This window comes from Peromyscus eremicus, chromosome X (assembly GCF_949786415.1).
Source record: "Peromyscus eremicus chromosome X, PerEre_H2_v1, whole genome shotgun sequence".
NCBI lineage: Eukaryota > Metazoa > Chordata > Mammalia > Rodentia > Cricetidae > Peromyscus > Peromyscus eremicus.
Window position 1 is genome coordinate 94,605,588 of NC_081439.1, and position 144,179 is coordinate 94,749,766.

Genomic DNA, 144,179 nt, shown 5'->3' on the forward strand with positions numbered 1-144,179 from the left:
ACCTTTAATAGTGTCCTCTTACACACACTCACACTAAATAAATAAATGAATAAGAAAACAAATATAAGCAAAATAAAATAACAACATTGGTTTCTATTACTTTCTGGTCCTTAATCAGAAACCCAGGTAGCCATGGCATCTCAAATTCAATCACCAAGCTGTATAATTGAGCTTTATCGTGTTTCCTCTGTACAGTTAAAGATCTCATCAAAAGAAAGTAAGAGGAGTTCATGACTTGTGGCCAGACTAATGACATGGATCCCAGTTGACTAAGATTGCATAGCTCCTGTGTAACATTATTGAGAGATTTACTCAGTTTCAAGTGACTGCACTTTGCTCTGATTCATAACCTCAAGCTTAGAAATCTGAATAACAAACATGACATATTAAAGGAAACAGTTTAATTTTTGTGAAAATATCATACATGAGTAATTTATTTACATAAGTTCACCCGTCTCTCTACTATTCAACTCCTCTCTTGTTTCCCTATGCTCTATCAAATTCATGACCTTTTATTTAAATACAGAGAGAGAGAGAGAGAGAGAGAGAGAGAGAGAGAGAGAGAGAGAGAGAGAGAGAGAGAGGAGGCTATACATAAATATATGCCATTAAGTCCAGTTAGTGTTGTTTGTACTTGTATGTGTATGTGTTTGGGACTGACCCCTTGGTACTGGATAATCTATCAGGGGGCTCCTCCTTCGAGAAGATTATCTCCCTCAGCAGTCATTAATTGCCTATAGCACTTCATGGTGGAGATCTGTGAGATTTCCCCATCCATGATGGTATATCAATTGTTATTGCCATTTTTCAGGTCTTGCTTAGGCAATCATATCACTGAGACCTCATGAGTGGAGTTCCCTGGCAGACATAAGATAAACTATCTCACAACAGATGACCTGGTTTTCTTGCTCTTAAAATCTTTCTGCCCCAAGAGACTTAGGTAGAGGGGCTGTAATGCAGATGTATTAACTGGGGCTGGGCACCCCATGGTCGGTCCTCTGTTATTTTAACCAGTTGTGTCTCTCTGTGATGATCTCTGAATGGTGCAAAAAGAAGCAGAGATGAAGATGGTGATTACCCCCAAGATGCAAGTGCCACTTGTACCCTTGGGAAAACCTTGCCACAGTGTTCTGTGATGACAGCTTGTGTTGGAGAGAATACAGAGCAAGGGGAACACTCCTCCACTGTTGGTGGGAGTGCAAACTTGTACAGCCACTTTGGAAATCAGTATGGCAGTTTCTCAGAAAATTGGGAATCAATCTTCCTCAAGACCCAGCTATACCACTCTTGGGAATATACCCAAGGAATGCTCAATCATACCACAAGGACACACACATAACTATGTTCATAGCAGCATTATTTGTAATAGCCAGAACCTGGAAACAACCTAGATGCCCCTCAACCAAAGAATGGATAAAGAAAATGTGGTACATATACACAATGGAGTACTACTTAGCAGTAAAAAAACAATGACATCATAAAAATTTGCAAGCAAATGGATGGAACTAGAAAATATCATCCTGAGTGAGGTAACCCAGATCCAGAAGGACAAACATGGTATGTATTCACTCATAAGTGGATACTAGATGTAAAAAGCAAAGGATAACCAGACTACAACCCACAGCTCCAGAGAAGCTAGCTAAAAGGAGGACCAAAAGAGGGATGCATGGATCACTCTGGGAAGGGGAAATAGATGAGATCTCCATGAGTAAACTGGGGATGAGGAGTGGGCAATGGAGGGTAGGGGATGGGGCATGAGAACATAAGGGAACAGGATGGTCGATCTGGAACAGGGATGGAGTGGGAGAGCAATGAAAAAGATACCATGATAGAGGGAGACTTCATGGGGATGTAGAGAAACTGGGTGCTAGGGAAGTTGCCAAGAATCCCCAAGGATTACCCCAGCTTGGACTACTAGCAATAGTGGAGAGGGTGCCTGAACTGAACTGGCTTACCCCAATAATCAGATTGATGAATACCCTAACTGTCATCATAGAGCCTTTCTCCAGTAACTGATGGAAGCAGATGCAGAGATCCACAGCCAAACACCAGGCTTAGCTCCAAGAGTCTAGTCGAAGAGAGAGACGAGGTATTCTATGAGCAAGGGACATCAAGATCATGATGGAGAAACCTACAGAGACAACCAAACCAAACTAGTGGGAACTCATGAAATTTAGACCAACACCTGTGGAGCCTGCATGGGACTGGACTAGGACCTCTTTACAGACTAGACAGTTGTGTAGCTTGATCTGCTTAAGGGGTCCCCTAACTATAGGATCAGGATCCATCCCTAGTGACATGGAGCCCACTACCTATGGTGGGACACCTTGCATAGCATTGATGCAGGGGGAGGGGCTTAGACCTACCTCTACTGAATGTACCAGGCTCTGCTGACTCCCCATTGGAGGCCTTACCTTCTTGTAGGAGGGAATGGGGGATGGTTTGGGTAGGGGAGGCTGGAGGGGCAGGAAGAGGGAAGAAGGGGATCTGTGACTGGTATGTAAAATGAATAAAAAAAAATTCTTAAAAAAAGAATGTCTTTCATCAATGATCTATTGTAGTAATTCATTAAATAATTTTAATTATTTGATTATTGGTTAACTTTATTATTTTATTTATTTATTATTATTGTATTGATTTATGCTGACCATGGTGCTGCATATTTGGGGGAATATACTCCTGCACCAAATGGACTCAATTGTTTAGTATGGCGTTCAGGTGTGTGCTGAGGTCAACAGGTAGCCACTTTGTTTCCAGTGTTGCTTCAGTCCTCACCACGGCTTCCCAGTGGGTGGCAAGTGAAGCTTGGATGTATGTTTGGGAGTTCTGTCAGCAAGTCAATAACAAATGTGACTTCTACGACTTTAAACTAGAGCAAGGTCAGTCAACTGGTGAAGGAAGCTGGGAAATGCAGTTTAGTTGCATGTCAGGAAAGGGAAAAGCCAATGGGTAGACGTTATCAATCTGCAACTGATTTTAAATTGAAGGGCCTCAAAAAGGTACATATAGGAAAATGGATTATGAAAGGCTGAAGAGGATTTTCACACAACCAGTGCTGAAGGAAAGTCTCACAAAATAAATCACATTACTGTGTTTTTCATGCCTTTGCATTTTTTAGAGCCCCATCTATAACTTTATTCACTTAAAACTTTTTTCCCTAAGGTATCAGAGAAGAACTTCAGACTAAAACATATGCTTTCTTTCCTCATGGCCTGCCAAAGTCTCTCACTTTCTCCCCGCTCCCTCCCACCTCCTCTTTGCCCTTCCCTTCTCCCCCTCTCCCAATGGGCTCTCTTCCCATATTAGGTTAGTGATGCTAAAATTCCTAACCAAGGGCAAATTTAAGCAACACCTACCCATTCCAAGGTCACATCACCAAAGAGAGGCACAATTCCTACCAAAGTTCTCTCTGGAAAACCATGAAGTTAATTGGGTTTCCTTACAGAGCATAGGTGAGGGGTTATTTACAGGGATGTGGACACTCCTCTGCTAACGGGCTATGGTGAAAAGGCTTACCCAGCAGGCATGAAGACCTGCCTGTAGCAGCATAGTTGAAGGATGCCTGGCCTGTATATATGTGCTCTAGTCCCTAAGCCAAGTCACCTACAGAGTTGCCAGTGGATAAGGCACAGTCGTATATTGGAAGGGAAAGGAGATGGAGGCATAAATATCAAACAGTTCCAACTGGGGTGATCTTTTGCAAAGCTGGAAGAGCTAAATGTTCCAAGATGACAGGTGCTTGCCTCAAAGGACAGTCACTCACAAGCACACTTGGAAAGCCTTTACTTAGCAGGGGTTAGGGCTTTATTATGGCCACAAAATGGAGCCCCCTGCTCCTAGCATTTCTAGAATCTAGACCAGTGGTTCTCACCCTGTGGCTCGCAACCCTTTGGGGGTCAAACAACCCTTTCACAGCAGTCACCTAAGACCATCTTCATATCAGATATCTACATTACAATTCATAAAAGTGACAAAATTACAGTGATGATGTAGCAATGAAAGTAATTTTATGGTTTGGGGTCAGGACAACATGAGGAGCTGTATTAACTGGTCCCAGCACAAGACAGGTTGAGAACCACTGATCTAAACCCTCCCCAAGACCATGAGAAACAAGGTGGGGTTGCACACAACCGATGATAGGGAGCCACTGGTAGCTTAGGCGTGGGTTTCAGGTCTCTACCCGTACCTTCATTCATGGGTGAAAACAGTCAACAAACCCAGCCAGGATTATCCTTTGCAAGGGAACACAGCTGAACTCCCCAAGATAGTGTTTGCTTAGTTTGCAGGGCAGTCACTCACACCAAGTACCCTTAAAAAAAAAAAAAAGCCTCTATGTTCTCTCTCTGCTCTCATATTTTCCAAAGTTATCTCGGTGCTGCCCATAGTCCATATAGCAACAAGACAGAGGAGGCTGCACCAGCAATATACACTATTTCCTTTCAAAGTTCAGAAGAGCTGCTTCTTAGAGAAAATACACGAGTGCATGCATGCACATGCACACTCAAGTGGGGGCTGATTTGCTGAATATTTTGTAGAGTTCTTTTTTGGAAAATAAAAGCCTATTTTCAAGTTTGTTTCCTAGATCTGATTATCATATTTCTCTGAAAAAAACATTTGAAGGTATGCTACCAATCAGATGATCACAGATATGGAAAGAACTTCCATAAACAGAAAGAAAAATCATCTTGCTCTAGCAGCAGAGTTCCCCTGTGAGAGGGATATTTTGTATGGATTAGAAGAGTCTCTATTCCTCTAGCATTGGAGTTATGGCACTCAAGTCTCTCCACCTTCCCTGAAGGCATGTGCGCATATGTACATTTGAACAGTCCCTACACCGGACATAACCACCATCCGTTACTTGGCTATCCTGGTGAAAGCAGAGCATCTTCTACAAAGGGACTGCCAAAAACAAGGCCTGATCAGCCCTGGGTTGCTGGGAGAACAACATTTGAGGGAGAAGCAGATATGAAAGTGAGAAGTGCGGAGGTAGGCACAAAATGACCCTTAGGGAAGCACATTCTAGTAAACCATTAATTAGGAATTCATTTCTCAGGACTAAAAAGCATTCCAGTCTCTGATAGATTGGAAATCTGCAAATGCCCTTTTTGGCGAGGACAGAAATTTTTAGATAAGCCATCTATTTAGTCTGTTAGAGGAAAGAGTTAAGAAAAACCATTGAGAAAATAGTTAAGAAAGAGAAGACCGCTTAAGGGGAAAAAAATGCTTGGCCTGAAACTGACAAAAGAGAAAAGACCTTCAGCTTCAGTGGGATGGCACAGGTAGGAGGAGGCTAAAGATCGAAAGGTCAAAGGGCAAGATCTTGAGCAGGCTGTGGTGTCCTATGTCTGTCCTCCCAGCTCATGGGAGACCGGAAGGCGGGAGTGCAGTTTACAGACTAGCGAGCCTGGACAGTTTAGCAAGCTCCCAGCTCATGGGAGACCGGAAGGCGGGAGTGCAGTTTACAGATTAGCGAGCCTGGACAGTTTAGCAAGACTCTGGGCTTTTTGTTTTAGGGTGTGTGTGTGTGTGTGTGTGTGTGTGTGTGTGTGTGTGTGTGTGTGTGTTTAAAGAATTATCATTGGTATCTCCTTGTGTGTGTGTGTGTGTGTTTAAAGAGTTATCATTGGTATCTCCTTGTGTGTGTGTGTGTGTGTGTGTGTGTGTGTGTGTGTGTATGTATGAGTGTTTAAAGAGTTATCATTGGTATCTCCTTGAATTTGATGGGCTCTGCATCCAGATCTGAGTATCTACCTTTTTTTCTTTTTCTCTTTCTTCCTTCCTTCCTACCTTTCATTCATTTTTTCTTTCTTGTCTTTCATTCATTTGTTCTGCTTTTTTTACAGCTTCCTCATGTTATGCTTGCTACACGTATGATATATTCCTTGACTCCTGATCCAGATTCCAGGATGACCCTGCATATTAAAAAAAAAACTGACTCTAATTGAGATAGTAAATTAGCATGACATATCTGGACATTAATAGAAGAGGTATAGGAGTGTGGAAAAGCAAATACGAGAAAGGAAAGAAAATACAGATAAAGAAATGCTATGTCTCTTCCTGTTTGCACACTTGTTTTAAAACTAAAATAAGTGTTCAAAATCAACATTACACTGGACATGCTGTAGAACAGGGAAAACAGGAAGATAGTCCAAGGGAGAACACAAAATGACAGCATGTAGGGCATTTGTGCTACCTACCAATCATGGCTATTCCACAATCTAAACAGTGGAACTACACAGTACAAATTCTAAAAGAAGGAACTTGATTTAAACTCCCAAATATTCTAAAACTCTTGGGAGAGGTAGGGCTTGAGTTACAGGGTCTGATGGGGGATGGGAGTTGTTTGGATCCAACTGTTTGGGGGGCACCCAAGCAGGGGGATCAGGATCTGTCCCTGGTCTATGGGCGGGCTTATGGAATCCAGTGCCTGTGGTGTGACACCTTGCACAGCCTTGGTGCAGTGGGAAGGGGCTTGGACCTGCCTAGGCTCAGTGAGCTGGGCTCTGCTTACTTCCCATGGGAGACCTCAATTTGGGGGATGTGGGGTGGCTTGGGAAAGAGGGCTGGGAGTAGGAGGAGGGAGGAGGGGGGGTCTGTGGATAGCATGAGGAGTAAAAAAAAAAAAAGAAAATATAACCATTCACATGGTAACTCACCCCTGAAGGAAAAAAAATAAAAATAAATAAATAAATGAAAAAGATCAAAATGAACAACACTTTGTAGCTTGATATTTTCCCTGCTTTCCTAGGAATCCGCAAGATAGACAGTTTTATTTATGTATTGTGACTTGAAGAGCCCTAATGAAAATACAGAGCTTGTTACTGATGTCTTCTCTAGCCTTGTTAAAATGCTGCACATATTGTATTATTCTTGGAAGGCCCAGATCGTGACCATAATTGAGGAAATGTTCCTCAGAACCCAGAGTTTCCTTGGGTGTTGTTTATTTGTGTGTAGCCAGGCGTACACGCTGCTCCTTGTAATATTGTTTCTTATTATGTTATTCTCCAACAGAGGATTTATTTTTAGAATCAATTGAAATTAGAGAGTTCAGTGGAATTAGATATAATAAATAAAAACAGCTTTGACATGGAAACAAAGAAACTCGAGAAAAAGAGAAAATTCTTTATTTATTGTTATTGGAACTACTTTAAGAAAATGTTGCTTTCTACAGAAAGACAAACATCCTACCTAATTAGCCCTTGCAAATCCTTACAATTTTGGAGGTTAACTGGTGGGTTAACCAAATTAAGTAAACCAAGTCAACTCATAACATATATAAAAGAATAGATATACAAGTTAAACTGGAACAGCCCGTCCTTTGAATTTTAGCACAATTTTACTCATATTTTAAGGACAGACTATCAAACTGTATCCCAGGAAGTTACTGTTATTGGTAGTTGTTAGGTTCTGATATTTTGCTTTCGCCTCCAGCCTGGTGCTTGTGTGTTGGTCATATCATTCTACTATCTTTGATAGAAATACACAAGAAAATGGTACATGGGATGTTTCCTTATATTACTAATTGTCATCACCATTAATACAGTTCAAATAAAAAAATCACAGAATATTCTTTTTCCCTTTTATTGAAAATAGACTTTTCTCTCACACAATATATTTTGATTACAGTTTCTACTCCCTCTACTCCTTCCAGTTCCTCCTTACCACCCCCCACCCAAATCCACCCACCTCCTTTCTGTCTCTCATTAGAAAACAAACAGGCTTTTAAGGGATGATGACAAAATGAAATAAAATACAATAATATAAAACAAGAACCATCATAGCAGAATAGGACATGCAGAAGGTTAAATGCCCAAGAAAAGGCACAAGAAACAGATATAGATGCAGAGACCCACTCATTCCCACAGTAATTCGATAAAAACACAGAACTGGAAGCCAAAATATATATGCAAAGGGCCTGTATGGTAAAAGGTGGAATATTTATATATAAACATATTATAATCAATATATATAATAAAATAAAACAATACAAATACCCCCAAATGCCCTGACATGACATTATGAGAAAAGGAACCACCAAGTTGAGTTCATTTTCTGTTGGACATCTATTGCTTGGCAGGCTGCCAACCCTTAAAAGTAGTTTGTTCCCCAGTGAGACTCTGTCCAAGATAGCTGCTGGGTTAGGGAAGGGGGCAACAGCCTGGGTTATTTGAGGATTCACATGAGATGCCTTTGGCCAACAACTCAATTAGATGTAACCCAATCCCAGTACTGGAAGCTTCATTTGGTAACCAGAGATGTGTATTTAGGGCTCTGTCTCCCTCATTATTTGGCAGTTTCATTTAGATGTCCTTCATATATGTATATATATTAGGGAGCTTCTATGATTCTACTGTATGAATTAATGTCTGAGTCTTCGATTTGATTCCATTGAGTGACATGTCTGTTTCTTATGCCAATATCATGATCGTTTTATTACTGTAGCTCTACAGTAAATTGGAGGTCAGAGATGGTGATACCTATAGCAGTTCTTTTGATATTCAAGATTATTTTAGCTATCCTCTCTCTTTCTCCCTCCCTCTTCGCCCCCCTTGTGTGTATGTTTCCATATGAAGTTAAAAACTGTTCAAGATCTGTGAAGCATTGTGTTGGAATTTCAATAAGAGTTGCATTGAATTTGTAGACTGCTTCTGATAAGATGGCCATTTGTACTATAATTAATCTGTAGCAGGCTTTCTCAGACCACCAGCCCCCAAATCATGACAAGGAAACTTATTATCAGTTATGAATGCTTGGCCTTAGTTTAGGCTTGTCCCATTAGCTCTTATAACTTATTTTAACCTGTTCCTCTTCATCTACATTTTGCCTCGGGGATTTTTACCTTTCTTTCTTTCTTTCTTTCTTTCTTTCTTTCTTTCTTTCTTTCTTTCTTTCTTTCTTTCTTTCTTTCTTTATGTCCTACAATACTGCTTCCTCCATGTCTGGCTGGCTGCCTGGCCCCAGGCATCTCCCTTTCTTTCTCCCTCATTCTCCCTCTCTAGCCTAGATTCATCCTGCTACTTAATCTCTCTGACCACCAGCCCTGCTTATCCTTCTACTGCCAAGCTATTGGCTGTTCAGCTTTTTATTAGACCAAATCAGGTGACTTAGGCAAGCAAGGTAAAACAGCAACACCTCTTTTTTTTTTTTGTTTTTCGAGACAGGATTTCTCTGTGTAGCCTTATGCCTTTCCTGGATCTCGCTGTGTAGACCAGGCTGGCCTCGAACTCACAAAGATCCCGCCTGCCTCTGCCTCCCAAGTGCTGGGATTAAAGGCATGGGCCACCACTGCCCGGCTACACATCTTTACATAATTAAACAAATGCAGCATATGTAACACATCTTTACATAGTTAAACAAATGCAGCATAAACAAATGCAACACACTTTTACATAGTTAATGCAATAATCCACAACATTAATCCTACCGATCTGTGAGCATGGGAGATTTTTCCATCTCCTAATATCTTCATAAATTTCTTTCTTCAATGTCTTAAAGTTTTTATCACACAAGTCTTCCATTTGCTTGGCTACAGTTACCCCAAGATGTTTTGTATTATTTGAAGCTATTGTGAAAGGTGGTGTAATTTCTTTCTCAGTTCTTTGGTCATTTGTATATAGGAGGACTACTGATTTTTGTGAGTTAATTTTGTGTCAGGCAACTTTGCTGAAAGTATTAATCAGCTGTAAGAGTTCCCTTATGTAGTCGCTTATGTAGACTATCAGTATCATCTGCAAATAACTATACTTTGAATTCTTCCTTTCCAATTTGTATCCCTTTGATCTCTGTCAGTTGTTTTATTGCTCTAGCTAAAATTTCAAGTACTATATTGAACAGGAATGGAGAGAGTGGACAACCTGATTTTAGTAGAATTGATTTGAGTTTCTCTCCCTTTCATTTGATGTTGGCTACAGGCTTGCTGTAAAATGCTTTTATTATGTTTAGGTATGTCCCTTGTGTCCCTAATCTCTCAAGGAATTTTATCAAGAAGGGGTGTTGGATTTCATCAAAGACCTTTTCCTCATATAATGTGATGAGATGATAATGTGGTATGGTGATATTTGTAATCTAAGAAACAAAGCTTGCCTGAAGATCAGAGGACAGAGCCAGCCACAGAGCTAAACATAGAGGTTAGGAAGAGGTGGCAGAGATCTGTCTGGATCTTTGTGAGTTCAAAGCCACACTGGGCTACATGAGATTGATCCAGGCTAGGAGAGAAACAGAGACAGGCAGTGGTGGCACACACCTTTAACCCCAGTATTTTGGAAGCACACATGCCATTAATCCCAGCACTAGGAAGGCTGAGATAGGAAGTGAAATGGCTGGGCAGAGAGAGGCATATAAGGCATAAGGAGACAGGAACTTGAGAGCTTTTTGGCTGAGGACTCAGAGGCATCCAGGCAGAGGATTCGAGTTGGTGAGGTGAGAAGTGGCTGTGGCTTGTTCCATTGTCTCTCTGATTTTTCAGCATTTACTTTGATATCTGGCTTCAGGTGTTTTTTTTCTTTTTTGCCTGTATGCTTGTTCATTCTTTTTTTTTTTAATTTTGCAATACAATTCAGTTCTACATATCAGCCATGAATTCCCTTGTTCTCCCCCCTCACCTTCCCCCCAGCCCACCCCCCATTCCCACCTCCTCCAGGGCAAAGCCTCCCCTAAAGACTGAGATCAACCTGGTAGACTCAGTCCAGGCAGGTCCAGTCCCCTCCTCCAAGGCCGAGCCAAGCGACCCTGCATAGGCCCCAGGTTTCAAACAGCCAACTCATGCAATGAGCACAGGACCTGGTCCCACTGCCTGGATGCCTCCCAAACAGATCAAGCCAATCAACTGTCTCACCCATTCAGAGGGTCTGATCCAGATGGGGAACCCTCACCATTTAGGATTCGTGCAATAATATAGGGTTTCTTCGTTCAGTTTGTTTATAGGGTAGATTGTTTAGACTGATGTATGTTGAACCATCCCCACATCTCTGGGATTAAGCCTACTTGATCATGGTGAATGTTTTCTCGGATTTGGTTTACAAATATTTATTAAGAAATTTTGCATCATGAGTAAAAATGTTCAAAACTACTCTTTCTTGGGTCTTTTTGTGGTTTAAGTATGAGAGTAACTCTGACCTCATAAAACAAATTGGGCAATGTTATTTCTGTTTCTATTTTATGGAATAATTTGAGGAATATTGACATTAACTCTTCTTTAAAAGTCTGGTAGAATTCTGATCCAGGACTGTTTTGGAAAGGAGACTTTTAATGACTGCTTCTATTTTACTAGGTGTTACAGGTCTCTTTAAATTGCTTAGCTGATCTTGATTTAACTTTGGTAGGCAGTATACATTGAGAAAACTATCCATTTCTTTTAGATTTTCTTTTCAATTTTGCAGAGTACAGGTTTTTAAACTATGTACTTATGATTCTCTAGATTTTCTCAGTGTATGTTGTTGTGTCCCTCCTTTCATTTCTAATTTTTTAAATTTGGAATTTCTCTCTCTGCCTTCTAGCTAATTTGAGTAAGGGTTGGTTTGTCAATCCTATTGATTTTCTTAATCAACTCTTTGTTTCACTGACTATTTATACTTATTTGTTTGTTTCTATTTTATTGATTTCAGCCCTGAAATTATTTCTTGCCATCTACAGTTTTGGGTGTGATTGATTCTTTTTGTTCTAGAGTTTTCAAGTATGCTATTATTAGTATGGGATCTATCTAACTTTTTATGTAGACACAGTGCTATGAACTTGCCTCTTAGAACTGCCTTCATTGTGTCCCATAAGTTTAGGTATGTTGTGTATTCACTTTACTTAAATTCTAGAATTTATTTTTTGACCCACTTTTCATTCAGTAGTGAGTTGTTCAGTTTCCATGAGTTTGTAAGCTTCCTGTTGTTGTTGATATTGAAGTCTCCCACTATCGGTGTGTGTCAATATGTGATTTAACTATAGCCCTGTTTCTTTTATGAATTTGAGTGCATTTATGAACTTTGATGCATAGATGTTAAGAATTGCAATGTCCTCTTGGCGGACTTTCCATTTGATGAGTGTATAGTGCCTTTCCCCTTCTCTTCTGATTAGTTTTTGTTTGAAGGCTGTTTTTGTCAGGTATTAAAAAGAGTATACTAGCTTACTGCTTAGATCTATTTGCATGGAATATCAGTTTTCATTCTTTTACACTGAGATGTCTTCTGTGCTTGCTGTTAAAGTTTTTTTCTTGGATGAAGCAGAAGGATGGGTCCTGTTTTCACTTCCATTCTGTTAGTCTGTCTTTTTTTTTGGGGGGGGGCTGGAATTGAGACCACTGATGTTGAGAGTTTTCGATGAGCAGTGTTATTGATTCCTGTTAATTTGTTGTTCTGCATGTGTGTGTGTGTGTGTGTGTGTGTGTGTGTGTGTGTGTTACTTCTTTTGATTCACCATGTTTCCCTTCTTGATTTCCTTGTTTTCTTGCGTGTGGTTAATATCTCTAAGTTGAAGTTTTCCATCTAATGCCTTCTGTAGAGCTGGCCATGTGGAAAGATACTAACTGCTTAAATTTGGTTTTATCATGGAATATATTACGTTCTTTATCTACTGCTATTAAACTTTTGCTGTGTGTAGTAGTCTGGGCTGGCATCTGTAGTCACTTGAAGTTCATAGAACATCTGTCCAGGCTCCTCTGGCTTTTAGAGTCTCCATTGCAAATCAGGTGTTATTCTAATAGGTCTGCCTTTATATGTTACTTGGTCTTTTTCCCTTGCAGCTTTTAATATTCTTTCTTTGTTGTGTACATTCAATCTCTTGATTATTACGTGGGGAGGGGACTTTCTTTTCTGGTCCAATCTACTTGGTGTTCTGCATGCTTCTAGTACCTTGATAGGTATGTCCTTCTTTACGTTAGGGAAATTTTTCTTTTCTTTTTTTTTTTTAAGATTTATTTATTTATTTATTATGTATACAGTGTTCTGTCTGCATGTATGCCTGCAGGCCAGAAGAGGGCGCCAGATCTCGTTACAGATGGTTGTGAGCCACCATGTGGTTGCTGGGAATTGAACTCAGGACCTCTGGAAGAGCAGCCAGTGCTCTTAACCACTGAGTCATCTCTCCAGCCCCAGGGAAATTTTTTCTATGACTTTGTAAAAATAATTTCTGTGCCTTTAACCTAGATTTCTCCTTCCACTATTCCCATTATTTGTAGACTTGGTCTTTTCATAGAGTCTAAGATTTCTTGGATGATTTGTACCAGGATTCTTTTTAGATTTAACGTTTTCTTTGACAGAGATATCCATTTCTTCTACAGTGTTTCAGTGCCTGAGGTTCTCTCTTCTATCACTTGTATTCTGTTAGTGAGGCTTGCCTCTGAGATTCCTGTTTGAGTTTCTAAATTTTTCATTTCCAAATTTCACTCAGTTTGGGATTTCTTCATTGATTCTATTTCCACTTTCAGATCTCAAACTCTGTTATCCATTTCCTTCCATTGCTTGTTTGGTTTTGATAGATTTCTTTGAGAGATTTATTTATTTCCCCTTTAGAGACCTCTGTCATATCCATAAAGCCTATTTTAAGGCCTTTGTCTTGTGTTTCAGCTATGTTGCATTTCTCAGGGCCTGCTGTGGTAAGGTTGCTGGGCTCTGGTGGAGACACATTGTCCTGGCTGTTGTTGATTGGGTTTTTATGTTGGTGTCTATTCATCTAGGTTTGGGACAATAGTAATTCTATAAGCTGATAACTGCTTTTCTATTTGTTGGGTGGATGTTTTGTTCATTGGTTTCTGTTGCCCACTCGATCTTTAGGAGAGTGTGGTGGCTATGTGTTATGTAGTATAGAATTCTTCTGGGATACTGCCAAGTGTAACCGCTGGGGAGTTCTGGTAAAATATTTTTCTAGGTATTGGCAGCTGACACTTAAGAATAGAGATGGGCTAGGATGGGGGTTAAGGGGGTCCACTGGAAGGAGGAATGTAGTGGGCAGCCATTCCAGCTTTGATCTGGAAGTTCCAACTCCCATTGAGGCTTTGGTAACTGTCACACCTACAAGGCAGAGCGGAGAGAAGACACCAGAAGACCCGAGATCCAGATGGGCCAGCTCTCTTGGTTCCTGGACCCTGGACGCTGGAGGTAGATCTAGCAGAGTTCTTTAGAGAACACCGCCGGACTGCGCTACACCTTTCCCAGACCGTGTTACTTATCCCTTCACTTGTAAGTTACCCCACAAAATAAACCTCCCTTTTAACTACGTGGAGTGGCCTTAATAATTTCACCAATAGAGGAAGGCAGTGTAAAAATTCCATCAGGATCTTCTTAGTTCTCTTAGAAGTGGGGCAGAAAGGAAGAGAGGCCACAATAGGTAGTTTGCTACAGAGCTGAAGATGAGACTGAGGTATTGAATTTTGAGGAGAATAGGAAGAGTGAGGATCTAAACTTCATCTATCTGCTTTGCTGGCCTACTTGCCTCTCTGGAAGGATTGGATGGTGCATTTCCAGGGAATGCCTGCTGGGGTTGGAGGTTTGCATAAGGGGATGAGTTGGGAGAAGGCTAGAGAAGATCTGTGTAATCCACTGGAGATGGGGGAAGAGGGGGAGGGGAAGGCTGCAGAAGTTGATCTACCAGAGATGGCAGTGACTAGAGTATTGGATTTGGCGGAGAGGAGGGAGAGGTGAAGATTGACAATTAGGCTACTTGATTCTCTGGCAGGAATGGCAGAATATTTTTGATGTCTAAGGCCAACCTGTATAGATCTGTGAATATCACCTTTGAAAATCTCTCGCTGCAATCCTTCACCTCATAATTCATTGCCAAAAATCTTAATTAGTCTCTCAGATTTCATTTGTCTCTTTCCTCTTAAAACTATCAGCCAGAGTACTGTCCATTCATCTCTCTGGAAGCATAATCTAAATGGTCCTTCACTTAGAATCTTCCATTATAATTTATTGTAAAACTATAGCTAAACTTATTAGCATGACATTCAAGGATTTCCACAACATAATCTAGTGTACATCTCCAACTTCATCTCTCATAACTTACTTCAATTTCCCTCTTCTAATAAAGTACCCGTAGTTGAAGAATAGTGTTTCAGGTCTGATTGTTTTTCGTTTTCTCCTCATGATTTTTCTCATCACCTTCATCTCAAGCTTAAGATCCAACACATAAATTTCACCTTTGACCCTCAGCTTTCTATTCATTTCCTCCACAGTCCCTACACTCCACCAGGTACACAGAAGTAACTATTCCTTCATGTGTGCTCTCATAAACACATTCCTTTTTCAATGATATTTTTCTCACACACACACACACACACACACACACACAATATTTAAAATTCACATGGAAGCAATCATGAGCAAAAAGACTACTGCTGGTGACATCACCATGTTTGACTTCAAGTTATGCTACAAAGCCATAGCAATCAAGTATTCTTCTTGCTCAAGATTGCATTAAACTTGTAGACAGCTTTTGCAAAACAGTCATTTTCACATTGTCAGTTTTTCTGATCAATAAACACGGGAGGTTTTCCCATCTTGTTATCTTTTCCTCCATTTCTTCTTCAGTGTTTAAAATTTTTCTTACAGGGGCTTTTCACATCCTTGGTTAAGTTTATTCCAGAGTTTTCTAAGGCTATTGTGAAGGAGATTGTTACTATAGAGATTTTTTAAGTATGTCTCACTGGTTTATAGAAAGGCTAGTGTGTATATTCATCCACTTTGCTGAGAGTGTTTACCAGTGTCAAGAGTTCTTGGCAAAGTCTCCAAGGACTCTTAGCTGTAGAAACAAATTGTCTACAGAATAAGATACTTTGAAATCTTCCTTTCCCATTTGGATCCCTTTCACTTGTTTTTCTAATCTTCGTGCCCTTGGAGTACTTTATTAAATGTAGACAGTATCAAATTCATCTTGTTCATTGTAATAGGGGAAAATCTTCAAGTTCTTCCCCTTTTAATATCATGTTGGCCAGAGGTTTGCCATATGTAGTCTTTATGTTGAGACATGTTCCTTCTATTTTGAGTTTCAAGGTTTTTAAATATTTATTTTTTAATGATATATACTTAGCAGGGCATGTGCATGTGATTACAAAATTCCTCTGAGGTTAGAGGCATCAAATTCTCCTGGAAATAGAGTAAGAGACAGTTATGAATTGCCTGGTGTGGGTGATGGGAACTGAACCTGTGTACTCTTCAAGGGCAGTATGTGCTCTTTGAGTTGTTTTCTTTTCAGTTTTTTGAGTTCTTTGTATGTTCTAGAAAGTGAAACTCTGTCAGATGTGTAACTGGTAGTTTGCCTCCCATTCTGTGGGCAGCCTCTAGACTAGAATTGTGGTGTCTTGCTGAACAAAAAGCCTTTTAGTTTTATGAGGTCCCATTGACTAATTGTTGCTCCTAAGTCTACACTACTGGGGTCCTGGTCAGAATCCCTTCCTGGCCCAATGAGTTCAAGCGTATTCTCTGCTTTCCCCTCCGTCAGTTTCAGGTTATTGGGCCTTATGTGAATATTCCTAATGCATTTGGGGTTGTGCTTTGTGCAGCATGAGTGACAAGGATTTAGTTGTATTCTTCTGCATGTAGCCACCCAGTTTGGCTAGCACCACTGGTTGAAGATTTTGTCTTGTCTCCAATGTATAAATTTACATCTTTATTAAACAATCATGTGGCTCTTTGAGTGTGGGCTTAGGTAAACGAATGGAGTTCAAAGCAATCATTGTGAGTGAGTTAACCCTAACCCAGAAAGATAGATGTCATGCTTTCTCTCATTTATAAATGTTAGCTTTTAATCTTCAAATATCTGTTTCATATGGAATACTCATAGAGGTCAATTAATTAGCAAAGCACCACGGGGGTGCGTTCAATTGATAGTAGAACACAGTGGTATATAAACCAGAATGGATCAAGGGGGTAAATTGGAGTAGAAGGTGCAATGTGAGAGCAGGATAGAAGAGGAAGTGGGAACGTAAGCAGCACCAAAGGCCTTGATAAAGCTCTTATGGAAAGCTAATACTTTAAAGCTTCCTAATATACATACATACACACATTGTAAAAAGAATATGCATGGAATTACCCTACAAAAGGGTGGCACTGCCCCTACTAGACAACACAGGCCAACAAATAAAAACCCCATAAGCATACACAGGCTTACGCATCACAGCTGCAAGGTATAATTTTAATTACTATAGCATAAATTATAATGCATTGTTTTACATTTGTTTACATTATAAGTTAGTGAGGGGTCTGAGTAAGGACTTTTAGCAAACTCAATTTGTTATTGAAAATGTGTTTTACATATGTAAAATCCTATATATTCCTAAACTACTTTTGTAGACAGGTAATTAATGTGTATCAGTAGTAAATTAATTTTTCCTATCATTAAGTGGCAGAGTAATCAAAATTTTATATTTGAGAAACAAAATATTATGGACCAACTTAATATTTTAAAATAATCACATTTTAAAGAATTCGTTTTAGTAACTTTCAAATGACTCAACTATCAAATTTCTATCAATAAACTATTTTTGTTATAACTGCCATAACTTATTAACTGTTCATATATAGAATTCTCATTCTAAACCAGAATTTTCCAAAACAGCAAGATTTTATGTGGCAACAAAACTTTGACCCTGGACCTTACATTAAACAAGTGGGTACACACTCTATTGTGGAAAGACTAAGTCATCTAAAATCATACATATAAGGGAAACTTTCATGTTTCATGTTTAAAATATGGAAATAGAAGACATTATAGCTTAAAACACATGGCTTTGATACTTTTCATTTTATAAATTATAGCAGCTATCTTGGCATTTACAAATCAATCTTATGTACAATAATAATCATATGTACAATAATGCATGTGCCCTTTAGGGTTTTCCATACACTGGTATAGACGCTTGAGAATCTATTCTAGGGCCATCTAATGCAGAATATAAAAACTATAGATTTATTAAAGGAGAAAGGAAGCCTAGTGCTTGCTAAAGATCATCAAAATTCTGCAATAAACTTGGATTACCTTTAAACACCTTTTATCAAACAGCTATTTACTTAAGTACTCATTTAAATGTGTATGTTTAAGGTAACTATAGCAATATTTTCAACAGCATCAATAGCATTTTGCAATATATAAATGCTCTACTTTTACGGTCAAGCAAAACTATAAACAAACAATAGTTACTTTTAAAAATATGTGCTTTGGGGATTTATTTTTTGAGAAGACGTTTCATTATTTAGTAAAGGCTGTTCCCAAAGTCACTGTAATCCTCCTGTCCTGGGAGAATCATAATGGTGAGCCACAATACCCAATTAAATATGAGCATTTTAGAAAAATTACAATTGAAAGTGAAAGAATAATTTCTTATAATTCAGTAGCATATGAAGCACTAAGAAGTACTTTAAAGCAATCACATATTGACCTATTCTATATGTTGTTTTAAAGAAAGTTTTCTTGTCATATAGAGCTTACATCATATGTTGATAACATTAGATTGTAAAGATAGCTTAATACCTTAATACATTTTAACCTAAACTGTCATGAAAATAACATGGTGTAAAAGCCATCAGGACTCTTACAACCATCTACTTCAGCTTTCAGCTTTCGTTGCATTGGTTGCTCTTGTCCTTTAGTTTCTGAGACAGATTCTCATTATCTGTCAAGCTAGCCTTAAATTGCTGGTTTCAAGAGATGCTCTCACTTCAGACTCCCTAGGAGGCAGGATTCTGGGTGCACCACCATGCCCAACTAAAAGAGCCCACTAGGACTATCTAACTTATCAAAGGTTTTGTTTGTTTTGTGTGGGTCAAAAGTGTGCCAAGGTGCACTTGTGGAGTTTAAAAACATGGCTACCCACAAAACCAGTCAAACTTGGGTTGTCAGCCTTCACTGCAAGCCCTTTCACTCACTGAGCAACACTGCCAGCACTCAAGATTTGAATGTTCATCCGCAGTGGGGACCAGAGACACAAACTCTCAAATACTGACCAAAAAAGGTGGTGATATTGATAGAGAGACGACTGAAAGGAAGAAATGGAGTTCCAGCTTAGATTTTTTTCATTTAATTTTATCCACAGTTTGCATCGGTAATATACATTTAGTGTTCCATTTTTTAAATGCATCAGAAAATCAATTATGATAAATCTGTGACTAATACAAACATTTCTGAATTCTTCAAAAAATTCAGTTAGAAAAGTCATTAAACTAGCATTCTATAAAGATAAGTATTAAACAAATGGTTATGCATTTTTACTCATTTCAATTCAAACATATCCAACATCACTTCTTTCTTGTGCCATATGGTCATAAAGTTTAACAGAAGTAGCTATGTAATGATATTTTGGGTCCAATAAAATATTCTTTGATTATTCAATTCTCCTCAAATCACAAAACCATTGTGATTTGTTAATTGTTAATTCAATAACTGATGAAGTAAGTATATAATAAGCCATAGAAAACATTTAGAATAAATTTACACTAAAAAACTACTAACAGAAAAGTGTGAGGATCTTGGTATAAGGTTGTCATTGTGGACTATGCTGAAACCGCACTGGAAGTGATATTGGTAATGCCTTTTGGCACAATAATAATTGAACTGCTGTGTTACAGACCTCAAGGGGACCCCTCTTGAAAAGAAGCTTTATTTGCTGTAAAGAATGAGCACTGAAGTTCTGGTGTCTTTTCTCTATAAGGTAATAGTTAACTGACAAGTGAAATGTAGTAAAAGAATTGCCTGAAGTTTCACAACTATTTCAATAATAACAAAGCACAAAATACTTGGAAAATAACGTAAGATTAATTAATAAGAGAAACTCTAAAGCACAATAACCATGAGAGAGGTATGAATGATTGTTTTGGTTGTTAATTTTTTTTAATTTGTAATGCTGTCAACTGTCTAAATTAAAAATTTATCAGCTAAGGTATTTACTAAATTACCTATATTATCCAAATTTTCACTAAGGAGATTCATTGTCAATGGGGATATTTTTCAGATCCAACTATTTTATCATATCTAATTAGATCAAATATTTAAATAATAAATTATTAATAATTTAATTCTTAAAACTTACAATAATAAAAAACTTTTATGCTTCCATAGCTCCAATTTGACTCATGGGGAATGAAAAGAACACATCTATATTCTGAAGCCAAAATTCAAAAATATGGCTTCCTGACAACTGACCAAAAGAAAATGTAGAATTATTCCTAAAACCAATCCTTACCGTAGTATTTGGCACATGACATTTTACATTTTATAAATGTCCTTTGAAATATCCAGGCCAACATTTTTTATTAAGTTGCATCCATATTAAGAGGTAACAAGTGCAAATAATCACACAATTAAGAAATGATACTTGCTTGGCTACTACAAAAGTGAATATGAGTTATTCATCACAGTAATATTTTGGAAAAATTCCTGCACTACTACCATCGTAAGTTTATCCATCTTCAAATCAAGCAAGGACTTTACGGAACATACTCTTTCATGAAACAGACTGTTTAATTCCACATCAAGTTACTTGAGGATCACAAGGTGTACATGATCCAGAAATGGCCAAATTTTGAATCAAACCCTGTTTCTCAATGGCTGCTCTCTGAATATGAAAGGCAGCACTGATGTACTTATTGTTCTGATAAGTCAAGATATAAACCCAAACACTGACAGTTGCATCAAAATGTCCTTGACAATTAGTACTTCCCTGGCCCTCCAAAGTCTTACTGTTTTGTGTAACATTTCCAACACAGAAATAAAATACTCTTCAGATAAAACAATTTAAAAGATGAGTATGCTTTTGCAAAATTAAATAGCATAAATTAAGCACATTAACATTTTTGACAACATGAAAGAACCAATTTAATGAAAACTTCAATGGGTTAACTAAGAAACCACCAATGTGAGGCACATTTGAATCCTCACGTATTACTGACCGTACAAAATCTACCAAAATATTTAAAAATTCCATTGATTCTATTAATACATAAAAAGAAATAGCAAAAATGCTTAAGACTATTTGAGATTCATCAATTACACAGGCACTTCACATGTAAACAACCTACAATATAAATGAAAATATTTTGGCACCAACTGATAATACTAAAAGAATTTAATAATGCCAGGGTTTTGTTTTTTTTTCTATTCATTATTTTCCTAGGAAACAAAGACAAAATATTGAAGAGATTGTGTACAAACTAGAAGTATATGAAATAACTCAAATATAGAACTGCTATCCTAAAATATGATTACTTTTACCCAGATGTTTACTAGTATATGGTGATGTAAAAATATTCAAACTTAATGTAATTGTTAAATTGAAAGCATGTTTTAATTTTGTATCAATCATCATTTTGAAAATTAGTCAAGGTTCTTGAATTACATAATAAAAGCAAAATTTTAATTTATCAAAACTCCTATTAAATTAATCCAATTTTCCTCCAAAAATTGTTTGGACAACTCAAAAGTTTAAATCTGAGATCTTAATGTAATTTTGAAAAAAGCAACCTAAGGCAAATTATTTTTACTGGACATTCTTCTCCATGATTTTGAGATCTCTGAAATCATTTCAAATACATGAAATTATACACGTATAGTTTTTTCATCATCACATCAAGCCATAGAAAGCTGCGATGCCTTGGTAGTAGGCAATTCAAGGAGTGCTTGAACCGTAACACCGACTTTCACAAGACCTCGTTCTTCCAAAATATGGTGAGGCAAGCAGAGTCTCTCCTGGGTAAAGAGAAAAGGAGATTTGAATGTCCATTCTTTAGCAGCCAGAGAGATTTTTAAGTCTGGAACAGATTTTAAAATTGTATTCGTTAATTAATATATTTATTTTATTTTTTGAGATTATAATTGCACCATTTCATTTCCCCCTTCTCTTTCCTTCCTCCAAACCTGCCCATATACCCCTTCTCTTCAACCCAATGCAAAGAATCAGATTATTTAAAATGATTTTGTTCTTTATTTTTTGATGTAGATAGATGTTCTGTCAGCTGCACACCAGAAGAGGGCATTGGATATCATGGGAATACAGTTATAGACAGTTGTGAGATGCCATGTGGGTGCTGGAAATTGAACTCAGAACCTCTAGAAAAGTAGCTGGTACTTGTAACTGCTCAGTCATCTCTCCAACCCCAAGAAGCAGATTTTTTTAAACATACTTTCTCTTCAACTTAAAGTAAATAATACAATAATTCAACATTTTTCTTCTTAATTATAATATAAAATATGGCTAGGTTCACAATTTATACTAATAAAGGGCTTATAGATGTTAGCTTTGTCTCTAATGCCATCATTTCACCCTTATACATCTATCTCTACACAGAAACAGTTTGTTGAGGAGTATGTCAGCATTGCTCAGTCTCTGCTATTTTACAGCTGCCTCTAATGTATCCGCTCACTAAAGCTGCTGTGTTCAAAATCACCAACACCTTCTTAAATATCAAATGTTGCACATACATATTTGATTGCTCTCTTATGTCAATCTTTAATCAGAGCTTTACTTGAAACCTTATCCCTATGGTTTTTCTATGATACCAATCTGTTGAGTTCTTCAACTTGCCTACAGCAACTGGGCTTCGAATTACAGTAGTCTTTACCAATCTTCTTCTAATGTCCTACATATTTCCAAGAATTTTATATTCATTCTTCTCTTATTTTCACTACACCACTCCTTAGTATTCTATCTAATAATTTTAATTCTTGTTTCCACTCTGAATTCCAAATCTTTATTCCCACTAAAGGTACATCAAGCAAATGCGAGTGAGCCATGACCAAATATATGTCCTACAGATACGTCAAAATCAACATGTCCATGACAGAACTGCTTCAACAAATGAGGTTAATCTTTTGGATTTTTGTATCTCAGTCATTTTTCAAACTACACTGATACAAAAATAGGAAGTGTAACAGCCTCCTCCTTCTTCTTTCCTTTATAACCAAATTAGTATTCACCAAATACTACAGAAGATATCTAAAGGAGCCTCGAAAATGACATTTGCATCTCAATTTTCATTGCTACATTTAGTGTTCTTCTAGTATTTTACTCAAAAAATCAAATAATCAATTAATATTATTATAAAAACAAGTTTCAAAGCAAAGACAATAGTGCCCTCCTTAGAAACTACAAAAAGAACAAATTAAGCCAATGCCAAACAACTAGGCACTCTGCATATATGTTACAGTTGTGTAGCTTGGTCCTCTTGTGGGACTCCTAACAGTGGGAACAGGGGCTGTTCCTGACCTTTTTACTGGCTTTTGGGACCCTATTGCCCATACTGGGATGCCTTGATCAGCCTTAATACAAAGGGAGGTGCTTAGTCTTACTGCAACTTGATATGCCATGTTTTGTTGATACTCATGAGAGATCTGCACTTTCTTGAACAGTAATGAGGTGGAGTAGATTGGGAGGTGGGTGGGAACAGAAAGGGGTGGAGGGGAGGGACTGGGAGGAGAGAAGGGAGGGGAAACTGTGGCCAGCATGTAAAATAAATAATAAAGTTATCTGAAAAAAACAGAAGGAAATAGCCAAGAACTGAGAAAAATGTACAGAGAATTCTCAAGACAGGAAGCTCAAATGGCTGAAAGACATTTAAGGAATTGCTCAACATCCCTAATCATCAGGGAAATGCAAATCAAAACAACTCTGAGATACCACCTTACGCCTGTCAGAATGGCTAAGATCAAAAACACTGAAGACACCTTATGCTGGAGAGGATGTGGAATTAGGGGAACTCTCCTCCACCGCTGGTGGGAATGCAAGCTTGTACAACCACTTTGGAAATCAATATGACACTTTCTTAGAAAATTGGGAATCAATCTCCCCCAAGATCCAGCTATACCACTCTTGGGCATATACCCAAGGAATGCTCAATCATACCACAAGGGCACTTGCTCAGCTGTGTTCACAGCAGCATTGTTTATAATAGCCAGAACCTGGAAACAACCTAGATGCCCTTCAACTGAAGAATGGATAAATAAAATGTGGTACATATACACAATGGAATACTACTCAGCAGAGAAAAACAATGACATCATGAGGTTTGCAGGCAAATGGGTGGATCTAGAAAAAATCATCCTGAGTGAGGTATCCCAGACTCAGAAAGACAAACATGGTATGTACTCACTCATAGGAGGATACTAGATGTGGAACAAGAATGACTGGACTGCTACTCACAACACCAGGAAGGCTACCTGGAAAACAGGACCCCAAAAAAGACACGGGGATCACCCAATGACGGAGAAATGGAAGAGATCTACATGAACAGCCTGGACGTGAGTGGGGGTAATGAAGGGCGAGGGTCGAGGGAGAGAAAAATGTACTAAATATAGAAAACTATAGAAAAAAGTACAAAATGCAAGGTAATTAATTTTAAAAAATTCATACGACTCTAGGTAGGCAAAAGAGAACATACAAATTACCATTATCAATAGAAACATCACAAGGTATTTTAAAAGTACTAAACGAACAAGGTGGTATTATAAACAGTATTATGATAATAAGTTTCACAAACTAGAAGTAAAGATAAAACATACTGAAACTCATGCAAAGACAATAGGTAGAACAGTCTATATTTGTTTTATAAATTAATTGTGTTTTAAAACCTTTGGAGAAAGAAGCCCCTGGTCTAGATGGGTAATTAATAAACTTGGTGAAATATTTTACAAAAAAATAACATAAATTCAGTCCAACTGTTTGAGAAAAGAGGAAGGGATACAAATACAATGGACAGGTCAGTACTGTCTAACAGACTAAGTCATTAAAAGAAAACTAAAACCCAACTTCCTCATAAACATCAATGTGAAAAATCTAAGCAAAAAGTTTAAAAACTGAGTCCAATAACATAAAAAATAGTAACAACAAAATGCATCATGATCAGGAGAAATTTTCCCCTGGAGTTCAGGGTTGATTTAATATCTAGAAAATTAATCAATGTGACTCAGATTATTGAGAAATTGAAGACAAAACAACTTAATCATACCAGCTGATACAGAAAAATCAGTTGCTAAATTCATCATCCATTCCTGATAAAAAGTTACTAATAGATGGGAACTCCCTCAGTTGATACAGGTCATCTATGTAAAACACACAGATTAAGTCAGACGTCAAAGGTGGAAAATTAAACTCTCCTTTAAAACTGTAGAATAAAACAAGGATTCCATTCTGGCCAATTTTCTTCAAGATTGTACTGGGAAATTAATTTAGGACATTTAAGCAAGGAAGGAAGTACAGGATAGACTACAGATGACTTTCCCTTGAAGAAATTCTACCCTATCTACCCTTGGGTATGTCTTACTTTCCAAGATTCTTCTTTAAGAAGCTCATACCCATACTCTGGTGTGTCTTACTTTCTTCTGAGTACTTCCATTTTTGGATTCCTAATTCTTAAGTCTATACTAAGATATCTTTATTAAACCCAAATTCTGATTCATAAAAAAACAGATTACACCAGGTGGTGGGTGGCGCACCCCTTTAACCCCAGCACTTGGGAAGCAGAGGCAGGTGGATTTCTGTGAGATCAAGACCAGTATCGTCTGTATAGTGATATCCAGGACTGCTAGGGCTACACAGAGAAACTCCTGTCTTCAAAACAAAACAAAAAGCAAACAACAACAAAGAAAAAACAAAAACAAGATCACAATGGAAGAAGAGGTTATTTCTATTCATAGAAAACATCATTGGAGAGAGGGAGTGAGGAAATGACTTAGCAAGATTGTAAATACATAGATCAATGTATGTTAACAATGAAGGACCAGATATTAAATTAATATCCAAATTAATTGTGAATGAAATTCAAGAAGACTCCAGTAAAGATATTCATAGCTAAGAGAAGTTAAGAAAAACTACTGTTTTATTAGATATAATTCTACATTATTTTGTTCTATTAATTTAAAAAATTCTATAGTAATCTCATCAGACTTTCTTCCTTTTCTATATAAGTTGATAAATTACTCTAAAAGTATATGAAAATTGAAAGAACTCAGAATAACTAATATTACATGGTTTCAAAATCTACAAAGAGCAACAGTGATTTACCAAGGCAATTATGGAGCAAAAAGGGTTAATGAAACGAAACAAGAAAACAAACATTTGATTCACAGACTAACACACAAATAGCCTGTGATATAGAAGAAAGGCAGATGAATACGGAGAAAGCAGACTTTAATGCAACAGACTGCACAACTATTAAGAAAGTAACTTAGGAAAATGCATCAAACCACTGGAAGGTCAGCCATGGAAGACCTAGTGATATCATACTAGAAGATAAAGGACTTAATGCTTTCCCTGACATAAAGAAAGAAAAGACTTTCAATGGTGCTACCAGTGTTCCTCATATTAGGGACTCCAGTCAGAACACTTAGACAAGAAGAAATAAAAAATGCCCAAACTGCAAACTTTACACTTAGGTTACAAAACTACATCCTACTTGCAGATATGACTTTATGTAGAGAACATCCTAAGTCATACAAACATATCTATTAGAAGTGAGTTTGGCAAGATCATAGAGTAAAAGATCAGGGGTATCTCTACATGATAGCAATAAAAATCTGAAAAAAATTTTAAATTAAGAAATTAATTGTATATGCTAAAGACTTAATTTTACCAAAGAGGCAAAGTCCTCATGTGCTGAAAACTATAATACACTGTTTACATTGATTTTTAAAGGTATCAATTAATGAAAAGACATCTTATGTTCCTGGATCAAAAGAACGAAATTGTACAGAAAACAATAATCTGCAAATTAGTCTATAAACCCAGCATAATCTAAAGCAAAATTTAAGTTGGCCATTTTGTAGAACTTGGCAAGCTAACACAGAAATTGATATACTGATATGGAAATGCAAGGGAATCACTACAGCCAAAATAACCTTAAAAATGAACAAAACTCCATCATACACACTATCTTCAAAATGTGCCACCAAGCAATAGTCAGACAGGGTGTTACTGCCATAAAGAAATCAATGTGTAAAACGGGGAGCATATTAGTGAAGCTTTCCATTTACAAACAAGAGATTTTGGACAAGAGTCTCAAGAATATTCAGTGGAGAAAGATGAGCCTTAACAACAACTGGTACTGGGGATGCTGGTATGCAGGAGAATAGATCTGTAACCTTATCACACACCCATACACGAAGCTGAAATTCAAAATGAAATATACACACCTAAAACTCAAAAAATTTTCCAAGAACATATAGGAATAAGTAAATAATTACAACCTTTTGTTAGACAATGCTTTTTTAGATATAACATGAAAATTATAGAGAGGGGAAAAGATACTCAAATTTGTGTTCACAAAACATTACTCATCCCTCACTAAGAAGATGATTTGCTGATTCTACTTTGCATGTAACAGATTAATAGTTGAATGATGATGCTTTCAGATAATTACCTGGGAAACACCCAACTTTTTGCAAGCATCAAGAAAATTTTCTACATTTCTTCGACATTTTGCCATGCTCAGCTTGGGCTGGAAGGTAAGAGCAGAAAGAAATATATTTCAAGCACTTTTATACAGAATGTAGTTGTTATTGGAAATTGTATTTGCTTAAGTGCATTAGTTAAAGACAGTTTTTAAAACTTGTATTTTCCTTGGGAGAAACAGTTATCTGTTGATACTACTTACCACTGCTGGTGATGGTACATGAATACTGGCTACAGAGCGTGGCCTTATGTGATTGGCCAAATGGCAAAGAACAACCCCATCCATCAGTGCAGCTCCTATGTCATCAGGCAGAATTACTTTTAATCTGGATTCAAGATTCTATAAAGACATGAGGATAAATTGCAGATGTCTTACCTAAATGTATGGTATGTATTCATATTACTAATTATATAATCAAAAATTTGAAAAAGCATTAAAAAGAAAATCACTATACAGATTGGTCAAATGAAACCTATTTCTGTAAAGGAGCTATGCAAGGTCAGTGTGACTTACATTGCGAAGCTGCCTTATCTGTTCGCGCTCTTCCCGTAAATGTTCCATCTTTCTTCTCATTGTAAATCCTGGATCTGCAGCCCCATACTCTTGCCGAGATGCACGACTAAAGGCTGTATAGAAACAGAAATTCCCTAACTTTTTATGAAGATAATACAAAGAACAGCCATTCATAGAGAAAGAGGCATGATAAATAGAATCAGAGAATTACACATGTTATTAATAATGCATTCCAAATATTTTTAATTATATGTAAATGATCGTTAGCTACATAGTTGAAAAGCAACAGGCAATACAAGGGCAATGATTTCTACCACTTATGTAAGTTCTTATTTAACCATATGTTATGAGAAACGTATGACCCAGGTTAAAAGTGATCACTGAACATATGATAGTCTTCTAGCTTTAAAGAAAAAAGGAAATTATTCTGGAAGGTCAAGGTGGTTATTCAGGAATAAGACTATAATTCAATACCTTGCCAAGTAAAATGGATCCATTTTCTCTGGAGCATGCCAAATGTAAAAAGAGCCCTGTTTTAAACCACAATATAATGCAGGAGTGCTATCATTTGCAACAGTTTTGCCTGCTGGCAGAGGGCTCATTCTAACAATAGGCACAGCAGGGGAGAAATAAGACCGCAGGACACCTAAGGCAAAAATCTGAGGTTGCAGGAGCTTGAAGGGAATGGGAAAGAAAGAAACGATGGGAATTGTAAAGACAAGTAAGATCAAGAGAAAACTGCTTTTAGAAGAGAGGACAGAATCTCTGAGTACATAAAATGATGGATTCCAACCCATTTAAACTGGGAAACTCTATATTAAACAAAGACAACCAATATTATTTAAAGAATATACTAAATATTTACCTGATCTAGGCTTCAAGCCAAAGGGACCATGGGAAAAGCCATCAGTCCTGTCATATTCCTAAAAAAAAAGCAAAACCTTTGTTGTTGCAAAGTCATCAAGGCACATATTCATACCCTCTCCAGTTTGGAGAAGTATTCATTTCCAGTGTTTACTTGAATATTGAAAATTCAACCTAGATTTCAAATCAAGCTGATATATTTCACATTTTAAAAGTCAATAAATATTCCTCATTTACCTGGGTATACAATTTTAAATCTTTATTTCATTTTTAAAAAGTACATTGTGTGTGCACACGTATCTGTGTGTGTGTGTGTGTGTGTGTGTGTGTGTGTGTGTGTGTGTGTGTGTGTATGAGACAGTCAGAAGACAAATTGGGGGAGTAACTTCTCTCCTTCAATCATGTGAGTCCTTGTGAACAAACTGAGTTGGTCAGGTTTGGTGGCAAAAGTAAAGTATAACCTTGCCAGCCCAGAATAGTTTCTTACAGTATGAAAAGACTTTTCAAGGAGAATCATTCAAGGTAATAGATTTTTTTTTTAAAGGAAGAATCAAGTTAAGGTCTCTAAAATAATGAAACACACATCAACTAAAAGATTTACCAACAGGGACTCTGTATGCACCATTGACTTGATACTCGGCAGTGGAAAATTTAAGGCCCATCCACAATTACAGGGGTTTTAGAATAACAGATGAGAGTAAATGATTATCTCTTCCATCTGAACGCACATTATTTTAAAGTGCTTCTGCAAACCATGGTGAGCTATGGAAAGATAAATATAACATTAAGTAAATCCCCGATCGGAGTGAAAAGCCTAAAGTATATTTGTGTAAACGTTTCATTTTTAATGTGACTAAGTCCATGCGATTCAAATGAGATTGTTGGAAAAATTAAATGAAGTAGCTGAAAGTGCTTGATAAATTTTATAATTCATAAAAATAAATAAATAAATATAATGCAATCGTGGCAGCACCATATTATTCTGGGTGGCAACTCTGGGAAGCAGGAAGGGCCAAAGCTTTAGTTACTTACTTCTCTACCGTTTACTGACTAGGCTCTTTAGGAAAGCTACTGGTCTTTTCAGCTACAAAATGACAAAGGCACATAAAATGGGACTCTATTTATGTTCAATGAAGCAGAGTGACTTTCTTAATGTGGTACACTAGCGGATTTTACTACTTACTTTTCACATGAAACTGAAGCAGTCCGAATCCTATAAGGTGTCTGAATGTTCCCTAGATGCACTAGGTACCTCCCAGTGAATGTTAGTGGAACTATGTTAACATGTTCGCCATCCTACTCATCTACAGCCTTATGTGTTGTCTCTGTTAGTTTCTTTAAATTGTTGTAAATTCCTGAAGAAAGTTCCACTTATCCAAATACAAGCAAAAATTATAAAAGCAATATAACTTACCTGAAAAATTGACATTAATACACTTCCTGGTAGACACAGGCCATAAATCACAAAGCAACTATGCAAACCAAGTGGAAGTCATGTCTATCCTTACAGTTGTTATAACTTACAAAGAAAGGATTTACAAAAGCATGCAACTATGACTAATTTGGGGATATCCTAATTTAAATTGTTCTCTAACACCATACATATAATTTTATTTTCTATATTATTTATAAGCATTTTTATTAAACTCATGCTCGTGGCCATAGAAAAGTTTTATTTTACAAATCACCCAAAGCAATACAGAAAGAATCTTAGATTTCTAAAAACAAATATACTTACATATAATGAGATAAAACTATATGATCAAATTCATACAATAAATTGAGATCAGTCAAGCATTTTAAGACCTAAATTCACCAAGTGAATGATCGTTTTCCTACTAATGAAAATGGATTTTAGAATACTAAAAGTAATCAAAACTAAATGAGATACTATTTCAAATGTTTAAAATTCTTGTGGTAAAGCAACAGATTAAGTTACATGAACTAGTCATTCAAGCCACCATAGTACTTGAACAAAATTTTAGAAATTATGTCTTTCATATACCTGCTCTCCCATTATTCTTTAGATCTAAGACGCCAGGAAAAGTGTGACCTCCTGTCGATAGGAACAACCCACTGCAGGATTGTTTCTCGTGGAAAAAGGACATTTCTCTTGCATTGCTTTCAGACCTAATTGGTTACAAGGAAAACCAAAGGCCATTGCACAATGCTTAAAGGCTTTTTAAAATTCCAAAGCTATTGCTAAAATCCACCACTTATTTTAATATGTAGAGGAATAAGAAAGAATATACCTCATAAAATGATGTATGTTCTGTGGTATGGAAATATGTTCCACAGAAAACCACAAGTTAGTGAAATTTACTAGAGATATTCATACAAAGGAATGGTAATCATAATTATTTTTACAGACAAGACTTGTACAAAGTAATCAAACACAGATTTCAAAAAGGAGTGAATAAATTACTCTGTAAAAAACAAAGATGAAGTTTGAGAAAGGAGGCAGGGAAGAACTCTTTATAAAACATAGAAAAGATACAAAGCATTAAAACAACTTGTACCTCGGATGATACTGGAGACTGTGGTGACATATGAGCATTATCACTCTCTTGCTAAAATATAAAAATAAAAACGTGAAAGATGAAATTAAAATACACAATGATGATTTTAACATACAAAAGGACAATGGAAAATTGTTTCAATCAACTGTCAAAGGAGAAATTGGCAATGTTCAACCTAACACCTTGCCACTTAAATGTTGTTGGTGAAACACAGTACAGGCATCCTCTGGAATTTGTTAGATATACAAAATCCCTGGCCCCAACTAACAATGAATCAGATTCTATGTAAGATCTCCTAGTGATTTATAAGAATTTTAAAGACTTAAAAGTACAATCTAGACACAAGAGGTAAGATGTATTACCGCCGAGACACATCAATGAAGACTAGCAAAAGATCATCATGATAAACAAGAAACTAACTGGAAGATTATGTGTATTAGTGTAAGTAGAGAAATATTTACAAATTTAATTGAATAAAAACAAATAAATGGTTCACGGTTTATGAATGAATATTCTAATGACAACCAAATGAAAAAAATTCTGATATTTAACCTAGAAAATGTATACCACATAAAACATGTATTCATCTGACAAATGATTATTGACCACCGACAATGTCAGCTACTATTCTAGACACTAAGAATAAGGAAATTTGGTGAAATATCATCCTTAAAGAATGTCTCAGGCTAGAGGGAAGACAGATTCACATGCACAGTTAATCTAGCATTCCCAGTATATGTATGGCACAGTAGGGATCACAGAGAAACTGTAGAGGAAAGGAAGGGGCGGTAAAAAACTGTTTCTTGAGAAAGTAAAAAGTCAATAAAAGCCAGGTAAAGTGAAAAGATAAGAACAAAGACACAGAAGTATAAACAAATAAATAAATGATGACTGTAAAGCAACTTTGAATTGGAAAGGGTATAAAAAAGTGAAAAGAGAGCAAGTTGTGAGTTTATGATATGGTTATCAGGGCCTTGATCCAAAAGGACTGAGAATTTACCTTTTAAGGCATGGGGCGAAACTTAAGGTTTCTAAACAAAGGAACGGCCTTATTGTACTTGCATTCTGAAAGCAGTATGAGAATGGGCTAAAGAGAGAAGAGGGGTGAGGGAGACATTTCAGTTGCTAAAGTGCTTGTAGTGTAAGCGTAGGGACCTGAATTGGAACAGCCAGTATCCACATACGATGACGAACTTGATGGCATGTCTATGTGATCCTAACAATGAGAAGGCACAGAGAGGTAAATCCTTTGAGCTCAAAGATCAACAAGTCTAGCTAAATCTGGGAGCTTCAGATTCAGTAAGAGACCCTGTCTCAAAAAATGAGGTTGAAAAGGACTGAGGAAGTCACTGGAAGGTGACAAAGGGTGTACCGGTGTGCATGCATGTGTGGCACACACACTACATAGATAGATAGGTAGGTGGATAAATAGATAAGTAGATAGATAGATTGATAAATGATAAAAAGATAGATATAAAATAGTCAGATAGACAGAGATAACATAAATATAGAAAAGCAAGGAAGCTACTATAGCAATCCAAGCAAGAAAGACTAAAGACCTATGCCAAGGAAGCAAAGATGAAAAAAAGGTAGTGTAGACAAAATATTTCAGTGCTCCAAAAGAAACAAGTGGATTAGTAGGTTTTCATAATTGATAGACACTGAAACAGGTGGGAGGAAATTGACTATGAGGAGGCAATGAGAACAGCCAAGGTGAACCTCTAGCGTAAAGTTTAAAGAATGTTTTCTGTTAAAGGCTAGATAGTTAACATTTCAGATATCACGGACCACGTGGTCTCAGTGGTAACTGCACAACTGGGTCATTAGAATGCAAAAGCATCTGCAGGCAAATGGCTGCAACTCTTCTGTATTTAAACGTTACTTTCAAACATAGCAAGTGGGCCAGGTTCCATTCTGGGCCACTTTGCCAATCTCTGCTTTGTCTAGATGGGAGATGGTGACTTTATAAAGGAGTTACTAGCTTTGCCTAGACAGTAAACTCAAATGGAAAACGTGTCACAGCATACACACACACACACACACACACGCGCGCGCGCACACACACGCACACATGCGTACACACACGCACACATGTGTACACACAAACACACACACTCACACACACACACACACCAATTAAATATGAATATCTGTAGGTAAAATCCAGATATCATGAGTGTTCAATATGCAACCTAGTTTAAAAAGGCATTGCATAAATTGAACAATTAAACATGTTTGAACTGTGGAAAAAAAGATGAACATGTTGAATCCTAGGAGATCAAAAGACTCCAAGCAGCTAAGGACACATTACTACAAAAGCCTAAGGCTCAATGGTAAAGGATGGACTAGAGACATAAACTAGGAGCTACCATTAGGTATACTGATATTAGTTACCAAAAGTCTGAGCACTGACCAGCACATTCGAGTCCATACAGTGGGCTATGACATAAGGAGGAATAAAGTGTAAGGGTCAAACAGATATTGTAAAGTGCAACGGAAAGCCAGCAGCAGGTACACAGAACTGACTGCAGTTCTGTGAAACATGAACAGCTAAATATTAGCAAACACACACACACACACACCTACACAAAAACTACTTTCATGATTTACCACAGAAACTAACAATGAAATGATTGGAAACTTTGGAAACATCTGTCTTTTTTTGTGGGGGGATCCCATGAATACTACTTGATAAGACATGGAAAGACAACTGCATTGGGGTTAGGCAAAGGTAATTCATAATAGATACTTATTTTGCCCAGTGTAATTTTATTTCCAAGAAATACAGGTAATTCATAATAGATACTTATTTTGCCCAGTGTAATTTTATTTCTAAGAAATACATTTGTTTTCAGATGCCCTGCCAAATACTAAACATCAAATAAACTACCAATTTCCACAACCACATAGAGACAAAACCTGGGGATGGCAGTGATGAAATGTTTCAGGAGGGGTGCTTAACCTGGAGCAACAGAAACATTTACAGTAATGAAAACTGTATAAATACAATTTTAAATTTAAAACCCTCAACAGGATCTGTGAAGAGTGTTCCTTAAAAATCTTAGATGGATACAATCTCTCAACAGTGAAAGTGTTTTCCCCCGAAGTCTGACAACTTGACTTCAAGTTCAGTATCTGTAATCGAAGGTGAAAGGAGAGAACAGACTCCTAAAATCTGTCCTCTGACCTCCACATGCATGCCCTGAAACGCATACACTCACACCTGGGCACACACATCAGGCCAACACATGCACACAGTGTTACTACATTTTTGAAAAATAGAAACTCTCCACTGACTGTCATGCTGTTTGGGAAAGTGAAAGTGGAGAATGATAACCAATATAAACTGATGGGTTACAGATCCAAGACAAATAATAAACTGCTACAACTATTAGAAATTGTTTTCTAGAAAACAAAGGATTAAATTAGTAACTATATGACAATGCTCAGTTTTTGTTATTACAGGAAACTCATGCTTTGTAAGAAAGAAAATGACAGCAGGGCTGCTTTAATTTAATTTAATTCTTACTAACGCACCTAAATATAAGAATAAAGAATTCAAATCCATATCACCCTTTGTCTCACCTCCTCATTTTCGTTGCCGCTTGAATTCTTCCTTGTTGACTTGTACTGCAAAACATTTTAAATGCATACGTTATTTTTCCTTAAACATGTGAATTTTCGTTCAAAATGACACATGAGGCTTGTTCTTACATTGGTACTTTTATGAAATTATCTGATATTAAACTTAAGTAAGCAGTTAGTTTAAACACCCCTCCTAATCACTTACAAAATACTGTAACACTATCCCAAACCCTCTAAAGAGGTCAAATAGGATCTCCTTCCTAAGCCACACCCATTTCCCATTCTTTCAGGTTTGCAATCTGAGGGTTGTCTTAGAACAGCCGTTCTCAATCTGTGGGTTGAAACACATTTGAGGTCAAGCGACCCTTTTACAAGGGGCTGCATACACAGATATCCAGCATATCAGATATTTACACTGTAATTGCTAGCAGGAGCAAAATTACAGTTATGAAGTAGCCATGAAAATAATTTTAAGGTTGGTGGTCACCACAACATGAATTTTATTAAAGGGTCGCAGCACTAGGAAAGTTGAGAACCACTGTCTTAGAGTCCTCTTTTTTCTTAGTTCACTGTATTCAACAAGTCATCAGGTCCACTTTTTTGGCAATCTTTCTTACACTTACTTCCTCTGAATTCTTACAACCACCACCTGTCCAAGTTTCCTACCATTGTTCACATGGTTTGTAATTTCACTACACTAAGACAATAGCAATTGTTTTAAAAACAACTGGAGATGTGTTTCAGTGGTAGCATGCTTTCCTACCACCTATGAAACTCTGGGTTCAATCCTCAGCACCACAACAAAGCAATCTACTGATTTCAGGCTTTAAAAGACTACGTTAAATGCATATTCCAACTACACAATAATAGTAATAGTACTAAAAGCTAACATTTAGAACTATCGCTTACAATCCAGTAGTAATGACTGAAATGCATTATATGTATTGAGAAGTTTACTCTTTATAATAGTATAAGCACTTTCATCCCAATTTTATAGTGAAATATAGAGATAACATGTTCAACATAAAGAATTTGAATATGTGACAGAGTAATTCTTAGAATCAAGAGAATATAGTGTGACAATCACTAAAATTCTTATTTTCAGATTCCTTGCCAAAGTGCATTGAATTTTTCTGCATACCAGTGGTAGAACTAAACAGGAGTTCATAGTAGTTCTATTTCAAAAACTACTAATTCTCAGATCATGTCCCAAACTTTTTTGCCTGATATTCAGGGATCTATTTAATTGTTCCATTTATGTGACTCTGTCATCCATATCCCTTGGAAATAACTTGGCTAACATCTCAGTCACAAACCGAGCTGTATTAGGAATTACAGATACGAGACATATGTTCCTCTACTGTATTTTTTAGCTGTGACTAATGTACCATTAGTTCCATTTTATATTGCTCTTTTTGTGTTGATGCTCAACAGCCTTAAGCATACAAAGCAAGTGCTGTTATCAATGAGCTACACTGCATCCTGATTTTATATTTTTCTGACATCATAGGAATAATTTGATACTCAATTTTTTATGCAATGTCCTAACACTGACATCTTCTGACAGTTGAGAAGAACTACACATGTCCTTAAAACATTTCCCAGTGACTGAAGATTATGTTTATACCCACTTTATCATGTATGAAAGAAATGAACATTTACTGAGTGATGGCTACATAATGGTCATTTCATATACTATTCACTTTTACCTTTTAGCAATTTGGAATATAATTGATACAGTTGAAGAAGCATATAAGCCTTAATGACTAGAATATTGAATGAACAAATGATGCTTTTAAACCAAGGAACAGTTGACTATGATAAAGACTCACTAACACCTCTATTAAGCTCACTTGAATTATGGAAAAATATTTTTAAAACAATGAAACTAAATTAATGTTAGTGTGTGTCAGTTTATATCAAGCTATTCACAGCACAGAGTAGCAGCATTGGGAAGACTCTAAACTCTAATCTCAAATATATGATTAGCACACTATTCCACTTTCTAGGCCTTAATATCCCTGTCTATAAAATAGAAATGATGCATTTATGTTACTGAAGGTTCTTGAAGACTAAAGGGGCTAGTCATATTTGTAAAGGTTTATGACAGTGTCTGGCACTTCATAATTCTAATACAAGTGCTTTGATAAATATAATCAGTATGGTTATGTTATATTGGGATAAAGGAAATCAAAGAAATATCAACTACCTTTTGACGCTTACAATTACTACATTGTAAGTCAGTCATCAAAGTTCACCTATAAACATACTTGTATTCAGTGCTTTGGTTTAAGTTTACATGGAACTAAGGGAAACTAAAGATAAATGGCAGGATATAAACCTACTTGCAGAGTTACAAAGAGTTCTGAAGAAAGAGTTCTCACTGGAATGCCCTGCCCTTTTCCTTCCTATGGGTTTTTTCATATTGTCCAATTAACCCAAAATCCAGTGGTTAAAAATAATCAGTATTTGTTTAAAGTTTAAGGTGATTACATATTTGTTAAGGCATATATCTTTTTATTTCGTTCATATGCTACTTTCAAACACACGTTGCTTTCCAATATATGGAAAGAGAAAAAAAAAAAAGACTGAGAAACTAACTTCTGCTGAACACCAAAATAAAAAAAATGAATCCTATTTATTAGTGCCATGAACTTGAAATAATGTGTAACTTAGCTGAGTACTACATGTTTAGAGAAAATGATTGTTATTTAATGAGAAGAGGTTTGGGGGAGGTGTGAGACAACACAGTTTACTCCAGGGTATAGGGACCAAGTTTGTACTGTTCATCTGCGTCAATTTGAATAGTAAATGCTAATTAACATTAAAAAATATTCTAAATTTTGGTGACAGTCCCCTGCAAATATAACAGACTTGAAATACAAATAAATAATAATGTAATAGAATTTTGAGATAATTCACATGCTCTAGTATTTTAATTTAGCTTTACTAAAAGACCATCTTAAGAAATCTACTGAACCATGTGTAGTGACGCACACCTCAGAGGCAGGCAGATCTCTGTGAGTTGATGGCCAGCCTGGTCTACATAGAGAATTCCAGGACAGCCAGACCTACATAGTGAGACCCTGTCTCAAAAAAAAAAACAAAAACAAAAACAAAAGGGAAAAAAATCTACTAATATAACAAGGAAATGGACCAGTCTTCAACTAATTATTTACATAGATGTGTGGTTAAACACTAACTGAAAACAGTTCTGAACTATTTATTGAAACAAATCCAATGAAAATCTTTTTCTGAGAGATAAGATCTCCTGAGTAAACTGGAAGTACAGAGGTGGGGTGGGGTGGGGGAGTATAGGGGATGAGAACATGGGGGAACTAGATGGTCAACTTGGGGAAGCCACAGAGAGGGAGAGCAAAGTAAGAGATATCTTGATAGAGGGAGTCATTATGGGGTTTGGGAGAAACCTGGTGCTAGGGGAAATTCTTAGGAATCCACAGGAACAACCTCAGATTAGACTACTAGCGATAGTGGAGAGGGTACCTGAGCTGGCCTACCCTGGTAATCAGATTGGTGACTAACTTTATTGTCATCATATAACTTTCATTCCAGTAACTGATGGAAGCAGATGCAGAGATCCACAACCAAGCACCAGGCCGAGGACCTGGGGTCCAGTTGAAGAGAGGGAGGAGGGAGTATATGAGCAAGGGGGGTCAAGATCATGATGGGGAAAACCATAGAGACAACTGACTTGAGGTAGTGGGAGCTCATGGACTCTGAACTGATACCTGGGGAACCTGCATTCGACCAAACTAGACACTCTGCACGTGGAAGACAGTTGTGTGGCTTGGTCTGTTTGCGGGGCCACTGGCAGTGGGACCAAGATTTATCCCTAGTGCATGAACTGGCTTTTTGGAGCCCATTCCCTATGGTGGGATAGCTTGCTCACTCTTGATAAAGAGGAGAGGGGCTTGGTCCTGCCTCAATTTGATAGGCCAGACTTTGTTGATTCCCCATAGGAGGCCTTACCCTCTCAGAGGAGTGGATGAGGGGTGGGGCAGGAGTGAAGTGGAGGGGGTGCAAGAGAGGGGAGGGAGGAGAAACTGTGGGTGGTACGTAAAATGAAAAAAAAAACTTAAATAAAAATAAAGAAAATCTTTTTCTGAACCAGGCCTGGTTTTTCATTTCTGTAATCCCAGCTTATAGGAGACAGAGGCAGTGGTGGTATGGGGGGAGATAGTGATTTGACGCTAACCTGGGCTACAGAGTGAAACCCTACCTCAAAAACAAAAGACCCACAGAATTAATTGCCACAATTTGCAATGAAACACACAAACATTCATCTTTCTTTTAACTATTAGAAAAATCATGGTGTATACTGATATACACTTAATTAATTTGAATTACTGAAATTTTGTGGCTATATTACATAGCATATCATTATCCTACAGAGGAGGGCAATCAACATGAACACAGTTGTGACACTTAAATGGACAGTCATATCTTATTAATTTAAAACAAAAATGGTTAAGAATAAAATGTCATAAGTATAAAACAAAATTTAAAATTTAATAAGGTACCTTGAAATATTCTTTTCTGATCTGCTTGCTCCGTCTTCTTTCTTCATTTTGCCAGATTATAGGCTGAGATTCTGGCCACTGTTGTTCACCTATTTGATCCTTTTGATTTTCTAATGGCTTTAATGAGAAAAGTTGTTTAGCTTACTAAACAAATGACAACAAAATGGTACACGTATCATTAATTTTATTTCTCTTACCTGCCATGCAAGGGGTGATAATGGTGAATTCCCTTCATCTGCTGAGACACTAAAAAATTAAAGACACTTTAGTATTTCTTAAGGTATTTTGAAATCCTTTCACATACTTTAAAAATGACAAATTTGTCTTTTCATTGTTTGAAGGCAGCAATATAAGCAGTGTAAAGACTATCCATACCTACATGTTTCATTTGATTGTGTTGCTTTGTTATTTTGTGTTGTTTTCTGCTGAGACTGGGGCTTCCTGTGTAGTCCTGGACGGCCTGGTACTCACTACTGTAACCAGCCCCCACGGAGTACAATGGCAGGTATTAACCACCACATGGCTTACAAATATTATATAAATTAAAGTTGATGAAACCAACCAATAGTGAGTGCCTGCTAACTATTGCTCCACAAGAAATACCAAAATGGGTTTATTTTATATTAACCATATGCATAAGCCAACCCTATTTTGTAGAGGCCAAAAGGAGTATAATATGTACAAATGTACAGTGAATAAACAAATATTATAGAAAACAAGTTACTCTTTTTAAAAAATCAATTAATAGTATCAGTGAGATGAGTGAGCATGTAAAGGCACTAGCTTGCCAACAAGCCTGACAACCTGAGTTAGATCCCTGGGATTCACAAAGTGGAAGGGGAGACCCAAAACCCTGAATCCTTGAAAGTTGTCCTCTGACATCCACACCTGTGCCATGACACACATGCACATGCATATGCATGCACACACAAATAATAAACAGACAAATAAATACATACATAAATTCCTTTGCCTAAATGCCAAAGAGTTCAGAAGACAAACATGTTACATTTCCTACTGAATTACTGATTCTGAGCTTCAGTCATGACATTAACAGGGACTCCAAAGGACCTGAGTTCAACACTAACACGTGCCTCTTCTAGCTCCAAGGGATCCAACATCCTCTTCTGTTATGGGCACCCAAACACACAGACACACATACAAACCCAAACACACTCAAAAAATTTTAAAAATGTAAATGAGAGAGGGGGGAGGAAAGGGGTAAAGCTGAGCATGGTTGTGGTGGTATTGTGTTCCCCAAAATATTGTGTACTCTAATAAACTTATCTGGGGTCAGAGAACAGAAAAGCCACTAGAAACTTAGGATAGGCAGTGGTATCACACGCCTTTAATCCCAGCATTCCAGAGGCCGAAATCCATCTGCTCAAGGATACAGCCAAGTATGGTGACTCACGCCTTTAATCCCAGAAAACTAGCCTTTAATCCCAGGGAGTGATGGTAGAAGGCAGAAAGATATATAAGGCGTGAGGACCAGAAACTAGAAGCTTTTAGCTGGTTAAGCTTCAGGCTTTTGAGCAGCACAGTTCAGCTGAGAGTCATTCAGATATGAGGACACAGAAGCTTCCAGTCTGAGGAAACAAGACTAGCTGAGAAGTTGGCCAGGTGAGGTTAGCTGTGGCTTGTTCTGTCTCTCTGACCTTCCAGAATCACCCCAAAAACTGGCCTCAGTTTTGATTTTATTTATAAGAACTTTTAAGATTCATGCTACACATGGTAGCTCATACTGGTTGTCTCAGCACTCACAAGGTTGAGCTATCACCATGAGATGGAGTTTGATTGGAATACACTGGTAAGGTAAAGATCATCCTGGGCCACAGAGTAAGAGGAGGAAGAATAAGTAGAGAGAAAATAATAAACATTTATAAGAGTACAAGAGACATCTCTATTCCTAGCAAGTAATAAAATACCTAACAATATGAAAATACAGTAACACAATTCCAGAATTTGAAGATTTTTTTCAGTGGAAGATAGAGTACAAAATTTTTAGTACAGCAACTTATGGTACAAATGACATTTAAATGTATGGAAATTAGAGATTATGTAACAAGCATTATATAAACAAACAACTGAATGACTACTTGTAAAATATAGAAAGAAAGAAACAGCAGAAGGGAATGGGTAAGAAAAAGGAGGAAGGATAGAAAGGAAGACAAATATCCTAGGTTCCCTACCTCTTATCAAATACAAAAATCTACCAATTAAATAAATTTATTTTAAATGTAAATAAAGAATCTTAGAAATGGATAATGAAATATGAATGTCATGCTTGGCCCATGTTGCTACATGAAGAGCATTTCCACGCCACAGACCAGGGAGAAGGAAATCACGGCAGAATCCAGACAGTCCCTACATTTAGCAGTCGAAGAGAATTTAGGAGTCAAAGAAAAAAAGGAAAGTATAATAATGAAGCAGGTAAACACATAGAATAGCAACCTGGGACTATATTTGGTTTGGTTGCGCGCGCGCACATACACACACACACACACACACACACACACACACACACACACACACACACAAAGGGTGGGGAGACAGACGGAGAGAGGAAGAGAGAAAGAGAGAGAGAGAGGAAGAGAGAGAGAGAGAGAGAGAGAGAGAGAGAGAGAGAGCATGCACAACTCTTCTAAAAAAGTACTTGCCAGTCCAACTCTTTCACTTTCCCATACCATACTATGCACACACATACCTCTCTGGACAAGCCACCTGACAATCTATAATCCCACCCACATTGGACTACCCAAAGAACCCTCTCTGAACACTGGAATATCATTCTACTCTCCTACTGACTATCAAAACTTGGACAGGTTCTATTAAATATACTCCTAGGGTTTTTTTTTTTTTTCAGGAATAAAGGAGTATAGGCTGATCTGAACTAAAATAATAGTTGAGTGCCTGTACAGTAAGGCAAAACTGTATTCCCAATGTAAACTCTTGGAGGAAATCCATATTTGCCACCTTATGCCTGTACACAGTTGGGTGTGTACAGAGCAAGGTTGGCAGAATTGGAGTTGGTAAGGTGTGATCAGATTCTAGAACTGTTCTCACTAGTCAACACGATTTGGTAATGCATTAGCTAAGGGGTTTGAGAGAAAATGACAAACAGAGGATGAAGCTTTTTCAGCTGTTGTACAATAAGAATGGAGTTAGCACTTTCTGAAATGGGGAAAATCCAGAAAAAGCACATTTGAGTGTGCAACAAAAGTGAATAGAAGTATGATTTCTGGAAATCAGACATTTCTACTATACATACTATACATTTAAGTGGCAATGGTAAGTAAATAACAAATTCTACCATGCTGTGGTATATATCAATGCACAACTTATATATAAACACTGTAATAAATATACAACTTATATATAAACACCATAATATATATTGATATACACTTGTATGTAAGCACTGTGGTATGTATCAAAATGCACATTCCCGTATATAAACACTATTGTATGTACCGATGGACACATCTACATATATAAACAAATGCAAATATTCATATGCACATATAGAAGAAGGGTATGCTATACCTTGAAAACAGTATTTTCCCCACAAGTTTCATAATAATTAAGAGCTTGAAGCTCAGAGTGGTGGTGTAGAAGCTGGTGAGGTCTATAGGAGTAGAGTTTAGTACAATACAATATGGTCACTGGGGAGCCTGTCTTTGCAAGGGATTAATGCAGTTTTCTAGGAGCTCCAGTTGCTTCTGATGAGAATAAGTTGCATTACATAAAAAACTAAAAGTGAAATTAATTACTGAATCCTTCTGGCTTCCTGTCTTACTGTGTGACCTCTTCTATACATGCTTCGACCACTGTGATGCTGTATACTATGAAGCCCTCACCACTACCATGCAGAACTGAGCTGAATTCTAAGAGATCATGCAAAGAAAGGAAGAAACATGGGTAACATGAAAAGGAGACGATGATATAGAATGTAGAAATAGGAAATCATGCTGAAATAAATAAAAGAATTATGCTCCTAAACTGAAAGTCTGTCACTCTAGAGAGCGCAAAGATGAGGCTCTGAACTGAAATTGAAGATAAGTAGAAGCCCATTTCAACTTTATAGTTAATCTCAACATTTTAACCTTTATCATAAAAGGTATTAATACCCATTAGAAAATAAGAAACAGGTGTTGCATTGTCATATTTCAGTTTTACAACCTATCTTCTTTAATAATACAGAAAAGAAAGGAGTTATGTGTGGAGACCGTCCCAGTCACTTACATGGACAACAATGGGAGCTGAAACAACACAGCTAAATTAGTAATGGAGAGGATGGAAAGAGGATTAAGACCTTATTAATTTTGAATGATTGGCCATATTATGAGGAAGGCGCAACTGTGAGGTGTTTACAGAGTTGCTGACTTGGGGGACTACATAAGTACTTGCACATTCACTGGGGCAGATAATACAGAAGAAGACGTGCATTGGGAAACACAAATCTGCACTCTCTACAGAAATATATCCAGTGAGATGCGTGGATTTGAAGTAATCTTATTTTTACTGTACATTAAGACTTCAGGTTCTGCGATAAGACAAATCTGAGTTTGAATCCTGACTCTCCAACTTACAATGTGATCTTGAGCTAGCTATGATTATTTCTGAGTTTCTTCATTTCGCCCGTGTGTAAAAGGAGGATAGCAACAGTAACAACGTCACCAATTTATTGTGATGGTTGAATCAGACAGTCATTTACAGAGCTAAGAACAGTGCACCTATATCCAGCATCCAACAAATGATCACTCAATGTGTGCCTCTGTATCCCGATCTTTGAAATTTTATACTTCCCAAAGATTGACCCAGGAGTTGGGTAAAACTTAAATTTGAAACCACAAAGAACAATAAATATTTCAGATCTTCTAATTCTCTGAAATTCTATCTGAAAACTTAGGTGATTAAACAAATAGTTTAGTAAAACCCAATTAAAAAAATTAAAATGCAAACAATAAAAAAGAATAACCATAACCAGTGATGAAGAAATACATTACTCCTGGTGGTAATGTCAATAGGATAAACATTTGTGAATGAATCAAGACAAACTGCAAGTATAAAGAAAAAGGTTCAGAATCGGGGTGTTTGTTTATAGAAAACTCAATTGAACTCATGTTGCTACATATTTGATGCTTAAATTATCTACTTATATGACATCTGCATCATATATCCAGTTAACACCTTTTGAGGAAAATTACTAAAGAGTATCAAGTCTCATTTTAAAATACCAAATATAAGGACTATGATATGTTTATACCTCTTTTCACATTCCACAGTTTGTTTCAGCTTATTTCTCATGACAGAAGTTGAATGATTAAGAATCCTAGAAGTAAATCAACACATTAATTACACACTATACTGAAGAGAACATTGCACATATATGATATCTATGTCCTAAATAAACTGCATCTAGGTCAAAGATCTTTGCTAGAAAATAGAATTTCAGTACTATTTAGATTTAGATGCCCATCAGCACATCATTTATGAATGAAGTTCTCAAAATCTGTCTTGCATCTTGTTTTTGAAATCATTCTCTAAATGTGGATATTTTCCAGCCATTGCATGATTACTCTGTGTATATCTTATTCTGATTTACATAGAACATAATGAAATATTTTAGGTACCATTTTGAGTCATTTCCTTTGTCCCAGGACAGAAAATGACAGGAGTTATGTCGGTACTTCATAACCATTTTGACAATAGCCAAATAATAAAGTTTAATTGTAAATGCAAAACTCAGTGTTAAAGGTCAATTCCTTTTTTTAAAAAAAATCACAAAATTCTTAAACCTTCAATAGGAAAGAGTATTAGAACAAAAATAAATAAAAAATTATGATTCCCTATTTGTTCATGGCTTTATCTAATTCTAAGTATTAATCTCAACATCAAAAGTGGTAAATTCGCCTTTAATCCCAGCACTCGGGAGGCAGAGCCAGGCAGATCTCTGTGAGTTCAAGGCCAGCCTGGGATACCAAGTGAGTTCCAGGAAAGGCGCAAAGCTACACAGAGAAACCCTGTCTCGAAAAACCAAAAAAAAAAAAACCCAAAATAAAAAAAGTGGTAAATTAGTAACTGTCTTTCACTAAAATAAATAATTGTACCCATTCAAATATTCTTATTATGCATATAAATGTAACTTAATTTTACAAAAGAATTCTTTAGACATCAACAATCCAGAGACTATAGAAAAGAATTTAAATGAATTGTATATGAACTAAACACACATTGGTAATTACAGCTCTAGGTGACTATAGAGCAGTCAGTTAGTGCAAGGTCTCTTCCTCACTAACTTGGCTCTGAGCATAGCCTCACTAAGTAGATGCAGTGATGTCAAAAGGTCAAGTATTCATACAAGCCACTCTATTTCTGGGCCAAACAATCACAGAATTAAGCACACTTTAAAAAATTTTTTCCTATGTACATATGCTTAAATTTCCTTAGATTCAAAAATGCAGAATTATGGTACTGAAATATCATAGGAAAATAGACTTTATTTAAAAATAAATAAATAAAAGAGAGAGAAATGATAATAAGTACTACTCGGGAGAGAAAAAATTATTGTTAGGGGGAACTGGTCAAGCAGTTATGACCTTCACAATGATAAAAATGATGCCTCTCCACAACACACTTACTAGTATGATTCATGTATCATACTGTAGTAGAAAAAGAGAGTTGAGGCCAACTTACATGTAAAATATGTATTATATGTATTTGAAAATTCAACTATATAGAACTCTGGAATATACATTGATATTTTATTTTTTTTACTCTTTGATAAAGAAAAACTAAACATCTACTTTATCTAAATGTTTGTTTGAGATTAGTATGCTTCCCTAAACAGTTCCCAGTACTTATTTTAACCAAACAAAATGGTAACAGTTGAGCTACATAAGCCTGGCCCCTTAATACTTATGGCTTCCACCAACTCTAGATACCTTGATTTCCGTCCTGCTGCTCTGGTCCTCTGGAAGAGTTTGTCACTGAATGATGTTCTATAACTTAAAGGCCTCCATCTATATTCACATTTCACATATATCAACCAAATCAAAAGATGGTAGAAGGGAGATTGTTTGGAGAAGACAAGGAAGTCATTAGTAAGGGAAACAGAAAAGAAAGAATGGCTAGGTTTCAAGGGTTAAGAGAACTATCCAAGTATTTATAACAAACTAGAGGTTAACACAATGCTCTGCAAAGTGAAATGCTGATTAATCAGATAAAAAGTATGAGAAACATGTCATAATACGTTTCATAATTCTAAACCCAAGGCCTAAATTTCTCAAAATGTACTTTTAAAGACAATTAGTTATACTTCAGTTATTTAATTTTTAACAATTGCTTTTTTGTTATCTAGCTACATCACAAAGTATTCAGAAGTACATTCCACAATAAAAAAAAAACTTTCAGGACACCTAAAAGCATATAAAACACTTATGAAAAATGTAAGGCATATCAAAATAGTATAGAGTAAGTTAGCAGAGTAAATACATAAAGGGAACCAGTTAACTGAAACTATTGAAAAGTCTACATATACAATACTCTATACTTTAGGATAATAACCAAATATTAAGAAGTTAGCTAGGCACCCACTTACCATGACACATAAGATCAGTATAAGGCAAAGCACAGAAATCATTTCTCTAATATTAACATATATAAGTAGGACTGACTTAAAATGTGGGGGAATGGATCAATAATTTATAAAGCACCATTAAAGTTTTTAGCAGAATTTCCTTCATTTTATTCTCAAGTCAATATTAAGAATAATCTTTTTTATTATAAGTCATACATACACACGCAGAAAATACTCTAATACTGGCACTTTATTCTCAGCTCCCTTTTCAATTTTCTTCCTAATTAAGTAAAACATACCGTTTTTCTGAATTGGATTTCATTGTGGTGAAACGGTTTAATTATCTAGTATGCAAGAGGTCTGACAATGATCCCCAGTATATAATACAACATTTAAAATTAACATGAGATCTACTCTGGACTCATTAAGTGTGAAGTGCATGGTTAACTATAGGTACAATGTTATAAGCAGACATCTACAATTTATTCATCTCACAAAATAATTTTTGATACTGAGTTTTAAAAATATTCTTTTCATTTGAATTTTTTCCTTGGGGAGTGCTGGTTTCTGTCCTTTCAGTCACACTCTCCATAGGGATACATTCCACAACCCCTACGCTCAAGAAATCCTCTAATCTCTGCGCTCAGGGAGTTAGAAAACAGACATATGGCACCGCATTAGCGTCATAGAAGCGTATCCTGTAAATCAGAAAAATAAGGGCTGCTTTATAAGCAAACTGTCTTCATAATCTGAAGTCTATGAGTTAGCTACACAGTGATCTATTCACTGACCACTTTCCTCACTGTTTTTGATCAATAATATGTCTTCTGGACTCTTCTGTTACTTTCCTAGGACGACATCATTCACCAAATAAAAATACACACTTCCTTAACCAATCAAAGATTCTTACTAACAAGTGGCAAAACAGCTATGACAAAATTATCACTGAACTCAGCATGGGCATTGCTCCAGTCAACCCTAGTTTGAGAGGATAACCATCGCTTCTTTTAGCCTAGACCTAAAACTATGTTTCTTTTCAAACAACGATAAGCAAAAGAACAGTTCAGTATATAATCAAGCTAGGAGTCCTGGGGGGCATTTTCTGGTGATTGGGGTTAATCTTATACTATATTAATTACTTTTAAATAGGCATAGCAATAAACAAAAGAAACACATAAAGCTATAATAATTGTATTAAAACCTAACACATAGATTCTACATCTTCTCTGTAGAACTTTTAAAAAGCAAATTTATTTCTCCTTTAACTAGTAGATAAGAGCTACATTTAGCATATGGGAAAAGATTACCATTTTTTAAAGACTATAATGCTGGTTATTTTTCATATAGTGAAGAATAAAAGAAAAAGTGCCTCAAACATAATTAATGCTTTCAAAAATTAGACAAGACAGTACATAGTAATACATAACCTTAATAGTTCTTATGTTATTATCTTGAAACGCATAAAAAATAAAGAAGAAAAAATCAGATAAAAACAAAATTGATGTGTATATACCTTGAAGAATAAAAGAAAATTTTCTGGAGAATATAAATATTTCAGCAGAAAGGATGACTTTCATTACTTAAAATTTGAGAAGTATTAAGAATTCAGTTAACAAACAATAATATAACCCTGGGTCCTCTGTGTTACTATGTAGAAGACACAATGCTAGGCACCATTTTTTACTAGTTACAAAGGTATTGCCAAAGCAAACCCTACAAAAGATGGCCTACTCAGATGACCCTTAACCTAAACAACAGAGAAAAAATTTAATAAATATAGATAAAAACAAATATAATAATAGCAGAGATAAAAATATAGAAAAAACTATGAATGGCGAGGTTGAGTCTAAAACTAAATTCTCAAATAGAAAATATCACTATTCTCTTCTCATAATGAAAAATAAATGTAGCTTTGCTAAATAAAGGAAACATAAACTCAAGTATTTTGTAGCTTCCAAGAGCTGGTGGCATCATTAAGTCAAACTACATCAGTGATAAACATTTAGACTACCTGTAACCTTACTATAACCAGTTTGAAAAAGACATATTAGAGCACACCAACTGGTTATTCAATATCAAATGGTCAGCCCTAAAAACATACATACAAGTTATATAGACTGAGCAGGTTGTATTTATGTATTTAGGAATATATGTATGTAACTACATATATACTTATATATAATACATATGTAAAACGTGTATATATATATATATATATATATATGACAACAAATTTTTTAAGTCCATGAATTTGAAAAAGAGTAAAGTGGAGAGTTATGTAGGATAATTTGGAGGGAGAAATTATATAATCACCTTATAATCTCAAAAATTAAGTTATTATAAAAGGACATATTAGAATGAATTGCTAGAAAATATTAAATGAGAAATAACATGGAGACATTTACATAAAGAAGTGACATAAGAAAAAAAAGAAACAGAGAATGAGAATTCATTAGATAAAGAAATGATAAAGACAGATATGTGATATTTTCTAGTATGACATTTTTAAGAGAAACTGTAGTAGCTGTGAAAAAAAATGGTATTCGATGGCTATTTATCATATTATCCATTCGTCTGTTTTTTTTCCCTAAAACAAGATCCTATACTCCTCATTTGATAAGTTTGCTTATGCTGTCTTTTTGGCTTTACATATGTATTTATTTAGTGCATGCACACGTGTGTTTGAAAACTTGTATCCCTCAGCTTTGGTGTGAAATTCAGAAGACAACCTGTGGGAATTGGTTCTCTTCTTCTACCATATGGGTTCCAGGGATCAAACTCAAGCTGTCAGACTTGTCTGCAGCACCGTTATGCACTGAGTCATCTCACCAGCACTGCCTGTATTTTGTTGGTTTTGTGGTACTGAAAATGCACCCCGGGCCCCAAGACATGCTGGGCAATAATTCCATTACTGACTTATACGCCCAGCACTCATTTACAAGATCTTTTCAGCGTTGGTTTAGTATTATGAGTCCTTTTTATACAGCCCAGGCTGACTGTCATCTTGTGACCCTCAGCCTCCTGAAATACAGGGTTAAAGGCATGCACCACCATATCCAGATGCGAAGCATTTTTAAAACTATGTGTATGTGTATATATGAGTGTGTGCCACATATGTGTGGGTTCCTGTAGAGGCCAGAGAAGGGTGTCAGATCCCTGGAGGTAGAGTTACAAGGTGGAGTCATCCACCTTGGGTCTTGGGGAAAAACCTCCAGTCCTCTGGAAAAGCAAAATGTGTTCCTAACTCGTGAACCATCCATCAATCCAGCTGCCAGATGCTAAGTTTTAATGATATTTTTTTAAAACAAATGCCAATATAATTAAATATTAAACTTTCCACAACATCATCACCATGTTAACAATAAACATTTATTTTGAATAAGTGAAGTGCAATACTACTTATCTGCCCTAAATATACCAAAATTATCCTATTAATTTTCTCATGAAAAAGAAACAAAAGCTTCAGTCTATTTATTTCAAGATGATAAATGTAAGATTCTCAGTAAATGTAGATAGCAGGGAGAGTAGCACATGGTCCATTTTTCAAGTGAAAATGGGCTTTGGGCTCAATGGGCAAAGTGGCTGCTATGCAAGCATAAGGGCTTGCACACAGATTTTAAGCACCCACATAAAAATCCGGAGATGGCTGTATGCATCTGTAAGCCCGATCTCAGGAAGGTCGTGGTTCCTGGAGACTCGACAGTCTGCAACTCTAGCCAATCAGTGAGTTCTAGGTTTAGTGGGAGACTGTGTCTCAAAGTACAACGTGAAAAGCAGATGAGGAAGACAACTCATGGAGACCTGTGACCTCCGTGGGTGCACACATGGCTGTGCACACACACATTTTTACACTCTACACACTTCATTCTATACTCATGCTCATGTCATGTTGGCAAAGACATGCATTTGGAGAAAGCTGAACCAGAAGGGGGAAAAGTGGTTCACCCAAGAAACAAGACACCTGTGAACATGGGATACTCAAATCTTCACACTGATTTAAGAAATAATTACATGATTCAACTCAATTCTGGGGAAGCTGTATATTCCAAATAATTGAGAATCTGCTAAAAATCAAATAAATAAATTTTACTAGTATAGTACACACTTAGAAATAAGTGCTTACACTGCAAATAATTCTACTTTGAGCTAAAAATGAATACGGTCAAATAAATCAGTTACTACGATTTAGCAGAGAAATAAAATTGTTCATTACATTGTCTAAGGCTGGTGTGTAGCACAAGGGCAGAGGTCTTGCCTAGCATGGATGATGCCCAGAGTTCGATCATCAGCACCACAAAAATAGATAGAGCCAATTTGTGTACATTCTGTTAGTTATATATGTGATTTTATATTTCTCTTCTAAGTGTTTCCAGTCTCTTAGTAGTTAACCTCTTGAACATGTATATTTAAAGATCCCTATTGTTTACTTGCAACTTCATTTCCTTAAGTTGATAATCTTTTACTGATAATAAAATTTGCCTGTTCAAATCTCATTACTGAAAAGAATACCTGTTCTTCTGTTCTTGCTTCAATAACTGAGCAGCTATCTTCCTCAAATCAGTTACTTCTTTCAAATCATCATCATCTTCTTCCGGATGTAACTGTTCTTTGTCATGTCTGAAACAGACACAGTTGTTGCTGATTAATCAATAAAACACTGATTGGCCGTTGGCTAGGCAGGAAGTATAGGCGGGGCAAGGAGGAGAATAAAGCTGGGAAGTGGAAGGCTGAGTCAGAGAGACACTGCCAGCCGCCACGATGAGAAACAGCATGTGAAGATGCCCGTAAGCCACGAGCCATGTGGCAAGGTATAAATTAATGGAAATGGATTATTTTAGGCTGTAAGAACAGTTAGCAAGAAGCCTGCCATGGCCATACAGTTTGAAAGCAATATAAGTCTCTGTGTTTACTTGGTCGGGTCTGAGAGGCTGTGGGACTGACAGGTGAGAGAGATTTGCCCTGACTGTGGGCCAGGCAGGAAAACTTAAGCTACACACAGTTATTCAAAAAGCAAAGCCAACTGTGTTTTGTCAATATCTAGATATGGAAACTGTTGTTATATTTAATTCCATGTGAGCTAACATCCTTATGCCTTTATATGCAAAATACTAAAGTAGAAAATAAGGAAGGTTTAGGAAAATAAATCTGCATTCTCTACGTAATATAACTATAGCTAGCAAGTGATGCTGAAGTATAGATCATTTTAAACATTTAAAAATGGATAATGCTCACAAGTTAACAATATACACTGCTCAGCCTTGAGTACAAAAAGGACTGCAAAGCTCCTCATGGCCTGTTTTTAGAAATAAAGAAAAACTAATATCAAAATTTTTCATTTTGCCACACTGCTTCTACAAGTTTACTTGTTTTGGTTTTTAAAATCCCTATGTAAAACAAAAAGAATAGTTTAAATGGGGAAATGTTAAATAGGTTCAAATGAGATTTTCAAAATGTCCAGAACTTATTAAAATATATTATTTTAACATTAAAAACTATATTAAAGGTAAGTTATTTTCCAAATTCTATTTTATATCAAAAGCACTCCATTTAATAACAAGAACCATAAATAACAATAATGACAATAAAAATATTGCATTGTTATCAAATCTTACAGATACTAGTGATGTTCAAACTTATGCAACATTTCTCATTTGATGAGGTAAGAAATTAATAGAAAAATTAAATCTAAAGAGTACAGCAAAATGGTGTCACAAGTCTGTAATCTCAGCTACATTGAAGCCTAAGGCTAGAGGATCACAAGTTCAAGGCACCTCAGCACTACAGAATGAGCTCAAGGCTTGGCAATGGAGCAAGGCATTTTTATCACCCCTTCTAAGGCTCTGAAAACATTACAGAAGATACATAGGAAAGTAAGTGCTAAAAGTTTGGGTGAAGTGCTGTGAAATGTCAATTCTCTAGACCATTGATTTTTAACCTTCCTAATGGTGTTACCCTTTAATACAATTGCTCACATTGTGGTGACTCCAACCATAAAATTATTTTGTTGCTACTTCATAACTGTAATTTTGCTACTGTTATGAATTGTAATGTAAATATTTGGAGAAAGAGGTCGGTTAAAGTGGTCGTGACCCACAATTTGAGAAGCCCTTCTCTAAACACTATATAACAACTCCCAATAGTTACTTAAAAAAAAACATAGTTAACTTCATTTGGGCCCACACAAGACAAGGTCTATCAACAATAAGTCAAGGAAATGGGGAACTCATGAAGCTCTACCTATCACTTCTGAACTATTGGCTATTGATAGACTCTGGGAGAGGTTGAATCACTGTGTTTAGTTGTGTATCCACTGCTGAGCCAGGAGGTTCCAACAGTTATTTGTAAACCATGGTTGACACAGACAGCCCTGGTTAATATCAGTGCCCCCCCCAAAAAAAAATGAAAAGACATGAACAACATGAGAGAAAGAACTATGGAGAGTGGAGATAACAGGGGTAGTAGTGAGAGGGGGATGAGAAAGACTAGCATGTGTTGTGTACATGTGTGAAATTGTCTCAAAACTCATTAATTTACAAAGTAGGATCTAGGCTATAGCTCAGTGGTAGCGCACTTGTATAGCATGCTGAAAGCTCCTACAGTCAATCTTCCTCATTAAAAGAAAAGAAAAGACTACAAGACAAAGCAATGTACTTCCTCATTGGGAAGTAGAAATGATTAACTAACAACTGCTTAGAAAATTACCAAGTAAATTTCTAGATATGCAGTTTAGAGAATGTGTATGCTTAGCAGGCATGAGGCAATGAGTTCAATCCCTAGCACTAAACAAAATTATCAATAAATTCACTTGAGAAAGAAAGATGTGCAGAGAAAACTAGGGGAATTGGGAGAAAACTCAGTTCAGACACTATTGGCATTAGCTAAGCACTGTTAATACATAATATAAAGTCTTTTAGCAGGTAATATAAAAATCTCTGATTTGCACCTCCCATTTGTATAGATATGGAGTCAATTTCTCCAATGCAGGACTTTAGTAAGATTAAATGAGAAACATGGAAAATCACACAGTGCTGCTCCTAGTATGTGGTTAGTACAGCTATCAAGCAACCTAAAGAGATAACTCCATCATTTTGTGAGATGAAATATAAAGAAAAGATACAAATTTCAATTAATGTAATAAACTATGGAAATAACTACCTTAACATTTCCATAATCAGCTGACAAAGTGGAAAGTATGTTAAATCAAGAAGACACAAAGCCCAAGTTGCAGAAATTCAGAACTCTAGGTCTTAGCTTCCTTATTGATAAAATGATGCTGATGGCATTTCTGTGACATGGTTGTTAAAGAACTCAAATGAGGCAATATTTGTGAAGACACAGTCCTCTTTGGTAACAAGATAATGCACATGATTATTATCTACTGCAGAGAGGAAAGTAAATGTCTATTATAATTATGAATTTAATTAAGGAATTCAAAGTACATGAAAGTTATCTAAACATGGCACGGGGGGCAGGGGGAATATGACATATGAAACAAATTCTTTCAAGTGCTCTCAAGTAGGAATACACAATGAATAGTCCAAGAATTCATAAGTAACGTTTTGAGAATTAGTATATACTTACTTTTTCTCATTTCCCAGTTCTTCATTTTTCTGAGACTTTTCAGAGCACTTTTCTTTCCCCTTATAAAAAGGAAAATTATCATTTTAAATTGCATGGTATCTTTTGTATTATCAGGAAGAAGTGAATATTATTAATGTTTGTTCAATTTTGTTTACCTTAAGGAAAGAGACAAATGATCCAATATGTGTATCTCCTTGTTCAGGAACTGCTACATCTTCTGTGTTGGGATCAATAAAATCATACACTTCCTGGTCTAGGTTCAGATTAATATTATAAAATATAATAAATGTTCTAATACTTTAGTGCTTAAGATAAAAGTTTAGTTTTCTCAATATAAGATACATCTTTAAATACTATAAATTTTCAAAGTCTATTTTAAATAAAAATCTCAGTTTTAATATGGGCTGTGTACATGAAATAAAACTAGCAGATATCACCTGAATTACCTTTCTGAGAATCAGGCTTGTTTCCTATTATATGACTGTCATTTCTGGATGCTTGTTCTCTATTCGATTCTGAAATTTGAGAGTGAAGGCTGATTGTATCATCATCTGATGGCTGAAAGGAACAAGCACACAGTATAAGTGAGGCATTCGAAACATATGACAAAGTTTATACCTCTTTGATCAAACAGGAATTACACAAGATCTGATTTCCATCGTCATATTTCCAACCAAAAAACCCATGTTATGATGAATGTTCTGCTTCTAGGTACTCCTTCTTTTGAAGTCAAGAATTATAAGAAAAATTATAGCTGCATGTAAAACTAAAAACCTATGTGGTCAAGTGCCTTTTTTGCCAAGCTCTAAGAAATAGCAAAACAGCATGGAACAGAAAAAAAAAAAAAAAACTCACTTCCGTTGTAGACAATCGCTTCTCTCCATTATCACTTCCAATTCCAGAGTCAGGGCCATGATTTTTATTTGGATAAAAATCTTCCATACTACAAAAAGAGAAATCCTAAGAGCAGTTAGAATTTTGTTCTTAAATCCACAATGTACATTTGAGCTAAAACACCCTAGACGATGCAAAATGCATACTTTTGATGTCTAACATTCTTGAAGGAGGAAATACCAGAAATTTTCCTATAACATATTTCACTCATGTCATTTAAGCAATATTTTTCTTTTATGTTCTCTGTAATGTAGTAGTTGATAAGAGTAATTCTCTTGAGAGATTCCAAACAAAGAAAGAAAAAAAAGAAAGAAAAAATAACTGCCCTGCCAGAAAATCATTTTGATAAAGACATTTATTCAGTGATTTTGGCATTTTTAACTTTACACAATTTCCCTCTTGTTGGCTGTTAAAACAACTGTTAGTTGTATAAATAATGTGTATAATGTCAAATGTGTAGAAGGGCCTCCATTCAAAGCTCTATTAACTGGTAAAACCACACAGCAAATGAAAAGATTCACTTCTGTTGTAGACAATTGCTTCTTTCCATTATCACTTCCAGAGTGAAGACTAAAACCACTAGTTCATGTAATAATTAAGAAAAGGGAACACACACATATACACTGTCAGCAAAGTGCTGACTGCGGAACTGTTTTTTGTGTGAGACTAGAGCTGTCCTTACAAATTTGTAACTTGAATATTACGCAACCCAGAGAACAAAGTGTTTATTGCACACTGTGCAATAACTATCTAGTATGTAGCAGGTACTGAGCTAAAGTGCTTTCAAGACAATGCTGTATCTAGCTCAATCAAAGCCCTAACAAAATGGTTGGTGTTTTCCTATTTTACAGGCAGGCAAAATATGGCAATGTAGCTATCTACTTTACAAATGTTATTGTAAATATGGTCCTCGGATTTTACCTATCCTGACAGTCCTTGATTTTAGCACTGTGCTATAACTCCATAGGGGCTTCCTGACCTGAGGCGCTTTTTTTCTCTTTATTTCTTCTTTGTGAGACAGGGTGTCACCTTAGCCCTGGCTGCCTGGAACTTACTATGATGTATCCAAGCTTACCTGAAACTTTCCATCGCTCCTGCTTCAGCCTCCTTAGTTCTGGAGTTACAGGCATGTGCCACTAGCACTTGATTCTTCCTGACATTCTCCCCATCCCACCCTCAATGTTCATACAACTGTATTTTTTTAGTATGGTTCTTGAATTAAAATTTCACCTTCCTATAATACATGGTGGCAGACCTGGTGGCCCAAGCCTGTAACTTGGAAGACATAGGCAGGGGGATCCTCAAAAGTACCAGACCATACTGGTCTACATAATGAATTCCACGCCAGACAGAACTTCACAGTGAGACCTTGTCTCAAAAATAACAAAACAAGCTGGGCAGTGGTGGGGTACAACTTTAATCCTAGCACTTGGGAGGCAGAGCCAGGCAGATCTCTGTGAGTTCAAGGCCGGTCTGGTCTACAGAACGAGATCCAGGACAGGCACCAAAACTATACAGAGAAACATTGTCTTGAAAAAAACAACAAATAAATAAATAAATAATAAAACAAAACAAAACGCTAAAAGTCTTCAACTTCCCAAAGATATATTCCTTAACCAAAGTCTTGAAATATGACAAGAAATATTTCTTTCAAAATGTGGATCACAATTTCAAATTTATTACATCTAAAAAGGGTCTAATAAACTCACTGTAAGTTGAAAATATTTCAAATAAAAATGCATTTACCATGCATCTTGAACATCATACTTTAGCAACACATAGTCCACTGTAGAGTATTGCTTTTCTAAATTTGTGGTCCAGCAACAGCTTGTTCTCACTGCCCAGCAGCAAAAGGATATGCTCATACTATATACTGGCATCCCCGGAAAAGATGAAAATTCAAAACTGAAGTATGGTTTCCATTGAATGCATATAGCGTAAGTACCATGAAAAACTTGAAAAATGGCAACATGAACCATCACATGCCAGGCATCATGTGTGACTCTGTGCATGCGTGTGTGTGTGTGTGTGTGTGTGTGTGTGTGTGTGTGTGTGTGTGTGTGAATGCTATGGTCTGAATGTGTTGTAAATTTAACTCCCAATGCAAAAACCTGGGCACGTGAGGTCTGGCAGGCGTTTAGGTCCTAAGAGCTTAGTCTTCGAAGAGATTAACCTCTATTGTAGGAACTAGTTTTGTCCTGGAAATAGATTTGTTACAGGAGTAAACTTGACACCCTGATCACATCTCTCACTTTCTTATTCTTATCGGTTACCTTTTGACATGCTGTGGTGCAGTAATAGGGCCCCATATCTTGAACATAATCAGTTTCTAAAACTATGAGTCAAAAAAATTTCTATTTTTTAAAATTATGTGGTTTCAGGAATTCTTTTAAAGCAGTATAAAATGGACTGAACTCTTATTTATATGGTTCTGTGTCCCACCTAGAATGGGAATTCCAGTAGTTGCCAAAAACAAACATGTACAGATTTCAACAAAATATGCCCTGAATCTAACAGCAGGTATTCAACAGCTATGTATAATAAAAATTACTGAAACAGAAAGAACACCATTACTAAAATAATCTCACTTGCAAAAAGTAGGAAGCAAATTAGTAGAGATTACCATAGATATTAATTCTAACTTTAATAGAAATTTAATGTTGTTCTACTACTAATATTAAACAAAATATATTTTAGAAACTGAATATAATACATAAATATCTCATGAAAACAAGAGAAATATTCACGAGAAAGTTCTATTTGGGAACTCAAGACTACACTGTTAACAACAGTACTTACTACAACCACATTCAAAACAATCTAAATATATCATATAAATCAATGACAAACCTTTAAATATTTTAGGTGGTCATAGTCTCCCTTTCTGTAGTCTTACCCCATTCCAAGTTATTTTCCATATTTCTGGATGGAATTATATTTTCAAAAAGCCTTTCAGGGCAATCTACATCTTGAAGGTATGAATTTAAAAGAATAACATATCCACCATATCAAAAGGTCATAAAGACGATAGTGCAATCAAAGAATATCAATGATATACCATTTTTGACCAGGAGATAAAGAGTTATAGCTGAATGTTAGTGCACTTGTATAGTGTACAACAGGCCCTGCATTCAACTCCCAGCACTGCAAAAAATAAAAGATCATACACATACACAAAGGGCTGGGGTTATAGTTTAGTGATAGAGCATTTGCTTAGATTGAATACTCAACATAGGAAAAAGAAAAGAACATTAAGAAAAGGAAAAAAGGAACCTCTAAAATATCTTCCTCTTCCATCAACTTCAGTTCAAAGTCAAATTCTACTTGCTATTACAAGGATTAAAGCAGTGATCAAAAAGACCTTGCCTTCTTGGAGGAGGGAATGAGGGGTGGGTTGTGGGGGAAGACGGGAGGGGTGGGAGGAAGGAGGAGAGGGGGATCTGTGATTGGTATGTAAAGTGAATAAAAAATTCCTTAATAAAAAAGTAGGCTACCGGATATAACATTCAGGAAACCAATGCTTCTACTTATACTGTCAAACTTATACATTTTCTGTGCTAAAATAATGCTATCTGAAAATAAATTCTCATAATCAGTTCAGTATCCCCGAAGTTATTCATTGACCAATGATGGTCAGCCAAATACATTTTGTAAACACTGGTTTTATCAGGCTAAATACATTCAGTATACCCAAGAGTGATAAATTTCTTTTCTAATAACCGAGGACAATCATCCATTGAAACTATAAGACTATTAATACTATTCACATTACCTGTCTGTGAGAGGCTGAGAAGGCATTCTTTTACTCAGCGATGGAAGATCCAGGGAATCTGGTTTCTTATCCATTCTACAACATGCTTGTATATTTAAGTACTTAAATATGTGTACTTTACCCTTTAAGCATATCTGTAAACAAAAAATGAAGTAGATTTAGTAATAACTCCAAATATAATTTTTTACCTGTATGAGTGTTTTGCTTGTATGTATGTGCACCTTGTGCGTGCCATAAAGCAGAGGCCAGAAGAAGATATGGGAATCCCTAGTAACAGAGTTATAGATGATTATGAGCCACCATGTGGGTGATGGGAAACAAACTCAGATCCTCTTCAAGAACAGAGAGTGCACTTAACTGCTGAGCCATCTCTCTGCCACCTAATTGCACATAGAAAGGAACACTATCACGTTTATATATATGAACTCAAATTAGGCTGAGATATCACAGTCTTGGTAGTTTGTATATTTTAATGAATTATATGTGCGGTGCAAGGAAGAAAAATGTGACAATACTGATAACGAATAAAAATATTCTATCACCTTTTCATCAGAAAGGTTTTTTATATTTCTTTTTACTTTTTTCTTTGTTAAGAATGAAGTTTTTGTTCTTTTCTTCCTTTAACTGAAGATGGATTTTTTCATACAGTACCTTCTGATTATGGTTTCCCCTCCCCTAACACATCCCAGACCCTCTACACTTCAACACACATCCAAAAATCAATCTATCTATCTCTCTATCATTATTATATTATTATTAATTATTAAAGGACAAAATAAAACAACAAACCTAAATAGAACAAAACAAAGAAAATACACAAAAACACATACAGACACTGAAATACACACATTCATTCACACACAGAGAAAAGCCATAAAAACAAAATTGAAAACCATTATATATTTACAAAAGATCTGTAAGATTAAAAAAAGGGGAGGACCCAGACAAAGCATTGTGAAACAACCCTCCCCCATACACACACACAAAAAAAAAAACCTTCAAAATTACCATTGATTTCATTTTGTTTTAGCCATCCACTGCTAGGCATGAGGACTGTCCTTAAGTGTGGTTGGTATACCAAAGGAGAAAACTAATTTGTCCTTTGCAAGAAGTTGTGAATTGAAGATAGCTTTTGGATTAGGGATGAGGGCTTGTATTTACTTCCCCTCTCAGTGCTGGGACCCTATCTGGCTTAGACCTGTGCAATCCCTGTGTATATTTCTTTTTAAATCACTTATTTTTTTAAAAGGTTCATTTTTACTTTATGTATATGTGTGATTGCCTGTGTGTATGTAAAAGTACCACATGTGTGCCTAGTGATCAAGGAAGGCAGAAGAGGGCTTGGGAGATGCTGCAACTGGAGTCATCATTCACATACTGGAAACTGAACCTGAGTCCTCTGAAATTGCTCTTAATTGTTGAGCCGTCATATCTCAAGCCCCTATTTTTTTTGTATATTTCACTCACATTTTCTTGATAAAAGCAAATGCACAAACTACTGAAAACTATAAAATCTATGTCATGAACGATATTTCTATTAGAAAAATAAGAAATATACCATTTACTGTATTAGTGAAAACAGAAAAAAAAACAATATATGTTGTGGTGATATATTGTGTACCCTAATAAAGCTTGCATGAAGATCAGAGGCCAGAGCCAGCCACTAGATTAGACATAGAGGTTAGGCAGTGGTGGAACACATCCTTAATCCTAGCATTCAGCCAGCAGAGAGATCCGTCTAGATCTCTGATTTCAAGGCCACACTGGAAACAGAGCCAGGCAGTGGTGGCATACACCTTTAATCGCAGTACTGGGAAGCACACATGCCTTTAATCCCAGGAAGTGGCAGCAGAGCGGAGAAAGGTATATAAGGCCTGAGGAAACAGAACTAAGGCAATTCAGCTGAGACCCTTCTGGGTGAAGACTCAGAGGCTTTCAGTCTGAGGAAACAGGATCAAATGAGGAGTTGGCAAGGTGAGGTTGGCTGTGGCTTGTTCTGCTTCTCTGATCTTTCAGCTTTTAGTCCAATATCCGGCTCTGGGTTTGTTTTTTTGTTTTGTTTTGTTTTGTTTTTTTGAGACAGGGTTTCTCTGTGTAGCTTTGCGCTTTTCCTGGAACTCACTTGGTAGCCCAGGCTGGCCTCGAACTCACAGAGATCCGCCTGGCTCTGCCTCCCGAGTGCTGGGATTAAAGGCATGCGCCACCACCGCCCGGCGGCTCTGGGTTTTTTATTGAAAGACCATCTAATACTCGAACAATAATATGTAATCTCACCAAGCCCAGAAAATATTGATATAAAATGTGAAGAAAGACTAATAAAAATAACATAAACATATAGAGAATAGATTGGTTAAGAAGCATAAGAATCGCAAGGCTATTGAAATCAAGTTCAACCAGGAAAACTCCCTGAGAAAATATTTCCCCTGGTCATACAGAAAAGCAATGGTAAGAGGTAACCACCAGACAGAAAAAGGGATGGTGGATGAAGAGACGACTCATGGGGTAAAACACCTGCCACAACATCAGGAGGACCTAAGTTTGAATCCCTAAAATCCACACTATAAAAACAAAAACAAATATAGTAGCACAAGTCTCTAATCCCAATGCTCTTATAGCACAATAGAATATGGAGACAAGAAAATCCCTTAAAACTGGCAATGAGCTAGCCCAGCATATGCAGAGACAAAACAAGAGATCATTTTTTAAACAAGGTGTAAGTATTAACACATGAGATTGTCCTCTGACTTCCACATATGTACTGTGGTATGTGCACGCCCACACTTACACACACACACACACACACACACACACACACACACACACGAGCACATGCATACACAACACACACTCATATGTATCACGAATCTTAAATGGTCTTATTAATAAGAACAAACTCAGAGCCAGATATTGGGTTAATGCTGAATGATCAGAGAAACAGAACAAGCCACAGCCACCTCACCTTGCCAATTCCTCAACTGATCCTGTTTCCTCAGACTAGATGCCTCTCAGCTGAACTGTGATGCTCAAAAGCCTAAAAGCTTAACCAAGTTATAGTTCCTCGTCTTCATGCCTTAAATAACTTTTTGCCTCCTGCCATTACTTCCTGGGATTAAAGGCGTGAGTCACCATGCTCGGCTGTTTCCAGTGTGGCCATGAACTCACAGAGAGCCAGGTGGATCTCTGCCTCTGGAATGCTAGGATTAAAGGCATGTGCTACCACTGCCTAACCTCTATGTTTAATATTGTGGCTGTTCTGTTCTCTGACCCCCAGATAAGTTTATTAGAGTGCACAATATTTTGGAGAACACAATACCACCACACTCATACACACACAGATTTTTTAAAAAGAGATTAAGTACTATTATAAAGTAATAATGGCAAAACAAAAGAGCCAGGACAGCCAAAACAATCCTTAGCAATGAAAACAGTGCTAGAAATCACCATCCCTGATATCAAGTTATATTACAGAATTATAGTAATAAAACAGCATCATACTTGCATAGAAACAGACATGGTGATCAATAGACTAGAAGACGCACATATAACTACCAGACTTTTTACAAAGAAGGTAACAAAACACACTAGAGAAAAGAAAGCATCATACCCTTTCATTCCTCACCCCATTTAACCTTTATTCCATGACTCTTCTCTTTTTCATCCTACCTGTCTTCTATCCCTACTCCTTTGAAATATCTTCCTATGGTCCCTTACTAGTTTCCTGACTTCTCTGGGCACTACAATTAGAACACACACATTAAAAATGCAACGCTAACATTCAGGTGTGAGAGAAAACACATGACTTTTCCTTTTCTGGGTCTGGACTACCTCAGCAAGGATAATTATTTCCAGCTCCAACCATTTTTATAAGAATATAGGTGAATTTTCGTCATGGATATGTACCACACTTGAATTATCCATTCATCAGTTGATGGACATCTCAACTATAGCAACTGTAAAGATGGGTGACCAAGTATCCATATAGTAGGATACAGAGTCCTTTGGGAATATGCCCAGGAGTGCTATAACTGAGTCATATAGCATATCTAATTCTAGCTTTTTTTGAGGAACTGCCACACCAATTTCCATAGTGGTTGCATCACTGTGTACTTGCACTACAGTGTAAGTGTATTTTCCTTTGTCAATATCCTTGCCAGCATTTGTGGTCATCTGTTGTTGAAGTTCTGTTTTGTTTTGTTTTTTAATAGCCATTCTCACTTGAATAAGATAAAATATCAAAGTAGTTTTAATTTTCCATTTCCCTGATAGCTGAGGATGTTGAACTTCCTGAAAGTATTTGTCAGCTATTTGTATTTCTTCTTGTGAAAATTGTGTTTACTTTCATACCCCAATTTTAAATTAGCTGTTTTCATGGTGTTCAGGTTCTTTCAAAATTTGATTTTGAATAGTCTAGAGGCTAATCTTCTCACAGAAGGCAGGCTTGTAAAGATTTCCTTCCCATTCTGTATGCTGGCTCTTTACTCAAGTAATAGTGCCCCCTTTGCTGCACAGAAAAATTTTCAATTCATGAGGTTCCATATATTGTTAGTTCAGTGTCTTGCCTTACTGGAGTCCTGTTCATAAAGACCTTTCTTGTGACAAATGAGTCCATGCATATTCTTTACTTTTTCCTCTATGCACTTCAGGATATGAGGTCCTATATTGAAATCTTTGGTTCCTTTGGAGTTAAGTTTTGTGCAGAACGAGAGATGAGGATCTAGTTTAATTCTTCTACACGTTGAAATCTAGTTTGACCAACACCATTTGTTTACTTCCCTATCTATTCAGTTAACCTTACTTCCCTGCCTTTTCAAAATTCAGTACAGTAGAGCAATTAAAAAGCATAGATTCTGCCGGGCGGTGGTGGCTCACGCCTTTAATCCCAGCACTCGGGAGGCAGAGCCAGGCGGATCTCTGTGAGTTCGAGGCCAGCCTGGGCTACCAAGTGAGTTCCAGGAAAGGCGCAAAGCTACACAGAGAAACCCTGTCTCGAAAAACCAAAAAAAAAAAAAAAAAAAAAAAAAAAAAAAAAAAAGCATAGATTCTGGAACCATGCTTAGTAGCCCTTACCCCCACACCCACCACCACACACACAAAAACAAAGTCACAGAATTAAATGATTGTTCAAGATCACCAAGATCACATGTCTTGAGACAGTTCCATACAACTGAGGCTGGCCTCAAACTCTGTTTTAACTGCTGATCCTCTTGCCTCACCCTGTCAGATGCTGGGATGACCACCACACTCAGTATTCTTTTTTAAAGCTGTCACTATATTTTTCTGATATACCTATAAAATCTTGTTTCACACAAATACATTATTAGAAGAGAATGTAAGATTGTGGAAGCCCACAACTGACTCAGTTTCCCAGATTGAATCTGAAGTCTATTCTGAGTCAATAGAGTTCAAGCTTGATTGCTCCAGGGCTGTGAGGAAGTCCTGATTAGCCTGCAGAGTCTCACTGAAGGGCTTGAGAATGTCCTGATTAGCCAAGGAAGAAACATACTATCTAGCTAGATGCAGGCTGCTGACACCAGATTGGGGGGGTTAGCTCAGTGGTAGAGTGCTTGCCTAGCAAGCATAAGGCCCTGGGTTTGGTCCACAGCTCTGGAAAAAAAAAAGAAACTGCCTGCTCCTTGATGCAGACAGGATAGATAGTGGTTGAATGCCTGTGTTGTGCATTGCTCTACCTCTGTCCTTCAAGACTGTATACAAGCTGGCTGTGAAATAAACTCGGGACTGTCTGGCATAGACTGGCAGTCCTCTCGACTCTTTCCTGTCTTCTTTATTGTCTCTACAAATCCACACACCTCTACCCAGTTACCTAGCTGACTGTCAGCAGGCTCCAACATAAGATTTTAACAAGTTCCTCACATTCTTATGAAGCCTCTACTATCTAACAAAAACCCAGTGCCAGGTATGGGAAACTTCCTTACAAGTTTCTGATTAAGGGCATCAAAGGGACCCCCCAAAACAATATATGCTATATCAATGCCCTTAGTGCCTTCTAGAAAGAGAAGGTAAGATTCAATTGCTGAAGACACAACACAGTTTACTTGGAGGAACTGTAACCAACACCTTTACTAGCTGTAAGTTACTCCCCAAAATAAAACTCCTTTTTAACTATGTAGAGTTGCCTTAATAAATCCCATATCTGGCACCCAACATGGGACACGAACCCATGACCCTGGGATTAAGAGTCCCATGCTCTACCAACTGAGCTAGTTGGGTTTTTAAAATGTATAGCCCAGGCTGGCCTCAAACTTGTGATCCTCCTGCCTCTGCCTCCTTCAGCAAATCCTACCAGCATGTGCCACCACAACTGGCTTTTTATAAGGAACCCTTCTTGAACTGAACTGGAAGCCTCCTCAATGAAAACTAGCAATTGTAGTTTCAGAAGGAACCACAAATGCAATCTGCCAACAGATCAAAACAAACAATAGTCCTACACAACTGTAACATCATTGAACCAGTATAGCAAGATATTCTTAAAGATGCAATAATGGCACTAATATCTTGGGGGTAACCAAGTCAGTCCAAACGACTTAAGACTCACTGGGAATAGTATCTATCCCTAGTGAATGAACTAGCTTTTTGGAGCCCATTACCTATGGTGGGTGTCCCTTGCTCCGCCTTCATGCAGGGGGTAGGGTCTTGAACCTGCCTCAACTGAATGTACTAGGCTTTGCTAACTCCCCATAGGAGGCCTTTCCTTTTCAGGGGAGGGGATGTGGGATGGGCTGTGGGAAGGCTAGGGGATGGAGTGGAAGGAGGGATGAGAGGGGATCTGTGGTTGGTATGTAAAATGAATACAAAATTTCTTAATTAAAAAAAAGAAAAAAAACTCACTCAATAGAGGGGAATTCGTGCTTGCCAGTGTAAATTTAACCAATTATCCATGACTGAGGAGCCCATGGAAAGTAGGAGAGAACCAACTACTGCAAGTTACCTAAACCAGTATAATCTCTACTGAATTACAAATATTTATCCTTACAACCACAAATAAGTGTAGCTCCCATCCCTCATTAAAGGCCTTTTTGCAGTTGGTAGAGATCATTAAAGAAAGCCACAACTACAGGGAACCCTGTGGAAGAGGAGGTAGGAAGATTGTAAGAGCCAAAAGGGATGGGAGACACCCTTCTGAACAAGGCCCTCTAAACACAGCAGAACCAATGCACATATGAATTCACAGAGACTGTGTCAGCATGCACAGGGCCTGCACAGGTCTAAGCCAGACAGAGTCCAGTGCTGAGAAGGGAAGTAGATACAAACTCCAATCCCTAACCCAGAAGCTGTCTCCAATTGATAACTACTTGCAAAGGAAAAATTAGTTTCTCTAATTGGCGACTCACTGGGTATATAAATCACTTTGAAGGCCAGGCCCCAGGCCCAGAAGTAGACACCAACTTGAAATAAACTCAATGAAATTTTTTGGAAGATTTTTTTTCTTTTCTTTTTTCTCATAATGCTTTGTCTGGCCATTTTCTTTTTTCTTTCCTTTTTTTTCTTTTCTTACCATACAGGTCCTTTATTTATTTATTATTGTTTCTGATTTTGTGTTTCTAGGAAATTTCAGTGTGTATGGGTATGTGTGTGTGTGTGTGTGTGTGTGTGTGTGTATGTGTGTGTATGCATGTCTCTATATATATATGTGTTTCTTGTGCTTTTTTTGACTCTACTTTTCTGTTTATTTGCTTGCTTGTTTGGTCCTATTCAGGTTTGTTTATTTTTATTTTAACTTATTTTATTATTTTTAGATGCCTGTTTGTTTTCTAATGAGAGACAGCAAGAAAGGATGTGGATTTGAATGTGTGGAAAGGTGAGGAGGACCTGGGAGTTGGTGGAGGGAGAACCACCAGAATATATTGTATGAAAAAAATCTATTTGCAATAAAAAGGAAGGAAAAAAGAAAGCCACAATTGGTCAAAATGCAGATATCATCTGGATGCTCAGCCCCTACAGACACATATGCAGCATAGCTCCTAGACTTAAGGCTCAAAAACATCACAGAACAGGGGAATCAAAGGTTGTAAGAGGCAGAGGACCCAGACAGCTGCTGGGAGATAGTCTCTTCTGATAAAAAAGCAAGCAAGAAAAAAAAAAGAAGACACGATGGGGAGTAAGTGGATATTGGAGGAGGGAGAGGGAGGAGTGGGGGTGAATTTGAATATGATCAAGACACATTGTATGAAATTTTCTAAAAATAAATGTATAAAAAAGAAAACTATTTATTCTCTTTGTAATGAATGCAACGTATCATTATTAAAAGAAAAAAGGCACTTCTTCACATGCCAATGACCAAAGCTTGGAGGTAGGAGGAACTGTTGTGCCCCTCAGGCAAATCTGTGCCTCATATGTGGAGGCACTAGTTACCACTATTCCACCTAGTTTACCAGTTTCAAATTCCTGCTGTCTGCTTCTCATGATTCTCTTTCTTCTCCTGAGTTTATATCTTATGTTATTCTTTATTGTTTTAGTGGAATACTTGTGGCTTTAATACTCATTATATTAAAAACTAAAATTAATGTTTTCCATTTGTATCTTTTTATGGCATAATTCTATCTCAGTAATAAAAATATCCTGGAAGGGATATGTAGCTAGTCTTCCTTATGTGAGATATGTTTCCTCAGGCAAAGCACTCTTGGTCCTGCAGACTGCCTATCTTAACGCCCAGCATGTAATTTTCCTAGAAGAACTCTAATTCCAACCCACATATCAATACCCATTACACCAATAGCCCAACAACAAATACCAAGAAAATGTATACCTGAGAGAGTTCAGAATCTTTCTTTTTAAAATAACATTTACAATCAGAACTACAAATTCACACAGAGAAAGGGTGATTCTAGGTTTTCCAAATGATTTTCTATAACCTACACTAAAACTATTATCAAAGTAAAAAAAAAAAAAGTCTCTAACAGGGCATGGTGGCATAGATTTCCAAGTCCATCATTTGATAGGTAGAGGCACAAGGAGGATCAAAATGCATAGCCATCTTGCCAGGCAATGATGGTGCACACCTTTAATTCCACCACTTGAGAGGCAGAGTCAGGTGAATATCCATGAGTTTGAGGCCAGCCTGGACTACAGAGTGAGTTCCAGGACAGCCAGGGCTACACAAAGAAACCCTGTCTCAAAAAACAAAAAAAAAAAAAATTCATAGCCATACACCACACAGAAAGATTGACACCAGCATAAAGATACATGAGATTATCTTAAAATCAAACCAAACAAAAAAATATCAGGTCCTGTGCTCATTGCATGAGTTGGCTGTTTGAAACCTGGGGCCTATGCAGGGTCGCTTGGCTCGGCCTGGGAGGAGGGGACTGGACCTGCCTGAACTGAGTCTACCAGGTTGATCTCAGTCCTCGTGGGAGGCTTTGCCCTGGAGGAGGTGGGAATGGGGGGAAGGTGAGTGGGGCGGGAGGGGGGAGAACAAGGGAATCCATGGCTGATATGTAGAACTGAATTGTATTGCAAAATAAAAAAAAATACCAAGTGTCAGTTCTTAGAAAAACTCTACATAATGCCATGTAAAAGACAACACTGACTCATATGATACTGTTTTTAAATTTAATAAACATAAAATCATGATAAAACTGAAAAGAAAGAAGTATCATATGCTTATTACAAACCTGTGCTGGCGGTACTTGCAATGGATTGTTATCCAAAATTATTACTTGCAAATGATGCAGCTTCCTATAGCAAATAGGAATTTCAGTCACTTTATTACAGGAGAAATCCAACTTGACTAAGGGGAGATCTCCTAATTCTGTTCAGAAATGAAAAAAAATAAGTTAAATGCTGTATGGTCACTCTCTTACTCTAGTAAGTGAAAATAGTGAATATCTTACCATCTGGCAAAACATGAAGATTATTTCTTCTTATATTTAACTCTTTAAGGGAATGTAATTTTCCCATTTGTTGGGGAAGAACCTGAATTTCATTGCAGCTAATGTCCTAAGGAAAACAAGAAAGCAAAGTGATATCAAATTTAAAAATACAAATATATTTTCAATTTTAAAATTTAAAATTTTAAAGTAGCAAAGTTACTTCTAATATCCTTTTCTGGCAGAGCTTTATTTGTATTAGATCATAAGCCAATACACCACAGTCAATAAAAAATTCTACACAAAAATTTGAGATTAGTTTTAATAAGTACATAAGCAAAACTCTGAACTAAAGAACAACTTTGTCCATTGAAATTAGAATAATGAGTCAAATGTTCAAGCAGAGATAAAACACTATGGATAACTATCAAACAACTTAAATAATCTGCCAATTATTATAGTTTATTTCAGATAATTTAGGAGGATAAATGCCTCAAGAAAGTCAAGGATTTAGAGATGTGAATTACAGAACCAGACACCATAGTCATAATATGTTTAAATAAATTACTCTCTACAAAAGAGATAAGAATATGAAACGCTTACAAGCACATATTTTGTAGTCCAAATCCCACTCAAAGGTATCCAAAGGAATTAGAATCTGAAGTCTTTCATGGTTATAAAAATATAACCCTGATTTAATGCTCACTCATTTAAAGAACTTTTGGAAAAAATGATCATATGGAAATCTATTACTGTAGAAGCTTCTTTAAATACAGCTAGATACAGATAAATTCACATGTATACATAAAGAGTTAAAATGGAGTCACCCAATAACAGGTCAACAATGCTCCTTTTAGACTCCATTCATTATCAAATAAAAAGGCCAGTGCCAGGAATGGGCTACTTCTTTGAGAATTTTTGGCCAGTGAGGGCCTAAAGACCCACAAATATTACAGGCTCTTGCTGTTGCCATTGGCTATCCTCAAACATCGACAGAAAGACCTTTTGCTGAAGATACCAACTACTTGAGACACCAGGACATGGAGAAATCAAGCTGGTACTCACCTGGAAGCTTCATCATTACTAGCTAGCTTTCATAGTTCTAAAAGGTTCTATGCATGTTACCAGAAGAGAAAAGAAAGCATCAATATTACCCAGCTATAAACCCTGTGAACTACCATAATGACTGGCCTGCCATTGGTGCAATCATGGCATGAACAACATGGGGCTAAAACAACAACTCCTTGGTAGACTTTAATGCCTGCTCCACAAGATGAAACTCATACCTGGTACCACTATCAGACCAATAACTTGTGGCTAGGCAGGTCATAGCTCCTAGGAGACAACCTACGACTATTCTGCTATTTGAACACAGCATTAAACTGACTTGTAGCATGAATCTTAAAAGGTCTTATTAATAAAATCAAACCCAGAGCTAGGTATTGGGGTGAATTCTGGAAGATCAGAGAGACAGAACAAGCCACAGCCACCTCACCTTGCCACTTCCTCAGCTGATCCTGTTTCCTCAAACTGGAAGCCTCTGTGTCCTCATCCAGAATTAATCTCAGCTGAACTGCTGCTAAAAGCCTAAAAGCTTAACCAGCTCTAATTCCTGGTTTTCATGCCTTATATACCTTTCTGCTTTCTGCCATCACTTTCTGGGATTAAAGGTGTGAGTCACCATGCCTGGCTGTTTCCAGTGTGGCTTTAAACTCACAGAGATCCAGATGGATCTCTGCCTCCCAAGTGATAGGATTAAAGGCGTGTGTGTACCATTTTCTGGCTTCTATGTCTATCTAGTGGCTGTTCTGTTCTCTGACCCCCAATAAGTTTATTAGGGTGCACAATATTTTGGGGAACACACTATTCACCACACTGACTCCTTAAGATTTATTATTATACACATAGATTAGTGCATTTTTCAACCCTGAGAAAAGCTTCTGTTAAAGGTAGACTATTAACACAGAGTCCTATAACTACTAAGGGTACAGAGAATAAGAAGCCCTAAAGTGGACATCTATACCACACCCTCTCCTTCGAAGGCTCGGAGATCGTTGTGGAAGATGGTGTGGAATGATTAAGGATGAGCACAAGAAAAAAGTGTTTTCCTATACAGAACAGAAGTTGCACATGTGACCCCACAACAATTGTGACAGTTTCCACAAGACCTGTGCAAGCTCAAGCAAGACAGATGCCAGAATGGAGAGGAGAAATGAGCAGGAAGTCCCACCCTTAGCTGAGGAGTTCTTGGAAACCATGTTAGTTTACTTTGAGCGTATCATCCAGAATATATGGATGTGGATGCTTATTTATCATAATTGCACTAAGAGTTTTGAGCTATTCAAAACATCCCTGGATTATGTGTTTTCCAAAAGTAGCTATCTCCTGAGAACTATGAACTGTGGAAGAAATTAAGCCATTGTAGACAATTTTTAAAAGCCACATAATAAAACCACTTAAAGAAATCCTAACAATCTGCTTCACATCAAAGTAGGAAAATATCCAAAAGAACAGCTTCAACTTAAATGAGATGAAAGTGCACTATGAACACTGTTTACCTTGCAGCATGAAGAATTCATATGGCTGTTTTGTAACATTGTTTATGAACTACTGGGTATTAACGAAATCCTGCATAATTACATGATTTATAGTATGCAACAAATGAGACAAAACTTATTAGTAGAAACTACAAATCCAGTTATCATTAATTTTTATTTTATTTATAAAGAGATACTTATGCTTATTACTATACAGTTATTTTCTTATATTAGAAAGACTGAAAGTTTAAAGTATCATAGTATATGAACAATATTTAATTTTTAATTTTTTTCCACACTGATACTGTATATAAAATGCCTTATCTATTGATAAGTCAATGTAAAAAATTAAAAGAAACCAAACTTCTGGCATGATAAAAATCATGGAATTAAACCAGGGGTATACATTCATGCAGAATGTTGTTGAAACCTATTCTGTACCATTTATTAAAGCTGAGAACTTTTTAGTATCTTTTAATTTTTAATTTTTCTAAATTCCTCGTTATATACCTATGAGTTATTCTTACATAAAGAAAAAAAGATGAATGTATTTGTATTAAGGATTAATTGAAAATTTCCATAGGGTTAGCTAATTATAGTCACTTTCTATTGTATATGGACTCCTGATGTTTTTCATTTCTATTACACGGGAACTTCCTTGTTTGAGTATATTTACTAAAAGTTTTTGTGTTGTTTGTTTGTTTGTTTTAAAGACTGTAGTCAACTGTACTCCAGTGGAAGGCCACTCACCCAAGAATATATATGCAGCATAAACTGACCTGGATGGGTTTTTACATTTTTTTAAAGCTGGGTAGATTGGAGGGGGTCAGGGGGCAGTTGGGAAAAGCAGTGAATATTATCAAAATATATTATACGAAATTTTCAAAGTACTGATAAATATGATTTAAAAAGAAAGTTATGAAAACTGTGGAATAGAGCACCTGCTAAAATTTGGTTCTCAAAATCTAATATTTAATTGCATTAGTAAATCAACGTAATTCAAATTAAATAAATGGAACACACAAAAAAGAGATTCAAAAATAAATAAATAAATAAATAAAATAAAATAAAAAGAAAGAAAAACCAAAAACAACAACGATCTCTGTGAGTTCGAGGCCAGCCTGGTCTCCAAAGCGAGTTCCAGGAAAGACGCAAAGCTACACAGAGAAACCCTGTCTCGAAAAAACCAAAAAAAAAAAAAAAAGAAAAAAGAAAAAAGAGATTCATTGAAACAAAGTTAATAGGGATGTTTTATCTTAAAAAAAAAAACAGGCCTAAAATTTCAGTAGAATACAAATATTTGAGGGAAGAGAAGTTGTACATTTCTTCACACAGTGGCCAAGGTCAATAGAAAAAGCTAACAGGAGCATTATTTTGGTTCAAAACAATAAAAATTACTAACAAATAGAATTCTAAAAAAGAGAATTAGAGGAGGTTCAAATATACCCAGAGAACTGTCCTTCTTGGAAATACACAGGTAGCATTAGGAAGTGACTGTATTTGGTCATTTCTAAGATCTTTTCTAACCGCAAACGTCTATGTCTCTAAAGAGTAAAGAGAAACTGAACATGAAGTGATTCCTTAGCACACAATCCTGACATTTCTGATTAATATACATTGTTATAACAATATGTTTCCATTATAAAATTGTAAATAAGTTTTAAAGGAAAATTTCTGGTCCTTGAGAAATAATAAAGTCCTACTTAAAAAAATCCTAAAGTACCTATTTATTGGGAAAGCTTTACCTTAATACAAAACAGAAAATAAAAATAAACAGCATGGCACAGGGTAAAACTGAAGTAATACAAATACATGAAAAGAGTTCAATGCTTGAGCACTCTATGTTTTGCTCTGGAAGTTCAATGTCCTTTAAAAATCTAGAACGTTAATATTCAGAGGTGTTATATTAATTTCCACAATCAATTGCATATAATTGCCTCTTTACATTTACTATGGTCCTAAAAGTGTTATAAATTCATGTGCGCATATTAATTGAAGAAAGTTGTTTTGTTAATTCTACTTCTGTTTGTGAGCACCCTATGCTTTACCTTTTAGAAACTGATTATTTGCTCATTTGTTTGTTTTGGTGAAATGGGGTCTCAATATGCTACCTGGCTTGATGTAAAAACTCCTATGCTCAAATGATTATCCTCCCTCCCCTTGAGTAGCTGGAGATAATGGCATGCACCACCAGCACACACAGCTGCATTCTCTACTTTTAACACTACGTTCTAACTCTCCCCATCAGCTCCATAAAACATTAGAAATAACTCATTTCCTTAAGAACTTCTCCGTCCACAATATAAGTGAATAAATATTAATTCACTTGAAACATGTTACTGAAAGCTTGTAACTGAGCTTCCTAAAGTGTCTACGACTGAGATTCCTCAAACTTTTGTTGTTCTTGGCTGGGAGCTAAAATCAGACATAAATAAATGCACCTGAAATTGATACCCAACAGAATTTACACATATATCAAGTTATCAATTTTTCTTAATTACAGTGAAATTCCACAAAGTAATGAGTACAATTCCAAAATGAAAAGGTATATATTATATGCAGCGTATATAATTTTATACAATATTTTACTCACCAGCTCCATCAAATCTTTTAATTTTCCAATTTCTTCTGGAATGGATACCAGTTTATTGTTGCTCACAACCAAAACTTTAAGGGGAAGGTCAAATAGGTATTTTGGCAATGTTGATAAAAGATTTCGACTGAAAAAAATTAAGAAAGTCTCGTTGTGAAAAGTATGTCTGAATCTTGATGTTAGGATAAAAAGTACAAACCGCCGGGCGGTGGTGGCACACGCCTTTAATCCCAGCACTCGGGAGGCAGAGCCAGGTGGATCTCTGTGAGTTCGAGGCCAGCCTGGGCTACCAAGTGAGTTCCAGGAGAGGCGCAAAGCTACACAGAGAAACCCTGTCTCGAAAAACCAAAAACAAAGAACAAAAAAGTACAAACCATCTCAACAATAAATCATAAGCATTCACTAACAAGTACCATTTATTGAGTGTATCCTGTCGTGCAGTGTCTCATCTTCACATTAACCCAAGATAGATAATATTACCTTCAATATACAAATATGAAAAATGAAGGGTAAAGCTCACTAAGTGACTTGCCCATTGTAGCAGGGATTTAAACACAAGTTTGAGAGCAAAGACTCTGTTATTACATACGGTACTGCTCACACATGTCACCCATGCAATAACTCAGGATTTTTCTGAGCTAGAGAATGCCAGAATCTTCTTCTGGCTCATAATTTTAGCCCACTCAATACCTTCATAAGTCTAACCATGGAAAGGTTTTGAGGTGAATTTGCTGACGTGCTAAAAATGATGGAAGAAATTTATCTTTTAAAATCTCAGTAGCTTGGAGCATAGAGAGATGGCTCAGCACTTAGGGGTGTAGACTGCTGTTGCAGAGTACCCAAACTTCATTCCCAGCACCTGCATGGGGCAGTAAACCATCTCCTGTTAATTCCAGCTCCAGGGAATCTGACATCATCTTCTGGCCTCCACAAGCACTTACATGCACACCCACACAGAAACACGCATACATGTAATTAAAATAAAATTAATCTTTAAAAACACCAGTGGTTTTTAGATAGTTTGCACCACAACAGCCTGGTAGTGCTTTTATATCGGCTTAACATTAACGAAAAATTTCCTAGAGTACATTTAAATATAGCATCAACTAACATTTTATTGAGTACTTACTATGTGCCACTAAATGTTCAGAATAACTAACTTGAATTAACTCAACTGTCCACCACATCAACCTACTTTAGGAAAACACTCATCACGAGCCCCATTTTAAAAAGGAAAATAAATTACAATGAGAGTAAGTAAAACATTCCAAAGTTACACAGTTGATAAGGAGAGCCTGGGTTGAAAACTGGTCAATTTGGCTTTGGTATCCTTACCCTTCATGTTTTATACTCGAATGTTTCAAATGCAGACAGACTGACACAAAATATGCCAAAACCAAAAATATAGAAAAGACAACATTCCAATTATATACTAGCAAGCACTGACAAGCAATAAGCTATCATTGTTTCTCTATTTTTCAAATTAGCATTTAGAGACCTGTACCTAGCTCTTTATATAATGTATATAGGGACAAAAGCTCTGTGTTATTCAAGCAAGAATGGGGAGGTGAGACAAGATCCTTCACCCCATCTTATCTCTGCAGAGAATTTCCAGAAATACTAGGCTGGCTTTAAAGGGGGTTTTTGTTTGTTTGCTTGTTTTTGGTTTGTGTGTGTGTGTGTGTGTGTGTGTGTGTGTGTGTGTGTGTGTGTGTGTAACAAAAGGGAAGGACAATGCTCTTCAATTAGTAATCCTCAAAGGACTTCTGAAATGTATAGCATCCTATGTTCCAGTTAAAATTCTCCATATACTATACCTTTTTATGTAAGGAAACTGAATATTGATTGAATATTGGTGGACTTTAGTATTTTCAGGAATGTCATTCTCCCATGACACAGAAGAACATCTGAATGAACATATGGCTTTTTGCAAACAGCTTAACCCAGTTTTCTCATATGGAATATAGAAATAATATGACCTATCTCTTAATGATGTTGGAATCTTAAATGAGGTAATATAGGTCAAACACTTGCAATGATGCCTAGTACATAATAAACCCATATTAAGCATAAAATGGCTAGGGCTGTCATCCAGTGATAAAATGCTTGCCTAGCATGCACAACACCCTGGGTTGATCTTATCACTGAAAGAAAAAAAAAACATGTTAAGCACAAAGATGTTCTGTCATCTCATCCACTTGCAAACTTTCCAACCTTCCATCCCAATTTAACCATTCTTAAACTGGCAACATTACAAGTGATAAAACTTTACTTAAAATGCATTTCATTATAATGTTTGACTGTAACTAGAGTGCCATATAAGTGAATTCAGACAATTGGGCAACAAATGAGGAAAATATTTATGTTCTAAATCCTTCCTCTCAAAGTGAGATCTAATGACCAGCACACATGCAGATGAATTACCAAGAGACCTTTTAGAAAATGTAGGTCCCTCAGTAGACCTAACAGGATCCCCAGACAATTCTTGTGTACAAAACTTTGAGAAACATTGACTTAAAGAACAAGACCAAAAGCCTACAAAACAATTTGAGCATAAACAAAATACATTCCTTTACTATTAAAAGTGATTAAAGACTAAAAAAAACATTTTATTAAAAACTTACTATTACTATTATTATTAATTATTATTATTCATATTGATGAGTGTTTACCTGCATGTATGTATGTGCATCATGTATATTGCTGGTGCCTGAGGAGGCCAAAAGAGGTGATTGAATTCTGGGAAACTAGGTAAAGGTAGTTATGAGCCAATACGAGAATGCTGGGAACCAAACCCTGGTCCTCTGAAACCAGCAGCCTATTCTATTAACTGCTGAGCCAACTTTCTAGACCTGAAAATTTTTATTTTTAAACAATTGTTTGCTTACCTAATGTTAAGGTATGTTAACATCTGCAAATTCTTAATGGCTTCAGGAATGGTTTTGATACAATTATGATATAGGTTTAATGTTTCAAGTGGTGCAAATAACCACACATCTGAAGGAATTTCTGTAAAGCGATTTCTGGAAAGATCTGAAAAACAAAAACAATTTTGAGTAACATGTATACACCGTTTATATCCAGTAATAAACAGAACTATTTTCACTCAGAATCTAAGCAACTATTGAATATATTATAAATTAGTATTCACCACTATCTTGAAGAAAAACTATTTTAATATAGTGGTATAAAATGTTTATCAATAAATGTACTCTAAAATCATTTAAAAATCTGCTTCTAAATGTGTTGAAAATGCAAATTATGATATTTATCTTTAAATAAACCAATAGAGGGAGGCTATAGTTCAGTGGTAGAATACTTGACTAGTATGCACAAGACCATGGGCTCTATTCCCTGCAGTACATAAACACACACATACCACATAAAAAAGAAAAAGAAAAAAATTTGAAAAAAACAAGGACATCACATTGATAGACTGAAAAAATAACCAGAAAGATTTCATTTCTCCACATCAATACAATAGATTCTTTTGGATAAATACTTGTTGTTGGAGATTATGTTGAGCACTATAATAGTAGCCTATCCACACTCTAGCCCTGACTGCCAAACAATCAAACAAACAAACAACAACAAAACGTAAAATACAAGTGGTTCTCAGCTACCTAGGTAATTATCAAATCAGTTGCCTTATGGAAATAATATTGTTTGTCCTAGTTTATTATACTTAATTGGCTTCAAAGATAAGAATCTTCAGAAAAGGATTATCTATATCAGGAGAACATTTACAGTCCAGACAGGCCCACCATTTGTAATGTCCTCATCAGGAAAACAATCTCCTATCAATAGTGCTCAATATGCTCACTGTGAGGGAAGAAACCTGTATTCATCAACAGTGAATTCCCTCTTCAGAACATTAATATGTACGTATTAATACAAATGGACAAAGAAAGTGGAGGCAGAGGTAAAGAGCTGATTCACATTACCATCTAGTGTAAAATTTTATCATTAGCTAAGGAATCTTGAACTATTAATTTCTAACTATATAATATGAAAATTTACTTAGATTAATCTCGCCGTAAGATTCTTAATAATTAAAGAAATTATAGAATTACTAAAAACCAAACTCTGAACACTATCTGGATACCAAAGTATGAAGCAAAGAGGGAAAATGAAGTCATCATACTTTATATATATGAATTTCCCTCTTACTCTTTTTTTGAGACAGATTTTTCTCTGTCTAAAAGTCCTAGTTGTCCTGGAACTGGCTTTGTAGACCAGGTTGCCTTTGAACTCACAAAGATACTCCCATCTCTGCCTCCCCAGTGCTGAGATTAAAGGTGTGTGCCAGCACACCTGGCTCCTCTTATTCTTGTAACTTCAGAATCTTAGAAGTTAAAGTTATACTTTACAATTAATTTGACATTCTAATGATAGAATTATGCTCAGTAGATTCCTCTGTACATCATCTCGTATGAATTACTAATAAATAATTCAACGGTCCCAGAGATAAGTAATAGTATTTTGAAAGAAGACAGCAAACCTAAAAAGAGAAAATGGATAGAATTTGTAATATATTTAGCATTGGCACATAATGGGGAAGGATAAGGAATGAGTAATGTGGACTAGTAAGAATTAAGAATCAGAGATAGCCAGAGGATTCTAGCCTACCCTTTTATTGGTACTGCCCAACATCAGTGGAAGTGGAACCAGATTTTTGTTGCAAATGCTACAGGTGGGATCTTTTTCTTTTTGAAGAAAATATATAATGAACATTATCTGATTACTAATCTCAAACATGATGTTTCCGATGAATAAATAAAATTAGAAGTTATAGGAATGTCGTTAATGCCACAAAACCATAGAACCAAAAAAATGTCACTTAACCTCAGAGTATTAAGAGAGATCAAGACTGGCTGTCAGCTAGGCATTGGGGGTGCAAACATTTAATCCGAGTATGGCATAAACGGCATAACAAGTCTTATGACAAGGTGCATAAAATTAGACACAAACCTTTCTATCAAGGCTGGACCAGGCAACTCAATAGGAGGAAAATGGTCCTAAGTGCAGGCAACATATTCAGAGACAGCTCCACTCCCATTGTTAGCAGTCTCACAAACACCCCAGGCTAAACAACTACAGCATGTATGCAGAGGACCTAGTGCAGATCCATGCAGGCTCCGTGATTGCTCCTTTAGCCTCTGCAAGCCCCTAAAGCTGGCTGATCTAGTGCATATCTGCAGTACTAGATCTCTTAGGTGAGATGGAAGCAGAGACAAGGGAACCCCCAGGAGCTTGCAAGACAGATAGATACCCTGTAGTAAGCCACAGGAACTACAAGTAATCTTGTCTCAAATAAGGGGAAAAATGTGACCTGACACCTGAGGTTGTCCCATGACCTACACACACGTGCACAGTGACACATGTGTGCCTGCAGCCACATGAAAATGTACAGCACACACACATGCCCACAATATAAAAGCACAACAAAAATAAAAACAGACAAAAAGGGCTAGAAAAGTCTGCCATTGGTGGCACACGTTTAATCCCAGAACTTGGGAAGTAGAGGCAGGTGGATCTCTGAGGCCAGACTGGTCTACAGAGTGAGTTCCAAGACAGCCAAGGCTACACAGAGAAACCCTGTATCAAAAAACCAAAATAAAAAGTGCTAAGAAGAAAAAATAACATTATTTCTTCATTATAGAAATATAATTAAATTTTAACAGGTTGGAAATAAGTTATTGTTTTACATTTTCTTTTTTGGTTTTTACATATTCTTATATTATACAAGGGGATTTTAAAATCGGAATAATATTATTTAAAATATTTAGGTTAATTATTCAATATAATTGATTTAAGTGTGTTCATGACATTAAATAATAAGGATGTTTTTTAAATTTGTAAAGTATAGAATATTTTTAATATTAGTACTAATATTCTTTAAAATTTTAATGTTTTTTATTTTTATTTGATGAGTTGGAGTCTTATGTTATGGCCTAAGCTGTCCTGCAGCAGGCTGTGGCATAAGCTTGCCTCAAATGCATGATAATTCTTCTGCCTCATCCTCACAAACGCAAGGATTACAATTATGAGTCACCAAGACTGGTTCGGTCACAGACTCGGTCTTGAAAGTCCTAATCACATAGAGGTGATGACCAGAAATAACTGAGAGATAAATGAATGCACACTTGTGATTTGGTTTAGAATTATTTCCAGTTGTGTTGTAGCATGCCACGCTCTAACTGTCTCCTGCTTTGCTCTCCTCTCCTCCTTTTACTATGAATTCCGTTAAGATCTACGCTCTCTAAGCTATGAAGAGCTACCATTTATAGGTAGATCAGAGAGTTTAGGCTCTCTCAAACAACAGCTCTCCATGTTCATTGCTTTTTCCCTTCCAGCTTCATCAAAACCTGATGACTGAGGTTTTCTCACTTTTATCTGTTTAATTTTGGTGTTATACCTCAGAGTTCTTTTACTCTTATCCACATAGGAATCAAGGCAAAAACAACAGAGAAGTTTCCTTAATATTGGCCGCCACGAGTTACAGAGACTTAACAGTCTGGACTTTCAAACTCTGTGTCTTATTTACCTCTTAAGCACTGCGAGTTAGAGGCATATGGCTTCACAGTGTCAAAGCTTGAAGCGTATTGCTGTCAGTGTTGGTGGCATAAGCTTATTGTCCAGTGCATAGAACCAAAACCAGGGGTGAAAGTTACAGATTTGGAGTTTGGGTATCAGAAAGCTTGGGCTTTCACTCTTCACTGGCTTTCTCAAACGCTTCTTGCAACCAGGGATTTCAGTTCTTGAAATTTAGCTCCTATCTTTGGTTCTTCACAGCTTCCGCTCTTTCATCCACTCAGCTTTTCTGCCTCTGCATCTTGGTGATCTTTTACCTTCTCAATACTTCCATTATTCTTCTTAGCTTTTTGCAAGTTCAGCCCTTGGTTTCTCTCTAGAATTCTTCAGCTCTCTCCTAGTGGTGTTTCTTTGAACTTTAACACATCCAGCTCAGACTGCTTTGTCCATGATAAGGACTATTTGTGGGAAAAAGAATATTTTGGGGAAAAAGAGCGGTTGTTATGTCATGATGACAGGTTCACTGGTTTCCATGAGAGGTCCTGCGTGTTTGACAGTTGCATCCATGTTCAGAGCATTTAAGGACAAGGACAAAACTCTGGCAGTTTTCAGTCACACAGATGACTTGCCCACTCCTGTCTGCTTTTGCCCATTTGAATTAACTAAGTAACAGATTATGAACTGAGTTGGGCCTCAGCATCTCTTTTTGCCTAGAAAAGTTAGGAGGGTGATGGTATCCTGGAATGATGTTAGGTAGGAACCCTACAAAGGACATATTGGAGACAGATGCCAACCCAACGAAAAGAAGAAATATCTTAAGTAAAGGCTTGCCCAAATAAGTTTAGCCTGTTTTAGAATCCATGGAGAAGAAGAAGAAAAAAAAACAAGTGAGTTGGTAATGATGGCTGTCAGGGTTAGTCTAGGTGAAAGCAAAAAGGTCTTGAAACTCAGGTGGCAGTGGGGTATTGAAGAACATAGTTAATATCTAAAATAGTGAAATGTTGATTGGGTGTTATGAATAATCGTACTGAGGAGAGTGTGTGGGTTTGTGATAAGGTGTAGGGAAACAACAACCTCATCAATAACTCTAAGATCTTAAATTATATTATGGTAAGAGCCATCTGGCACTGAGATAAGGAGAATGGAAATTTTATATGGAAAGGGAATGGGGCTAAAGATATGAACATTCAGGAATGTGTAGTAATGTGTTAGAGTGCTTTAAAAGCTTTGACACTTATATGGGGAATAGGACAGGGGTTTAAATTTGATGAAAATGGAAGGAATATGAGAGACTCTGTCTGGGTTTGATGTATCCCAAGCAAAGAGGAAACCTGACCAGTTATTAAGTGGGAGATATTGGAGAGCAGAGAAGATGGATGGTCCTGGTGAACTTCCATTGGTTAGGGAACTGTGTTTGAGGTTAAATAGGGTACAGATGTAGTCTGGTCTCCAGCTTTTACATAACATTTCTTCTTAATAAAATAATTGGTCAGGAGGACAAGATTAGGAAGTCATGGCTATAGAACCAATCTCCAAGTAAAGAGGACAGGCCCAGCACCATGATGGATTGAGCAGGGCAGAGACCCATACGCAGGCCTACCCTGGTCTTTGAGGAGAAAATATGGGCCCATTCAGATGAGGTACTGTTATGGTGAGCAAATGTACGGTATGTTATAGGAGAGAGGGAGAGGTTCATTTCCTGTTGACAGAGGCATATCTGAAGAAGGGAACTAGGTAAGGAAAGGGCTGAGGTGGGTGGCTTGATTGCCACTCAGTGACACAGTGATGTCTGGGCCTGACCTGTTGCTGGGACCCATGCCTAGGTTCATGACCCTGATGCAGCCATGGTGTGTTGATGTCCAATGTCCCTGATACCACCAAAAGCAGAGAGAATAGAGTTGTACAGAGTTGATCCTGCCCCACACTGGCTGCAACACTAGGAAAACATCTCACTAGCTGAAGCACGCAGAAGAGAGGTCCCTACACCTCACCTGGGCAGCGTAGTAGAGCTGACACTGTTTGCAGGGGCATGAGTGAGCTGGCCCTGAGGCAAGAGAGTGAGAGAGCAGGATGCACCTCCTCTCATTTGCCATGTGGTTGCATGAGTGAGGGAAAGATGCCCTCCTCCCCTCACCCCTCGACACCTGCAGCAGGTGGGGGACCTGACCCAAATCCTCAGCAGCTGCAGCACTTGGGAGAATGGGCAGCACAGTAGAGTTGACCCTGTAGACAGGGACGCATACATGGTATGGCATCCCTTGTCTACAGTGTGGTGGGGTGGAGGTGAAAGAAAGGTGCCCTCCCCTCTTCCCCTACTGGCTCCAGCTGGTGAGGAAGCTGATCCCTTTATTCAGTAAAATTCAGGAAAGCAGGCCATGCACCCCTTCTGGGCAGCACAGCAGAGCAGTGACCCTGTTGATGAGGGTACAGGTGAGGCAGCCCCGAGAATATGAGCGTGGGAGACCTGGGCCCATCCCTTAGCTGCCATATGGCAACATGAGCAGGAAAGAGATGCATGCCCACCCCTATCATAGCCTGAGGCAGGTGGAAGAACTTGCCCTGAGGTCATAAGAACAGGAGAGCTGCTCCTGCCCCTCCACCAACTGCAACACTCAGGAGAGCAGATCCTGCACTTCGCCTGGGCAGCACAACAGAGCCAACCCTGTTGGAGGAGGTGTGGGTAAGCCAGCCCTGAAGTGGTGAGTGTGGGAGAGCTTTCCCCACTACTCATCTGCCATGCAGCGGTGTGGGACAGGGAGAGATGCCCCCCTTACCCCTTGGCCCTCACTGCCTGCAACTGATGAGGGAGCGGACCCTCCCCCTTATTCTTTGCAGTACTCAGGAAAGGGGACCCTGTTCCTCTCTTGGGCAGCACAGTAGAGCTGACCCAGTTGGCAGAGGTGTGGGTGAGCCAGCCCTGAAGTTGTGAGCATGGGAAAGCTGTCCCCATCACTAATCTGTCATGTGGTGGCATGGGTGGGGGAGAGATGCCCCCCTCATCAATGCCTGAGGCAGGTGGGAGAACTGTCCCCAGTACTCATTTGTCATGTAGCAGCATGGACAGGGGAGAGATCTCTGCCCCAGTCTCAGGTGGGAGAACTGGCCCTGAGGTCATAAGAAAAGTAGAGCTGTCCTTGCCCCTCATTAGCTGCAGCACTCTGGAGAGTGCCCCCTACACCTCCACTGGCAACACAGTAGAGCTGACTCTGAAGACACAGGTGTAAGAGAACCAACTGCAAAGATGTGAAAATGGGCGAACTGGCCCCGCTCCTTGTTGATTACTGCAAGGGATGAACTAGTCAGGGCAATGCTGGAGTACTCACCCAGGTGGTGAAGAGAGGGGAGAGCTGGTAGGCTGGCCAACCCTGCAACTATGCAGACCCAGAACCAGGGTGAAGTGGGTTTTTCCCCTTTTTTATATTAAATTTTTTTTGGGGGGGGGAGGTTGCAGGGGCAGAGGGTGGATTCGAGGAAATGGGAGATGGGTGGGAATGGGTTGCACGATGTGAAAGACACAAAGAATAAATTTAAAAAAAAAAAGAAAGTTAAAAAAAGAAAACAGGACAAAAAAGGAATGACCATTGGTTGAAAAAATGCATTGAAGAGCTAGAGAGATGGCTCAGAGGTTAAGAACACTGGCTGTTCTTCTAGGAGACCTGGGTTCAATTCCCAGCACCCACATGGTAGTTTACAACTGCCTGTAACTCCATCTCCAATGGATCTGACACTCACACAGACATAACTGCCGGCAAAATACAAAGGCCTAAAATAAAAATAAAAATAAAAATAAAAATAAATAAATAAATCATTGCTGGGCGGTGGTGGCGTACGCCTTTAATCCCAGCACTCAGGAGGCAGAGCCAGGCAGATCTCTGTGAGCTCGAGGCCAGCCTGGGCTACAGAGTGAGTTCCAGGAAAGGTGTAAAGCTACACAGAGAAAACCTGTCTCGAAAAACCAAAAAAAAAAAAAAAATGCCATTGACTTCAACCATCAAGATAGAAACCAGAATTGTGGCTTGAAAATTCAGGATCTTTATCCAAGAAAAAAATTATATCCTTATTTGAATGGTGAATGGTGAGAGCTACAATGAGCTTAGGCAACTGGATAGTCAAAAATGGGGTCTGTTTTGGCCCTGGCTTGTGTCAGTCAGTCTCCTGCAGGAAACCCAGAAGATCCATCATTGTAGAAACGTCCACCCCCTTGAGCCTTAGTCAGATTTTGGTGAGTTTGACACCCACTTCATTTGAGGAGGAGATAATTGTTCTTCTTATGTCTGACTTTTTTGTTTTGTTTTGTTTTGTTTTGTTTGTTTGTTTGTTTTTTTGTTTTTTTTTTCAAGACAGGGTTTCTCTGTGTAGCTTTGCGCCTCTCCTGGAACTCACTTGGTAGCTCAGGCTGACCTCGAACTCACAGAGATCCGCCTGGCTCTGCCTCCCGAGTGCTGGGATTAAAGGCGTGCGCCACCACCGCCCGGCTGTCTGACTTTTTTACAGGCTTGTCAAGATAGACTAGGTGGGGGCAATTTTTACTCAATGGCCAGGCTGACTAAACCTAAAACAGGAACTAAGAGACATCTACCAAGTGCCCCACTAATAATAGAGGCAAGGGGTTGACAAGCTTGTTTTTCATCTTGGGTCTTCTTGTGGACTTGATCTTTTAGCTTACCTCTCCTGTGCATGCTGATTGTTAAATCTCCCAAAGACTATATCTAAGACTTTATTTTGTGAAGGCTTTCCCATATTTTCTAATTATTTCTAATATCTGTTGCTGACTGAGGGATGAAGTGCATCACTAGAATTGGCATATACTAAGTCTAGATGAAGACTGGTGTATTTTTCAAGTTTATGAGGGGTGGGTAAGAAAAAGGGCAAGGTTTTCATTCGGCTGATGCAGGACTTCTCTGATTTGATCATTGTTAATTGGTTAGGATACATCCGATCGTCTATCAGGGAGGAAGGCATATAGTCCCTTTAAGTATGATTTGGGAAAGTGGGCTGATAGTTCCATGTCAGGTCATCCTTTTCAATCGCAGTTTCTCCAGTAATATAGTGGCCTACCTGTCTGAAGTTTAAGTTATTGGAATATTCTGCTACTTAACCCAAATGAGATATATATGTCTCCAAGTTATATTATAAGAAATTAGTAAGAACTCAAATTCTTTTGTAAATTGTGAAGGAATTGTAGAGGTTGACACTTAATTTGCTTTCTATTTGACAAAGAACAGATATGGAAAAAGATACACAGATGTGGACAATACCCTTGGCTCCAGGTACCTTAGAGCAGCAGGTGGTTCCAAAATCAGTAGCCTGAAAGTGGTGGATGGAGTGGGTATGGTAAAGGGGGAGCTAGGAGGCTGAATAATCTCTAGATTAGGGGTAAGAAGGGGTTCAGGATTGGAATGCAGAGGAGACACCAGATCAGCATAATCAGAGTGAGAGTGGAGGTCAATAGGAGTTGAATGGGGAGGGGAGATGAACTGAGGTGAAAGAAGGGACATGCCTGCAAGTGGAGCAATTACTAACATAGTGGGCAAGTTTGAAGAAGGCTTGAATAAGGGAACATAAGACTAGTTTCCGCATAGGTGGTAGTAAAGATGGAGATGGAAGAAGACATTGTGATTAAAAGAACCATTTTCAGGCCAGACTTGCTAGTCATCCAGCTTGAATAAAGGCTAGGTCACACTGCAACAGAACACCTAGGTCCTAGATTATAGGAAACTACAGAATAGCATCCCCAGTCTTTTGGAGTGCATTTGAAGTGAAGTGTAAAGATTCCTTCCATGACCACTAAGCCTGTGTTCCTGATGGTTAATTCATTGAAAGATTGGGCAAAACAAGTGCTAGGATTTTTGCTGAATGAAAAATGAAAGGGAATTGTTTCATCTGAAACAGTATAAAGTCTTTTCTTTCTTTCCAAAAAAATCTGATTGATCATCTGTAGCCAGCTTTCTTTTGGGCCACCAGCCAGGTCCCAAACCATGACACAGAGACCTGTTAATAGTTATGAATGCTCGGTCTTATCTTATGCTCATTTCTTGCTAGCTCTTATAACTTATCCTGTTACTCTTCATCCACATTTTGCCTCAGGGCTTTTTACCTTTCTTTCCTTCTGTATGTACTCTTCTTCTACTTGACTGGTGGCTGCCTGCCTATCTGGCCTTAGGCGTTCTCCCCCTTTTTCTCCCTTGTTCTCTCCTCCTACTTATTCTCTCTGGCTGCCAGCCCTGCCTATGCTTCTACTGCCTAGCTATTGGCCATTCAGCTTTTTATTCAACCTATCAGATGCCTTAGGCAGGCAAGGTGAAAGAGCAACACACCTTTACATAATTAAACAAATGCACCATAAAGAAATGTAACACATCTTTGTCTAGTTAAAGTAATATTCCACAACATAACAAATGTAACACATCTTTGCACAGTTAAAGTAATATTCCACAACAATCATCCCATCATGTATTCTCAGTATTTTGACCATTTATGATCTCTGCATTAACTGGTGACCACTGCAAGCAGAAGCTTCTCTGACCAAGATTGAGAGTAGCACTAATCTATGGATATAAACATAAATATTTAGATGGCAATTTCACACTATGTCCATATAGCAAAACAGCAGTAGAGGATTCCACCCCAGAGCCTATGACATAGCCAGCCATAGGCTTTTGACTAGGTTTACGGTACCAGGCATGAATTCCCCTCCTGTGCATTGACTGGGCCTCAACCCTAATCAGAAAGCAATTTGTTACCAATAACAGACTTGTCATCATTGTACAAGGGAACACATCTTGCTTGGCATATTGGTATTGTGGTTTGCAGGGCTCACAGTTGACTAAGACCATTAATGGCTTTTCTTTTCTCATAAGCCTAAATAAAACCTTCCCACACTATGAAATCTGACCTCAAGGAGCAAAGTTCCAGCTCAGATCTAGCTTAATTTCTCTACATTCTGCAACCCAAGTGTGTAGTGTCTTCAGCAATGAGGTCTTGCCAACTAGTTATGGTGGGTTACCAAAAAACAATTTCAATTATTTATGGTGGTTTTTTTTGGAGGGGACTTTTGGGGCCTCCTGGTACAACAACTCTTCAGGGAGGCAAACCATACCGGGAACTTGGGTTTTTATTTAATAACCTATGTCTTTTGGGAGCTGCATTATCCCCTCATGCAGGACACCTCGGTTTAACCTCTTTAAAAATTATTTGAATATGTTGTTATGAGAATATTGATTATTGATAAATTTTATTTCTGAATTTGTGATATAATCAATGGAGTCATGTGTTATTTTTATTGGCGTATGTTAGTTATTGTTTCTTAATAGACTGATACTTTCCTTCAGATGAGTATCTGAACCTAGAAATCACTTGTTAGCAATTTATTTCTTTGTGTGATGCTTTGAAAGCCTTTCCCTGTTCTAAAATTCCGAAGTGTTTTTCATTTTGATCTTTCCCTTTCATGTGATTTTAGAAGTTATGTGAAGAAGGACTTTTAAAAATAAAAAGTTAGTTCAACATCCACTTCATAAATAATACCACACTGATTCAAAGTGCCAAATTCACCATCTATATAGTTTATATGGGTTGAAGGTTAGTGCCGTTCTTAAACATCACTTTGATGCTTGATGCCATTACTCTAGACTCATTAGACGTTACTTCTTGGTGAAACTGAAAACCGTTGCTGATATTCTTACAGACGGCTGTGTGTGGAACCCCCTCCCCACTTTTAATAAAACCTTGTCCTTCCATGTGACTTAACTGGTGCATGACTCACAGTCTTTTCCTCACAGAGCATGCATGTAATCTGGCCCTCTGGTTAGCAGCTGTGGTTTCTTCTTGCAGCATCTGCTTTGTTTGCACTCTTGCTTCTCACCATGCCTGTGGCAGAATGAATCTTCCACCACTGCTTCTCCTTGTTCAGTGAATCTAGATGCTTCATATTAATTCTGCTAATTGTTGGCTTTAAAGCAGTTTTTCTTCATTTTTGCCAAGTTACTGCTTTCCCTCCACTACACTATGGTTCACATTTTATTTACTTGTGGGATAGATTAGAAGTTCTGTGACTCATGCCTCCTGCTCATTCAACAAGGCTTAGGCCTTGTAAACTGTTTATTATCTTGTCCTGAATGGCAGCCCGACAGCCTTCTAGAGACTAGTGAATCAAGAAATCACCTGTCTTTGGAGAGGGCATGTGTTGGAAACAGATGCCAGAGCCATGGAGTTGCCATTTCCCATCAGTCTCTCATACTTCAAAGCCATTCTCCAATCTCGCAGCGACAGAGAGCTGTGCTGCCTCCGGTTTTCTTGTTGGGTTTCTAGTTCGGACAGTTCTTTTAGATGGAAAAATAGATAAGGAAGTATTAAAGTGTGGAAGCATATTGGCCAGATCTTACACAATGCAACTGTACTTGCATGTGAGTAGTGGCAGTTTCTGAAAATTAGTAAAAATGTATTTTTACTTTTCATGTTACAAAGTAAGAAACTTCAATTTTATGTACTCTCCAATAGCATAAATTTGTTATCTATAATCCACTTGTATTATTTTCTTTTTGTATCTATATAAACCTTATTTTTCATTTATTATGTACAAATTGATGAATTGCCTTTTATTTCTATTGTTTATATCTTCTAGGGATTTTAGGTTGTTATAGAATGTCTACTCATTTTCAGTAGTGCTAAAATAATGAGGTATTAAACAATATTGGCAGTCTCTTACGAAATCATAAATGTAGTTCTTACCTAGCGTGTTGCTTTCTTTTATGTAGGTTACCTTTCCATTTTAGTTCCCAAAGCTTTTGTGACATTTAAAGTACACCCCCAAAAAGCATACCCTAAGAATGATAACATATGATTCAGTCAGAAGACCTTTATAAAAATTAACAATTTTACTTGAAATAAATGAAGGCGATTCTTTCTGTATTACTCCATTCACTGAAATGGTACTAGTACTATCTAAGCTGACATTATTTGATGCTGGAGTTGGACAAAAATTGGAATTGCCTATAGTTTGTGTCTGAGCTTTGTATTTATCTTAACACTTAGTTCCTCATTCCTAGTTAGTGTTTAATGAAGTCAGTTACATGAATGAGAGTCAATTCAAGATGTTACCTGGAAAATAGGAGAATAAGTCTTGGAAGATGATTATCAGAATCCTCTTATACGGTTGCAGAGGACTTGATGTTTACAATATGTAGATATTAATTTGCACAATTGTTGTGGTTAGTTCAACCATTTTTTTCCTTTGTAATTGGGTTGGAGCCTAAGGGTTCATGCATACCAGATAACTGTTCTGCCCTAGATCTACATTCTCAGTTTATGGGCTGCAACTTCTAAACCTTGCTGGAATGTGGAAAGATATTATTTGGAGACAGTTCTCTGTAGGTTTTTGTGTTTCTATACATCTTCCATGTGAGGCACCAAGGGCTGAGTGTTCCATACTCCTTTCAAAGATGTTCGTATGTTGAGTAGCCTTGCAAGATAAGCATAATAGCAAAGGCCAGACTGGCTGCATCCTTCGAAGAAGAATGCTGTTGTATCTTTAGGGCAATGCACAGCCAAATTTACTGTCTAGTAAAATAAGGACATATTCTTTAACACAAGGGCAGTTATGCTTACAGCTATGAATGATGTAGGTTCTCTCCACTCAGGTTCCTCTCTTATGATATACCTGAATACACACAGCTACATTGGCCCAGTAGGATTTTGGGGGCAAGTAGAAAAAACACAAATATTCTGTTCATTCCATGATGTGGAATGTGAATTCTAAAGTCTTTTTTTTTTCACACAAGAGTCTCATGCCTTGTGCTAGTATCCACACAACAATTTGAAGCTAATATGTAGGTTCACAAGTAGGGTGAAGTTTAAGATGCCTTGGAGGCCCACACATAAACTCAATAGTTTTGTCTATTGTGCAATCCTCCTTTAGGATAAGTTGGTGTACTTAGTTTTCTATAATCCTTGTTTAATGAATTGATGAAAATGTTGAAACATTCTTGTAAGAGCTAAGAAGGCTGTATCTTATCTCAGAGCAAACAATTGTGCATTGGTAAAAATCAGGAACAGCTGAGAGCTTTTTTAATACTTTTGATTAATTTTTGAGCCTGAATTTGGAACTTATATTTGTGTTCAATTTCCTATTACAAGAATCAGTCTTTGGTATGTATATGGTTAGAAGAGTTATTGTTTCTCTGACCCTGGTTTGTGGTTGGAATGGGAAAGAATATTTGAAATGTGAGATAGGAGGTCCTATTTGTAGAGGAGAGGAAAATTACATACAGAGCATGGGCTTTGAAATCCCATTTGAATTCAGAAACCCAGTGTTGACAGGTTTTTTTTCTATATTGGGCATATCACTGAGTCTTTGCTTCATATGTATAATAAGAAATGGTAGCTACCACATAAAACTAACATAAGGATTAGAAATACTCTACCACAAGTGAATGGAATCTGATCTAATGTATGGTGTGTATGTGCAGTCCCACTGATAGGAATTTTGAGTTTCGACTTTAAATGATTTATACATTAATCTATGTTCCTTTAAGTAGAAAATTATTTCCTTTCTTTCTTCCACCCTCCTCCTCCTCTTCTTGTCTGTCTCATCACATTGTTTTGTTTGGGTTTGTCTCAAACACCTTATAAGCTGAAAATCTATGATGATATGGTTACATATGTAGATGATGAAGGTATGTTCCAACAATTTACATAAATATTAGAAATTTTACTAGAGATCAAAATGATCAGGGCTTCATATATTAACAGATTTTCAAAACGAAGGGGCTGTGGTAATCTGTATTATTAAATAGCAGTAGACTAACAGCTGACATTTCTCCTAGTTTGCAGTTTGACAATTTGTATTGTCTACCCTTCCAGTAGAAACATCACACTTTCTTTGCACACTGAATAAGAGCAGAATGTAAGTAGTATAATTAGTACGTGTTAGTGTCATTTCTGAAGATCTATTTCTGTACTTTGGCAAAACTGCTGCTGCTGGGCCAGGCATTACAGTGGACAGCAGACGGACCCATCTGTGGTGCTTCTGGCTGCAGCTTGGAAGGCAGCGAACAGACTTCCATTCCATCTGACTTACTCCTCCTTTCCCCAATTTCCTTGCTCTTTGAAGCTCAACCGCGATACAGAACACCATTTCAGTCAGATTATTTCAGAGGGTCTATTAACATCTCGAAAAGGCTGCCAGCGTTTTGGGAGGAGTTGTCTTGTAGGAAAGGAAGGAAGCAGTAAACCACAATCTGTCTGCTGCTGACTCACGGCCAATAGTGGTTGATATGATTTATGTTTAGAAATGAGACAAAGGAAAAACTGTCTAGTTGTCATAAATGTGATTGTCCCTAAGGATATTAATTAAATGAAGTGTCATCTTGATGCGCAAGAAAGAATACACAACTAGGTTTTTTAATATATGTGCTGCCAAAGACCGTAGTACACAGGTCTTAAAAATTTTTTAAAGGCATTTACCCAATAATAATAGTAAATGATTAATGTGGGATCTATTAGTTTCCTGTGTTTTCTATAAAAATTATCATAAATGTAATGGTTCATGGTAGTATAACCTGAGTCTGCCATAGTTTGGAGATCACAAAAGTCTGAAGTGAATTTTATGAGATAAAAATCAAGGTTTCATCAAGGCCATTTTCCCTCTGGAGGCTGTAGGGGACACTCTATGTCTTGTCTTTTCTAACTTCCTATGGCTGCTGAACCTACTTGCACACGTTACTGCAATGTTGCCCTCTCTCTTCCTGTGGCTTTCCCTCCCACGCATCTGTCTAGCTTCCCTCTGCCTTTCCCCTTTTCCATCTCTGTGAGATGGAGTGTCAATACTTCAGGCTGCTCTCAAACACGATATCTTCCTGTGTCAACCTTTAGAATGCTGGGACTACAGCAATGGACCATTGATCTCTGCATGCTCTGACTGTTTTCTTACAAAGACACATGGAACGGTATACAGGGCTCACCTAGATGATCCAAGATATGTCCATATGGCAAGATTCTTCATTACATTTGCAAAATATTTGCCTTATAAGGTAACACTGGTTCTATAACTGGACCACCATTTAGTTCACAATAGAAAGATGAGTTTTAATCATGAAAAGATGAACATTTTTATAATTGTCTTTTCCCAAGTCCTTATTGTTCTCTGAGGAGGTACATTTTCAAAATGTTGTGAAATGAATCTCAGTAAGGAATATATTAATAGTTTGTTTTCCTGGTCTTGGTGAAAACTTTATTTACCTGTTTACTTGTTTACTTGTTATTTGTTTTACTGGAACTATGTTTGAAACACCAACTTTATGTATATTTCTTGATAGTCGTATGTTCATTATTGTGTTATTCCAGTTTCCTGGGTGTAAATGGTGATTAAATAATGTTTAATGTTATAAAGCTCTAATAAAAGAGTATCAGAAGATAAAAATTTTAAATTAGTTTAGTTTTACGTATTACATCTCTGTAAGTTTATCTTCATTCTTTTCAGGGTAAACAGGATGTGGTTAGTGTGAAATAGTTCACAAAATTAAGTCATAAATTATTTTGTGGTACTTCCTGTGCTTCCTTCCGTGGTTGGAGTATTCTTTTGGCTTTGTTAGTCTGTCAGCCAATGCTTCAAATGGGGGTTTATTTATACTAATTTACAGTAGGAAACACCCTAGAACTACATTTCCTTAATTAAGGTCTATGTCATAGTTGGAGTTTTATCTTTGACTTTGTTATGCTTTGTTTTAATTCCATTCAGTTAGAATAATTCCTGTAATTTTAACTGTCTTTTTAGTAAACAAACAGGAATAGATTCAGATAATGGTTTTTAAATATAAATTTAATTAAAAGCCAGTGGGGGTTTATACTATTGCTTTGTAATTTAACATTTTTGAAAGAAAAAGAACATAATATGTTATTAAAATAGTATATTAATATTATTTAAATTATCTTAATAAAATCATTATTAGTAATAATGTTTTTCCTTGTTAAATTTGAGATCTTTACAAGTTATTAGCTTTTATCTTGGGAATTATATTTCAGTATTCTTTGCTTGTTTTTTTTTTTTTCCAGACAGGGTTTCTCTGTGTAGCCTTGGCTGTCTTGGAACTCACTCTGTCGACTAGTCTGGCTTCGGAGATCCACCTGCCTCTACTTCCCAAGTTCTGGGATTAAAGGTGTGTGCCACCAATGGCAGACTTTTCTAGCCCTTTTTGTCTGTTTTTATTTTTGTTGTGCTTTTATATTGTGGGCATGTGTGTGTGCTGTACATTTTCATGTGGCTGCAGGCACACATGTGTCACTGTGCACGTGTGTGTAGGTCATGGGACAACCTCAGGTGTCAGGTCACACTTTTCCCCTTATTTGAGACAAGATTACTTGTAGTTCCTGTGGCTTACTACAGGGTATCTATCTGACTTGCAAGCTCCTGGGGGTTCCCTTGTCTCTGCTTCCATCTCACCTAAGAGATCTAGTACTGCAGATATGCACTAGATCAGCCAGCTTTAGGGGCTCGCAGAGGCTAAAGGAGCAATTACAGATATGCACTAGATCAGCCAGCTTTAGGGGCTCGCAGAGGCTAAAGGAGCAATTACAGAGCCTGCATGGATCTGCACTAGGTCCTCTGCATACATGCTATAGTTGTTTAGCCTGGGATGTTTGTGAGACTGCTAACAATGGGAGTGGAGCTGTCTCTGAATATGTTGCCTGCACTTAGGACCATTTTCCTCCTATTGAGTTGCCTAGTCCAGCCTTGATAGAAAGTTTTGTGCCTAATTTCATGCACCTTGTTATGCTATGCTCAGTTGATATCACTGGGAGGCCTGCTCTTTTCTGAAGGGAAATAGAGGAGCAATGGATTGGGGGGTAGGGGTACTGGGAGGAGTGGAGATCTTGTATGACAGAAGAATAAATACAAAGAAAAAAGAAGAACTATAAAGCTTAGTGTGGTGGCACACCCTTGTAATTTTAGCACTCAGGAAGCAGGAGGTTCACTGGAAGTTTAATGTCAACTTGAACTATACAATGAGTACCAGATCAGCCTGAGCTATATAACAAGAACCTGCCCTCCAAAATAATAAAGTTATTAAATGGTACAATGGAGGAAAACCACTAATTGCAATCAAATATCACAGCTGCTGTAAAAGGGGCCTAAAGTAATCACCGTATGTGAAGAATGAAATGAAAGGAAAATAACATATAAGCCACTATGTCTGATAGAAGGTTCGGTGGTGAGTAACTATAGGAAAAGAAACACAGCTAAAAGAAATATGGAAAAGAAAACATACAAAGATGTAGAGTAAACAAAACATAGTTTGGTAGGCTGAGACTAAATAAAAGCATGGGAGTCCAGGAATACAGGTAAGTAAAAAATAAATCAGTATATTGTACCATATTAATGCAATAAAGAACAAAAATAAAATGTAAAATTCTCAATGCATAGAAAAAGCATTGGCCAAAATCCAATGCCTTTTATGGTTAAAATATTCTAAAACTAAGTATAGAAAGTAATTTCTTCAACCTGATGTGGTGGTTTGAATAACAATGGCCCACATAGGCTCATACATTTGAATGATTAGTTGTCACGGAGTAGTACTACTTAGGAGGATTAGGACATGTAGCTTAGTTAGAGTAGGTGCAGTCTTGTTGGAGGAAGTGTGTCACTAGGGGTGGTCTTTGAGATTTCTTTTCTTTGGTTTTTTTTTTTTTTTTTTTGGTTTTCCGAGACAGGGTTTCTCTGTGTAGCTTTGGTGCCTGTCCTGGATCTCACTCTGTAGCCCAGGCTTGCCTGGAAGTCACAGAGATCTGCCCAGCTCTGCCTTCCGAGTGATGGGATTGAAGAAGTGCATCACCACCACCTGGCTGGTCTTTGAGATTTCAAGAGCCCAAGCTAGGCAGCCCCCCTCCCCTTCCCTCCTCTCTCTCTCTCTCTCTCTCTCTCTCTCTCTCTCTCTCTCTCTCTCTCTCTCTCTCTCACTCTCACTCTCACTCTCACTCTCACTCTCACTCTCTTTCTGCTGCCTGCAAATCCAATGTAGAACTCTCAACTTCTCCAGTACCATGTCTTCCTGCAGGCCACCATTCTCCCCCTGCCCCATGACAACAATGGACTCAATCTCTGAAACTGTAAGCCAGCCCCAATTAAATGCTTTCTTTTATAAGAGTTGGCACGGGCCGGGTGGTGGTGGCACACACCTTTAATCCCAGATCTCGGAAGGCAGAGCCAGGTGGATCTCTGTGAGTTTGAGGCCAGTCTGGTCTACAGAGCAAGCTCCAGGACAGGCACCAAAACTACACAGAGAAACCCTGTCTCGAAAAAAAAAAAAAAAAAACCACAAATAAAAAAAGAGTTGGCATAACCATGGTGTCTCTTCACAGCAATAGAAAATTAAGACACCTGATAAAAGCTATACTAAGAAACCCAAGTTAACATCATATCTACTGATAAAATACTGAAAGTACTCTCCTTCCAAACACAGACAAGATAAGAAATGCCTCTTTTCCACTATGTCTACTAAATACTGTACTAGAATTTCTAATCAGGACAACTAGGCAAGAAAAAGAAATAAAAGGTTTCCTAATTCAAAAAGAAGTAAGTTTTCTTCAGGGATGTAGCCTCTGAGAGGCCACCCATGCTTCAGTAGATGGTCCTACACCCAAATATATACAGACAGCACTAAGTGGACTCTGAGTAAAACAAGAAGAGTAAATGAAGTTAGCAGGTAAAGGGGGTAGGGGGAGACAGGCAATTTCCAAAGGAGAGAATGAGGGCTATGGATTTGACCCACACACATCATATGTATTTATGATGTTCTCAACAATAAAATGAATGAAATATAAAAAACATCTCAACTTGCAGATGACATGATCTTGTGTAAGGAAAACTATTTGTATTAGAAAACTATTACAAATGACTGGAACGTAGCTCAGTAGTACAGCATTTACCTCGATGGTACACTGGGTTGGATATCCAGCATGACAAATAAGCGAATAATTCTTAGAACCAACCAACTAGTTCTACAAGAAGGAAGGCTACAGATCGCTATGTAATACAATCAATTTTACGTCTACAGACTGACAATGAACAATGTAACAGTGAAATTAAGGGGGGAAACCCTAGTTAAAACATTCTCAAAAAATTCTTCAAAATTGCAGAATGTTTTGTAAGAATTTAAGAACATACAAATAAATAAAAAGACGTCCCGTGTTCATGGATTAGCTAACTTAACTTTGTTAAGATGGAAAATTCTCAGGGGCTAGAGAGATGGTTCAGAAGTTAAGAGCACTGGCTGCTCTTCCAGAGGACCCAGGTTCAATTCCCAGCACCCACATTGTAGCTTACACCTGCCTGTAACTCCTATTGCAGGAGATCCAATTCCCTCATACAGACATGCAGGCAAAAACACCAATGTACATAAAATAAAAATAAATAATTTTTTAAAAAGATGGAAAATTCTCTCCAATTGACCTACAAATCAACAAAATCTTTATCATAGTCACAGTTTGAAATTTCTCAGGGTGTGATAAGCTGATCCTAAAATTAAATGCGAATTTAGTAGAATAACCACAACAATCTAAAAAAAAAGTAGTGTTAAAAGACTAAATATCCAGTAACAGAGCATTTCATAGATTTACATACCTACAAAAATCAATTTGTAATACTTGGGTAAGGACATATAAAATAGAATTAAGTGTCCAAAAAAAAAAACCTTTATAGTCATCTTCACTGATTTTCAACAGTGATGAGACAACTGGCTGAAAAATTTTTTTTTCAAAACTGGTGCTAGATGAACCAGAAATGGTGACACACTTCTGTAAATCAACCACTGGCAAGGCAGTAGCAGGAGACTGAGTTTGTGGTGATCCTAGGATATATGGGGAGACCTTGTCTCAAATAAATAAAAAAATCACAAGTCAGTAAGGTAGGTAAGAAGACAAAGTTGCTTGCCACCAAATCCAATGACCTGAGTTTAATCACTAGGACCCAAATGATGAAAGGAAAAATCAACTTCTGCAAGTTGTTATTCAACTTCCACATGAGGTACACACATGCACAGATGTACACCCATGAGTGTCTATACAGAGGCCACAAGAGGCTATCAGCTATCAGGTATTTTCATCTATCACTCACTACCTTTTTTATAAAGATAGAAGCTGGACCCAAAACTTACAATTTAGGCTTGGACAACTGTGCAGTGAGCTCCTGAGATCCATCTAGCTTCATGTCTCCGAACAGAGGGGACATGGACACACATACACATATACACACACAGAGGAGACGGCGTCCATGGAAATATAAACTGTAAACCAATTTGAATGTTAACATACAACCTAGCAATTCCATTCAAAGTATATAAAAGAAAAAGTTTTACACATATACAAAAGGTATGTTTAATGTTTACAGGTATATTGTTTGCAAGAGAAAAAAAGGGTAGCATAAAAATAGTCAGCAGAGAGAAAGTGAATAAAGAAATAAGGTGGATAATAGTGTAGCTATCCAAAAGAATGAATTATAACTTCACACACACACACACACACACACACACACACACACACACAACTGAATGAATCTTAGCAACTTAATATAGAGCAAGAAAATATAAAAATTACTACAGTTAAAGAAAACAGTGTAGTATTAGGTTTCTTTTTTTAAGCTTTGAAACAAAGACTAAGAAAATGAGCCTTTGAAATGTTTTGTTAGGAAACAGCCTACTGCTCGAATGTGTTTTAGCAACAACTGACAATCATAGTTACACATCGCAAAGCACAGTCTAACTAGTGTGGAGGAAAAACTGAAATTGAAGCAAAGCTGGGGCAGACAGGTCAGCAAGTGTGAGAAACTGTTGGAGGTCTAGTTCAAGGTGAGGAAGAGAGGAACCTGAAGAACAATGGCAGTGAGGACAGACAGGAAGGAAAACATCTGAAAGCTATTCAGAACGCTCTGGTGAACAGGCGCCAGTTTCCAACTGGCAGAGAGGCTGAGAGAAAGGGAAGAGAGCAAATAAGCCCTGCCATCCTTGGCTGAGCGATGAGATGGTCCACAGTTAGCAACAAGAGTTAATTATCTCATAAACTGAGTTTGAGGAAATTCTGGGATTTCAATATTCAGTGAGTTCCCTCCTACTACACAAAGCTATGTGATCCTTTCTAAGCCAAACTTGCATACTCTTTCTAAAGCTCCCTTTGATGTTCCAACAGTCCAATCAAATGTCATCTCAACCTCTAAACATGTAATACACAATGTTAATATTCTGACCTGCCCCCTTAAAATCCACCCCCTTGGGGTCACCCTGCATCCTGACTTAAAAGCCTCTTTTAAAGAAAAACTCTGCCCCTTCCTCCCTCCCCGCCCCTCTCTCCTCTCTCTCTCCTCCCTCTTTCCTATCTTCTTATTGTCTCGCTATTATAATAAACCATTTCTGCACGCATATAGCGTTTGGGTTGTGAATGTTCACCTGCCAACCGGCCACCATGCCCGCATGGAGTGAGTCACCCGCCAGTCCGCCACTGCATCTGCCCAGCATGCCAGTGTAGTTCCCTGGACGAGTGGAATACCCTCGGGGTTCCCACATAATATATCATAACCCACAATGTTTTCATTTACAACACTTACCTTCTTCAGACTTAGGGTTCTGAAATGATAGTTACCACTGATGTATTAGGATAGAAAAAAATCTTCATTGTGGGGATTGTTATTTGCAGTTAAAGATGCTTGGCATCATCCCCCTTCTCTAGTTACTAAATGTCATTATCACCACCTCCTGTCACCCTCCAAATTATTACAATCAAAACTGTTTCCAGGCACTTCAAAATATGCCATGAAGGTAAATTAGCACCCCCTCCCACACACACATTGAGAACAATATTGAGAATCTAGTCTGTGTAAGATGTATGTGAGTTCTTATTCTGTGGAACTATTGGATCAAGTCTTTGAAAGCTGTAAGTTTACAACCTTTACAAATCATTTCCTGCATACTCACTACGGAAGGAAAATAGTTGCTAAATTTAAACTAATATTTTCATTTGTATTAGTGTATTGTGCATGTCCGTGTGTGTGTGTGTGTGTGTGTGTGTGTGTGTGTGTGTGCGTGTGTGTGTGTGAGTGCTCAAGCGCCAGTGCCCAAGGAGGCCCAAAGAGGGCAACAGATACCTCTGGAGTTACAGATGGTTGTGAGACACATGACCTCGGTACTGGGGACAGAAATGAGACCCTCTGGAAGGGAAGCAAGCTCTTCCCTGCTGAGCCATCTCTCCAACCCCTAATTTACTATTTTTTATTTCACAAATATCTGTAAATGTAATTTATTATAGACAAATATAAATACCACCAAACAAGTAACGCCTCATAATTTCTTAAGGATTGCTGTATTATAGTTTGTTTTAAGAATGGAAAAAGTCTAGGCTCCACATGCAAGAGTGTCTATGGGACAAAACCATCAATATAGTCATTGTTTTGTGTGTGAAAAATAGTCAGAAATATTCTAGAATTGTATAGTCTCTTTAGAGTGCAAATAAAAAATTTTATCACAATTACTTAGTTGCACTTCTCATCATTTTGAATGTCTGACACTATGCTCAAATTGACTGAAGTAATCAAAAATAAAGAAATGGGGCAACTGAAATGGACGTGGCTCAGTGGGTGAGGTGCTCCTGTCACAAGCCTAGAGACTTCATTTTGATTCCCCAAACCCATGAAAAGATAGGATAGAACCAACTCCACAAAGTTGTCCTATAAACTTCACACACATGCTATGGCATGCATGTCTACACATACGTACATGAGTGTGCATGCATACATATATAAACACTGATAAATAAAATTTTTAAAATAAAGTAAGAACAGTTCTGCCACTAATTACAAGAGAGTACACACGGGGCTGGAGAGATGGCTCAGCAGGAAAGAGCACTGGCTGCTCTTCCAGAGGTCCTAAGTTCAATTTCCAGCAACCACATGATGACTCACAACCATCTATAAGGGGATCCTATGCCCTCTTTTGGCTTGCACGCATACATGTAGATAGAGCACTCACATTCATAAATTATATACATAATTTTTTAAAACGGGAGTACACACAATCAAAAACATCCATAAATAAAAGGATTTATTTTTATTACTTTTATTTTCTAGAGATTCTAATATAATTACATGATTTTGCTCTTCCCTTTCTTCCCTCCAAATGCTTTTCCATATGTCTCTCCTTGCTCTTTTTCAAATTCATGGAAGCCTCTTTTTTCATTAACTGTTAGTACATAAAATCTTGTTTAGAAAAAAAAATCTTTTAAAAATCTCATATCAGAAGGCAGAGGCAGGCTAATCTCTGAGTTACAGGCCAGCCTGGTTTACAGAGTGAGTTCCAGGCTAGCCAGGACTACACAGAGAAACCCTGTCTCAAAAACAAACAAAAAACCTCCTATTAAAACTTTTTACATGACCTCAAATTACATTAAAAAAAATGTAATTGTTATCTATTATAATCCATACACTGGTTTCATGTTAGTGATATTCTATAAATTTAAATCTATTTGAAACAAATGAAACATAAAGACTTAATGTTTGCAATTAAGGGAAAACATAATGGTACAAAGCCCAGGGTTCAATCCCAACATCCCAAACAAAAAGCAGTTAAAGTCTGACGTTTACTAGATTTAGTGCACTAGCTGAAATTGACACTAAAGTTGAATCATTATAAAATTGCCCCATACCATTTCCTTTCAATACATTAAATGACACTCCAGAGTGTAAGTTGTGGATTTCTGTCATATAAAAGAGATATAGATGATAAATCTCTAAAATTTCTAGACAACTAATTTTACAAGGGTATTGCAATGCTTCATTAATTACCTAAAAACACCCAAGTGTAGGGAAAAAGAGGAAAGGATAGGCGTCCCCCTTCTTTGTTTTGCTTTGCTGCTTTGTTTTGATTTTGAGACTAGGTCTCTTGTAACAGAGGCTGCTCTCCAATTCCCTCCCTAGCCAGTGATGACTTTGCACTTGAGACTCTCCTGCTTCCTCTCATGAATGTTGGGATTTCAAGCATGTGTCACCGTACCTGGCTTGTGTGGTGCTAAGGGGTGAGCCCAGGACTTTGTGAATGTTAAGCAAGCATTGGAGCAACTGAGTTACATCTCCAAGGCCAAGAGTTCATGCTGATAACCAATTTCCAAGGCATAAGGTTAGTTATCACTCGGTTTAAGAATCATTCAGAGTGAGCTGCTGGACTAAGCAGGGAGAATATCCTTTTGTCCACGAATGAACCAGAACTTAAATACTATACCTCAGTAAGTAAGTATGCTATAATTCTTCAGTAAGTGATCCTTGTGAAAAGTATCCTTAACATTGCTTTTTGTTGCCAATTATCTTGTTCACCTGTTTCTAATGCCACATGAACTATTCCAAGTGTGATGGCTATCTGTGGTTGTCAACTTAACTACATCTGGAATTAACGAAAACCCAAGTGGCTGAGTACATGTGTGAGGGATTTTTCTTGATTGAATTATTTGAAATGGAAAGACCCACCATAAATCTGGATCTTTTCAGGAGGGAAGATCCACCTTAAATCTAGGCCATACCTTCTGGCAGTAGTCTATATGAAGGACATGGAGGAAGGAAGTTCTTGCTCCTTGCCTACTTGCCCTCATTCTCACTGGCAAGTTAATTCCTTCACTGGCATTAGAGCCTACTTTTTTGGGATTCTGGCATATACAGAAGACCAGCTGAGACACCCAGCCTCATGGACTGAACAACTACTGGATTCTTGGACTTTCAGTTGGTAGACAGCCATTGTTGGACTAGCTGGACCACATCATGTAATCCACTCCAATAAATCATATATATGTGTGATTATTATATATATATATATGTTATATATAATCCATATGGATATATTCATTCGTTCTATCAGTTTTTTTCCTCTAGAGAACCCTAACAAATTTTAGATAATCCAAATTGAAATGTAAAAATTTAAACCTTACACAAAACATTCCAGCCAAATATAGACTATCCCAACCATCGATTTCTCTGTGTGTTTATGTTGTACTACAAATATATAGCCCACTTTTGTTCTGTGGTACTAGAATCAAGCACAGGGCTTCATGCATCCCAAGCAAGCAATCCAACACTGAGCTACATCCGAGATGGGTTTTTGTTTTTGGGGTTTTTTTGTTTTTTGTTTTTTGTTTTTTGCTTTTGACATTGTTCCCTTGGGTAGTTCAGGTTGGCCTTAAGCTCAAAATATTACTACCTGGAGGTAGAGAGATGGATTGGTAGTTAAGAGTGATTACTGTTACCGGGCAATGGTGGCGCACGCCTTTAATCCCAGCACTCGGGAGCCAGAGCCAAGCGGATCTCTGTGAGTTCAAGACTAGCCTGGGCTACCAAGTGAGTTCCAGGAAAGGCGTAAAGCTACACAGAGAAACCCTGTCTCGAAAAAACAAAAAAAAAAAAAAAAAAAGAGTGATTACTGCCCTTGCAGAAGAGGACAAAGTTTGCTTCCCAGCACTTGTGCTTTGGAGTTCACAACTGCCTATAACTCCAGCCCCAGGGGGTCCAACATGTTCTTATGGACTTTGGTACACCTTCACTCACATATAAAAGTACCCACACACAGAGACACACACATACAAGTATGTAGCTGAAGTTTTCAGCTACACAAGTAACATTATATGGACTGAACAGATTATATTTTGGAATATATACATATATATTCATATACATACATATGTGCAATAATAAAAGTGAAAAAAAAGAACCCATGAATTTAAAGGAGAAGAGAGTTTAGAGGGAAGAAAAGGAACGGAGAGATGTAATTACATTATAATCTCAAAAGAGGAAGAAAGAATATATTACTCTCTTAGCCTTCAGAAGGACAGGATTACAGATGTACATCTACATACATACTAGGGTTGTCTCTTTCTAGTTTAGTGGCCATATTTCCAAAGGTAGAGTTCTAAGAATGTTTCTTTATTCTATTCTAAAGTTTTCAAATATAAAGGCGTGAAAATCTATGCAAGCAAATAAAACATGGCATGATATAGACAATGATGATATCTATGAAGTTAAGTATTTACTGTCACAAGAAGTAACTCATTTAATGCTTGCATTAACAATTATATGATAAGGAGAAACCATTAACAGTGCATACAACACTAGGATAATGATGTATCCTAAGCAATACTTTGCTATACACTCCCTGGCAATCACTGAACCCATCCCAAACAGAAGGAGTACTATGTACTGTTGTAGAATATTATTTCAAGATGTGTTACATTTGTTTATACAGTGGAACATCTGTTTAATGATACAAAGATGTGTTGCATTCTTTTATGTTGCATTTGTTTAACCCTGTGAAGCTGAGTTACTTTACCTATCTAAAACACCTGATTGGTCTAATAAAGAGCTGATCAGCCAATAGCAAGGCTGGAGAAAGGTCAAGTAGGGCTAGTAGGCAGGGAGAACAAATAGAAGGAGAAATCTGGGTAGAGTAGATGAAGAAACAAGAAAAGGAGGACACGGGGAGCCAGCCCCCTAGCCACACATCCAGACAGAGAGTAAGAAGTAAAGAAAGGTATATAGAATAGAGAAAGATAAAAGCCCAGAGGCAAAAACTAGATGGGATTATTTAAATTAAGAAAAATCTGGCAAGAAACAAACCAAACTAAGGCAGGGCATTCATAAAGAAGAATAAGTCTCTCTGTGTGCATTTATTTGGGAGCTGGGTGGCAGTACCCCCAAAGAGTAAAGGGTAAAGCTAATAAAAAAAAACCAACTACAATGTACTCTATCAATATCAAAGGATTATTTGCTAAGATAAAATAGAGCAGTTATATATGAAGAGCTAAACAAATGGAATTACTGTAACGACTGTATCTTTCAATTCAAGCTAAATTTTTATTTTACATTGCAAACCTGCAAAAGAAAGAAATTACGGGATCACTAGAGGATTGCTTCCAGAGTAAATCAGTTCAAGGTTCAACAAGTCAAAAATGTAATGTACAGCTATTAAAATATGAGTCAGCTCTAAAAAATGTGCTTCATATTCCATTTTTCAGGAAGTCACTCCATAAAGAAAGGCAGATACTTGATTCAGGTCAAAAAATTAAATCACAAACATCTTCCAGTAAATGCACTAGCAGGACCTACAACTAACTATGAAACCAAGTCAGATGTGTTTATCTGACTCCATTTTACAACTGAATACAATGTACCATATCCTACAGTTGAAGAGGTGAGCCAACACATGTAGGAAATCCTAGAGTCAATTCCTGGTTTACAGGAAAACATGTGATTATCCAGGACACAGCACAATCTGGCAAAAGAATTCCTAAATCTGTTTTACAGACCTACTGCTCATGGACATAAAAATTACTGTATAATGCATCAGATGGATTAGCTGCAAGTAGGCTCAAACACATGCCCTCAGTTGTAGCACTGGTGACAGAGGAAGCTGTGAAAACATTAAGATTTGTTTGAATAACCAAGAAATTATTTTTTTGTTTTGTTTGAGACAGGGTTTACCTGTGTAGCCCTGGCTGTCCTGGAACTCACTCTGTAGACCAGGCTGGCCTTGAACTCAGAAATATACCTTCCTCTGCCTCCCTAGTGCTGGGTTTAAAGGCATGTGCCACCACTTCCTGGCTCAAGAAATTCATTTTAAGGCAACAAATTATCACAGTCTCCAAAAAGCTCATTGTAGATGTAACCAACCGTCTTATTAAATAAGAAACACAGAGCCGATTCAGAGAAGAAAGCCAAGAGGTCAGAACTAAGAGCCTTACCCTTCCTGCTTCAGCCAAGAGAGCTCTCCGAAAAAGGGGGCTACTTCTTGTCTGTTCATCTTTATATAGACTGTCTGTTTTGCCTTCTTATTTGTTGTAAACCCAAACACATGACTGCTTCGTCACTGCCTGTATGTACAGCCCTCCAGGTCCTCTATGGTATTGAGATTAAAGGCGTGTGTCTCAAATGTTGGCTGTATCCTTGAACACACAGAGATCTACCTAGCTCTGTCTACCAAGTGCTGGTATTAAAGGCGTGCGCCACCACCGCCACGCTCTTGCTATGGCTCTAATAGCTCTGACCCCTGGACAACTTTATTTATTAACATACAATTAAAATCACATTTCAGTACAAATAAAATACCACCATAGCTCATACCATGTCTATAAGCAGGGCACCTGAAAGAAGACTTTACACAGAGAATGAGTGCCCTTCCTAAAACAGGATAACAATTTTTGGATCACTCTTTGTATATCCTTTTGTGGGTGAGAATTTTTATGAAGGAAAGTTGAGAAAGTGGATATACTCAAAAAGGTCATGAGGATAAACCACCAACTGATTTCATCTAAGGGTGCAAACTCCTCTTAAATGGTAATCTTCTCAAGAGGTGGTCATAATCATTTAGCTTTCAGCTCCATCCCAGTGAAGGAGGAAAGTGAACCTGAAGTTGAAAAGAGAACTGAGAAAAGGGACAGAGGTGATAAGCGAAGAATAGACACCATAAATGCAGAAAAAACGTAAAAAGACACCAAAGATACACTCTGCCAACAGCTGTCTTCTCTCCATTTTCCCCTCTTGGCAAACCTATTAGAGACAGCAAGGCTCTGTGACTACAGATTTTGGAGAAACTGTGCAAAGTTTACAAACTGGATGAGCTCTAAGCCAGGGATAGCCAAGAAAATTGTAGGTTCCCAGTAAGCTCCTATCATATACACTATGATAAACAGATACAAAATAACATGGCGCTACATCTTGAACACTTCCTAATTTGGGTTTTGAACCTTAGGTTAATCACTAAATTTCTGTCTATATTTTCATTCACTCAAACAGAAAGCATTTACACTTATATGACCTAGACTGTACATTGGAATCACCTGGGAAGATTTTGTTTAAGTCTCTTAGGCACTGAGACCCTGATTTAATTGGTCTGGGGTAAGTTCTTGGCATAAAAAAAAAAATTTTAAAAAAACCCTCCCTTGGGATTTTAATGTCTAGCCAAGGCAGGAAACACTGGTCTATTTCACCTTATGTATGTATGAGGGACGGTAAAATGATGTAGAAAGCCCTCCCTTCCTTCTTCTTTTGAAACTTGTCGATTTCCCTTAGGTCAATGTTGTTTTAGCTCATTTTGCAACCATCGCTTAATTAGCAGAATATCATCTCTGCTATTTTTAGCTCATTTTCCAACCACCACTTAATTAGCAGAATAGCATCTCTGCTTTTTCCCTTCTTCAGATCTCTTCTCCATCCAATAAACCACCTCATGCTTGTCTAAATAATCAATTTGGTTCTGAAACATTAACCCACTAAGCCTCATTGTAAATACAGTGTAACAATGCCATCAAACAGAATTATTCTGAAAAAGATAGTGTGTTCCTGTATGTATATGCATGTGTATGTGTGCATGCATAGCCTCCAAACATGCTCAGTTTTCTTCATATCTGAGGTGCCCACTTTCATTTACATAAAATGAACATGATATCTGTACTCAAAAATATTGCTTCTAAATACTTCATGGATACATTGTGTCAAAACAAAGGACAAGTGACTCATGTACTGATACCTCATTTAAATGAAAAAGAGAATATCACAAAATCTATTTACCTGATCTTGATATGGTCTCAAAAAGAATATACATTTAAATGACAAAAATATTAAGTGATTGGCTTTTCTTTTCTTTTTTAATTTGTCATTTTATTAAATCTACTTTTAAATAAAACTACTTTGTTCTAATTAACTCACAAATAAAAACATTTTTTATAAACGCAACTGGTTTAAATATGCCATTCTAACACTTGCCCAGTCCCAAACCCTGTTCATTTCAGTGAACTGCCATACAGTTGAACTGGTCATTCTAATGTGACAGAGCTTCACTTAGGGTTTTATACTTTTACCATCAATTACATTTTTATTCACTTGTCCATCGCAAAAAAAAAAAAAAATTACAAAACTACGGTGGACTTGAAGCCAGGAAAGAGAAATGTGTTTATAAGCTCTTTCATGACTCATGTGTTCTTTTACCTGCATTCCATCCTTCCTCATCATCTAATATTAGCCTTTGTCGCCTTTCTAAATGTTACAACTCTACCCATACTTACATCAGTTAACATATATACACATACACATTATAGTCTAGGAAATAAAACTGATAATCAACAAATGGGGTAAGAAAATCAACAGATACTTTTTGTAAAAGAAGAAACACAAATAGCATGTATTTCTCAAAGTTTTTAACATCTGTAGTCACTGGGCAAATGCAAATTAAAACTACTTTCAGACTTCACCTTACCCTAGTCAGAATGGCTATCATCCAGAAATCTAACAACAAATGTTGGAGAAGATGGGGTTGTGGGGGTGGGGAGAGTAATCCTTACTCACTCCTGGTAAAATTCAAATTAATACAGGAACTATGGAGAATAGCTTGGAATTTCCTCAAAAATTAACACAAAACAAACAAACAAATAACCATATGACCCAGCTATACCACTCCTGGGCATATATACTCAAAGGACTCTGGAGCACGTAGGGAGTTCCATGTCCATGTTTACAGCTGCTGTACTTACAACAGCAATGAAAAGGAACCAACCTAGATGTACGATTACAAATAAATAGATAATGAAAATGTGGTACACACAATAGAATGTTATTCGGCTGTTCAGAAAAATGAAATCTGCAGGCAAATGGACAGGCTTGGAGAGGATAATATTAAGCAAAATAACCCAAACTGAGAAAGAGAAAAATCTGTGTATTCTCCTTAAGATGTGTATCCTAGCTTATAATAAAGCTGAGTTATTTTAAGAAATCCTATCAAGTGGTTGTTCATACCTGTAATCAGGTGAGATTGAGTCGAGAGGATTATCTCAAGTTCAAGGCCAACCTGGGATTCACAGTGAATTGAGTGCTAGCCCGAAATACAGACAATGTCTCAAAACAGTGGCTCGGAAGTGTAGGGGAAATGACAGTGGGGAAAGTCTTGTCAACAGCATGACAACTGGAGTCCAGACCCCCAGAAACTTTGTAAAGGGCAGACAGAGTAGCTCAGGTATTTGTAATCCCAGCACTCCTTTAGGGAGGTGGGAGAAAGAGACAGCAGAGTCCCTGGGAGCTCAGAGGCCAGGAGAGCCTATCTTAAGGTAGAATTGATACACAAGGTACTCCTCAGATAACCACACACTGGCCATGGCACCCATGTGCTTGCATTCATATGTGTATGTTTGTGCAAATGGGTATCACACACAAAGGAGAAAGCAGGGAGAGAATGAAAAAGAAAAGGAAGAAAACCCACAAACAAAAAACACACCTTCCTTGGTAGGTAGTGTGTTTGTGAGGCAAGCAGGAGTATCTTAAGTTTAATCCGCAGAATCCACATAAGAAAGAAAAAAGCTGGGCATGGTTGTTTATTTGTAACCCCAGTGCTGGAGATGAATTCTCAGTGTTCTCAAACCGGCCAGCCTAGCCTACTTAACAACTCCAGAGCAGTGAGAGACCCTGTCAGAAAAAAAAAAAAAAAAAAAAAAAGGACTGCATCTTAGGTTGACCACTGTCCTCCACACTCATGTATGCATTTACATATGCACCCTCACACACGTGTGCAATGGCACACACACAAGTATACACTCCAAACGATAAACAATATAGACACTAGTAAAGATTAACATGGGAGGGATCTGGGTATTTAGAGTTCTTGAATGGCATGTGCAAAACACTGCACCACCACCAATAAAAAGATTATGGTGAGTTAACTGTTTACCAAGAACAAATAAGGCTCTGTGTTGTGCTGAAGCTTGCCTCAGAAAAACAACTGAAGGAAGGCTTAAAAGCAAATGGTCATACCTGCAAAAAATGATGGTCATGTTTGTGATAAACATCGTTATACAGTAAAAGCAATATAGAATGGGAACACTGAACAAATATATGCCTTTAAAGTTGCTTTTCATATCCTCAGGGAGAGTAAGGCAAAACATAAAAGGAAAATAAAGCCAGCACTGTCAAATAAGTAGTAAAGTCAATAAGTACCCTGGGAATTCAAAGAAACTGAAGACTGCTATGGATTATGGAAAAAGATTCTTGGAAAGTCTCAGGCATGAAGATAGCCTCATACAATGATGAGGCAGAATTACACAAAATATATATTTGAGGGGCTGGAAGCTTTCCTAGTTGGAAGAGAAGGTAGGAACATTTGTGGAGATAAGGTTGCAATAATTAACCTGGGGCCAGATAGTAACAGCCTGAAATGTCTAGCTAGGATCCTTAAAGTTTGTCCTGCAGGTACAGGTTATAAAGAACAGCACTCGAAAAAAATCCCAACAATGATGCATCCTGGAGCCATTTTTTCTTGAAGCTTTTGAGCACACACCAAGGAGCATATCTTGCCAATATGTAGCCATGAGTCTGTGAATAGAGTGTTTGGGAAATCTGTTCTGAGTAAAGGTGTAAACAGTCAAACCTGTTTCCCACAATATAAAATCAGGTATTGATTATGCATTCATAGTTCTTTGGATACTGCCTAAGACAACTACTGAATAGGAAGCTTCAATTTTAAATTTTTCCTCTTTTTGCCATCCTTTGCCAGTACACATATCTTGATTCGGTGTCTAGAAACTAAAAGCACTAAAATTGTCTTCTTTATAAATAAAGTTGTTTACTACTTCTCATTATGCATGAATTTACTATGTTGCTTCAAAATCACTACATCAATTCAAATATTTTGGTGCATAATTTATTTCAGCAGAGTAGATGGAACACATAAACAAAAAACAAAAAAGACTGTGAAAAGAAAATAAAACTTTCAGCAAACCTGAACAAAGCTAAAAATGAGCAGCACTGCATTAGAAGGAGAGTGAATTCACAGCAACAACAACCAAATGCCAGCCACAACAAAGACTAACACAGAGTACAGGATAATCCATTAACCATCAACTCCATAAGAGATAGATTTTTTTCTCAAAAATCCCCATTCATTTTTTTTTTAGTTTTCTGCTATAAAAATCAAAACCAACATCACCCCCAAAATGGACTACCTTTCATCCAGTAACCAAACACTTAAGTGACTGACGTTTTAATTTGCTAGTGGAACAAACACTAATCTAACCACCATCACCTCTCAACACCAGGAAAATGAAAATAAAATAAAATAAAATAAAACTCACTCTGTAAGGCATAGGTAAGAAAAAAAAAAGAGACAAAAACATCCTAAGATGATTAAACAAATCCACCATAAGAACACACACACAAACAGCAAGCCTTACTCTGAAAAGGACTATGCCATTCTTGCAGGCATGGATGCCTTCAAGGAATATGTAGAGATTATGATTTTCTGCATTGTCTGTTCCCAACTCCCCTCACTCCCTCCCACCTACTCACGGTTGAGGTGGAGAAAGCTAGGACCAAGAGTTGAAAGAAGTGCATTAAGAAAGGTGTCAATAAGTCCCTTCTGCCTGGGTGCAACACTCTTTTAACAATAATGCCCCTAACATCCCAGCCAGCTTCTCCATCATCCCTGGGCTACTGGCGCCCCTCTTTTCCGCTGCCTGCATTGCCCCTCACAGTCAGAGGAGGCTGCTAGGATTCCAGGACTCCCGCCGCCTCCGCGCGCCGGCCCAGCAGAGTCCAACAAGGCAGCCACGCAGCCACCCACTCCCCATCCTCCTTGCAGGCCCCGCTTCCCCTCCCCCCAGCCTGTCACCTGCTTGGGTGGTGTCCGTCAGGTCGTAGCCGCTGCCTGGGAAGTCTCTGAGTTTCCTGCCACTGAGGCTCAGGATGCCAGAGTTCCCCGCCTCCTCCAGGGCCCGGTCCAGGCTCCTCACCGTGTGCTGAGGCTGCAAGCTCCCCGGGTGCCACTGCGGCCCATTGGGGAACGGCTGACCGAAAAGAGTCGGGACCGGGATGGGCACCGCCACGGTCCCGCCACAGCCGCCACCTCCTCCCGCCCCGGCCCCGCCACCTCCTCCTCCACCGCCACCTCCTCCTCCAGCCGCGCCACTGCCACCGCTGCTTCCACCTCCACCACAACCGCCGCCCCCACTGTTCCCACCGCCTCCCTGACTCGCCGCCATGTTCCTGGGAGAGAGAATAGCCCCCGACAATACTCGGAGTCTGGGCCGCGAGTGGAGGGGGTTCTTAGGACGCATGCGCAGGCTGGGGGTGGTGGGAGGGGGGGCGAGAGAGATGGTGGGAAGGAACCCCGGGCCAGTGGCTAGGAGGTGTCGCGCGCACACAGAGGACGTTGGAACGTGCTCAACGTTTGTTTAAAGAAAACCAAGGATCCAAGGAAGGATGCTAAATCCAGGGTCCGCTGCTTTGGGTACCAAAAATTTTAGCGAAGAGGTACCAGGCTAACTGGAGATTGCTTGGGCTCTGCCCCCAAATCTCTCAGATTGCTTCGTCTTCTCGGTCTGCAAAACAAAAACAAACAAAAAAATGTGAGATGGGGATGAAAGGGCTCCTTTCAAGATGAACAGAAACAGCTCTTGGGAGGATTAGAAGGCAAGTGACTAAGAAACTTACTACAAATGCCTCAGGAATCGTCTTTCCATGCTAGTATACTAATAGAAACATTGGGGAGAAAATGAGTACAGTAGTGGGAATGAGGCAGACATGAATTCTGCTAACCTTTAGAAGCCCAAAGTAGGAAAAGACCTTAGATGTTTTCAAGGGAGCTTCTCCTTACAGCAAGTCTCAGCCAATGTGCTGCCTTCCAAACATGGAAGAAGAGCTCGCCACAGTCTGTTCTATTACTCTTTGAAGTTGTTCCAAGAACTCCAAAATATGTCCAGTTTCTTCTCATCACGTCAGTATTGGATGATAAAAACGCTTTGATCATCAAACAATCTTATAAAGTATTTTTTGAAATACAGGTTTTGGTTTAAATGGAATTCTGACGACTTAATGCTGGGAATTTGAAGCCAATCAATCATGGGGTTTAGGAATTTCTTCTTACAACTTAGAGAGATGTTTAATGTAGAGGCCAAGGAAAGCTGAAAGTCATTTATGAGGTATCTTGGGGCCTCCATAATCTAACCCCATCTATTTAGGCCCTTTAAGCTGCTGCTCCCATTTCCACTATCTGTTCCTCTCCCAAAGAGGCATTTGAATCCTTTTACTAATACTCGATGAAGTTACTGGAGAAATGAACCAGAATGCTTTGGCATGTCCCCTTATCATCACTTTCAACATTTTGTGAGCATTAGTCACATCTTTGTGAATTTGAACAATGTACCACACAGTCTCAGAGAATTCTCTGCCATCAGAAAATTGATCTGCCATAGGCTATACTTTGAAAAAGAACACAGGGAAGAAACGCAGTTCCTTGGGGTGGCTGTGTGGCCATAGAGGGTTCATTTAAACGATTATGCTAAGAGAAATTGCAGTCATCTTGTACATGAATCACAGAAAGAACAGGGCTTAAGCTGAACTTTATACTGAGAAATTAGCAAGTAAAAATGACTTATTAAACACAGTGGTAAAAGGTGGAGGTTTAACTCAATATAGAGCACTTGCCTAGTGTAAGGACCTGGATTTGGTCACCAATACTGGACAAAAAAAATCCCCAAACAATCCCCCCCCCAGTCTGCCATCCCAAACAGTGTACTCACTAAATCTGTTTTCTTCCAAATAAATAGACGGAACTTCTATCACAAACAAATATTATATCTTATACTTCTCGTCTCTTTTATTTCAAATCAAACAAATTATTAATTGAGGATTTCCATAATTAAGAAGGATGGAGAAAGAAGCACTAAATTCCTTAGTAAGAAAAAAATTAGAAAAGGAAATATTTTAAGAATTACCCAGGGGCTGGCTCAGTGGTAGAGTGCTTCCCTAGCGTATGGGAGACCTCAGGTTTAATCCTTAGCACTACAAAATAAATAGATGATACTGAGTCAATAAGAATTTTTGAAGTTATTTAAAACAATACTTAGGCTCCAGTAGAAAATGGCCTGAGGATAAGGATACTTGTTAATTGTAAAGGACCATGAACAACCAAGTTTAAGAAGGAAAATAATCTTCCAAAGAATAAAAAGACAGTCTAAGTAAGAAACATGTGAAACATTCAAAGTTCTCTAAATATACATGAATACTAGGTACAATAATGTTTGTAAAGCTTTTTGACAAGAACACCAAGTTTCAAAGGAAGTTAATAGATTTAGAACAACAGTTATGAAGTTCAGAAAATTGTTCCAATCTTCCCGTATACTTGGAAAATGAAATCTCTGTGCTTCAGTGTCTACACATAACATTAGATAAAAATAATACCCGATAACAAGAATTAAATAGTATTTGTCACTGTTATGGAATATTGTTCTCTGATCATACTAGCCATTACCATTTTAATCAGAGTAACTAGAGTTACCCACAAGAAACCCCCAAGACCCAGCCTGTTGATGTTCCCTCATATAAAAGGAAGGGATGAGAAGCGTCATCAGATCCTCACTGAGATTCCTACCACTCTTTCTAGTGTCTCCTTCCTAGTTATATGTAATTCTCCCCAAGCTGCACATGGTCTCAGAAAGGAGCTGGCCCACTATGTATAGAAGGTCGAAGGTTGATTGAAGGGGAAACACCATCTATACAGCTGTGGGAAAGGCATTAACTCTGTGGTGAGGCATTTAGTGATGTGGCTATTTGGAGGTGTGCCCCACACTCCAACAAGTAACCCCTCATTTGCGATCTGTAAGGAAGCCCAATCAACTCATTGGTTCACCAAGGTATAGTTGGATAGAATCCTTAGTTTGATCTGTCATTGGTGTCCTCTCTGAGATGAATTGCTGGTTTATATTTCTTCCCAGGAAATATGCACACACAGCATCCAGGAACTGTTAAATTATCATTTGATCTTCCTAGAATTCCCAGAAAACTGGTAATATGACTCATAATTTATACATTGTAGAAAACAGTCCATGTTTTGCTTAGTTTTTTTTTATCAGAATAAATCAAATCACATACGTAAAATATGCAAGCACAATACCAAGCATTCACTCACTCATTCAATAAATATATATTGAGAAATTATTCTGTGCAATAAATATTCTAAAGGTATGTAACAAATGTTACTGTATTCACTACATCATGAACGTTCAAAAGACATGAGATAACCAAAATATACAAAATGTAGAAATCTAAGGGGAAAATGTAGTTAATTCATAGATAATTGTGAGTAAAAAGATGATAATACATTGCATAATTTTTACATCAAGTCTTGTAATATAATGTTTAACAGTTTGATATTATCCCTGAAAGGACACATTGGTAACTGGATAGTTAAGGCCAATACTCAAAATTATTCAAGCCAGATTTATGAAATGAATGCTGATAAATCACTAACACTGAATGGCACATGTCAAAGATAATGCAAGGAAAACAAGGAGAGAATTTTGAAAACACATACTCTTTAAGCACTGGATGAATGCAAATGCAATTTCTGTTCAAAAGACATTGGCAATACCAGGCTACTTTATACTCATTATTCTTCCAAATTAGTAGTTATTCAGCAGTTATAAATAATACAGAGGAGGAAAGAAACATTTTTCTCCACAGCTAGAAATTTGCTACTAAAGATAAAGATAAGTGAACTACAATACAGAATTTTCTTATTAATGTGTAAATTTAAAAAAAAACATAAGTTTTGATATAGGATCTAGAACAAAGCAACAAACTAAAAGTTCAAAGCATAATATGAAAATTTTAAAAATCCTAATCATATTCAAGGAAAGAAACAGAAATCACTAGTCTATTTCTCAAAAACATCAGCACAAATTCTAAATTAAGAGAAATAAGCTAGGGGTATAGCTCAGTAGTAGAGCACTTGCCTAATATATAAGACCCTGAGTTTGAGCCAGTGAAATGCTGAGTATCATTAAGATATGTATCAGGGCCGGGCGGTGGTGGCGCATGCCTTTAATCCCAGCACTCGGGAGGCAGAGCCAGGTGGATCTCTGTGAGTTCGAGGCCAGCCTGGGCTACCAAGTGAGTCCCAGGAAAGGCGCAAAGCTGCACAGAGAAACCCTGTCTCGAAAAACCAAAAAAAAAAAAAGATATGTATCAGGAACTCAAAAGAACATATTAATTAACCTGTACTGAAATGTTTTGCACCTGCAACTGAAACATTATGAGCAATGCTGACCACTCCAGTATTAGAGAAATCTCTGAGAAGTGCATAATTAGAGACTTGGGGAAGGAAGAAGTTCACATGGTCCTCCTAGATAAAGTAATCCGAATGTCAGTCTCCTCCAAGAAGCCCTGTTCCTAAAGAGTGACCAAGAAGTTATAGAATATATTAAAGGTGTTATTTAAAGATGACAAAGAAGAATCTGAGAGTATACATCCATAGTAGTGTACTTTAACATAACAGTATGAAAGACATGTCACTCAGACCTTCTATGCTTCATATTTTAACTCATGAGATTTGAGCAGGCACAGAACTTCAGACAATTGATAAAACAGTGGATTTGATACTATTAATCAGCTACTTTTCAGATGTGTTAACACTATCATAGGTTTGTTGAAGTAGATTTGGTTTGGTTTTTGGTGTTTCTACTTTTTTTTCATTTTTGTTGCTTGTTTTGTTTTAATTTCATGTGTGTCAGAGAGAGAGAAAAAGAAACAGACAGAGGTGAGCACACTGTGCATGCGGAGGTCAAGGGACACCTTTGTGAAGTCTGTGCTCTCCCTCCACTGTCACTTTGGTCCTAGGGATTAAACTCAAGTTGTCAGCTTTGCATATCAAGAGCTTTATTCCCTGAGCCATCTTGCCAGCCCTTGTTTTCCTCTTGTTTGGGGGGAAGGGCTGGCTGAGGAAGAGCTAGTCTCAAAATCATAATCCAACTGTGTCAGTCTCCAAAGTCCTAGGATTACAGGCATGGACAATCAAATAGAGCTTATTATAGTTGCTAAGGAATTGTTTTATTTGGTTTGATGCAGTTATTTTAGGTGTTTGTGTGTGTGTGTGTGTGTGTGTGTGTGTGTGTGTCTGTCTGTGTCTGTGTCTGCGTGTGTATTTGGTTTTGAAACAGGATTTCGCTATGTAGCACAGATTGATTTTAAACTTGTGATAGTCCTGAGCTTCTGCCTTCTGAGTACAAGGGTTACAAACATAAACCACCATACTGAAGCAAAAGGTGAATTTGGAGCTGGGATTTTTATTTCTTGCAATGCTGGGGTTTGAAAACTGGGTCTTGCATGTTGCTAAGCAAGCACTCAATTACTGTGGTATGGCCCCAGTCTTTAAGGGTTCTTTAATAAATATGCATAGCAAAATATTTATAGATGAAAATTAAAAGGCACCCTTTTCCTGCATGAGGATCTCATAGAATTGTTTTGATTTATTTTAGTTTATTGGTAGCATGCTATACACACTATCCCTGATTGTCTTTCACGTGTTTGGCTCTGCCTTTGCTAAAGCCCTTACTTACACTGCTTTAAACAGCAAAGTCATTAATTCTGACATAAACATTGGTGGACTCAAATGAGATTTGGAGAAATGAATCAATAGTGACCACCGGAAGGAAACTTTTACAGGCCTCATCTCTATTGTTGCTATCAGTCAGCACTATTAGGTTTGATCAGAGTTAGAATCTGTCTTCTGCCACTTGCCAAATGTCAGAACTTAGCTGAATCTTTTAAGCTCTCAAAATGACGCATTCCTCATCTATAAATCGGAGATCATAATATTATTAGATATTATGAATGATGGTAGTGAAGATAATGAAATGATACTACTTAATTTGTTACGATCATTTGTATCATTTGTTCTGGGTACATTTTGCCCACAAGAACACTGAGCTAAAAGGAAGAACTATTACGTCCCCAGTACTCATAGCACCTTTCCCCATGCTGCTGTTGAGGTAGCACATTTCTTCTTCCTCTTCCTGTTTTGTTTTTGTTTTTGTTTTGTTTTTTATTCAATATGTTTTCTGTACCAACAGGGAACCTGACTCAAATTTCTGCTTTCTTCCTCCAGTGCAATCCCAAATATTGATCTCTGACTTTCTAGTATGTTAAGTTGATATCAAGAAATAATTTAAATACAAGAGGAGGTGCTTAGTCTTACTGCAACTTGCTATGCCATGCTTTGTTGATACCCATGGGAGGTCTGCCCCTTTCTGAACAGAAATAGAGGAGGAGTGGATTGAGGGGAGAGGGGAGGTGGGGAGAGGGAATGGAAGGAGATAATGAAAATAAATTAACTAATTGAATTTAAAATAACAAAATCATTTAAAAATCTGTTCCAAATTCACCCTTTAAAAAAACAGGATAGACATGTTCTAAATGGTAATCAGACTTTAGGTGGCATGTTTTTAAATAACTTCATATGCATTTCTTAGTTTTTAACATAGTTATAAATTCATTATTTTAAAAAATGACAGGGTTGGAGAGATGGTTTAGCAGTTAAGAGCACTGGGAGCTCTTACAGAGGTCCTGAGTTCAATTCTCAGCAGCCACATGGTGGCTCACAACCACCTCTTTGGGATCTGATACTCTCTTCGGGAATAAAGTTGTACATGCAGATAGAGCATTCATATACATGAACATAAATATACACATATATCTTGGGCTATAAATGTAGTTTAGAGATAGTGCACTTTTTGGCACTTGATCTATACTTTAGGTTTCATTCTCAGTCTATCTCACATGCAATGTCTATATGACTATACAAGAATGACATGTGAAACACATAAAAATATATCTGAAATGTCTGTTTTTCTGTGAGTTAACATGAGTCTGTCACAAATTCTGAAAAAGTTTCTTAGCAAAGTAATAAGTAAAAACATGCAAATTATTAAATTGGACAAGTAATACTTGCCTGTAGACCCAACATTCTAGAGTAGAGGCAGAAGGATCAGGAAATTAAGGTTATCTTATAGCCACTTTGAGGTCAACCTGGGATATATGAGACCAAATGGAAAGAACAAAAAAAAGAGAGAGATGGCAGCTGCTGGAAGTTTATTTTATTGTAATCTGTAGAAAGATATGGTGGGGATCTAAGCCAGGGCTTAGATGCTGGGCAAGTACTCCTAAATTGAGCTATACCCCAAGATCACATTGATTTTTGTCAATTTAGCTTTCTCAAAAAAAAGAGAGACAAGATATTGTGAAAAACCAATTTAAATCTGCAGGGTTAGATTAGGAAATAGATGAGTAAGGAAGATTTTAGTGTTCTTTAAGATTCCCTTGGAATGTTTCATCTTTTTACAATGCCTTTTAGGACAAGTTTATCTCTTATTTTTTCCTCTCTTATAATAACAGACTGAATAATAAAATAGAATCTTTTATGGAAAATCTTAATTCCTAATAGTATGGAATTAAGAGAAAATTATTATGTTACCTCTAAACAAGTTGTATCTGTGAGAAAGAAAAAGAGGTTAGTAGAATCTCAGTAAAGCATATAAAAGGAATTATAATATCAAGCTATATTAAAACCTTAGGAGAAATACATGTTCCAAAAGGGTTTGGAGTCTATATTTTATTAACTAAAACAAGATATATAAATATTCGAGACAAAATCAGTATATGAAATGAATGCTGATTGATCCAGCACTAAAACTTACTTAAATGCATTTTTACTTTAAAACTTGTTTCAAACTTTGATACTGCAATTCTTCTGCCTCAGCCTCCCGAATACCTTGTGCTGAAACTTCTTTTAAAGACTGAGTAAGTAAATCTAAAAGCTTTGAACCTAAAGGGCCACCCAGGACCTTAAAATACAGTTTATCTTATAGCTGCAAGTCTTGCATTTTGTAATCATGGAATTTATAATTACAATAGTAAGCCTATTAGTAGGCCATCAGAAAGGAAGTGTCAAAGGTCTGGCTGTTAAGCAAGAGTGTTTGGAAGTCAGTGCTTTGGAATATTCTAGAAGTGTTTGTTTTGCTGAGGCAGTTGGAAATCTCAGCTCTCAAACACACCATAAGGTTTGGGCAAAGATAAACATTATGAGGACATTTATTTAAGCTTCAGTAGTTTGTCTACAATTATGGCATGAATCCATAAAGCAAGGGAATATGGATTGGTTGTGATGACCTCATGTTTCATACTACCAGACTCTCACAGGTATAACTAATGTAGAAAACAACAGACTTTCCTCTCTGTTCTGGTTTTTATTTTGTTAAGACTCTATGAAAAGAGCTGACGCTGAGATTAAATAATGGAATAGATAATTCTGAAATACTAGGCTTACAACTGGACACTCGACCCTTCTTGAATGAATGCTTAGGTTAAACCTAGGGTTTTAACCTAGGGCTTTGCTGTTGAGACATTTTTTTCAGGCCGATTAAAGTCTCCACTCACACATCCATTTCTTTTCTGTTTCTCTTAAATGTTCCTTAATGAAACTGTTGACTTCAATGCTATTAGTTGATGCAAAAAGATTATTTGGTGACATGTATACAAATTTACAGAGAAGGGGTTTTTTTTGTCTTAATAACTGCTGGTGTCTACTGTTTAAAAGTGATAGTTTTGTCGAAGGTTTGTGAAGCTAAGGATGTAAATAAATGCTCTACACTAATTCCTCCACTATCACAACCTTTGTTCAAGTGACTTTTTTTCTTAGAATTTCCTTAGTAGCCTCCTAAATTAGGCCCTTTTGCTTTTATTCCTCCGCCATGTAATAACTATGTGGCCTTGACCAAGTTACTATCTCATCTGTGCCTCTATTTCCTTATCTGTAAAATATGAATCATAATATTGGGAAGATTCAAATTAATATAAGCACAACATCTGGGAGGATATCTAGTATTGCGGTCATTATTTACTTGCTAAAAACAGCCCACATCAAAAGGTAAATTATCTCATAATTTCATAAAAGACCTGTAAGGAGGATATTATTGGTAAGACAGTTTTAAAAGTCCAAAAATTAGCATTCATCTAACTTAGGTAACATGTCTAAGGTCTCAGCTGAGAAATGGCAAAGAGAAAGTTTTATCAGAAGCATGTCTAACTCCTAACCCCAGTCTCTAAACACTGTAACTCTTGGCATGACCTATCTACATTACTGGCTTTTCTCCATCCAAATTTCCTTAGTTGTTCACCTAACTCTCTCCAAGCTATGCCCAAATAATGTGGTGGCCACTAGCAACATGGTATGTGGTTTACTTTAGATATGTAGAAAGAGTACGGAGAAGGTATATGGAAAGGTTTGGAGAGAAGAATGTAAAACAGAAAAGGATACAATTATATTATAATCTCAAAAAAATTTCAAAAAGAACATGGATAAAATTAACAATGACTACCTCTGAAGAAAACGTCTCTGCTTGTTCAGGAACAATTAACTGCCTATAGATGCTAAGAAAAAGCTGAAGGCCCATGACCTCTTCATACCTAGCAACAGTTTACTGTCTATAAATAAAGTTTTGTTTTTCATTTGATGAAGACTTCTCTATAATCTTTTATCAGTTATAATCACAGGCAAGTGCTTGCCTGTAATATTTTATATAGTTTCTCTCAGGTTTTCCAAGCGACATGAAGTTTTGATTCATTCATTAATTTCATTTAATATATTCATACTTATTTTACCATAGCATACTATGAATACTCATCTTAATTGTTACATATACATTACTGATATCAAAACCACATACAGTATATAATATGTCACATGACCATATACAGCTTGACCTGTGTGTTCTCAGACACTTCTTATCATTTATTTTTTTAGGGGAGGCAAAGGAACATTGCTGGCTTCCAGACCAACCAAAAAAATAAAACAAGAACCACAGATTCAGGGAGAAGCCTGGCCTCAAAGGAAAAATGTCTGTGTGACAGAGGAAGACATCTCATGACCTCTCCTGGCCTTTGCATACACACACACACACACACACACACACACACACACACACACATGCATGTGTGCATATACTCACATACATGAACAAATAAATAATATTACTTCTTAGAGGAATATTGGGAAGATCTATATGAGTTAATATAAGAACCACATCTGGAACAATATCTAGTACACATACACAATGTGTTATCTCTCTTTCCCTCTCTCTGTCTCTCATGCACACATGCATACTAGGATCTGCTTATGGGTGAGAACCTGCAGTATTGTCCTTCTAAGTCTAGGTTACCTCATGTAATATTGTAATTTCTGGATCCATCCATTTTATGCAAATTTCATTGCTCCTTATGACTGAATGAAATTTTACTGTATATGCTTTAAAAACAATCTCACAGTGTAGCTCAGTTTTGCCTAAAATTCACTATGTAGCCCAAGTTGACTTCACACTTACAGTTTCTTTCTTTAGCCCCCCAAGAGCAGGAATTAGAATGCACACAACCATTCCAAGCTTTTTCTATTCCCCCTTTTCAGATGCTATCGTATCAACCATTTAGAGTTCCTGGGAAAATGAACTTTGAGTTAAAACAATGCAAAGTAATGACAAAAAGAAGTGTTCCTTTGTATTCTCAAACCCATCCTCTGCTGCCACATTCCTTCTACTACCTTCATTGAGAACTTTTTAATCTCTCTCCCGAGTTTTTAAGGAGCTTTTAACTAGTCTCTTTTGGTAGTATCTGCTTCCACTCTCCATGCTGCTGCCAAGTGACTTACCACAAATGCTGACTTATTCTCCCTCCTGCTGCTCAAAAGGTCTGGCTACCTTAACAAGGCATGTCGGCCTTTTACTATGCTGTTGAGGCCCATTTCCCCATTCTCATCTACTACACATCTGTTTTGTTTCTCCTTCCAGGTAGCACTATACCACACTAATGACATGCCCTACTATTCCTCTCAATCCAAACGACCTCCCTAGATTCTTTCCATTAGGGTCCTTCAAGATTGAAGTCATGGCAGAGGCAGGTGGAGGCAGAGGCAGACAGATCTCTGTGAGTTCGAGGCCAGCCTGGGCTACAGAGTGAGTTCCAGGAAAAAGGTGCAAAGCTACACAGAGAAACCTGTCTTGAAAAACCAAAAAAAAAAAAAAAAAAAAAGATTGAAGTCAGGTGCCATTATCCCAAAAAAAGGCCTTTCATGAAATTCTCATCAGTTGGTTCCCCTCAATGAGTTCTTAAAAATACTCTGTGCCTATTTCTACCAGATTCTATCACTATCCTTTTTAGTTTTGTTGAGACATGGTCACTCTGTGTAGCATAGCTGCCCACAAATTTGTGATTCTCTTGATTCTGCCTCCAAAGTGCCAGCTGTTACCACCTTCTTTTCGTTTTGTTTGCTCTCACTTGAGTGGGAACCATTAAAGGCAAAGACAACAGCAAATTTACTTTTATGTCCTGGTACGTATAAGATACTGACAAACATAGCTCTGTTAAACAGAAATGCAATGATGACTGTTAGCTAAGCCCCAGAGTTGCTGCCTTCTGTATTTTTTCCTAGAGATCCAGTTTGAGTCACACATGTGTACATGTAAGAACTGTACTCATTTAATTCTACAGTGCACCAAAGTATGATCCCTTCTTTCTTAGTCCCACATTCTAAACTATCCCCTGCTCATATCATAACTGAGACCATCACTCCATCCTTTAATTGAATATACAGCTGCTATGTTTCAAAGTTTTATTTACACCCTTGGCTCTCTTCTCAAGACTGGTAATTTCATCTAAAGATACTAAGAACCAATTACATCAACTGTATTTTCACTCAGTGTGACTGTCGTATCCCCTACCCCTGATTCCTCAGAGGTTCATACTCCCATCCTATGAGCGAATTAATTTCATTCTTCCCTACCCTAAGGCAAAATCCAAGAAAGGTTTTCTGGCTCATAAATTTTTCCTGCTGTTTGTAGTCAAGGGCAGAGTCCGGGTGTCATAATAGAAAGTGCTAATCTGTACACTGGCTGTACTGAGGCATGTAAAGCCAATTCATAACACTCTGTGACACTTTTATGAGCTTAAATGCATCTTGCCAAACCTATTCAAATTGTATGCATGTGGAAGGACTGCGCTAGTAACTATTTTCAGAGTTTGAGATTACCCTCAATCATCTGTTGAAGAACAAAAACATTTTCAAAGAAGGATGCCAGGGTTCCATAAGCTGAAGTAGGGAAGGCTGGTTACAGAATGCTGATTTTTATTGTGGGTTAAGGGGACAGAGAGAAGGTCTACCAAGTTCCTAATAAGGGATGAAGTGGATAGTTTTTCTACTTCAGAGAGAAGATCAATAGGTGATGGTGAGCTGCAGTTCTCCCAAATGAGCAATAGTGGGTAAATTCTGTTCGGTTGTGAGACAGGGAAAAGGATATTGAAAAGGTTGCATGGTCGGTCTGGGACACATTGTTACTCCATTTGAGGATATGCCTTCATGTACTGTTATCTCATCCCATTTGTTGTTGCTTGCTTATCTGTAAGCTTGGGCTCATGGCTTTTCCATCATTTATTCTTGCTCTAACAGGTTTGTTTCTTCAATCTTTCCTTGAATTGGCACATACATTTGTAAGCAACTAGGGTGTGCTGAACTCTGAAAAGTCGGCGAGAAGCAATGATCAGCAGGCAACAACAGTGTTCCTGTCATCAGAGAATTCATATTGTAGTGGGGGAAATGGGCTGAGTACAATTTAGAATGCCAGGATTTGTTCAGAAAATATAAGGGAATACAGAGAGGAGCTAACCTAACTAGACTTGGAGTCAGAGAAAGCTCTTGAGAAAGGAATTATCTATACAGAGAACTAGAGAATTAACAAATGCTAGCAAGACAAAAAGAATGAGGCACTTGAGCAAAGGCTCCAGACCACCACACTCATTCAAATAAATGAATAAAGCTCATGATGAATAGCCAGAAGGAAAGTGCTGGGAGGTACAAAATGATAAAAAAAAAAAAAGTGTGAAAAATCTCCCTTAGCCACAGACACCAAAATAAAAACTTTGGATTTGATATCAAGGGAAATATCCAGCCATCAATGGGTTTTGGTTTATTTATTTGTGTGTGTGTGTGTGTGTGTGTGTGTGTGTGTGTGTGTGTGTGTGTGTAAGAGAGAGAGAGAGAGAGAGAGAGAGAGAGAGAGAGAGAGAGAGAGAGAGAGAGAGAGAGATTATTTACGCCAGGCTGCCCCTGGAACTCACTATCCTCCTGCCTTAACCTTCCACGTATTAGCATTACACGTGTATGTCACCAAATTTGGTTCCACTAAATGTTTTGGGGGTGTTTTACCGGATTTTTTTGAGGCAGGGTCTCTGACCTCCAAAACACTATGTACAAAGGCCAGTCTTGAACTCCTGTTCTTTCTGCCTCAACCTCCCAAGTGCTGGTATGGTACACATGTAACACCATGCCTGGCTTTCACTGAAGGTTTATAAGAAAAAAAAATATAATGATCAAATTTTCTAATTCTAAAAACTATGTATTCTAGCAGTGCCTTGGAATCCAGTTTACTCCCCATATATAGTGCCTAGAACACAATGAGGGCCATCTTAATCATCATTGTGTATTATATTTTTTGGTTCAAGAATATCACCTTATCTCCAAATATGAATAGTTTTCTAGTTTACAGTCCTGAATGGAGATGGCTTGCCCTGGCTGGCTCTGTCTGGCTTTCTCCTTTACATAAAGAAATTGTCTTTTGACTCAATACTTGAAAACAGTTTGAATGCTGCCTGTGTTTCTATAACTAAGATTATGTTTTACCCCAAACCAATAATAATAATAATAATAATAATAATAATAATAGAAATATCATTTTAGAAGAATAAATATAGATTTATTATGGAAAATTAAGAATGAACTCCAAAGAATGGGAGGGATCCAAGGGAGGAAGACCCAGAAAAATCATTGCTAAAATTCCAAAATTATGCTGAAAATAATAATTCAGTATGCTAGCAAATACAATAGTCTTTCAAAATGATGTCATTAAAATTAAAAGTAAAAGGCAAGCCAATCAAATTTTAGTGGTTTTTCAGTGATCTCACTACAAAAATGTAAGAATTAGGTAATAGATATATTATTAACATGGTTCAGACATACCAAAATATATACATAAATTAAAAGAGCATTATATTGCACTCCATAAACTTAAAACTTTTGTCAGTTGCAATTTTCCAATTCAACAATTTAAAAAGAATTAGTGCTACAGAATGCAGTAAAAGAAAATCTGTTAACTAATGCAAAAGCTGATGAAGAGCAAATTCAGTTTCATCCGTCTTCTTTTCAACACTTGAGACATTCAAGCACTTAGAAGGCAAAAGCAGCCGATTTACAAATTTGAATGGTAGGAAATGAATGAGGGAAAGATGGATTTGGTGAACTGCTTTGCAAGCCCTGCGGCAGAGAACCGGTCTGCTCACCAGCTGTCTACCTATTTTCCTAATGTATCTGTTGGGCATTTGCTCTAGAGATGAAAACAAATAATAATCTTGCCAACATCAGTAGAATTATGAACAAGTGGCTTTAATAAAGGTAATTAATATAATAAGACAAGGATAGCATCATATAACATGTTGCTGGTTATGTATATTTAATGACAAACTGTAGAAAGGCATAGAGAAAGTTGTGTGAAAGGGGCTTAAATGTGTGTAAGCCTTCTGGTGGCAAAATTTTTAATTCACTCAAAGGTACAGATATATATGACTAGAATTACAAAAAGATGTATTTTAATTTTTTTCCATTTTTTTTACAATATCTTGGTTAGGTACTGCCAAGGAGCAACTGTAAAGGTCTGTTAAATATGCAAAATTGTAATACAAGGGACAAATTTACATAGATTTTTGAGAAATACAAGAAGATATGAAATTATTGTATAATTATAAAGCACTAGCCCTAACATTGCCCTCTCCTTAAAACTGGACTCACAATACCCTTTAATTAACAGATTTTAGAGGATAAAAATACATGTTATAGGAAATACATAATCCTGTCCCCCAGTACATTAAACTTCTCATAGAAAAACAGCCCTCAAAAGTCTATCAGCAGGAGCACAATAAATCCCTACAAAAGAAGATCCTCCCAAGAACTGGCTTTAAGTATGTAGAGCTGCACCACAAAACAAGAAAAACAGAAGCAAGATTATACTTACCAAATGAAAGGGTGTAGACAAAAATAAGTCTTTGTCCTCTGGACTTAATGGATCTTGCTGAGGGGGAGATATTCTACACAAATCTCTCCTTATCTGCCAGGCCAATAAGTCCAATACAAGCTCTACTGCCAGAGCTAACTAACACCTAGGAAATTATCAGGTTTCTGCCCTGTAAGATCTTTCACAGAGATGAAATGCAGTCGAGAACAGAAAAGAATAAAATAAAAACCTGTAGCTTAAATACCGTCAGAAAAATCTGTGATAAATTAAAGCTAAATTCCATGTATTTAGTGATAGAATCAGTTCTGAAAGTCTGCAGATACCTGAAATATATGAAAAGAACCATGTTTTTCTCTCCACCTGATTTGGCTGTAGAGTGCCTCTTAGTGTCCATGGTAACTCCCATAGAGTGGCTAGGAGATTCACCATTAAAAGGCTTGTACATTAAAATATAATGGGGGACCAGCCACAGTACTTAGGCAATGCTAGGTTTCTGAACTGCTAAACGAGTTTAAACCAATTTACACTTTAGCAACATATTGTCAGAGAACTTTTATACATATAGGCTAGCCAAAATAAGTTAATCCACAGCTATATAATTATTCAGGCACTACAAAGTAATTATAGCACAAAATGAAGAGCATGGAAGCACTTGCAAAATACTCGCAAACATATCAGTATATCTCAAATTTTAACCATAAAAATATGAATAAAGAAAGGGGGAAAGAATTGCTGATGTATTCGAGTAACAGTATTGCTGTATTTTTACATGCATTTTGCTAACATATTTTTGGTTATCCTCCCAGCATTAAAAAACTGGCTAGATTGAGGTACGACAAGATTTAATTTTGCAGGTTGGAAGCAAAGAAATCTATCTTGGTCCCTGTTTATAATCCTTCTTTGGCAGATTTCATATTAACGATTTGAGAAATGGGTTAAATGCATGGAAAGACCCAATTGGTTGCCTGAAAGCAACTAGCCCTTACACATTTGTTAATCAGTAAGTGAAGTCAGTGAGATGAGACTAATCCCAGATGAATAGTTTTTGAATATACCTTCATGTGAGTGAGACCTGGCAGAAATTCAAGATGCATTAGTTCTTAATCTTTTAGTGGTTTCAAATGAATTTTACATAGATTTTGAAAGAATAGATGTCTCCATGTAAACTCTACTCAGTCAACAGAACCATAGCCTCAAAATACAATATATCTTCATAATGTTTAAATGGGGTCAGAAAATATCACAGTCTGAACTTGAAAATAGAACCAAACACAAATGGAGGGCTGGGAGTATATAATAACTCCATTGGTGGAGTGCTTGCCTATACCAGAAGGTAGAGGTGGGAGGATCTGAAATTCAAGATGATCCACAGCAAGCTTCAAAGCAACCTGGAGGCCAGATTGAGATATGTGAGGTTCTGTATGAAAAAAAAAAAAAGACAAGACAAGAAAATTAATCCTCTGTCTAAATATTCCCCAGAAAATAGCCAATGTAAGGCATGATTTCCAAGTAGGCTGTCACTGAACTATGGATTCCTTAGGTCAGAAGCACTGCCTTAAAAAGAATGTATCAATTTTAACTATAGCAATGGTCTGTAATCAACATAAATTATGGGAATTGAAATGGAAAAAATTAGTTTTGATGACTGATTAAGAGCTGTTTTAAAGAGACTGAGAGGAAGAATTTGTCCATCTTCTCCAATGGCATGCAAAAAAAGGATTCTGTTCCTGGCAGCTCCATCAGAGGCAGTGGATGGATTGCACCAGCCCATTAAAATCATATAATTCACTGTCTTGTCTCTATAGTAAGGTTTTTTTTTCCCCAACCAGTGATATTTTTCACTGTGAGCATTGATACCATAATATCTGATGAATATACTTTGTGTGTTTTGTGACTAACTTCCTACAAGTTTCAGCATACGTAGCCAGCCAGGCTCTTAGAATGCCATTTTACATAAAATATAAGTATATTTTAAGTGCTACACTACCACCAATTATAGACTTCTATAAATCCATTCTCAAAAATGCTTCTACCCTGGTATCACAGTGTAGTGTATAACTATAATCCCAACTATTCAAAAGCCTGAAGCAAGAAGACCATGAATTCAAGGCCAGTCTGAGACAGCTGGCAACAATGATAATCTCTCTCTCAAAAAAAAAGAGAATTTTTTCTTTACAAAAATTAATGCAGAAATAGAGAAGATTTATGCAAAAATAGACATGTTCTCCTTTAGAAAACTCTGTAACGTGTAAAAATTGACACAGAACACAGGAGTCAGAGAGTAGACACATTATTTTTAAACCTTTGTATGGATGGATTCACTGTGTTTCTCTTAAATAACAAATTACTTTGGTAAGTTTTAAGTTTGAACCAGTTATAAGTTTTTAAAAAAAATGTTTCTAATCCTTAAAGAATAACCTTAAAATTATAACAGGATGAGATGGAGACACAGTTTGGAAGTTAAGAGTGTGTAATTCTCTTGCAAAAGACCCAGGTTTGTCTTCCAGGACCAACTCATTGAACAACTTACCTTCACCTGTAGATCCATCTCCAGGGAATCTGACGCCCTCTTCTGGCCTCCCAGGTCACCTACAATCACATTCACACAACAAACAGACACATACACACAATTAAAATTAAGATATAGGTAGACAGATGGATGGACATAAAACATATTTGTTAATCTCAATGTGTTTTTGTGAAGCGCTATATCCAATGAGCTTCTACAAAATATTCCATGTCGAACCACTTCTCATTTTTTCCAAATTACCATCATCTCTTGCCTGCAGATTGAAATGGTGCATAACTGACCATTGTATGTCTACTTTTGCCTGCTACACTTTGTTCCCAACACTTCTGTCAGAATAACTCACTTAAGACATAAGGCTAAGTGTGTGGCTCAATGATAGACAGCCTTCCTAGTATGCACAAAGGCCTGGATTCTCCCCTCAGCATGGTAAAGCTAAATTAAGTAATAAAATACAACACAAGTCTAAGTTAAGCATGGTACCACTCATGTGTATCCTCAGCAACACAGGAAACTGCAGCAGATGGATAGTGTGAGCTCAGCAGTCCATGCCAGCCTGGGCAACATACTGAGATCCTGTGACAGAAAAATAACTAAACAAAAGAAGTTAAATCGTGTCACTTCTCTGTTTGTACTTTGTGATGGGGCTGCCATGATGACTCATCATGTAATGGTATGGCCACCAAGCTTGACAATTTGAGTTTGATCCCGAAAGACCCACATGTTGGAAATAGAGAATGATTCCCACAGGTTATCCTCTGACCTCCATGGGCATGCTGTTCCATGCACTCATTTGTAGTTGGAGTTTTCTCCAGTCCCGCTCAGACCCTCAGCCACTCAGACCCAAATAAACACACAGATGCTTATATTATTTAAACTGTTTGGCCTAATGGCTCAGGCTTCTTGCTATCTAGTTCTTACATCTTAAATTAACCCATTTCTATTAATCTATAAGTTTCCACATGGCTTGTGGCTTACTGGTACCTTACATGTTGCTTCTCATGGTGGTGGCAGCTGGCAGTGTCTCCTAACTGAGCCTTCTACTTCGCAGAATTCTCTTCTCTGCTTGTTCCACCTATACTTCCTGCCTGGCTACTGGCCAATCAGTGTTTTATTTATCAACCAATCAGAGCAATACATTCACAGCATACAGAAGAGCCCACAGCACTCATTCCTTACACACAATGAATTAATGAATAAATAGAGTTTTAAAATGTTTTAAACCTTATGACAATCCCAAACTATTTTTCTTTTCCTGCTTAAAATTCTGGCCTCATGCCCCCCTCTTTTTATCTTTCTCACTTGACTAGGGCTACTTAAATTTTCTAGCATACCAACTATTTTCCAAATCTCAAGGATTGCATGTGGTTGTTATATGGCAGTTTCTTCTGAGTTAAAAAGTTATGACATTGAGGGACACTCATTAAGACATACAGTATTCTAAAGGGAGGTAGAACATTACATCCTGAGGGAAGATCTTAATCTCAAGAAGGAACAATTCCAAAGATTCATGGAGTCCCTGAAACTGGCCAGATTCACTAAGCTCCTCACTTCCCAAATATATATAAGCTCTAAGGATGGCTTATAGACACTCTGTGACAAGCTTTGTTGCCTAGAACACACTCACACTCACTGAGCTTCCTGAAAGAGGCACTCCCTAACATGGTGAGCTGCCTGAAAGTCAGCAGTGAGCCACCACTCATGCTGGGATGGCTATTGGTGAAATGGCTGTCTTCAAGCCATTTGTGCTCCTGAAAGGAATTCTCACTAATATTCCAGCAAGGACTCCCAGTAAAATCCATTATATCACTAAGTTGGACTTTGGTGGCAGTCTTATTTTCACCTGTTCTTGGTTCCCTTCTGAGTGACTAGATGCTTATTCATGTCTTCTAGGGAATAGTGTCACAGAGCAGTGGTTATATGTCCCCTTGGTGATACTCTTCTGCCAGATTTCTCCACAGCTGATGTCCTCATCTCCTTCAATATATAGCAAATGTCACTCCTCATCAAGGTCTTTTCTGACCATCCTATTTAAGAATACAACCTCTCCATAGCTCACATGTCTTCTTTTCCCCCTTCATTGCTATTTTCTACACAGGACTTATCATTAAAATACTATGCATTTTATTTATAATTCATGTCCTCTGCCTACAGGTGTGCATGATATATATATATATATATATATATATATATATATAAATATATTTATATATATATTGTGCAATGTAAAATGTAATATATATATATAAATCTCTCTTCTGTGTGTGTGTTGTATGTGTATACATGCATATAAATTTACATGTGTGCATGGTTAAATGATTTACTACATATTATGGAGCTAACAATTTCTAGATTATTCTTTCTGTTTATCACTATGGATTACATTTTCCCACCATCTTACTGCTATGGGTTGAACCCAGAGCTTCCCACATATTAAGCACGAATCCTGCTGCTGAGATGCATCAAGCATTGCTTTTAAACATATCCCTAAAAATGACCCAGACATTTGCAACAATTGCAGCACAACAATTGGAATTGTAATTAGACACTAAATACAGTGGTCACTCAGTTCATGCACTTGCTCCTGGTGGAAATCTGCATGCTTTCATCTATGCTAAATTAAATGATCATGCATTTTACCTTTCTATAGTAATAACAGATTAAATAAATTGTATAATTATATTTTTGCAAAAGTATAATTATACATTTGCACCTGAACCTTCAGGAGAATGTGGGTCAATGCTACTTTCTTATCCCTAAGTGTCCACAACCTGAGAACCTCCCTCTGTTGTCTCTATGATTTGGAGAAATGATGAAGTCATTGTGATGACTGAGAGCCTATGATGCTTAATCTTAACTGTCACTGTGATTGGTTTGATGAATGTCTAGGAGGCTAATAAAGGATACTTCTGATTGTGTCAATGAGGGTGTTTCTAGGAAAGATTAACTACGGGGGAGGACTCACCATGAATGTGGGTGGAACCGTCTCACAAACTGGGTACCTATGGGAAAAGGGGGAATGCTCCAGAGAATGGGAACTCCTTTTTTCTGCATCTTGCCCTTTTTTCTGTATCTTGCCCACCATGAGATGATGAAGATCCTCCACTACATGCTTAATATAATAATATATCAAAGCCATATACATAATAATATGTCAAAGCCAGTGGACCAAGTGACTATAGAATTCATCCTCTGAAGTAGTTTACATTGGGTATTTTGACACTGCAATGAAAAATCCAACATCCACAATGCCCAACATCTTCTCATGCAGTATATAGTTCTGTCACTATTTTTTTTTTTTTGACTGAAAAACTTGATTACATAGAGGTGGTGCATGTGTATACATAGCAGAGACTTTTTATTTGAACACAAAAGGGACAATCAATGTCAAGTTGAGCATATGATTCGTAGAGAAATCAAACTCATATAGAATAAAATATACTCCCTAACTTCTGCACAAAATCAGCTGAGGTAGATATAAACACTTTATCAGGTTTGGGGGAAAGGGAAGCATGCATAAAAATTTCCAGGTGTATCCAAGTAACATTACTGAAGTCTATACCTGGAGAGCAATACACACAATACTACACAATTATCGACTCACGAACCTGGAGAGATGACAATATGTGGGGAGCAAGCACCAGTCCATTCAAATGGAAAGGATAAAACCAAGGGACTTGAATATTAAATTCAAAAGCTAAAGGTAAAGGCGTGTATTTGTTATATTTTAAACATGCTTTGTTTATTTTTACTTCTTTCTGTGGTTCTGAAATAAAAAAAAATCAGTAGATGCTGTGTCTATTGGAAAAAAATCAGTTCAATATATAAGACTGAAATTATTGGCAAAACCCTTGTACCAAAAATCAGGACAAATGGTAATGTTACTTAACAAAAGCACTTGAGCATGAATGGATTTTCAGTGGGATGTTTAATGAAAGAAGGAAAGATTATTATTATTATTATTATTATTATTATTATTATTATTTAATTCTTTATACAATAGCACAGAATCAACAAAGTGTTCCCTCTTGGTTTTTTGCAGAAGGGTCTTAATAAGTTTAGAGCTCATATATTGTTAAGAAAATGTCAGTTCCTGAGTACGCCTAAATATACAGATGTTAAGGCCTCGTTGAGGGAAAGTAGACAATTTACTTGAATATCTGTCTATAGGAGAAATAGACAACCCAGATAATGGAGTGGTCACAGTAATGAGGTCTGTAGCTCTCTACCTGGATGTGTGCTTATTTTCAACCCATTAAACACAGGGTGCTTGATATCACAATAGAAAAATATGACAGAACTAAACATTATCTTTACTATTCAAAAATGTTTCTTCAATTTAACACAAATGAAATTGTTTAGATACCACATCTAATGAGAATTTGGGGAAAAACAATATATTGCAAAACACTCAGGGAATAAGATGCTTAACCAAACAGATTAAATTTTAAATTTAAATTTTAGACTGTGCTAAATTACTTTTGCTCAAGTTTTTATTAAATAAAAATATTTTAAAGAATATTATTCTTCTTTGTTGGATTAATGTGTATACCAAAATTTAAGCTTTGTGACATATGAACATATTATCATGTTCAACAAATCCCTCCAGTAGCATTTTTATAGAAGATGAAAAAATACGTAGATGTTTGATAGTAGTGCTAGCAGGTTTTTTAAAATGTTCAAAAATAAGTTTACTGTGATATTTTACATTCTCTTCCAAGTAGATAAATTGAATTCATTAACTGATTAATGAAACAGCAGTTGGAGTTAAGTGGATAACTGGAATGGAATATTTCCCACAAATAAAGAAAGTAATCTAGTAAGGAATTCCTAAAAATTAGGATATGTCATATTAAAGTATTTTTAGATTTCTTCTCACTATCCACGTTGAGCTGTGTGAGTTTTCTGTTCCCAGCTATAGTAGAACCTGTATGGCAGACCTGTTTATGCATGACAGGCTGCAAGCTCAGAGCTAAACAATTCACCAGCTGTGTGTCAGAGAGGGTATGAACACAGTGAGATCTGCCACAAGCTGTTCTTACTCATTTCATGAAAAGATGAAGGACCACTCTTTAGGAAGGACCTCAATTATATCTGTTTTCTCTGTATAAGCTTAGGTAATGGAACGCAGTAAACTGGCAACACTAATGAGAAAAAAGAAAAAAGGAAAAGAAAAGGCCTGAGGGGTTGGGGGAGACAGTGGAGGGTCAGAGCACAATGTCCAATATAGTGGAAACAGAAAAGACTCAAAGACAATAGCTGGAAACTGATAAGAACATGTGTGGGATTGGCAAGAGGAGGGATTGGAGCCGGGCGAATACTGGGAGAAACGACTGGAATTTGGAAGCATTTCAGTGGTGATATGGAAACCTAGTGCAATGAAAACTCCATGAAATCTAAGAGGGTGACCCTAAAAAGAATAATGGGGGACACTGAGCCTGAACCAGCCATCTTCTGTAACCAGACAAGGCCTCAAGTGGAGGGCTTGGGACACCAATCCAGCAAACAAACCTTCAGCCTACAACTTGTCCTGACTACAGAGTGTCCTGGGACCAGAGCATAACAGAATCATCATCAAAGACCAGAGAAACTTCATCCAGCAACTGATGGGAGCAGATGCAGCCACACATTAGGCTGAGCTCAAGGAGTCCTGTTGAGGAAGGATCAGAGGAAATTGAGGGGTCAAGGACAGCAAGAGAACATGACCCACAGAATCAACTGACTGGGACTCATGGGGCTTGCAGAGATCAAGGAGTCTGCATGGTTCTGACCTAGGTGCTCTTCATATATATTATGGCTGAGTAGCTTGGTGTTCTTGTGGGACTCCTAACAGTGGGAGCCGGGGCTGTCTCTGACTCTTTTGCCTGCTTGTGTGGCCCTTTTCCTCCTACTGGGTTGCCTTGTCCAGCCTTGATGTGATAGTATGTGCCTGGTCTTGTAGCTTGCTATGCTCTGTTTGGTTGATATCCCTGGGAGGCCTGCTCTTTTCTGAGAGGAGGCAGATAGGGGTGGATCTAGGGAACAGGGAAGGTGAAGGGTAGAGGTTCGGGAGAGGGCAGGAAGGGTAAACAGGTCAGGATGTAATATATGAGGGAATAATAATAATAAAAAGAACATGTAAAGCATGTTGACCATGATAGCTTTAGGCCAAGTCTTAGATGTGTATATTTTCATGTCCAGAATCAACAAAAAATATAATAAAAAATTATAAGTGGCTGTTTGCCCTATTTCATGTTTTTATACACTTATGTCCACTCTCATTTATTTCAGGGCACATAGTCCAAAATCATCACAAAATTCTCACTCCAATGTGAAACTCCTTAGATAATATTTTATAAATTTTAAGATGCTCGAAATAAGCTTTAAAAAGTTAATTAAATTAAAAAGTTAAAATAGCCAATCCCATCATCTTTCTCCCCCAAGGATTCTTTGAAAGGTAATTTAATGTGACTCAGGAAATCAGTTCTCTTGTCTTGCTCTACTCATTCCTAGGTGAATGTTTTAGGGCAAATGGCTATCTAATTTGGGAGTGTTTCTTTGATTTTCTTTTGCTCACTTTTTTAAAAGAAAAAAATATTTGTTTTGTATTGAACCAGACACACCAACAACATGTTAAAAAAAAAAAAAACGGATAAACTAGGAAAGAGTGGCATATGCTTGTAATCACAGCACTGGCAAAACCGAGGCAGGTGAATCATAGTAGTTTCAAGGCCAGCCTGGAATACAGTGTTAGGCCTCAGAAACCAGAGGCAAATGGCTGAGATGCCTATTTAACATATCAAAGGAGAGCAGGCCAGCTGTCTCTCAGCATCACAGACTCAGTACCAGGGGCTCTTCCCAGTTCTCCTAGCATCAGTCTGTGCTTGTGGCTCCTGCCAGCACTTCTCACCTCGCCCCTTCCCTAAACCTCTCCCTTCAAGGGGCTGGGTTTCTGCTTCCTTTCTCCCAGCCTGATGCCTATATAACTCAGCCATTTTGGCTGTGCTCATCTCTTGGCCTCTTGGCCCTGGCGGGTTTTGTCAACAGCTACTCTCTTGGTCTCCCTGTCCCTCTCTCCTTTCATAGCCCTGTTTAGTCACCGGGCCATGTTCAGCCTGGACTCCCCCCTCTACCTCTTTTCTCCCTTATAACTACAATAAAAAATGTTCTTCATACTCGAGGAATAGTCATGCCATCCTCCTTTTATCCTTTTATTATTTTATTATTTAAGTTCACATAGTAATTTTGAATCCAGCCTATTTTGGGTAGTAAATTTCTATTCAGAAAGTAATAAGAAGGAAAGGGGAAAGGGAAGAGGAAAGAGAAGGAAAAGATTTAAAAAAAAAGAGAGAGAGAGAGAGGAGAGGAGAGGAGACGGGGGAGAGGAGATAAAGAAAGGTCAAATCAAAACTAAAGAAATTAAATGTTATCGACACATTTGAAAGCACCTGCATATCCCTTTCTCATTACATCCTTCCCTTTCGACTTAGGGGTAATCACGATTATACTGTGGGTATATATCATTCTTAGACATTTCTTGGATAGTAGCTAATTTGTGTTTCATGTTTTCCAATTTATGTCTGAAATATCCTGAAATTAATGCATTCCTCTCAAGGAAAACCAAAACTGTATAAGTTATTGTTTTAGCTCAATAGATAATGTAGAAGCTAAAGCCCCTGAGGACCATGCCTGCGAAGGCCCAGCTGCCCTCCTGACCTTTCTACCAATATGTAGATAGCCTTCAGGCAAAGAAACTTCCAATTTAGATCTGGAGTCACATTTGTATTCCTAAAGTGGCAGAGTTGGATTGAACTGTGTTTGTGTTCTTTTTCCATGGTAAAATTTTGTATCATTTTATAATTATTATTTTTATTTATAAGTGAAGCCTACTTCACATAGAACAAAATAGAATTGAAAGAAAGGGGGCTTTAAAAACCAAAATTAATTTTAGTGAACAATGCAAATTTGTAGACTTGAGTTGTCCAAATGCACATAAATTAAAAGACATGATTTCTTAAGACTCACATTGTCGTGTATAATTCTATTATTTTGTAATGTAATTAAAACAACATTCAGTACAACTCTATTTGGAGGGAATTTAAATTACAATATTTTCCTAAGAGATCACTTCTTCTGGAAGAATAAAACAACATTTAAATATACTTAGGATGTAGAGATGTTTCTACAGGTAAAGCATCATGTAGCCACAGGACCTTAGACTGCCTATCAAGTATGCAAAAGAGAAGGACAATCAAATGCACTTAGAAGGCAAGCTGCATGTTAATTTGTAGCCATATTCAATGCAGAATTCCTACTCCAGGTTTCCAGCAAAGGGACATTTTCAATGTCTCACAGGCCTAAAGTAGTGTGTACTGTTCAATTATGATGCTTATGTATTAACGCACTGTATATTTTTCTGTGTCTCAAGTGTTAAATCCAAGATGATGTCTAAAGCCAGACTGAAGACTTTTTTTTTTTTTTTTTGGTTTTTTGAGACAAGGTTTCTCTGTGTAGCTTTGCACCTTTCCTGGAACTCACTTTGTAGACCAGGCTGGCCTCGAACTCACAGAGTACCTCCTGCTTCTGCCTCCCGAGGGCTGGGATTAAAGGCATGTGCTTTAAAAGCCACCACCTGGCTTCCCCCAAGTGATGTCTAAAGCCAGATTTGTAGCTAGAGTTTTCCTGCCTGGCCCATAGTCAGGAGAAATGTCTGTCACCCGCCAGTCCCGCAACCACTCAGACCCGATCAAGGAAACACAGAGACTTATATTGGTTACAAACTGTATGGCCGTGGCAGGCTTCTTGCTAACTGTTCTTACAGCTTAAATTAATGCATGTCTATTAATCTATACCTTGCCACATGGCTCGTGGCTTACTGGCATCTTCACATGCGGCTTGTCACATGGTGGCTGGCAGTATGTCTCTCACCCAGCTTCCTGTTCTCTCCATTCTCCTCCTCTCTGTTAGTCCCGCCTATACTTCCTGCCTGGCCACTGTCCAATCAGTGATTTATTTATTGACCAATCAGCAACACGTTTGACATACAGCCCATCCTACAGCACAGATTGATGACTTTTTTAAAATTATCCAATTGTATTGATGTGTTTATTTCTTTCTATTTGTTTTCTTTGGAGTTTTGTTTGTTCGAGACACTATGGGGATAGATATGGCCTAGAAATTGCTATATAACCCAAACTGACCTTCAGGCTACTAATCCTCCCACCTTAAGGTTTCTACACTATCTTAGAGTTTCTATCGCTGTCACAGCAACTCTTATAAAGGCAAACATTTCATTGGGGTGGCTCACTTACACTTGTGAAGTTCAGTCCATTATCATCACAGCAGGAAGCATGGCAGCATGCAGACAGACATGGTGCTGGAGGTGGAGCTGAGAGTTCTTACATCTTGATTCACAGGCAGTAGGAAGTGGTCTGAGACACTGGACATGGCTTGAGCATATATGAAATCTCAAAACCTGCCTCCACAGTGACACACTTCCTCCAACAAGACCACACATTCTAGTAGTGCCATTCCCTTTGGGGACCATTTTCTTTCCTGAGTTCTAGGTTTACAGGTGTGTACCACTATACCTAACATTTTAATTTTAATTTCATTTTAGAAATTGATGCTTTGTTGCCAGGTTAGGGGTATATCTCAGTTAGAAGAGTATCTGCATAACATGCATGAAGCCCTGGGTTCTGTCCTCAGCACTGCACAAACAAGGTAATGTAGCTCACACTTCTATTACCAGCATTTGGAAGCTAGAGGCCAGAAGACTGGGAATTCAAAGCCAGATTTGTCTGTGCAGCAAATGTGAGTGAAGCCTCTCTGGGCTACATGAGACCCTGTCAAAAGAAGAGAGAGAGAGAGAGAGAGAGAGAGAGAGAGAGAGAGAGAGAGAGAGAGAGAGAGAGAGAGAGAAGAAGAAGGAGGAGGAGGAGGAAGAGGAGGAGGAGGAGGAGGAGGAGGAGGGAAGGAAGGAAGGGAAAGAAGAGATAAAAGAAGCAAATTAACACACCTGATTTCAACAATAGTCTACAAAATTGTCTTTGAGACTAACAAATTTATTGTATTTGTGTATGTGCTACAATAATATGAAAAAGTTTTTACCTTCTAAGAGAATGGAAATTTTGCTAGACCTCACATGTGATCTTAAAGTCACTTCAGATTTCAGACTGCTATCCTACCATGTATTCAGCCTGTTTGTTTAAACCTGCCTTTAAGAGAACACTGTAAGTTAATTTCATTTGCCTTTGATTTTCTATGTAATCAAATTTTACAACTTAAGCTAATGCATAACTGTAATCTTAAGTTATGTACTCTACTATGCCTCTGACTCAGAGTTATATGCGTGTATCATTTGCTAAAAACAGCAAATACAGAGGTTGAAAGCAATATTGTAGCATGCATATCCACTATACATGTTGAACACATCATTTGGATATTGCTTGATAAATGATGTTTGCAATACTGTATGTTATTTGGTCAATTGGGGTCAGTTGGAGTCAGTGGCTTAATCCCTTGTAAAACTCTGTTAAAGGTTTCTGTAAAGTATCCCTCATTCCTTCTCCAATGATGCTCTCTGTGTTGCTCAATAATGACAGAGCAAAGCCCTTTGCCAGGAAAAGAAACAGACACAGACACAGATAAAAGCACAGGGACAGATTCACGAGACAGCCTTCAGGCACGCACAGACAACAGATGGACACAGGACAGAAGAGGGTACTGGGAATGTGAAGTAGGTAATTCAAATCTCGGCTCAGTCTTGGTTAAATGACACCAAGGGGAATTTCTTTGATTTCTTTCCTTAATGTGACAGTGACACACTATTGGTTACTGAACTTATCACTAGTGTGTTAAATTTATGCATGTGTACATGTATGGAGGCCAGAAGTTGACAATGAATAACTAACTTCCTCTATATCTCCACTTTAGTTTTTGAGACAGACTCTCACATAAAAAATGGAGGTCATAGGTTTGCTAGACAATCTGGCCAGGAAACCCACAGGTTGATCCTGTCTCTACTACTTCCTGGGGCTGGGTTTATAGTCAAGTGCTGCCATGCCTAGCCCTTTTCATGGGTGCTAGGAATCTGAATTCAGTCATCATGACTTCCAATCATTCAATTATCCATCTCCCCAGCACTTAACTTATCTCCGGACTTATCGTAAGGGATATTATTTTCTAAAAATTATGCTTTAAAATATATGGTTTTTTAACTCAGATTAAACAAAGTAAAAGAAATCATAACCTATAAATCTTATATTAGCCATTCTACAAACAGGAAAAATATCATGTCCATTTAACAAATTATTCTAGTAAGGCCAAAAAGTGGTGTTACATATGTTGACCAAGAAAATTATGTTTCACAAACAGTACTAATATAATTGTATTACATGACAAAATTATATCTGATCTACAAAGATCACATTTGGTAAACTTGTATTCAAGTATTGTTTTGTAACTTCATTTTCTTAAAATCATCTTAATTCCTTATATATTATTTGTAACAAAAATCTGTTTTTCTGTGTCAAACTTAGATATATGTTTACATTTAACCAAAGAAAACAGTAAATGGAAATTTGTGTGTGTATATGTTAAAAAAACAAACCTTGAGAATAAATGAAATTGTTAAGTAATAAATATTTTGAATGGGGTATTTGTTATATTTTTCATTTGGACAAAAACCTTCATTCTATACAATGAAATACAGATGTTTTACCCTTTTAACATTGCAGACTGTCGAAATTTCTAGAATTTTGTTATTACTAGATTTGACTAGAGGAAAAGACAAAGTACACCTATGCTGGGTGTGAGATGTATGACAGTAAGCTTAGCCACTCACGGCTCAGCAAAGGGCCAGTGACCCAGTCAAATAGTAGAAGAAAGTTTCAATACTGTTCATCTCTATCAGAAGCCTCACACTCCTCTAGTAGACAGGTTTAAGGACAGAAGAGTCAAGAGCCTTCAGAAATAAGAAAACAAAGCCCCTACAAAAACTATTATGTTTAGATTGGAGAAAATGATATAATCTAGAAGTTACAGACCTGGAAGACAAACCCAGAGAAGTCTGCCCACATTTTCCTTGAGCCCTTGTTATATTTCACATTCCACCTTTTGAATTCTTTCACACTTTGAACATCTGATGCTCCTGCCTTACACTTCCTAAATTCTGAGATCACAGGAGTGTGCCGCCATGCCCAACTCAGAATGTTCACGTAGTTGTATTCTTTTAAGTTGTATACTTGCGTGTGTGTGTGTGTGTGTGTGTGTGTGTGTGTGTGTTGAACAACATTAAATTCCTGATAGTAAATTTTTACCTAAAAAGTGGCAGCTTTGTGTGACTCAATACAAGCTTTGAAAGGAATGTAATTGAAGATTTGGAGTGGGAACAATCTAGAGTCCAAGGCATAGGAGACGTCTTGAATAGTCCATGTTACATAAGATAGGAGACATGACCTAATCCTGAGAGAAGGTAGGCACAGGAGAAGGGAAGTGAAAGTTATCTGATTGTTGGGTTATATGTGAATTTTGAAATATTTGTCAGATATCCAAGTGAAAATGCCCAATTGGTTAAAACTATGTTTTAAAAATTTACAAAGAATAATTTTGTGCTGTTGAGCCACAACAGCTTCTAATGCTTCCAGTTCAATTGAATATTTATTGCGGCTCCTGGCAGGAGTGCTCTCCTCTCTGGAACCAGAACTTCTAGGCAAGAAGAATTTAAAGTCCCATGAACAGGAAGCAAAAATATCCCTAGTGAGTCACTAGGGGTGATAGTGAGTGGAATTATTTACCTTTTTTTTTACCCCTTGATTCCTGGACTCTTGTGAGGTGTTGTTGTGACAGAACTGACCAGTGCTGTTTGGGAGAGGATTATGGAAGGACTTTGGAACTCTGAGCAAGAAACGCCATTGATTATTTAATGCTTAGTGAGCTGTTCTGTGGGAGCTTGGAAGATAAGAATGTTGATGGCAATGCAGAAGATAAAGGCCAGGCTTGTGAAGTTTCAGAGGGAAGTTTAAAGACTAGCTGAGCCATTTGTTATTTAGATTCTGTGGTTCTGGTGGGGGGGGTGAAGAATCAGCTGTGATTAACAAGATCCCAGAACTACTGAAGTGAAACCTTTGCTTTCCTGGGATATTCGATGCTGGTCAGCTGGAGCTGAGAAACTAGCGGCGATTAAGATGAGACCAACTTTGTTAAGATTCAATCTTCTGGGAAGGGTTTCCTGAGAGCACAGAGAAGCTGTGAGGGAGCGTGGACTAAGAGAGGTAGTGGTTGCCAAGATTGTACCTTGTGCTAGCAGCTGAACTTGGTAGTGTAAGAATCACCCAGGTGGTACTGGTTTTGAAGGCATGAGGGGGTCACAGAGAGCAGCTGAGGCATGACACTGTAAGAGACCAGGAGAGACCATTGGTGAAGGTGCAGCCTCAGTGGCAGTTGAAGGCCCAGGATTGAAGGGGTCAGTTGTATTGGCTAGTTTTTATATCAACTTGACACAAGTTAGAGTCATCAGAGGAGCTGGATTCTCAATTGAGAAAATTCCTCCTTAAGATCAATCTGTAGGGCATTTTCTTAATTAGTGAATGATAGGGGAGGACTCAGCCCATCGTAGGTGATGCATTCCCTGGGCTGGTGGTCCTGGGTTCTATAAGAAAGCAGGCTAAGCAAGCCATGATGAGCAAGCCAGTAAGCAGCACCCCTCAATGGCCTCTGCATCAGCTCCTGTCTCCAGGTTTCTTCTCTGCTTGGATTCCTGCCCTAGCTTCCTCCAGTGATAAACAGTGCTGTGGAACTGCACCATAAAATCCTTTTCTCCCCAAGTTAATTTGGTCATGATTATTTCATTTCAGCAATAGAAACCCTAAGGAAGATTGTTGCTTTTTTAAAAAAGCCTGGCAGATGTGCTGGACTGTAGACACACAAGTATTGAGGGAGTGTGGACTAAGAATATGGCATTTGGTACTCTAATAAATAAACAATGGCCTCTTCTCAAATTTCCAATAATCTAGCTAATTAGGTCACTAAGCAAATATGTACAATTCCCATTGTTTTACAGCTTCTGTAAGTGTGTATAGCTGGAATCTCCTAGAAAGTGAGAGGAACATGTCAGTTAACTGACCCACTGTCGGTAATGACACCCAAGGCTTCCCACTCAGAGGAGCTGAATTACACATTCTTTGAGGTGACTCCTATTTAAAATACTTTTAAAGTTGTGATTCAGTGTGTATAAAACTTCTCTATTTTAAATTTTTAGTTAGAAAATAATATTACAAGAAATGCTTTCAGATAAAAATATTAACATAATGTATATGGGAATTAAATTACTCCTAATATTTCTGTGCTTGGGACTTTGATAAAATTTGTATTGGATTTTTCCTTTCTGAAAAGAGAGCACAGAACTGAAACTGTAGTTCAATTGATAGTTTACTTGCCTACCACAGATAAAGCCCTTGCTTTAATTCCCAGAAGCATATAAACTGGATGAGGTGGTACATCCTATAATCCCTACCCTCCAATATTGGAACCTGAGGGTGTATGCCCCAATGCAACAGAAACCGTTTTGTATTCATAAGATCCTGGGTTTGATAACTCAGATAAACAGACAAATTTTGCTTCGGTTCTTCGTATGAGGCTCTGAACGGTAGCTCACACCTGTATCCAGAGGAGGGAACAAGTACAGCAGGGATATATTTCTTTTGAGGAAAGTATGAGCAACAAGGTGAAACCTTGTGACAGAAAAAAGGTGCAAAAACTTTTCATTTTTTTTTTTTAAGTGAACATGATACGGTTTTGGAAACAGCGTCTCGCCAACTCGAATCTGTGCACCATTGGGTGATGCAGCCAGAATGACTGGGATCCAAGGCAGGTGCTGTCTCTTCCGATAGACTGCTGTGCTGCAGATCAAACTGGGGGCTTTGTGCATGGACTCTGGTCAAGCATTCTGCCTACTAACTTGCCCTGCCCACTTCCGAACAACTCTTTACAAATGTAGATCTTTGACTGTTCTCATGTTTTTAGGCAAGGTCTGACTGTATAGCACAGGCC

General features: G+C 37.5%; 1 protein-coding gene and 2 non-coding genes across 5 annotated transcripts; all 3 read right to left on the reverse strand.

The window, feature by feature from the left end:
* Positions 1-19,012: 19,012 nt before the first annotated feature.
* On the reverse strand, positions 19,013-111,736 carry Lrch2 (leucine rich repeats and calponin homology domain containing 2). 3 transcript variants are annotated; one of them, XM_059250886.1, is made up of 22 exons: positions 111,352-111,736; positions 77,053-77,197; positions 74,165-74,291; positions 69,059-69,164; positions 68,840-68,976; positions 59,208-59,341; positions 55,397-55,484; positions 54,988-55,099; positions 54,697-54,794; positions 54,542-54,600; positions 51,470-51,577; positions 46,326-46,403; positions 44,648-44,713; positions 39,576-39,624; positions 39,379-39,495; positions 34,838-34,882; positions 31,253-31,303; positions 28,735-28,792; positions 27,870-27,982; positions 27,558-27,695; positions 27,324-27,401; positions 19,013-21,660 (listed from the first exon to the last, which is right to left on the reverse strand). In XM_059250886.1, exons 1-22 carry the CDS (start codon positions 111,719-111,721, stop codon positions 21,541-21,543), a joined length of 2,397 nt encoding a protein of 798 aa, XP_059106869.1. In that variant the 5' UTR covers positions 111,722-111,736; the 3' UTR covers positions 19,013-21,540. The 3 variants fall into 3 exon arrangements, with proteins under 3 accessions (XP_059106869.1, XP_059106868.1, XP_059106871.1); XM_059250885.1 differs by lacking the exon at positions 46,326-46,403; XM_059250888.1 differs by lacking the exons at positions 44,648-44,713; positions 46,326-46,403.
* Positions 30,778-30,906, reverse strand: LOC131900308 (small nucleolar RNA SNORA35). Its single transcript, XR_009376206.1, has one exon. It is a non-coding gene; the product is annotated as a small nucleolar RNA SNORA35 (small nucleolar RNA).
* Positions 65,363-65,435, reverse strand: Trnak-cuu (transfer RNA lysine (anticodon CUU)). The gene has a single exon. It is a non-coding gene; the product is annotated as a tRNA-Lys (tRNA).
* Positions 111,737-144,179: the final 32,443 nt, after the last annotated feature.

Excerpts from the sequence above, each read along its gene's own strand:
- Lrch2 (XM_059250886.1), bottom strand. The coding sequence starts at position 111,721 with ATGGCGGCGAGTCAGGGAGGCGGTGGGAACAGTGGGGGCGGCGGTTGT. Across the intron at positions 46,404-51,469 it reads AAGCAAGAACAGAAGAACAG|ATGGAGGCCTTTAAGTTATA; the intron begins GTATTCTTTTCA and ends ATGTGAATATAG. Across the intron at positions 39,625-44,647 it reads ACTGTGGAATGTGAAAAGAG|TGTCTCAGCAGATGAAGGGA; the intron begins GTATAAACATAT and ends TTAATTTTTTAG.